Source organism: Pinus tabuliformis, chromosome Q, assembly GCF_031772625.1.
Source record: "Pinus tabuliformis cultivar Carrire ecotype Pingquan chromosome Q, CPIR1, whole genome shotgun sequence".
Classification (NCBI taxonomy): domain Eukaryota; kingdom Viridiplantae; phylum Streptophyta; class Pinopsida; order Pinales; family Pinaceae; genus Pinus; species Pinus tabuliformis.
Window position 1 is genome coordinate 1,164,607,262 of NC_142296.1, and position 144,179 is coordinate 1,164,751,440.

A 144,179-nucleotide genomic window follows, 5' to 3' on the forward strand; every position below is an offset into this window, starting at 1 on the left:
TTTATAAGTCATTCTTCATTTATGTTCAACAAATGAAGTTTGAATTTGGGGAGTTAGAGCATGAAATGTTTTACTGGAAAGAAATCCCAGAACCCATATCCCAAGGAACTGCAGCTGCAATTGATTCAACATAGCTCGAATGAAAGCCCCAAATCAACAGATTACAACATAACTTGGAATGGTACTGATGACTGAATTTGCTTTGCAACAATAACCTATGACTAAGGTAGCATATTTTAAGGATATGCATAACATGCCCGACTATAGAAGTATTGTCATCAATTGAGATCATGGTACTTAATCTTGGCATAGATGCAATTTTCATATCCTTTATTTGCATTAGATGACAGTATTTTGGTTGCCATCCAGTGATGCTTAGAAATTGTCTATGAATATGTAGGCCAAACAAAATGTAACGAAATACAATTGAATCGAATTTTTAAAGCAGGCATTGCCACAACCATTGACCAAACTAAGGCTGAAACAGCTGAAAAGTCTAAGTTGTGTTTAGCCAATATGTGTTCTGCCCAAGAATCAATATCAGGTAGTTAAGTAATTTTGGAATGCCCACATTCATGAACTTTTATTAACTGGGTAAGACGTGAATGCTTTCGAATTGATTAACTTGAAAATGAAAATCAAAACAATTTTATAAAGATAGCAGCCGGGGAATTTCATACATGGATGGAAGCACAAACATGCACATCTGATGGCTTGTGTTCTTTGATCCATTCATACAATTTGCCAGATTTTATTGTCTCCTTTGAAGCTCAGACATTTCTCTCTGCTTTCTCTTCCAAGGGGTGCTCGGTCAATATGAATCTACCTCAACTGGAATCCAGATGAATGGATGAATATTGTAGTCTGAACCTGACATGGCTTTTGCATCCCACTGGGAAGTATCTTAACCTCCAGGGTGCATAACACAAGGAAATTGGATATTGAGACTGAACATGTTTATTTTTATTGTTAAAAGCTGACCTTGTCCAAGAACTGTAGAACTGAAAAAGCTAAAACCTTCTCAAGGAGAAGATCTAGTTCAAAGTTTCCTCATTATTTTGTTCCTCATAATTGAAAGAACGGATTTACTTACGAGAAACGTGAAAACTTCAAGATGTAACGAGAGATTGAAGCACAAAAATATTTCCATTCAAAAGAAAAAAAACAACTAATATTCAAAATTGATTGTTCATATGACCAATATTCAACATTTAATGTTATAGAAGCCTCAAAACTTGGAGCTACATTCCCCAGATAAACGATGTGAATCATACAGATGCATTTATCTTTACGTGGCATCTTCTGCTTTCTCTGTTTAAGTTGCCGAATTATAAATATGAAGTCAAGTGCACATAAACCGCATGTTGATGAGCTCAGGAACGGTGGACACTAAGCTAGAGTATGGGCTATTGGATACATCTTCAGATATTGCTTCTGATTTTAAAGAATAGAAAAGATGAACTTGGCCAAATGACTACATAAAGCCTATTTCCTAGAGATGCTGATACGTGAATGATACCAATCTATTCAAGAGCAAAAACACAACATTTTAAAATCTAGTCAGTCTTCATAATATACAACTGAATCAGATATCAAATCTCTGGACTAAGAATTCCACGGTCTTCTGGATCTTGTACAGGCCTGACAAACACAATACCTTTGCCAGACATGCCCAAAATATTCCTGCTTCAGCTACTCTCCATCTTCAGAATCTGGAATTGTTAAAGTTCAAAAAAAATTATTTTTCCTAGAGAGAAAATAAATTTATTTTTCGTGTAGTTTATTGGTATGAGAGAGTATTTAATTATCAGCTGAAACATGCTGATCACTTCCTTTACAAGATTAAAATAAGAGCAGAAACTTGTGGGAAACAAACCGTATTTGGCAATTAAAAAGATAATTCATGGCATTCACTTGATGTGTGGATAAAGGGAATCTGCCCACTTACCTGATCTAATATCTTCACCAACTTTCCCTTTATTTTTCAATTGCTTCAAAACCATGGAACATATGAGTATCCACCAATATATGTGGAACACAAGGAGAGTCAGAAGCATTGTATTAAATACATAATAGATCCATATGTAATAAGTGGCTGGAAGAGCTAGGTACTGAATAAGATCATAACTGCAGCAGAAAAGTGGAAAACCCATTTTGTAAGTAATATTTGATATTTCAATGAAGTTTCAGAGACTTCACGTAGAAATAACAATACAACATCATAAATTGAATATCTGAGAAAGGATTATAAGAAAACCTTGAACTCCAAATAATCCAGAATGGGAAATATATCAAGCGTAGAAAAAGCCATGAAAAGGCAAAAAGCCCAAAGCTCGTGCTAGCAGCGTACTCTTTGCCACAATACTTAAAGAGCTTTGCTGTTTCCATAAATACATCACTTGTATCATGCAAAGCCAATACAATAGAACCACTGCGGAAAAACCTGGATGACACAAGGACAAGCATCTAAGACTTCTATCAAAGAGTAAGTTCAAGAATACTTTCATCCAACCTTTCACTCATATTTAAGGTTTATTCCATTGGCCTTTTTGGTGTTTCATTTGATTTAGTGGAAAGTAAAAAATGGAGATACTTGATCATAAAATCAACACTTTCACTCTTGACAAAAAAGCTTCCCCTAACACACAAAAAAAATGTAAAAAATAAATATTATAACCTACACAGGAATAAATCGACATTTAGCTTGGGTAGAGATGGATATATAAAAAAGGTAACTATCATCATGAAGTTTTGACTAAAAGAAAAACAGGTTTTTTATACAAATAAGTTCCAGAAAAACGCTTAGATTAAACACTGAAACTCAAAGGGAAATAGCATGCCATTATAATACTTAAAACATAACAGTAGACTACACAAACTTCTAAACTCTCCGTGTCACAAAAAGTTCACCTCTTCCTAGAAAGCATTTCAAAGAAGCAATCTAAAAGGAAACACAAACAATCGAGACTGCCACACTTTGTCCCATGCTACAATTAGCCTTTGGCAGGCTAAGCAAGAGGCCTTCTTTTCTACGTAAGACACTCAATCAAAAGGCAAAAACCATATACAAGCTTGCCAAGATAAGGATTTAATGGTCTGGACATGATGATTAAATGCCTTCTCTTTACTTACCCTCTTAAGGCTCTCCTCTCTCATGAAAGAACATTTTATCGTATTCCATCATTAAAGATCCAAGCCATCTTAGGTTCATGCTTCAGTGATTATTTAAAGACGATCCAAAAGACAAGAGGGTGGATAGAAAACATGCAAGTTGTGCTCCCCCAAAGATAGCTTTTCAATCATTCAAAAGTTCTCTAGAAAGATCAAGTAATTCCTTCAGTTCTCCTAATTTTGCATGAAATTTCAAACGATCAGATGCATTTTCCAGCGTTCATTAGGAACTATACTTCCCTATGAAAAGCACGCATACAAGATTCAAAGAGTTTAAGTTGTACATATGGATTCTACTCCAGAATCAGCTTGACTTAGCTGCATTTCAGTATATTGTACTCTTACGCACAGTAATGCTATAATAATCTTGTCATGTCAAAGTTTATCAAGGGTCGTGATTTTTCTTGCTGGGTAATACAGCAGATGCAAATGCATTACAAATATTTTCTACACTGGCATTGAAACTTAAATCACTTTTAAGGGTGCATTTCACATTGATTCACCAAGTTCTGAATTATAATTTTGGAACTATTCTCTACATTTATGTTTTCTATATAAAGCATAGACAAGAAAAAAGACATGCAGTGCCAGAGAAAACAATGCAGCAAGCATTGTATATGAGGCAGAAAGTTTGATCATTATGCACAACCAGACTCAATATTTTCATGTGTAGAGGGCTTCAAACCACAGTTATATGCAGACAACCATTACATGGTTTCCAAAAGAGACACCTCTGAGAAACTGAAAGTATGTGATTTTCTAGGATCAATAAAGTTAAGTTTTAACCCTCGGCAGGCTTTCAGTAAAGTTATAAAACAGAGGTGAATTCAAATATATTAAAAATTTTGTAAACAAGTGGCTAAGGCCATATTTTGTTCCATCTATTGTATACTAGTTTTATGGTTAAGGCCAACCTAGTCAAACTTGATATGTAGGCTTAACACTCTTGGGGAGTATGCCCTTGTTATGTGGGCCCATAACTCCCTCTTGGGAGGACACCTCATTTGAGTTATGTATAAATACACAACACAAGCTCTCATTTAAGTCATTTGATCTTGTGATCTTTTGATCTAACATACAAAGTGCTATAGGCCTAAGCGCACTTATACTTTGGCATTTTCTCTTTTGATCATCATTTTTCTCTTGGGCATACTCATACATTTCCGTTTTCAGCACACGTGTGCTTGGCTTGCACATTCTCTCTCTAGTGCACTAGACCTATCTCCCTCTAGCACACTTGTGAAGAGGCTATTTCAGAAATTGGGTGAAAGTTGGTTTCAACAATTTTGACCATTATAAGTCTCATCATGGTATCAAAGCGGGTGTGAACCTTTCTCTCTCAATTCTCTTGGCTGGTCTGAAAATTATTGGCTAGTGGCATCTTATCTTTCAATGTGAAACTAGAGTTTTCTAGGGGTTCTAGAAGTATAAACCCTAATTTATTTTTCAGATTTATAAAGGCCTTGTAGTACCTAATCGATCCATCTCACAATGCATATCTAGGTGTGCACTCACAAGAATGGGTTGCCAACTCTGGAATTACCAATCATATGATGAAACAACAACACCTTTTATTGATTATCAACATCAACATAGTGGCAAGAAAGTGCGTATTGGTGATAACCTAATTCACCTGACACGAGGGCGAAGAGGACATGAAAATACAAGTATCTGACACGTGACACAACGACCCCCTAGAACATGACATGGAGGACACATTATATATATATATTGAAAAAATTAATAGATATTACACATTCTCATTCAATTTAGAAACTAAAACATGTACATGATAATGAAACAAATTCAATCATACATTATGCATACAATCATGATTCATCAATGATACAAGTTTACAACTAGTACTTTTTCAGGAAAGAAGAAACCAACAACTTTCTATTGAATAAAAAGATGTTTACATATAACATGCATAAAGCATATGTGCAATGTAATCCACAAATTACATATGACTGATATCAAGATATAGGTCCCGCAAGCCCCTCAAAATAACACCGTAAGGAGCACCAAATGTCTGACAATGGGCAGCCACTCATCATTCTAGCAACGCCAAAAGATACTCTGACCAATAAGAACATAATAATGCCAGAAGATACTCTAACCAACATGAAAAGCCTGGAGATGCTCCGATAAGCTTTAAATAAAGCCAAGCACATAGGCCTACATAAACCAAAACCTAGAACAATGCAAACACTGCAACGCCCTAGGCAACGAGACAGTGAATACCAGGCACACAGGCCTAAAGAGAAAAACCCCGAAGGGAGCAACAAAATGAGGCACACAGGCCTTCCAAGAAAACCCCAAAATGGGCACAGGCTAAGCCCAGCAACCGGCATTTTATACCAGGCTGCAAACATTATAAAACTGGTTTAAACCCCAGTTGAGAAAGCTTTAAAATATGCCCAAAGCCCCGTCCTCGACACCCACCAAGGAGGAACATAGGGCAATACACTAAAGCAAACGCCGCACAGAAGCCAGAAACCATGAAAAGAAGCCCATAGACGTTCTGCTAGAAGAATGGGTCGCAATCTCAAGGAGAGGCCGAAAAATACACCAAAACACGCAATCGTGAACCCGACGATGGCTGCAAAACCCCAAATGAAAGAATGGGCCATGAGCCCAACAAGGTGCCAGTGACGACTCCCGAGCCTGAAGAAACAAAGCAGTGGACCAGGTCCAGATGATGGCAACAAAAATGGCAGCATACAGAGACCTGCAGAAAAGCACATCGCACCAGCATCACGCAGTGAAAACCTACAAAGAATAGCAATGCTTGCTAGAACCTGGTTAGAACAACTACGCCCGTCAAGAAAAGTCGATGGCATTATGAAAGAGTAGGAAAAGCTACAACTAGTACTTACTACTACATCAATGACGATAAATTGACAAATACAAGAAATCAACCATAAATTGCAATTTTCTCATTAAAGTATTCAAAATCAAAATGTATTACATAGATACCGAGTCCTGAGGACTCCTGACTAATTGAGTCATAGATACTATATGTGGGAATGCCAATGGAAAATAGCAAATACAAAACAAGGTAGATACTAGAACAGTAGATCAAGATGGAAGAATCTCATAGGCTATAGCTCATCAACATCAAAATCAGCATCACTGCCACCATTGCTCTCTTTTGCATCCTCCTCCTTTGTATCCAATGTAATATTTGCATCTGTTGGTGTGGAGGATGACCCCTCAAGAGTATCACCATCATCAAAAGTGACAGGCTCTAGCACTAGCTCATTAAGATCCAAGTTGGCCAATGCCAACTCAACATTGTTGTCCAAACCCATATCATCAGGAAACACATCCCACATCTTTGTCTTTCCCTCAATAACTCCTCCCTCTGCCTATAAATAAGACGAAGGTTGGTGTGCACATACACCATTGTCTCTACCCTAGATTGCTCAAGCCTACTCTTCTTCAAACTATACAGATTCCCATATGTGCTCCAAGTCCTCTCACAATAAGAGGATGAAGTAACCTAAGAGAGGAACATCATGGCTAGTTGTTGTAGAGGAGGGTATGTTTCCCCATGAGTTGCCCACCAAGCATAGGGCTTCTTAGCCTCCCTGTCTCTAATCACATCATAGACTGTAAATCTCCCACTACCAGTGGAAAAATTTGCAAAGGCATCCTCCACCTCATCAAGCGATGCTCTATCTTAAAACATCTTATCTCAATGCATATTTTATCCCCTATGAAATCTCACCATCCATGTGAGCAGGGAATCTACATGAAGGTCCACCATCGAGCCACTCATTGTCGTAGTATTTTGGATTCAATGAGTGAACCAAGCAATGCAAAGGTGTACAACTCTTGTCCCACCTGCTGACAATAATATCCTATATGGTGATTAGGAAGGCCTCCATTGATGTCTCATACTTAGGGCACTCATTCCGAAAAATAATGGTCCTCACGAACCCAATCATGGAATCCCATCTCTCATAAACCTCTCCTAGGATAGGTTCGTCTGTATATGCAAACCATAAAAAAGAAATGATAGGGTCCATGATCTTAATAATACGACTACCCTCTCCCACCAAGCATCATCTAACATTGTATCCTTAACTCTTTTTTAGATTGCTTGATCTATCTTTATCCAAAAAGACCAAAACTTTGAAATAACCATGGCCCCAAGAGTGGTCTTGATCTCCCTCAACATCTTCAACATGATGAATGCAGAGGCAAACCATGTATCTGCAATCTTCAACAATGATCTATGTGTGTACTCTTTGTAGATTATGAGGGCATTGGTATGATTTTGTACAAAGTTGTGGATATGATGTTCATCCTCAATAAGATTTCTAATCCATGGTACATCAAAAGCAATAGATTTAAGTGCTAAATTCAAGGAATGGACAATGCAAGATGTCCAAAATATTTGTGGATATTTAGCTTCCATAATCATGCTAGCAACCTTGCAAACAAGTGCATTGTTTGTAATGATTTGCACACAAGAATCAATACCTACATCTTCAATAACTTTAATGAACAACCCACCCATATGTTATGTATCCTTGTATTTTCCAAGAGCATCCATTGCTTTCAAGAAAATTGGTCAATTCAAGAAAGAAAGACACCATGAAATTGATGAGTGGATGTCATGTTGCATCTGTCCATCCATCAAAAACAATACTAACCCTAGATGTTGGCCTTGTTGATTTAATAGGCTCAAGCATTTTATCTACCTCCTACTCCTTAGCCAACAATGTGGTTCTAAGCTTCTCTGAACCAAGAGGCACATACCCTGATGGAGCCCCTTGAGCTAGGGCTTGACACATCTCAATAAAAAAAGGGGATTGTGCAACATTAAATGATATGAAGATGAGATAGAAAAAAAAAACAACGATCATATCAATCTCTTCTTGCCTCTCTTGCTAAAGTATCTTGTCCATTGGACCAAGTGCCCTCCTTTTGTTGCTTGACCTACACCCCACTAAAACTCCCAAATGGATAATTTGTTTTTCCTTAAGAATGCAAGGGGATCATCATTTTTGTTTTTCTTATATGTTACAACCACCATTGCCACACCAACATTGCCCTTTTCTTCTAATTCTTTCCTCTTAGATGGACTCACTCCTACACATGGTCCAATTCCACAAGATGTGTCCAACGACTTCCCTTTCACAAAGAAATAGGTGCTCTTGAATTGATGATTGCAAAAGTTGCATGTCCAAAGAACATTGCATTCTCCCTTTAACTTGCTCCTTGGCCCTTTATGTCTGTAGCATACTTCCACAAGGGATATTTCAATTCTTGAGCTCATTGTCTTGCTAAAATGATGTTTCTTTGAACATTTGAAGCTATTGTTGCAACCCCACTTCCAACAAATGGAACACTAGCAGATCCTAATGAAATTGAAAGAGGGGGCACATTATCAATGGGGGCATTCCTCCCCTTCTTTTGACCCCTTTTTGTTGCCCTTGATTGAGCCATGACTGTTGTGAATATAAAGAAAAATGGATTGTTGTAAGGTTGTGCATGTATACAAAAATGGACTCGCCGATTTTTGTAGCAAAAATAAAAAAATTGTTAGGGAAATCCACTTACCTGCACCTTGAATCACCTCCAAAAGTCGTCTTCCTCCTTTGCTAGTCACTCACACCAATGTTATCAGAACAGGACCGGAACCGGTGGAACCAGTTACCGACCAGTCCAGCCAATTCAGGACTAGTTTTGCGCAGTTTGTACCTTCCAAGGTCAGCATAAAAAATTTCCCCTTTTTTTTAATTTTTCATTTTTTTCATTTGGTTGTCCCACTTCTAATTCTCCCCTAGCCAGCCAAGCCTATAGTCCTCTTATTGCTATGCATTTCATGGTAAAGTAAAAGTGACATTCTCTTTAACCTTTCATTTCTATCCTTTTACTCAAATTTTTAGCATTACGATGAAATGACTCAGGATGTTTGAGAGTGGTTCCAACCTCATTGGATTTCATACAAAGAAAGTAGAATTTTAGATTTCACTCAAAATCCAGCAGACTTAACAATTTTTCAGGATATCAGGATTGCGGAGATTGCAATGTTTCCATTGGATTTTGTCATGTACGAGGGTAAGGAACTAGTATTTAATAAAGAACACCAATCCCTCTATGTACTTTGATGTTAGTGGCATTAGTTATCGAACTCCTCTATCATGACTCTACTAAAAATGTACCCATCGCTCAAACAAAATCTTGACTTGACATGCTACGCTTTTTCTATCTTATTTTAATGCTTAGAGGGTTATATTGATGACGAAGATCCCAATATAGGCAATGATTTTGATGATATGTAGGTATTTGTTGTAGCATGATTTTTTTGGATGCTAGAGGCCATTTAGAGCCTATTTGTTGATGTATTTTTGGTCTAGGGATGGATTTCACTCAATGCTATTTTGGTTATGTGCACCCTTACATGCTATATAAATGAGAACTTTTGCTTATTTGTGTACTATAAATGGCTTGGATTCATAGGGATGCACATGTATATATACGTTTTTCTTTAAAACATGAATATTTTATGTGTTTTTGGTAAACCAGTTTTTTTCTGTTTTTTTACCGGTTCCAACCGGTTCCTGTTCCACAAGGTTTTTCGATTCAATCACCGGTTCGGTTCTAATAACATTGACTCACACACTTCAAAAACTCCAAAACAACAAACAAGAATGAGCAAAATCAGCCCAAATCCAAAAATCGAGACACGAATTTGGTGCGTGCCCAACATGAGTCAAACTCGTGTCCCTCATCTCGGACATGGGTCAAACTTGTGTCAGGCCCGTGTCATCCTCTAGTTGTGTCCGACACGAAGGATTCAAGACACAAGGGGGACGTGTCAAGTGACTTAGGTGATAACTCAACTCAATGCAATCCCTATAGTGGCATGATTTGAGAAATTATGCATATTATTAATGACAAAAGTCACCTCAAGAGCTTGGTGAGTGAATACATGACCATTCTAGTCACCCTTCTTCATTCAATAGGAGGGTGCCCATACTTGATTCTTTTGCATTCAAATTGGACCTACTTCACCTTCAAGCCTAGTTTTGGCCTACAAATACAAACCTCCTCCACGCATTTCACAAGCTATTTCCATGCTAAGGATAGGTTGCCAAGATTGTCTCAAAGAGTAGGAAGTCCCTTGCTTCCACTCACCTTTCTTGTCTTTCCCTTGGCTTATGCTACCCAAATCCCTCTTCAAAGTGTTGATTGCATAAGGGAAAGTGTTTCTAGATAATTGCTTCAACAAAGAGAGTCCAATGGAGTATACAAAGGAACCTCTCACAAAGAAGGATTGGATACCATTTCTACAAGTCACACTTCAGGTGATATTAGTTAGTTTTATTACCTTTCCATTGACTTGTTAAAGAACTACTTTGCCTTCCCCCCCAATATGTTTGAATCGTTTAAATCCCTGGTTTGAAATTTGAACGGTTTCTTAGTATATGTGCATAGGGATTAGCATTGTTAGCATACCTTTATTTATCACTTGCATTTGTCTATGTCAGCTCTTAGAAACCCATTGAGAATGTTTTTTGGTCCCCACACACTTGAAACACAAGACAACTCCAATGTTCCAACAAACCTTTGCATTGAGGCTCCATGTGGTTGTCCTTCTTTATAATGTTTCTTTGTTAATCTGGTGAAATAATTTGATGTTTTCTAGGTATACCACTCTTTGCTTGTACAAGATCATCATCCTTAGTGCCTCTAGCTCAAGTGGATAAAGCCTTGTTTCTGCCAACAAGATTTCTTGCTTTGTGGAGTTTTTTAGTCATGTAACTAGGATCACCATGTGTTTTTGTACTCCTTTGATTTGTCCCCATTTGCTTTTTGGGATGCCTAGGCCCCATAGCCTACATCCATCTAGTCTCACCAAGGTAACAAGGGCTTGGAAGAGGGTAGTAATTATCCACTAGTCCCAAATATTCAATATGCTACACTTGTTTTGTAGCAAAAAATTGACTTCTAGCCACCTTGAATTCTTTTCCTTGTGCATTCGTCTCAAGAAAGCCTATCTAAACTCTAGTCCCAAGTATTTAATAGCTCAAATTATCTCTAAAGGTTCATTGTTGAATTTTATTGTTGCCAAGATCACCATCTTCTTGAGCACGAAAATGACCACCTTGGTTTACCTAAGTTCACGTCCAAGTTCCAACTCTACATCCATTAAAAAGATCTCAAGAATTGTCAGTGGTTTATGAATGCCATGTAATGCTCTTCTTGCTAGTGTGAATATCTCTACATATTGAAGGATTATGAATATTAACCTAGCTATTTTCACCCCTCAACCTCCTTTTACATTAACCCATTTTTCCAATTGTCAATGTAAAGCCCAAAGAAAGTCTATGAGAAAGGATGGCCTTATAACTGTTGAAGTTAACCAATAAGTCCTCCTAGGCTCTAATCCCAACATTGACCCGCTTCTAAAGTATGTCCACTTTGTAACTCTCCATTATCATGAGCCCCAACTTTATGAGCCTTTTATGTAGTCTCTCCATTGGTATTGTGTCCAAGGCTTTCCTAAAGTCAACAAAACAACACAAAGCTTCTTTGTTTTTGGAGTCCCAATTCTTCCCCACCATGTGTCATTGGGTCAGGCAATGATCCCCATTGGAGTGCCTAGCCCTAAAACAAACCTACCCTTGAGCTCTATTTCTTATGTCCTCTATCCATATGCTAACAATCCTTGCTAGTAGCACCCCCACTGGTTTTGCAAACACCTAGTGGATCATTATTATTTTTAGTTGTATGGGTTGTTTATCTCCCCTCCTTTGAAGATCGGTATAGTAAGACTTGTTGACTAGTGTATTGGGAACCCTTCCAAAAGAATTTATCTGAGTATCTCAATTAAGTGGTAGCTGTTGTGTTTTTTCCCTCAACGGATGTGTTATGCTTGAAGGCCTTCAATAACCTTTACTTTTCCTGCCACAAGCCTTTTAATAACCACCCCAACCTCCTCTTTTTTGAACACCACCCCTTTGGTGGTTGTTTTTAGGGGCTTGCCCAATGCTGTTATGTTTTCATAAGCTGCTTGGCACGTGCCAGTGACTGCGGCACCAAATTGTTCCTAGCAGATCTAAGGGTTTATCAGGTTTCTAGTGATTTAACAGACTACAACGATTTGCACTGTTTTCCACTGGGAAAACAGCTGAACTTCCAGAAGATTTTATCTTGTCACAGTTCTTCATCTTGAGGCCATGTTTTGAAGTGTGTGGAGAAGTTGTGAGCACTAAGGAACCATTTACATCCATCATTGAAGCATTTAAACTAGTGTTGCAAAACTCAGCATCAGCATAATATTGCCAAGGTTGTCAACTCAGGAAATTGGGATAATCTGTAGAACCATAAACTCATACCTGAAAACCTGGAAAACTCAACAGTCAACACCCATTGAAACTAGGGAAAAATCAGAAAAATTAGGAGAAATCAGAGAATTTTGCTACACTAAATTTTGAATACATTTAGAGTGGGTTTTGAAGAACTTAACAGTGAAATTTTCATGCTGCAATTCCAAGCAAAAGGTATTTCAGGCTTCATTTTTATTGGAATTCCCATGTTTTGCTTTCAAGTCGGGATTAGTCAAGGCTTGAGAATGGCTCCAAACCCTTTATCAAAAATCTTCAACAAATGTTCACAATTTGGAATAAAGTTGCAGGCTTATTGAGAACAACCTAAACCCCCTTACATTAGTACAGAGGGGCATGGGTACACAACATGGCACGTGTAGGACCCCCTGCAAGGGGACATGGGGACTTCTTGGATGGGAAGAGGCAAAGTGGTGTCAAAAGAGTAGGGTAACATGGTTTCAAGGGGATAAAAAATATACATTTTTTCTATTGTTTTGCACAGATGAGGAACAGTCAAAACACCATATGTTCCATTACAAATGCTCAAGGTAATATCTACTCTAGTTTTCAAAATATATTTTCTAGTTTTCGGGATATTTCAAGTGCAAGCATTTAGTATTACAAGTCAATCTACTCTGAGCCTCTTAGAGCAAATAATAAATATTGCAGATATTATATCCATATCCTCTTTTTAATAGATTGGTAGACATTAAGAAATTCTCTTCTTTCATGAAGCCAGTGGGAGGGGAGGAGTTTAAGCACCTATTACATTCATTTCAGAAGGAAAAAACCAGTCGCCTAGATGGATGGCCATTTAAAATTTATATCGGTTTTTACCAGACCAGACTGAACCAGCCAGTTCGACTGCTTTCAAGGGATAACCTGTTGAAATTCTAGTGTTGCAATGACTAGAATAGCCTTTCACAATTGATAACTACTTCTATTGATGTAAATTGTTCCTTCTTTATACTTTAGTCAACAAGTAGCTATACATGAAAAACTTCAACCAATCATTTTTCCACGAGCAGTAACTAGAGATCACAGTAGACAATGAACAATAGACAATAAGCAAGAGACAAGAGACACCAAGATTAGGCTCACAGCCAGGGCAAAATCCACTGGGGAAAACCCAAAAATTCTTTCCTTATGTGAGAGAGATTCTGTCCATCAATAGCATATCTGAATGTTCCAACAAATCTAAAATAACCAACAATGAGATACCCAATCCAAGTCTGCACAAGGAGGCTGAAATACAGGCCTGTAATCACTGTGATGGAAGGCCAAAGTTCTTTTTGTAGTTACCACTGGTAATTCCAACGAACCAAGAGAAATTTGACCCAAAATCCTTTGTCAACTTCATAAATAGGTCACCTCAAAGAGAGCAAGCTTCTTTGTAGTATTTGGCCTTCTAAATGAGATAAGATGATAGCCCAAACAGGAGTAAGATACCCAAGACAGAATTCGCTCAACTTCAGTCCAAAGAATAGGTCAACACAGCTGTAGTAGACTCTCTTTTACCCTTCGCACGTGTGGATATGCCTGTAATAGAGGACCGAACTTGTTATTGATTGCAGACCGAATTGATGTGTGTTTTTTTGTGGTCGAAATGAGGATCAACAAGCTCCAATTTATAGGTGTAATGTGAGCCCTAGTAGGGCTGACATGATAATCTCTCAAGGAGCTGACTTGTAGGGCTTGTTTGAGGTGACCAATAATTAATTTCTTCTTTGTGTATTCAATGAAAAATGTCGACCGAAGCTACAATCTATTTCAACAAAACCAGTGTCACAGACCGCAAAAGGTCAGTTTGGTACTGACCCAATCGATTTCATACAATGCTGCAAAGGACCCTTTCAATACAATTTAAAAAATAAAATAAAAAAACAATAATTTATTAGTGATGAAGCCTAGTATTTGACTACATTTCCCTACTAATGCTATGCAATTAATGGTAATGTTTAAAAAGTTAAAGTAAAAGGATTCCTTTTACTTAAATTTCTAACATTATCATTAATTGATCAAGATGTTTAAGGATGGTTCCAACCTCAATGGGTTTCATATAGAGAAAGTAGAATTTTAGATCCCACCAAAATCCAACAGATTTATCAGTTTTCAGGATTTCAAGATTGGGGGGATTGCAAAATTTCCATTGGATTTTGTCATGTACCAAGGTATGGAACTAGCATTTAATCAAGAGAACAAGGACTAGAGTTAGTTCATTGTTCAACAATTTAGATTGTAAGTTTGAACAAATTACGAATTATAGCTTTAATTTTAAACAATTAAACTTTACAACAACAAAAACAAATAAATTGGAATTTCTTACCAGTTTGATCCACATGTCTTGCAATCTTTGCCATATTTTTGCCAAATGTGCATGTGACCCTAGAAAAAGCAGTGAGTTGTGATGCATTTCCAACTGTTGCAACTCATCAAGTACCATGTGCTCAAAGCACTCGTACAACCATCTCTGACCTCCCCAGTATGATATTCTCCTAACTTAGTTTTATAATGATACTTTGGGTTCAGGAAATACCCGGCTGCATGTATAGGACGATGGAGTTGATTGTTGCATCTGTTATCAATGATCTCCCAAATAGGCCCATATTTACCTACTCTATCCTTGTAGACTGCTCGTATGTACTCCTTTGCATGATCCATAGCCTCAAATGTAGCCCATGGCCAGTTTTTCCCCATCCACCAACCGTAACACCTTAACAAGGGGCTCACCAATTTTCACAAGCTTTGTTGCTCTTTTCCAAAAAGTGTTGTCAAAAACTTTCTTTTTGGTGTCTTTTCCATCTGCTCTGTGAGCCCACCGAGATGAATTCCAATCATCACTGGAAAACATTTTCTGCAAGTTTTGTTGTTGGGAAGTGAGAGATTGCAATGTGAGGAAGTGAGTTGCAAATCTCGTGATGGTAGGCCTAACAAGCTCCTTGCCCCCATTGTTTTTCCTTATTAGGCTCAATACCCATGAGTGGTTGTAGATGTATTTTGTGATACTATTGGCATGCTCTACAATGTTCTTTACCCACTCCACTTTTCATATGTCCTCAAGCACGAGGTCTATGCAATGTGCAGCACATGGGGTCCAAAATATGGTCCTATATTTGGCCTCTAGCATCTTTCCAGCAAGAACATAGTTTGAGGCATTATCTGTGATGACCTGTACAACATTTTGCTCCCCCACTGTTGTAACCATCTCATCCAAAAGCTCAAATAATAGGTTGGCATCTTTCAACCTATTAGATGAATCAACTGATCTCAAAAACATGGTTCCTTGAGGGCAAGAGACAAGGACCGACCAATTTTTAAAACTATGGTGGAAATCCTTACGAGAGAAAACCAAAAAACTTCTTTATATGAAAGATATTTTAGGCACTAAGCTACAGGAGACACCACCCCCCTCTATTGTTTTGTTGGCACCAACCTACAAGAAACACCAATCCTACAGAAGACACCAATCTCCTCTATTGCTTTGTAGGCACCAACCTACAGGAGACACCAATCCCCTATGATGTTTTATAGGCACCAATCTATAGGAGAAACTAATCCCCACTGTTGCAAGATTTGTACGCACCAACCTATAGGAGACACCAATCTCCACTGCTGCAAATATTCGTGGGCACCAACCTACTTCATAGAGTCTGCTTACTTCTTTGCAATGTATGTTAGCTACTTCTACATTCCCTAGGTTTGTTAGTTACTTTTGCCTTCAGCAAGGCTACTTGCTACTTCTTCCTTCATCAGGGGTACTTCTCCCAAAACTTGTTGCTTTTGCCTTCTTCCCAAGAACGAATTTGCACAACATGCCACGTATCCACTTTTGCAAATCTAATTCTGAAAATCTTACAACAAATACCTAGGGATCTCTTTTTTGTCTCATCCAAATTTCACAGCCTGAAACATCTCAAAGACAATTATAGCAAAAATGGCAAGTTGACCTATTGGAAGCATGTTTCATGAGCATTCAGGAACACTAACTTCCTCATATCATATCTTCGAAATTATAGCGAAAAAAAGGTCTGAAATTTCTATCACATGTACCTTGAAATCTGGTCTCATCCAAACTTCATAGTCTAAAACATCTCAAAAAGAAAGTTATAGCAATGCCAAGCTCTTCTATTTGAAGCATGTTTCAGGAAGCATTTAGGAACACTAAATTCCTTATCATATCTCTGAAATTATAGTGAAACAAGGTCTGAAATTTCTATCACAAGTACCTTGAGATCTCTTCTCTGTCTCCTCTAGATTTCAGATTATGAAACATCACAGAAATAAAGATATAGGGAAAATACCAACTTAACCTATTTGAAGAAGATTTCAGGAGCATTCAAGAAGCCTAACTTCCTTAATGCATATCTCCGAAATTATAGTGAACCAAAGTTTGTAATTTGAACCATAGGTACATGACAATCTTTTATCTATATCCTCCAAGTTTCACAATCTGAAATATCCCAAAACGAAAGTTATAGTGAAAATACCAAGTTGACCTGTTTGAAAAAGATTTCAAGAGCATTTAAGAAGCCTGACTTCCTTAGAGCATATCTCAAAAATTATAGCGCACCAAGGTCTGAAATCTATATCAGTCGTACATGACGATCTACTATCTATATCCTCCAAGTTTCATGGTCTGAAACATCCCAAAACAAAATTGATAGCCAAAATGCCCAAATGACTCGTTCACCCCATAAATCACATTTTTGCTTCCAACTTTAGACTCCAAAAATCACCCCAAAAATTATTCCTCAACTCCTATTGCAACCTCAGATCTCTTCTTGCTTGGAATTTTTTTCAAATGAACTCATATGCCCTTTATTTATAATGTTTGTATGTTCACTTATGGGGCTAACTTGTAAAATTGGTTGGGTCAACCTACATGTACTTCGGTTGTGTCATCTTGACGAAATCTTTCATATCTCCTCATTCCTATGGAGTTAGAGGGAATGCCATATACTGTTGTAAAGGTCTCAAAATAAGTTTTCCAACCATATATCTAGCTAGGAAATCAAAGTAAAAATGCCTTCAAATATAGGATATTCAAATGGGGCATCAAAGGTCCAAAAATAATATTTCCAACAATCTTCATTTTCCAATCTTTATCTTGGACATAAATAGTTTCCCCTTGTCATTGACATCAATGACAACAATATTTCCAACAAAAGCCACATGTGAGGCCCTCCAAGCATGCCACATGCACCTCCATAATCACCTAGAATAAAATAATATATTTGCCAAAGTCAGAGAGGTGAGAGCACTATCCAATGAAATTCAAATGATGAAAATTGTAGATAAAATATCCATGCAATAAATATGAGAGAACATAGGAGAGGTGTGCCCAAGAAAAGTGTGTCGTACAACTACCTCAACCACCCATAAATAATAAAATATTCTCCAAAGAAGAGCACACTAGGAGGATGTGCCAAAAGTTTTAGACCTCAATAATAAAATATACTCCATATGCCATGTCATGACGATGTCTAACACAAAAGAGTGTTCCCTAGCAAAGTGTGCCAACCTCCAAGAAACAATTTATTAATGCATGCCCTCAAGAAGCGGGGTTGCACCACTAGAAAGCCTCAACCAACTCCAACCGACAACTTCAAGTGTGAAAAGAAGGTAGATGAAGTAGGGAACCCTAGCCATTGTCCTTAATTTAGATAAATTATATTATTTTTACCATTGGGCAATCAAATCAACCTTAATATGTGTGCATAAAGGTTAATGCTGAAAGAAAACCATAGTCCCCCTCCAAATAGTCACCAACTAATTAATTCACCATGAAATGAAGGGTGCACTCTAATAAAGTGTTTGTTGTGTAAATAGAATATGTTTTACCTAGAAAAACCCCACCATGATAACAACGAAACATAAATCCCAATGTAAGTTGTGCCACCACCAAGGGATTATTACATCAAAATTCATCATCCTACATTAGGAAAAGATTAGCCCAAAGGGATTGGATCCAATCGTGGAAACAAGGAGTTTTTCACCATTGGGCAAGGTTCAATTCCCATGAAGGCTTCCCTAGAGCCATGGGGGCACCGTGAGGTAGTCATTGAACATGTGGTTACACCCAAAGAGACCATATTAAATAGTTTCGTGACTTGTTCACACATAAGTGGATCAAAGCCCACCCCCATGTCCTCCTTTTAAAATGTCAAAGGATCTTAGCTTGAGTGGTTTGGTGAACAATTCGTTCCCCCAATTGTGTGGGTTCAAGTCTCCGAAAACATGTTGTAATTGGCTCGTTTGTGGCATTTATGATATATGGTGTAACAGTGGCAGCCGATCTTTCAAAGTTCTCGATTCTCCAAAAATTCTCATTCTAGTTAATTTTAAAAAAAAAAATAGGAAAAGGTTATATCACCATCAAATCATATGTAATGGCCCCCTTTCTAAATCAAACTTAAGAATAACATATCAATAAGGATGTTAACATCATGAAACACATTCCCCCCTAGGTGATGCTAATAATGTTACATCATAAAATTAAATCACTTAGGAAAATCCCACAAAGGCAACATGAATCATTCCACCATAACAACATCATAAGAGAAGGGGGCATAAAGAAATGCTAACCCCATCCAATCATCAATTGTGTTCCCATCACACATCCAACAAACCATGTGTAACACTCTATCCTAGTGACACCAACATCATATATCAACACACCAAGTCACTAGTAACATCTATAACATCATGAAACGTCTACCTCCTAACATCATCATCCAAACCCCTAGGAAGGCTAAAACCATCATCGATATCCAAGATAAGCACGTATACCAAACCACCATAATGAGATAACATGCTCCACATCCATCAAAAGTCCAACTAAGGGGTGATCAACAAGGTAGGCACATGTGGGAAGACCAATGAGTAGCAAGCACAATGATCTAGCCAAGGAGGAGTGAGCCTCCCCCATGAAACATTTTAAGCCCTAGGTGACTGTTGTCCTATGTTTCTCTTAATTAAATAACTAAGATTTGAACTTATTTAATCACATAAATGAACATTTCTAAACATGCAACAATCACACACATGGCTAAAACATGAACAATAGAAGCAATAAATTAATAACACACATACACATTGATTTTCCCCTTCAAACCGACTTATCATTCCAATGATCAAAGCTTAGAAGGTACCTCCACAATCTATTATAACTTAGCATCCAGATTCCATACGGTAAACAAAAATTCTACAAACCAAAGAAGTATAACCTATTGAAATAGAAGTATAGCTTCGTTGAAGAAAGAAGGAAGCAGCTATTGTTGTCCAATTGTATCAGGTTGTTGTTTTACAGATTCCCTCTTGGTGTTTGCTATAGCAAATCTACACTTTCTCCTCTCAGATGCACTCTCCTACATCCCTTGGTTTGTGTCTCCCAAGTGTGTCAACTTCTTCCATCTTGTCCTATTTATGCTTTAAGAGAGATAACTAATCTCCTCAATCCTAGCAACCACTTTATCTCAATAATGATGTGTATGACAAAGATTATAAACAATCTAATTCATTAATATTATATAATCTCTAGAATATTTCATTCAGATCTCTAAGACTAGAAGAATATAGGAAATTTGACCTTCACTTGTATTTATGGAAGTGAAATTACAAGATGGTATTGTTTCCCACTTTTACGAAATGGTCACTAGAAGTTGTCACGAACTATTTCTCGCACATTCACATTTAACATGTGCAAGAATCTCCTACTTGAGTTATACTTCTCAACACTCCCTCTTAGTGAAGAAGGACTTCTGCACTAATCCAAGTCTATCTCTAAATGCTTCAAACTTCCCTTTTGCTAAGGACTTGGTCAAAACATCAACTACCTACTGATCGGTGGGAATATACTAGAGCTTCATTGCTCCCTTCTAAATCTTGTCTCAAACGAAGTGATATCTTATCTGTATGTGCCTGGACCTATCATGAAGTATTGGATTCTCAAGAAGTTTGATACAACTCTAATTATCACAATAAATCATTATGAGATCCAACTCCTGACCAAATAAACCTACAATCAATTTGTGAAGCCAATTGGCCTCACAACTCATTGTACTTGTCTACCTTTGCTAAGCTAAGTACCAAAGAAGTCTGCTTTCTACTGAACTAGTATATCTCCACTAATCCCAAGCTAAAGCAGCACCTTGAGGTGCTCTTCCTGTCTTTCCACTATCTACCCAATTTGAGTTTGTATACCCATACAACTTCACTTCACCATATACAATATATCTCAATGTTGATGTTTTTCATAGCATCGGGATTATTCTCAAGTGTGGGGCAAGTGGTCTAAGTGATGGGGCTTTGCACACATAGACGCATGGTATTTTGATAACCCATGGTATTGCACCCTTTGGGAAAGTAAGTACAAGGGTGAGTGACTCATTCATGTGGTTGGAAAGAGAGCATCTTGTTAAGGAGAAGGTCGAGTAGGTCTCAGACCTATGGAGAACTAAGAGGGCCTATGGAAGGTGGTTGCTTTGAGGAGGTCAAGTAGGCCTTAGGCAGTCCAAGTAATGCTATTGAGTATGTTGTAGTTGTGACAACAAAAGGGAGAGGTTGAGTAAGCTAAAAGAAAGCAAAGAAGGGTTGAGTTTGCCCCTTTTTGGAAGCAAAAGCAGAGAAGGGTTGAGTTTGTCCGTCTTTGGACAACAAAGAAAGGACTGAGTTTTCCCCTATTTTAACAACAAAGAAAGGTTGAGTTTTCCCCTGTTTGGACAGCAGAGGAGGGTTGAGCTTGCCCCTATTTGGACAGTAGAGAAAGGTTGAATTTGCCCTTGTTTGGATAGTAGAGAAGGTCTGAGTTTGCCCCTATTTGGATAGAAGAAAAGGGTTGAGTTTGCCCCTGTTGTTTATGGTTAGACACATCAATGTGTTTCAATTCATTAGTTGTATAAAGTAAATCGGAAGATGTTACCAAATTTGGTGTGTGTGTGTGCACTAAGTTTAGTGCCCAAAATCTAACACTCAAACCATACTCCATTATGCCCCTTAAATATCTAGGCACATGTTTTGCTACTACCCAATGCTCCTATCTTAGCTCCACCATGAACTAACTTAAGGTGTTCACTGTAAAACATATATTTGTTCTAGTGTTGACCAAATACATTAAGAAACCTATCAATTTCTTATATAATGTTGGATCTGCCAATTCTAAATCTAAATTTATCACCTTCTTTAAATCAGTGATGCTGGGTTTGGCCATAGGTTTGCAGTCCTCCATTGGAAATCTCTTCTAGATCTCAACGACATACTTACCTTGACCAAGGAATATCACCCTTGGTTTTTTCCAAAACTCCAAACCCAAGAAGTAATGAATCATGTGATGTCCTACATCTCAAACTTAGCCACCAAATTTGTGTTGCACCCTACAATGAGCTCCTCTGCACCTATACCTGTAAGAAACAAATCATCTACATATAGCACCAACATAAGCAAATAAATCCCAACAAATGATCTACTTCACTTTTGGTAAAGCCCATACTCAACAAATATCCATTGATCCTAGAGTACCATGCTCTCGGTGACTTTAGTCCATACAAGGCTTTCTTAAGCTTACAAACATGTGACTCCTTCCCATTTACCTCAAATCCTTTAGGTTGCTTTATGTACACTTCCTCCTTAATGACCCCATTAAGGAAAGTTATATTCACATCTGTCTAATGTATCCTCCATCACATAAATGAAGTTAAAGATATAATTTCACTAATGGAAGTGAACCTGGTGGCTTGAGCAAATGCTTCTTCGTAGTCCACTCCCTCTTTCTAGGAGAACCCTCTTGCCACAAACCTTGCCTTGAACTACTCAATGCTGCCATCTATAACATGCTTGATTTTGTGGAGCCACATGGAAGTTATTTTTTACTTCCCCTCCAATATTTCTACCATATCCCAAACATAATTCTTCATAATGGAAGTGTTCTCCTCCACCATGGCATCCTGCCATACCTATTGGTCTGCTACCTCCTGAAAATTTGAAGGCTTTGAATCAATGATGATGTTTATCAATGCCATGTAAGTAGGAAGCTTCTTTTGAGACCTACGCTCCCTAAATTTGCTCCTGGGACATATTTATAGTCCACTCCTTCTTTCTAGATCCATTTGGAAGATATTAAAAACTTCCCCCCTGATCTTGGCACTATATCCCAAACACCATTCTTCATAATGGAGGTGTACTCCTCCACCATGGCATCCCACCGTACCTATTGGTTTTCTACCTCCTAAAAATTGGAAGGCTTTGAATCAATGATGTTGCTCATCAATGTCATGTAAGTAGGAAGCTTTTTCAAAGGCCTACTCCCTAAATTTGCCCTAGGAGTTCCAACATACTCCTAAACATCCCTCAATATTTGTATGAACCATCGAGAGCTCCTAACAGAACTAGAAGGGGCTAATATCTCCTCCTCATCTGAAGGTTGTCATCATAAAATGGAAAATGTCGGTGTCTTTGGTGACTTTGGCTCGACTTTCAAAGCTTTTTGTTTGTCATCCTCTGTCACTAGAATGGGCTCATGCGACTTCCTTGATGTGAAGTCTTCCTCAAACTTTACATCCCTACTTATTATTGTCTTCCTTTACTCTAGAATATAGACCCTATAGGCCTTTGAAATCTCATGGTAACCCACATATAAACCCTTTCTGCTAGAAAGGCCCAACTTGGTCCTCCTTTCTTATAGGTACACGGATGTAGACTGGACAACAAAAGATGCAAAAATGACTCACCTCTGGCTTCACACGAATGAATGCTTCCTTTGGTGTCTTGTCCTTCAAGATCCTATGAGGACACCTATTCTAGATTTAGACTGTTGTGTTGTATAGTTTTTCCCAAATAAACATCAACAAGTCCTGGTCATTAATCATGGCCTTGGCATCCCCTATGACAGAGCAATTATTTTTCTCTAAAAACCCCATTCTACTATGGGTTATAGAAAACAGTCAATTGCTTGATTCCTGCCTCCTTGCAGAAATCTTTGAACTCGTTGAAGGTATAATCACCCCCATTATCTAATCCCAAAACCTTGATCTTCTTCCCTATCTAGTTCCCAACAAGAGCTTTGAACTCTTGAAGCTTGCCGAAGACTTCATCTTCTATCTTTAAGAAGTAGATCCATGTCTTGCAATAGAAGTCATAAATGAAGGAAACATAGCACATGATCCCTATGATTTATGCTACACACGTCAATCCACATACATATGAATGCACAGAGTCTAGAATCCCCTTGGACCTATGTTCGTTGCTTGGGAAAGCAACCTTGGCATGCTTGCCAAGCGTGCACACTCTGCATACTCCCTGCTACTCAATGTTGAACTCTAAAAGACATATGACTATCTCCCTCAAAATATGCAACACTCTATAATGCAAGTGCCCCATCCTCTTGTGCCATAACTCGCACAAGTCGTTTGTGTTATGAACTAGGGCTCGTACAGGTTCACCCTGTAACCTATACAAATTTGAACAATATTGCTAAAATTTGGAAACACTTAGCAAATTTGCTAATATGCAATACATAGATACACCTAAGTGATTATTGCAGGTAAGTATTATCGATATTGATCTAGTACATAGTCAAAGGGGCTTCGTATAACAAAAGGGTGTGATCTAATTTGCCAAAAATAGAGTAAATACATTGGAAAAAACTACCTTTTTATTTGTTTCTAATATTTCCAAACATCCTAGTGCCCATCCATTAACAAAAGTTGCCATGTGTGTAATATTATTGACCTTGTTCATGTTCTTTGCATAAAATGTGCAAATGAACTGTGTTTGTAATCTGTGAAATCAGTTTGATAATGTGACTATATGACTTCTTTATTACCAGTGTAGATCCGTGTTAAAATCAGATCTATCAAGCACCGAGGGGGACAAATTTCATAAGGCGTAAATTTTTTTATCATTTAATTCCATGTCATGTATTAATCCTTTAATATTAAATGATAAAAAATTACACCTTAAGGAATTTGATCTCTCTTGGTGCTTGATAGATCCAAGTTTAAGATGGAACTACACTGGTTTACTTTTTTTAGATATTGTCATGTACATACGTAGTTGTTTATTTTTTGTTATTTATTTTTTTATTTTTTTTATTTATTTACTTACATAATGTTATGTAACAAAATCTCTCCTGCACTAGGCTTAGCTCTACTCTCGGTGCAATCAACTATGAATAGAGTCCAATCTTTTTTGTTTGTTGTCAACCAATAAAAAAAATCAATTTTATAATTTCATTATAAATATATCTTTATTACTTTTCTTATTACAAACTAATTTAGTAGACCTTTTTCCCTATTTCCATGACAACTCATCATCAAAAGTAAATCTTTATTATAATTATTGTCATGTAGTAAAATTAACAATCTTTATTATTTCTAGTTCTAACTCAAAAAATAAATCTAAATTTACTCTAAAGCCTACTTGTATATTTTTTTTGCTAATATTATTGCTGTTGTCTTGTAGTAAAATTAACAATCGCTTGTGTTTCTAGCTTTAACCCAAAAACATAAATCTAAATTTACTCTAAAGCCAACTTGTATTTTTTTTAATTTTTAATATAAGGTTTTTTTCTTATTTTTTAATATAATCTTACGTAATGCTAAGATGACAACATCTCCTCCATACTAGGCTTTAGAGTGCCTCTCGGCACAATGAAACAGCTTTATGAATGGTTTCTTCTTTAAATGTCACTCTTCAACATCCTAATGCTATCGAATGGAGAAATGATATTGACTGAAGATGGAGTAGGTTAATATATGCACAATAGGATTATTTGAACATGTGAATGCATGCATAATCCAACAGGAGAAGACAGGATATAGACTTGCAAAGATATTGAACAAGTATGCTTTAATGTTATCAAAGTTAGGAGAGAGGGTCCGCAAAGACATCAGAAGGAAATCTACAGAAGAATTTTTTGGCCAACTTCACCAGACATTTGATTTCAAAAGCTTTAACTTCACATTGTTCTTTCTAATAAATACTAAAAGGGAAAAAAAGTTAGATTAATGTGCATACCGAGTAATGTATGAATACCCAATCAAAAACACTGTAATCACATGATGTGACATCATGATAGTAAAGTCTTTCCTTCGAGTTTCCCACATGAGAAGTGCAGCAATGCTATAAACATAAAATCCACACTGGCACATGTAGAAAAGTTTCAGCGGAAACCTGGAAATAAAACACAAGATAAGTAAGAGAAATCCACGTGCAATCCAAGTAAACAGAAGTCCAATGTGCATTGCTGCTGTCTCCCTGGATTAATTACTTAGAAGAACAGGTAAACCCAATCTGAGAAGAATTGTATGCATCTTATAAATGGTTGCAAGAATTATAATTAGGCAAACAACAAATATTTCATTATCTGATTATCAATTAAAGAACTCGATAAAGACTAGCACAGAAACATGATATAGCTTGAAATCTAACTTCTTACTACAGGCCAGAAATCCAAAAAACAACCTGCCCATGTTAAAAAAATATTAGATTGCATGCATTAGATAAGTAATTGAAATATTTGTGCTTCCTTGTTAGTAATGCCACTACAAGTGGTTTGATCGCTGTCCTTGTCAGTATTGCTCATCCCGATTCCCTACTAGATGACTAGGATCCAGTAGATGTGACTGGAAAAATAGTATATCCCAGTCTGTATTGCCCCTACAAGTAGTTAAACCACTATCCTTATGAGTGTTGTTCATCCCTACTAAGTGACTAGGGTCCAGTACATATGACTGGAAAAACTATGTATCTGAGTAGATGCCACAGCAAATCCTTTAAAGCCATAACTCCATACCGTGTATGTGCTTAAAATTAATATGTTGCCAGAAACAAGTTAAGCATTGCCATATGGGAGGTCAGAGATTGGCACTTGGGCATTTAGGGAGGTATTGTGATGAACAATTATTGATGAGGGTTGGTGGGATCAAGCTGGAATGGAGCCACTAGTTGAATTGATACGGTTCTGTGATATGAATGTGCCTATATTTAGAGACATTTAAGAGGGTACCCACCATATGTTGGAAAGAATTCAGCAATTTGTTGAAGACCGGAACCTTTTGTTGTATGGCACCATAAACGACATAATCATATACCCAATTGCAATCTTTAGCCTACATATTGAACCCAAAATATTATGATAAGGCATCCATGACTAAATTTGGGGGTAAGAGGAGGGACCCAAACAATAACAAAGTGAGGTGGTCAAAGATTTTAACTTTTAGAGCAGCATTTGCTAAAACTTGTACTGAATCTACTGATCTGATGGAGCTGTCAGAGATAAATAAAAAGCTTACTTCATTCATCACAATAAGTGGTCAATTTGGAAATGTAGATGCACTTACTGATACGGGCACTATGAAGCCTCTTTCACAGTGATCATATTATATTGCCCAAACCCCATAATTCCAAACCCTTGCATCAAGAGTTGTTTCATAGTTTTGCACATCTTCAACAGCAGACAGAAATGGACGAACTTATGGGTTCATCCATTCATTCAAGAGAAACAGACTTTAATCAGCAAAGGTAGAGGATCTTCTGTACATTCACTCAAATCTTTATCTCATTTCTCATTCTGATGATTATAATGAGTCCTCCAAAGCTGTGAGATGTGAATCCTGAAGATGAAGACATGACTGCTCCTGAATGCTTAAAAGAAAACCTCTCTTTTTGCTCCTCTTCCAATGATCTTTTATGTGTGAGGAATGAGATATCTACGCCTGGGTCCAGATCCGTTATGAGAGGTTCTTCCGCTTTTGTTATTGGTGGGCATCATGGTACTGCTCAGCACTGCCTGAATCATCTTCTGGACATGATGCTTCTTATGATCAAGCAGGGAAAAAATTACATGATGTTTCATTGGAGGATGTGGAGGGCGAAGAATATCCATCAAAATAGACTAAATTTTCATGTTCCTGATTTTGAACTCTTCGAACTTTCCATATAAACTCAAATTTTGTAATTTTAACATTTATCATTTACAAATATTAATATATATGGATTAATGAATCTGATATGATGTAATTTTTTTTATTTTGACATTTGTGACTATTTAGAAAGTATGAATTTTGTTTACAATGTAGAAATCTGAAATTCTGATTACATATTATTTTCCATGTATGATATTGATTATTAATGTATAATTTTGTTTCCTGAAATCTGAAATATGTATGATGTCATTGTAAAATATGATTGGTCTTTTATAGGGAAAATGGTTGCAAGGTACACCTCCAGAAGGGACTTCACAAATTACAGTCTTTTCAAACTTTCAATTTGGTTTATTTCTAGAGTATGCAGATGTAGTCTACTCCCATTGAAAACAGATCCTGCACTTATGTTTGCAAAACTCAAAAATCCTTGAACAAATTCATTTAATGGGGAGGATGGTTTGGCAAGAATTTCACCATGTTTAACCAAAATCTCTCCAGACCAATTGTTACTAAAAAAGCCACATCTGAAGCAAAGTTGCATTGGGATTTGAAAAGAGTGTAAATACAAAGCACCAACATGGTCTTGCATGTTGAAATTTTTTCTCCGTCATTGTTAAAAGATATAATAAAGTAGTGATTCTGATATAGTTCTCCAAGTGCTAATGCTGCATTTAATGGAAACACCCAACTTCACAGATTTTGGTAAAAAATTGATGTTCTTGAATGCTATAATCAGTATGTACATCATCAAAATCAGCAGAAAAGAAATTCTATGCACCTACTATATTACATTATATCAAATGATTTTATAAGTTTGCCAATTGCATGTATACCTATTCAGAATTGGCTTGGCTTTATATTTATGACCGATTCATGTCCTTGATAAAGCAATATAACATCCAGATTCCTATGAATGAATTAAGAATGAGACTCTAGAAAAAAATAATCATATATAAATTTCCGTATGTTGGAAAATATCACGGGAAGAAATATCATACTTACTTGATAGTGTGATCTGGCCACCCCTTAAATAGTTGTTTTCTATCACCAAACCAAGGCTCCTCATACGAAATAAGAAAAATAAAAATTTGGACACCCAAATAATATGTCAACTTCCACATGGATTCCGTGCATTTTGTAATCTTCAGTTGCTTAATTTTCGTCAGCTTTAGCGTCGAAGTTTCCCTACGTAAAAGCCAGATGGCAAGTTTCTGGAAAACATGACACAAACTATTTTACAATGTAGACAAGTGATAAGCGCGTTTATAATGTACAGAAATTAATATTAGGTACCCAATCAAAACTGAAAGCATAATTAACCAAAACTACATCTTTATGCATCATTATATTTTTGTCATTAACAAACATGACAAAGTTTACAGCATTGAATGATTTTAATACACGAATAATAAAGGTGCAGAAGATTTCTATAGATATTCTTCAAATGATTTAACAACAAAGTTACCCTCTCACAAATGAATAAACAAATAAATCCTTAATAGAATGTATACGCACATTTGGATAATGGAAATAGAGGTGCTCCATGATAATGGAGACAAGATAAACATATGAAAAATTAATCAACCTGCCCATTGATTAAAAAAATCGGCATCGGCAAAAAATCGCCAAGGGTCCGAACATTGGGACATCAGAAACATCGACAATAAAATCAGCATACTGTGGCAAGTTTTAAAAAATACAAATAAGCACATCAAACAACCACATTAGTACATAAGTATGGGAAAAAGCTCCAATGAATATGATGTATCAGATGCCAAATTATACATCAAAGTCAATACTAGACCCTAATAGTTGTCCAATCAAGGACTCAAAACTGGACAACCAATATAAAATAACAACAAATACATATAAATGTATCTCATGATCACGAGTGATTTACAATAACAAATTTAGCAGCTAGCTATTGATTCCCTCTCCCCCTTTTACAAAAAAGGTCATGGATTGTTTGCCACTAGAATGTGCTGCATATCAGTATGCCTGTGCTTAGCGGGTCTATGTGTATCAAACCATGTAGAAGGTGGTGCCCAGGCTGTTGAAATGTGTAACTAGGTTCAGTCTTAATAATGTCTATTGTAATCATGATTTTATATATTTGATATTAAAAAAGAAAAAAGAAAAAATAGTATTGTCATTCTTGATGCATGGGTTTCATGCTCAAGATAAATTTATTTGTAGGTCAAGCAGCCATTGAGTGCTCCCAGGTTTGTCATAGAATTATGAAGTCAAAAGAGTCATTGTCATACATGTAAGACCCATTTGGGCATGTTGTATCTTGTAAAGAAATTTTTGTAAAGTCAAAAGTGTCATAAAGACCCTCCAAGGCCTTGTCAAACAAGTCGGCCTACAAGAAGGATCAAGTCAGCCTCATGGGCAGCAATTCGACCTCCTAAGAAGCCTATATATAAGGGAACCTTGACTTCATTTGAGGGACATTCATTCAAGCAAGAAAGAAGTTTGATCTCCTCAAGAAAGAAGTTGGAAGACAAGGAAAAAGGACGAAGCTCAAGGAAAAGAAGAAGAGAAGCAAGATCGAAGTTTTGGACCTCTCTCTCTCTCTCTCATGTTAGGGTTTCTAAAGTAGCACCTAGGCCGAAATTGCAAAAGTTGTTGGGAAAGTCAAAATTACAAAAGAAATTGTTGGGGAAGTCGAAGTTGCAGAAGAAGTTGTTGGGGAAGTCGAAGTTGTTGGAAAGTCAAAGTTTTTGCTAGGTCAAAATTGTTGAAAGTCGTTGGGTCAAAGTTGTTGGAAGTTGTTGGATCGAAGTTGTTGGGTCGAAATTGCTAGAAGCTACTAGGTCAAAGTAGTTGGAAGAGTTCATCAAGAAGAAGTTTGACTTGGTCTTGGAGGGGTCTTTGACAAGGGTCTTAGGCCTTGGAATTTGTCATCTTAACATTCTATAAGATGAGAAGAAATCTTGTGGGTTTTCCTCTCAAGAGGAAGGAGAGGTTTTCGCCCTAGCTTGCAGCCTACATTTTGTGTCCTCTTGTTTATTTTATCTTCATAGTTTGGTAGTTGTTTGATGATAAGAACATAATAATAATCAAGTGAAAGAAGAAGCTAATCAAGTTAAGTAAAAATATATCACAAGCAGTTATCAAAGTAAGAGAAATCACCTAATTAAGTCGCACCTTGATTTCTCAACATGGTATCAAAGCTAAGGTGACTACAACAACAAGAAGAGGCATCATTGAAGCAAGATACATAAGGGCTGAGCACAAGGAAATCATTAAGGACGACTAAGAAACACCAAGGAGGAGTACTCATCTCAAGGATCACATCATCACAAGGAGAAGAAGACCTCAGGGACCCTACCTCCACTCAAAGAAAGAAGGACTACACTTTTGAAGCATTTTGAAGTCTACATATTCTACATCGCTACATCCAAAGAAAGCAAGAAGAAGCATTGACATCGTCATCAAAGAAATCAAGGTGATCTCCCTTTCTTTGAAGAAAGAATCACATCTCAAGCATATCATCTAGAAAAGATGTACTGTCATCTTTAAAGAAGGAGGACATCATCAAGGAAAAGAAGAAGAGAAGCAAGATCGAAGTTTTGGACCTCTCTCTCTCTCATGTTAGGGTTTCTAAAGTAGTTGCTAGACCAAAATTGCAGAAGTTGTTGGGAAAGTCGAAGTTACAGAAGAAACTGTTGGGGAAGTCGAACTTGTTGGGAAGTTAAAGTTGTTGCTAGGTCAAAATCGTTGGAAGGTCGAAGTCGCTGGTAGTTGTTGGGTGAAAGTTGCTGGAAGTTGTTGGGTCAAAGTTGCTGGAAGTTGTTGGATCGAAGTTCCTTGGTCGAAATTGCTGGAAGCTACTAAGTCAAAGTAGCTGGAAGAGTTCATCAAGAAGGAGAAGTTTGACTTGGTCTTGGAAGGGTCTTAGGTCTTGGAATTCGTCTTCTTAACATTCTATAAGATGAGAATAATTCTTGTGGGTTTTCCTCTCAAGAGGAGAGGTTTTGGCCCTGGCTTGCAGCCTACATTTTGTGTCCTCTTGTCTATTTGATCTTTATAGTTTGGTAGTTGTTTGATGATAAGAACATAATAATAATCAAGCGAAAGAAGAAGTTAATCAAGTTAAGTAAAAGTACATAACAAGCAGTTATAGAGAAATCACCTAATTAAGTTGCCCCTTGATTTCTCAACATGGTATCAAAGCTAAGGTGACTACAACAAGAAGAAGAGGTAGCCTGAAGATCACATCATTGAAGCATGATACACAAGGGCAGAGGAAAAGGAAATCATTAAGGAGGAGTACTCATCTCAAGGATCCCATCATCACAAGGAGAAGAAGACCTCAAGGACCCTACCTCCACTCAAAGAAAGGACTACACTTTTGAAGCATTTTGAAGTCTCCATATTCTACATCCCTACATCCAAAGAAAGCAAGAAGAAGCATTGCCATCATCATCAAAGAAAATAAGGTGGTCGCCCTCTCTTTGAAGAAAAGATCACATTTCAAGCATATCATCTAGAAAAGAAGTATTGTCATCTTTAAAGAAGGAAGACATCATCAAGGAAGCAATCATCTTCAAGAAGGCATCCTCAATTGTCATCATCATCAAGAAGACATCAAGTTGAAGATATCATCATCAAAGAAGCATCTTCACTTGACAAGTAAGTATCTTTATTTTTATGTCTGAATCTACTATCAACATGACTTCATTCTGCAAGGAAAACAACAAGTTGGTTGGTCATCAAATTTACTTGCATGGAAGAAGAAGATAGATTTGATCCTCATTGAGAATGAACTATGAAGTTATTGAATATGTTAAAGGTTCAATCTCCAAGCCTTCTCAAGAGCAATTTCAAGCACTGTCAAAGTATATGAAAGGGGAAGTAAGGGCTCAAAGAATCCTCATAGAATCAATCAAGGATTCCCTCATCCCTTACGTAGCAAAGTTGGAGAAATTGAAAGATATTTATGAAAAGTTGGTAGAATTGTTTTATGTAAGTACTACAGGAGAATTCATATCATTGAGAACCAAATTATACAAGATGAAGGTATCAAAGGAAGAAGGGGTAACCTCATACCTTATGAGGGTATCTCAAATAAGAGATCAACTACAAGAACTAGGAGAAATAATGTTTGATAAAGAAATGACCACCGTTGTGCTCAATGCACTACTTGATGAATGGGGCAACTTTGTATCAAGTATTTATGGAAAGAAGGAAGCCATTCCATTCAGTGAACTTTGGTCATTATGTAAGATTGAAGAAACTAGGTTGAAAGCAAAAAACGATGTTGGCTCAAGCATACGCTGCCATGGCCAGGAGAAAGAAAGGGAAATTTGGAAAGTTTGATCCCTGGAAAAAGAAGAAGCTTGACATGTCAAAGATCCAATGCTATGAATGTAATAAAGGGAAATTTGGAAAGTTTGATCCCTGGAAAAAGAAGAAGCTTGACATGTCAAAGATCCAATGCTATGAATGTAATGAATATGGGCATTTCAAGAGGACTTGTCCTAAACTAAAGAAGGACAACAAGAAGATAAAGGAAATAAATTAAGCCCATATCACTAAAGACGTAGAATAGACTGAAAAGAAGACAAAGGAGGAAGTAAAAGACCTCTACTATGACTGAGATAACCTCCTACATTTAGTTTTTTTCAAGTTTATAAAAGATAGTTGTCATGATCGAAAGCATCACAAGCATGATAGGATGAATTATAGCTAAGATAGAGATGACATCATAATAAAGGCATGGAAGGATAGCCGAAGTAGAAGTTCATATAGTTGAAAATGTCATCATGATGAAGAGAAAGTAGCTCATGGCGTCTTCATTGAAAGCATAGAAGGATAACTGAAGTAACATGTTGAACAATTGAAAGTCAGCTAGCAAGATAGAAGATAAAGAGATCATCATTAGAAAGAAGCATTTGCAGAATGAGGATCATCGAGATCCTTCATTGGAATCTTTGTTAAAAGGTTCACCTCTACTTGGAAGAAGCAAGTGTCTTTCAAATAGTCTACATTCCACCTTGTGTGAGATCCTCATTTGGCTACTCATCATCACACATCTTTGTCTTTCTTCATCTGATTGCGTTGTACGAATTTCAGGTAGCCTGTTCTTCTCCACACGTGCGAAGAGTTGACTGGATATTTTTTTTCTCTGCGTTGACCGGGCAGTGTTTGACTTCATTTGACTGCGATTTTTGTGGGAGAATTTATGTTTGAGCAGGCCGCATATTCTGGCACAAAAACCGAGATTTTCTAGGCAATTTGACCAGCGTTGACTGCAGCTCTTTGACCACAAAAGTTGACTGTGCGTTGCCCAGATTTTTCAACACTGTTTTGGGCTGATTTGGACTATCTTTGGAGGCCAAGTTGACTGGGTTTGACCGAGCTGAATTGGAGGAGAATTTCTGCTGGTTTGACCAACGTTGACTTTCTGGTTAGGGCATCCTATTGACTGCAGTTTGACTAGACAATTTTGACAGTGTTTGGGCAAGTAAATTTTGTATATTGTACTCTATCTCTCTCTGCTGAACTTTTGAAGAATAATAAGAAGATTTGATCAAAGGGTTTCCCCACGTTGGGGTTTTTCCCTGACATCCGCCAAATATTGTGTCCTCTTGTCTTGGCTTGTCTTCTACTTATTGTTTATGTTCTATTTACATTTACTATCAATGTTAATGTGATTGCTAATCTGGAAATTGATATTGGGCTAATAAGAAAAATTGAAGTAAATTGCTCTAAAGCATAGAACATACCATTGTTATCTAAAATTAACATGGTATCAGAGTTGAGGTGAAGACAAAGCCCAAGCAAGAGTGAGAAAAGCAATCACTGAGATTTGTTGGACAAGGACAAGATTCAATGGCCTCCTCATCTTACTTCAAATTTGATGACAAGCTCAATGATAAGTTTGATTATCATGCATGGAAGATGTCTCTTGACTTGACTTTGGAAGAGCATGATGCTATGGACTATGTGCAAGGAAAGATTACTGAACCTCCTTCAAATGCACCGGCTGCCGCTAAGACAAAGTACAAGAAAGGTGAAGTCAAAGCTAAGAAGATCATCAAGGATTCTATTCATAAGCATTTAGTTGCTTACATTTCCAATTTGGGCACATCTAAGGAGATGTATGACAAGTTGGTTAGCATGTTTAAAGCTAGCAATGCAAACCAAGTCCTCTTTCTCAAGAACAAGTTGAAGGTTATATAGAAGGGAAGAGGAGAAGATATCCAATCCTACTTCATGAGGATCACCGAAATCAAAAATGATCTTCTATCAATTGGAGAAGTTATTGCTAACAGGGAGCTCACTCTCATTGCCCTTGGAGGTCTCCCTCGTGAATGGGATGTGTTCAACACTACTATCCTCAACAACGATCGGATTCCGGGTTTTGATGAATTGTTGACTAGATGTACTCAAGAAGAAACAAGGATGATAGAGAGAGACATGCCTTCAAATAGGAATGATCCTACTGCATTCTCCGCTCATGCTAAAAAGAAGAACAATGCAGGTTCAAAGAAGTAATGTCAAGGAAGATCAGGATTCAAAGATGGAAGAAAGGGTGGATGCTTCATTTGTAACAGGTTTGGCCACTACGCTAGGGAGTGTCCTAATAAAAGGGATACACCTTAGGATGATGACAACAACAACTGCAACAATTTTAGGGGCAACAACAATCAAAGGAATGACAGGTTCAACAACAAAGGAAAAAGGAATGCTCCCGGGGAGCAACATGGAAATGGTCAACCACCCAAAAGATCAAGAAACTACAAGTATGATGAATCTAATGTTTTAGATAACGAGCAAAAAGAATTTTATCTTATATTTGCCCTCTCTACTGCCTCTCCTTCGGATACCTTGGGAAATTGGTTGATTGATAGTGGTGCCTCAAGGCACTTCACTGGTTATAAGGAAGCTCTTTCAAATCTGATAGAAAAGGAAACAAATTTGGAAATCATTCTTGGAGACAATGCCACCTATCCCACAAAAGGAGTTAGGAATGTTACTCTTCAATTGAATCAAGGTAACAACATTCATCTACAAGAAGTCCTCTATGTACCCGATCTAAAGAAGAACCTGGTATCTATCTCGGCAATGGAAGACAAAGGATTCAAGGTGGCATTCATTGATGGAAAGATACGTGTTTGGAAAAGAAATTTCAAAGAAGCATTTACTCTTGGATTCAAGGTTGATAAGCCTATATCAAGTTGGAGGAAGCCCATTGGGAGCTATGTCTTGCGACACATCTCTTCAATCTGAATTATGGCACTGAAGATTTGCTCATCTTCATCATAGAGCCCTACCCGATGCAAGGAAGATGGTGACAAGTACACCCAAATTTAAAGTAGAACATGAAGGTGTTTATCAAGGATGTGTCGAAGGAAAACATACAAGGGGACCATTCCCCTCAAGTGATAGCAAGACTACCAACATTTTGCAATTGGTTCATTTTGATCTATCTAGTATGTTGCCCGTGACATATTTGGGAGGATATTTATATTATGCTATCTTTGTGGATGACTTCTCTCACAAAACTTGGATTTATTTCTTGAAGAAGGAGGACAAAGTGTTCACATGGTTCCGCTCTTTCAAAGCCTTGGTCAAAAATCAAACAAGGAAGAAGATCAAAATATTGAGAACCGATAATGGAACCGAATATGAATCAAATGAGTTCAATGACTATTGTAGAGAAGCTGGCATTAAGAGGGAGACTACTACCGCATATACTCCTGAGCAAAATGGAGTTGTTGAAAGAAAAAATCGTTCCATTATAGAAGCCACCCGTGCCATGCTTCATGATCAAACCCTTACGAAGTATCTATGGGGAGAAGCTGCCAACATTGCCGTGTATGTTCAAAATAGACTCCAAAACTCCCGAAGAAGTTTTCAACAGTAAGAAACCTGATGTTTCTCACTTTAGAATTTTTGGTAGCCCCGTGTATTTTCATGTGCCGAAAGAAAAGAGAAGCAAATTGGATGCATCTGGGAAGAAAGGAACATTTGTGGGCTACAGTGAAACTTCAAAGGCATATAGAATCTATGTGTCTGGTCAAAGAGAAGTGGAAATAAGTCATGATGTCACCTTCGATGAAGATGTTGCCCTTGGGAAGATTAGGAACCTTCCTATTCCAAGGAAGGACAAAGAAGCAGATACAGGAAAGCAGGGATAACTGCAAGATGAGCCGATGCTCGATGTTGAAGAACAATGGATCCCACTGATCCACCTCCTCGTGAGCCCTCCTCAAAAAGGAGACCCTCATGGCTCAGTGACACTCTCGAAGATGCTGAGAGACATATTGCACCAAGGGGGACATTTCGTGAAACTAAGAAGCCGAATAGGTACCAAGGGTACTTAGCTACCATGAGCACCATTGTTTAAAATGAGCCTTGCACATTCGAAGAAGTTGTAAAGCACCAAGTTTGGAAGGATGCTATTAACAAAGAGTATGAGTCAATTATGAAGAATGATGTCTAGGATGTGGTCCCTAGACCCAAGGACAAATATGTTGTCACCTTGAAATGGCTCTACAAAATCAAGCATGGAGCTGATGGAAGTGTTGAAAAGTTCAAGGCCAAGCTTGTTGCTTAAGGCTTCTCTCAAAAGGAAGGTGTGGATTATGATGAGATATTTGCACCAGTTGCCCAATATACCACCATCTGTTCGATCATTGCCCTTGTTGCCTCACAAGGATGGAATTTACATCAAATGGATGTCAAGACCGCCTTCTTGCATGGCTCACTTAAGGAGGAAGTCTATGTAGAACAACCCGAGGGGTTCGAAGTTCTAGATCGAAAGACACATGTATGCAGGTTGAAGAAAGCCCTCTATGGGTTGAAGCAAGCTCCCCAGGCTTGGTATGAGAGGATTGAAAACTATCTAATGAAGTTGGGTTTTACAAGAAGTGAAGTTGATATGAACCTTTACTTCAAGGTTGAAAATGATAGACCTCTCATCTTGGTAATTTATGTGGACGATCTCTTTCTGACAGGTGCAGACCCTCTTATTTATCAATGCAAGAGGGAATTGGCTTCCGAAATCGAGATGAAGGACCTAGGATTGATGCACTACTTCCTAGGCTTGGAGATCTGGCAAAAGCCAGGTGAGATTTTTCTTTCCCAAGGAAAATACATTGTGAAGCTACTTGAAAGATTTGGGATGGTTGATTGCAAGTCCGTGACTACTCCGATGAAACTTAACTTCAAGAAGTTATGCGAAAGTGTTGTTGGGCCCGATTTGGGAAATCGTTCGGATTATCATCAACTCGTGGGGGCCCTGATGTTCTTGGTGAACTCTCATCCGGACATATGCTTTGCGGTGAATACATTGGGTCCATTTATGGTCGAGCCTCGTCACATACATTAGATTGCTACCAAGAATCTCATCAGATATCTCCGGGGCACAATCACCTATGGACTAAGATACACTACCAAGAATTTGAGGCTCCATGGCTATTTTGATGATGACTAGGCTGGCAATGTGGTGGATCGTAAGAGCACATCGGGATGTTGCTTCTCACTAGGTTCTGCTTCGATATCCTAGATGAGCAGGAAGCAAAAATCAAATGCTTTGAGCACCGTCGAGGTCAAATATATTGCTGCTAGTATGGCCCCTTATGAAGTTGTTTGGTTGAGGAAGCTCTTTAGTGAGTTGTTTGGGCATGTGTTGGATACCACCGTGATCTATTGAAACAACCAAAGTGGGATTCGTCTTTCTAAGAATCCCATGTTTCATGACCGCTCCAAGCATATTGATATTAGGTACCACTTTATCTGGGATATGGTACAACGGGGAGCAATAAGGCTCCATCACATTGGGACTGATGAACAAGTCACAGATATTCTTACGAAGCCCCTCGGGAAGGTCAAATTCTTAACCTTCGTGAACGACTTGGAGTTGTGGAGAGACCCTCTTATGAGGGTTCTGTTTTGAGTTGGATATTGAGCTCTAGGAGCTCCGGGGGCCTTGGGGTACTTCTTGGAGCTATGAGCAACCATAGGGTGAGTGGTTCACCTTCCCCTAGTGGTGCGTTGTGTACAGGGTGAGTGGTTCACCTTCCCCTGTGATACCCCATGATGGTTGATATATGCATAGGATGAGTGGTTCACCTTCTCCTATGGCATATGAGCAGGATGAGTGGTTCACCTTCTCTTGTCGATACATCCTACCCATGCAGTCTGGGACTCATGGGAAGTACCTCTCATCTGGCCAATGAGTTGGGAAATGAGGATAGGGACCATAGTACTACCGATGGACGCATCGTGTACTACCGTACTCCCTATGCTAGGATGTTTGATATTGATCTGGGATCAATGGAGACTGACTTCGAGTCAGTGGAGAGTGGTATGATACACTCTTGATCATTTCTTCTTCATTATTTCTTCATGGTTCAGCAGAGCAGAGCAAAGCAGGGATGACAGAGATGGTACAGATTGACAGATGGTTTGGCAGGTGGAGTTCTCCCTAGTTGAGAGGGAGTGTTAAAATTGGCAACTAGGGCCAAACTCCACCTTGGACAGCTCATATGATGGAGATGATATTTTTATTGGATTCCTCTTTCCGAGAAGTGTAGGATTGATCTAAAGATCATCTTATTCTGACAAGTAGAAATGGAATTATGAATTTATTTCTTCTATGGACAAATTGTCAAGGTCAGCCAGAAGTCTAATGTAGGCTCATGAAGCCCAACCGACGTGTCTCTTCACCCTCAACGTTGTGTATATATAGAGGAGTCATTTTCCTCATTTGGTCACTCATCATCACACATCTTTCTCTCTCTTCATCTGATTGGGTCATACAAATTTCAGGCAGCCTGTTCTTCTCCACACGTGCAAAGAGTTGACTATATATTTATGTTCTTTGCGTTGACTGAGTTGCAACCAGCATTGACCAGGCAGTGTTTGACTTCATTTGATTGCGATTTTTGTGGGAGAATTTATGTTTGAGAAAGCTGCATATTCTGGCACAGAAACCAAGATTTTCTGGGCAGTTTGACCAGCGTTGACTGCCGCCCTTTGACCATAGAAGTTGACTATGTGTTGACCAAGTTTGACCAGATTTTTTAGGATTGTTTTGGGCTGATTTGGACTATCTTTGGAAGCCGAGTTGACTAAGTTTGACCAAGCTAAATTGGAGAAGAATTTATGATGGTTTGACCAGTGTTGACTTTTTGGTTAGGGCATCCTATTGACTGCAGTTTGACTGGACAGTTTTGACAGTGTTTGGGCAAGTAAATTTTGTATCTTTTACTCTCTGTTGAATTTTTGAAGAATAATAAGAAGATTTGATCAAAGGGTTTTCCCCGCATTGGGGTTTTTCCCTGGCATCTGCCAAATATTGTGTCCTCTTGTCTTGGCTTGTCTTCTGCTTATTGTTTATGTTCTATCTACATTTACTATCAATGTTAATGTGATTGCCAATCTAGAAATTGATATTGGGCTAATAAGAAAAATAGAAGTAAATTGCTCTAAAGCATAGGACATACCATTGTTATCTAAAATTTACAATATACCCATGTGAAAATCAAGTCATCATACAAGAATTTGTGAAAGGGGAGGCTACATCCTGCCAACAATTACAACTGATACAGGTGTCCTTGTGTGAGTTGAAAGTGTTTATTAGTTTTTGCATAAGTTTTGGGTTTCTTAGACTATTTCTAGGTCCAAAAGGACTACGATAGAAATGTTGAATCACCTACTAAATGTATTAGTGTTCATCTTGAATATAAATATAACTTTTCTTGGCAAATTGAAAAATTCGAATTCAAATAAAACATGTAATTAAAATTATAAATTCTACTGGCTTACTAAGCATCAAAATCCTCTTTTCTTGGACAATAGTGTCAAAGCCAAACAGTTTGTTGGCGTTCTGATGCAATTAATGGTTCTGTGAGCTCCCTAATTAGGTAGCAACCTCTAAAGATACGTAAGAAAGCCTTCCAAAATCTCACCATTGGAATCAAAATTACATAAGAAAAGACGACATTGATGGCAAGCAATACTGTGTTAATGGGACGATAGAGCATCACAATCCATCTATGATTGATCAAATCCAAATCTTCATATATTTTTCATAACCAAGGTTACCCTTGGCCACATTACAAGATCAAATAGCTTCGTTAGCCCTACCCATGGCCTCATACAAACCAGTGTTGCACATATCACGATAATATCGAAATTATCGTAATATTATCACTGAAAGAGCCCCTGCTGATATTATTGCCAAAAACTATCGCAATTATTTTCCCACTTTAATTATCGCGAAAAGATGGGAAATTGTCGGCCTATTACAAACAAAAAAAACACGAATATAGGTTACGGTTTGGGTTTTTCAAAGGTCATTTTGGTTTTTTCTTGTGCTAAGATTGAGCTCTAAGGGTTGTGTGAGTCCTGTAACCATTTTTCATCAAGCAAACAAGGGAAAATCCACAGTTTCTTTGCCATCAGTTGAGCATTTTCAGAGTGGAGATTTACTCCTGTATACCATATCCATATTTCCAGGTATGTAAAAAATATTGCCTTTTCTTTGTTTTCCAAGATTAGTATATACTCTAAATTTAAAGTTTGTCTCTTCTTACCCTCTTTTGAATTTCCACATTTATTTTGTGTGGTAGGTCCAAAACTTGAAAAGTTAATCAGAGCTCTACAAAATGGCAAAACCATTGGACCAAATGTGGGAGTATGGTGAGCCATGTGAGGATGACAATAGAACAAAGTGTTGAGAAATCTAGGGGCAGCAAGTGTAGGTGATTTATTTGCTTTTGATAACTATTTGTAGTGTATTTTTACTTCACTTAATTGGCTTCTTTAGCTTGTTTATTATTAGTATTTTTCCTTCATCAAACTGTTGGAAATAATATTGAGAGGGGGGTGTGAATCAGTATTATCAAACTCTTTTTCAATTTATACAAATATTTGCAGTTCTGATTAATGAAACTTGTGTATACCTTCCAGACTTATAATTTAATATATTCTTCAGATGTGGATCATTAATCTGTGTATCAGAACCATGCAACAATAAACAAGAACAAAAATAGAGCAACCAATCACACCAAAGAACACAAGATGTAAGGTGGAAACCCAATGTGGGTGAAAACCACCTGCTGCAATACGTCTCTATCTTCTTTCTATTAGAAACTTCTTTTACAATGCTTCTGTACTGGTGCAGTCTTATACCAGCACGCAGGCTTCAACCTGCAGAAGGCTACAACCTTCTCTTTTCTACCAAGGACCACGTTTCATGAATTTTCAGACTAGATCCATGAATATCAATCAAACTTCAAATAGATCTGCAATTAATCAACTTCCTTGTGCAACTACGGAATCAATAACTTCTCAGAACACAGTACCAGTAACTAGACACTAATTCAAAACCCAGAACACAGCAGTAACAGAAAGAAGCAGTTAAAACAGATTTCAAGAAAAGTCTGCAACTTCACCAATAGAAACCTGCGCACATTCGCGGCTTCTCTGAGTCTAATCTGCGAGTCTCTGCGTCCACATTGTGTCAGTCCTGCGAACTCCGCACCTGCGGTGTGCAAAACCTACGAACCTCCGCACCTTTTCCTTGATATACCTACGAATCTCCGCACTTTCTCCTTCACTGGCCTGTGGATCTCCGCACCTGCACCGTGTCGCACCTGCGGTCCTGCGGTTATAGAGTTTTTCAGACTTCAAGTATACCCCAGACTATCAGATTTACAGATCTGATCATGCGCCAAGGAGATCTCGACCCATCAGTAGATCCGCCTTATAAAGCTCAGGTTTCTCCTTGATTCAGATCCAACTATCACTCACCAACCGATCACCAGAATTTCAGATCTTGCTCTCCTTAAGATATTCAACACATGAGTGCTCAGCCAAATGATCTCCTTTCCTTTTTATAGACAAGCCCTTACTCAAACCATGGACCAAAACCATAGAAAGCCAATACAAGGGACCCAAAACCTGGGTTCAATATTTTAGATGCAATACCACGGACCAAAACCATAGGATCAAAAACGTCGGACTAAATACCATGGATCAATCATAAAAATTCCCACGTGCGCGCGCTTCTTTGCATGAAAGTGTGTGAATTTGACGTCCGCACCTTTTGTTTGGAGAACCTGCGGGTATGTCCGCACCTCTTGTTCGGAGCACCTGCGGGTCCGCGGCTTTTGTTCGGCGCACCTGCGGGTATCTCATTTTCTATCATTTTGAGAGCCTGAACTGTGATTTGCCACTTGAGTGAGTTGCCATCAAGGACAACACTTATGCCATAGCGCCACACCTATGTCATAATGCCAACACAAACAACTACCAAACCATAAATGTTGATGCTTCTATCAAATATTAGAGGGATTTAAAAAAAAAAATATAGTGCATAAGGCTGTAACGTAAGGAAGTTTTTTTTTATCCACAGAAGTATTTTTTACAGAATGCATTCAATCATCTCTATGGTAGGAATAGTTCTCACTGGCAAGGAGAACTATCCTGAATGGTCCCGGATGATAAAACACACCCTCATCTTCAATGAGTTGTGGAAAGGAGTGTGTGTCGGAGAAGGAGACAATGACCCAGTGCAGCCTACATCAGACAAAGAGCTCGCCATTTGGGAAAACAAGAACAGCAAAGCCTATGCATTAATCGCAACATCTGTAAATGAAGAAGTAAGTCGCCATATTTCATCATATTCAACTGCCTTTGAAGCTTTACAAAAACTGAAAGAACTCTATGACTCACATTCTGCACTTGAAGTTGTTCAGCTCATGATTAAACTCTTCACTCTTGAACTGAAAAATAATGATCCTCTTGCTCTTGCATCTGAAGTAAAGTCTATAATGCATGATATTAAATCCACTAAGGTTGAACTGGATATCCCTCTTATTGCTTTTCTCAAGGCACTCTATCCTACCTACTCCAATTATCTTGAGTCTTTACAAGAAAATGGAAATCTTAAAGATATAACCTTTGACTCTCTTGTGAAAAAGTTTGTTGAAAGAGAGAAAGCCTTTGGAAAGAAGACAGTCCCTGAATCTTCTGAAGAGACTGTTTGCCTTAGTCATAAAGAAAGGCATCCTGCTCAAGATTCTACAAGAGGAAGAGGTGCACGAAGAGGAAGAGGAAGATACTTCAGAGGCAGGGGGGCAGACATTCTCAAGGAGAAAAGGCAGATCTGCATTGCATTCGCTGCAAACGAAATGGATCACATGATGCTTCTACATGCAAGCTACCATGGGACAAAATTGAGCAGAAAAGAAACCAGCAGAAAGGTAAAACTGATGATACAAACAAAGATAAAGCACCTGAATCCGCTCATTATATTGAAGCACAATGTAACATTGGAGTAAATGAAGATTTGTTTAATGCTTCACTTGCTTCTTCGAAAAATGATTGGTTGCTTGATTCAAGAGCAACCTGTCATATGACTCATAGGAAAGATCTTTTTGAAGATTTCACTAACAATGTTGATGGAGCAGTATACTTTGCAGATCAGTCAAAAATCAAGCCATCAGGGCTTGGCACAATCAGACTTAAACTGCCTGGTCTTCCAGACTTTCTTCTCGATCATGTTCTATATCTCCCACAGCTCAAGAGAAACTTGTTGTCCTTGGTTCACATCCGCCAGCAAGGTCACTCCATTCATATGTTTGATGGCAAGCTTGAGGTAAGAAAAGCATCTGACCACTCACTTGTCATGAGGGGAATAGAAGAAGAAAGACTTCTCAAACTGCAAGGAACCTCTGCTCATGCACAACATTTCTCATATATTTCTCATCATGAAGAAGGTACACTTCGATCAAGTTTATTATGGCATGCTAGATTTTGACATTTAAACTATGACAGTCTCCGCTCATTGAAGAAAAATGGTGTTGCTGGTTTGCCTACAATTCCTAGGAAACATAAGCAATGTGATGCTTGCATTCTAGGAAAGCATAGCAAACAGTCTTTTCATGATTCACATTCAAGAGCACATAGGAAGCTTGAACTCATTCATTCAAATTTATGTGGTCCAATCATTGTTTTAAGAAACGGCCGTTTCGAAACCGAAACGGCCTGGTTGATCCGAGCCAATACCTTTTTCTATGACCCGGCCTTTGGAACGGTTCGATTGGCCGAGTCATGGCACTGAATGACTCGGTCGAGTCATGGCTGACTCGGCCGTTTCCGTTATGACTCGGCCGAGTCACAAAAAAACGCCCAACATCACGTCAAACTGTGATTTAATAAAATTTTAATGATTTTTAAATTGTTTTTTGGTTGGTTTGGACTTTAAGCAGTTATAAATTTTCATGGTAATGTTAAATTCTTAAAGTAAAAGTGACATTCTCCTTAATCTTCATTTTCATCCTTTTACTTAAATTTTTAACATTACCATGAAATGACTCAGGATGTTTGAGAGTGGTTTCGGCCTCATTGGATTTCATATGTAGAAAGTAGAATTTTAGATTTCATTCAAAATCCAGCAGACTTATCAGTTTTTCAGGGTTTCAGGATTGGAGGATTGCAATGTTTCCATTGAATTTTGTCATGTATTAGGGTATGGATTCTGGAACTCGTATTTAATCAAGAGCACCAATCCCTCTATGTACCTTGATGTTAGTGACATTGGTTGTCGAACTCCTCTGGGATTCGCTCCCAAACCAAGAACTTCTCAAAATGTCGCTCCCGCTCCCGTTTTCGCTCTCGCTCCCAACATTCGCTCCTGCTCCCAAGTAACATTGAGCCAGATGACGTTGGCAACTCTCGCAGTAGCCAGTAGTACTAGTCACAGAGTTTTGTTGTAGAGGCCATTTATAGCCTCCTTGGTTATGTGTTTTTGTTTTGATCTCTATATCATCATCGTGTATGTATTGGACAATGTACTGGGTGCCATTTTGATATAATGGATATATTCATGAGCCTACTTTGATCATATGTTGTCTTCTATCTATATTCTAATGCTGTGTGTTTGGAAACATGAATGAAAATCTTTAAAATTATGTGTTTTTTATAAAAAATAAATATTTAATGTATTTTTTACAAGGACCGAGTCATTGAAATCGAGCCGGCCGAGTCGATACCGAGTCGGAGTCAACCCTCGGCCGAGTCGGAGTCGGAGTCGGAGTTTTAAAACATTGGGTCCAATGCCTGTTCCTTCTGCAAATGGAAATAAATATATCATGACATTTATTGATGATTACACCAGAATGTGTTGGGTTTATTTATTGAAGAACAAATCTGATGCTTTTCAAACATTCAAGAATTTTCATAAATGGATTGAAAATTATGCACAATCTCATATTGGGTCTATACGCACTGATAATGGAAAAGAATATACATCAAATGAATTTGAAAACTATCTTCGCCAACATGGGATCAAACATCAAACAATTGTGCCTTATAATCCCCAACAGAATGGTGTAGCAGAAAGAATGAATAGAACAATCTTGAATATGGTACGATCCATGCTTTTCTTCAAAAATGTAAAGATAATGTTTTGGGTTGATGCTGTTCTATGTGCTGCATATATAAAGAATAGATGTCCATCAAATGCTATAAGAAACAAGACTCCTTATGAATTGTGGTATGGACATGTTCCTTCGGTAAAACATCTCCGGATCTTTGGTTCCACCTGTTATGCTTTGATACCAATGGTACATACAAACAAACTTGGTGCTAGAAGTCGTAAGTGTATCTTCCTGGGGTATTCAAACACCTCTAAAGCATACCGCCTCTATGATGAAGTAAATAAAAAGTTTGTTGTATCTAGAGATGTCATTTTTCTTGAATCATCCAAATCTGACAATGTTGTTGAGCGGCAACTTGATCGCTTGGATAGATTCGCAAAAACGAAATCATTTCAAGAATTTGATAATCAGATTCCACATCTTGAAGGGGGGATTCCTATTCTAGATCAACATGTGGAATCTTCTTCTGAAGAACACTCTCCCCCGAATGAAACTCCAACAAAGGATGATGCTTTAAGTGATGTAATTGATAGAATTGGGAGACTCAATCTTGATTCAATCCCAACTCAATCAACAAAGCAGCCTGGACCATCTCAGAAAGGTCCCCCAAAATGGCTGACAAAGACACTTGAAAGTGTTCATCCTGATGAAATTGGAAAAACAGGAACCAGAAATTCAAACCGACAAAATGGAGGTGATGTAGATGACTCTAATTCACCTATTGATATGGATGTTACTTATGATTGTGAATTGAACTTGTCTACAGATTTTGAACCAACTTCCTTCAAAGAAGTTGCCTCTCATGATGAATGGAAAGAAGCGATGCAAAAGGAGTATGATGCTCTCATAAAGAACGGCACTTGGAAGCTGGTTGACCCTCCATTTGGAACCAAACCAATTGGCTGCAAATGGGTCTACAAGAACAAGTACAAAGCTGATGGCTCACTTGACAAGCACAAAGCTAGGCTTGTGGCAAAAGGTTTTGCACAGAAGGAAGGGGTCGATTATGAGGAAACTTTTGCCCCCACAGCAAAATGGGCCACCATCCGGACACTCTTTTCACTAGCAGCTCAGAACGGTTAAAAAGTCCATCAAATGGATGTAAAAACTGCCTTCTTGAATGGAGATCTAAAAGAGAATGTTTTTATGTCCCAACCTGAAGGATTTGCTATGAAAGGACATGAACATAAAGTATGTAAACTTGTGAAGTCCTTGTATGGCCTCAAACAAGCACCACGAGCCTGGTATGAAAAACTAACTGAGCATCTTCTGAAACTCAACTTCAATCATTTTGATCTTGATGATGCAACTTTATTTATCAAGAAAGTTGGCAAAACAGTTGTGTATCTTGTGGTATATGTAGATGATCTTTTAATGACAAGGAACAATGAAAGCTACATTGCATCCATAAAGAAGGAATTGGGGAAAAGTTTTGAAATGACTGATTTGGGCTATGTTCATTACTATCTTGGCATTGAAGTAACCCAACATCCAAAATCCATATTTCTTTCTCAAAAGAAATACATTGGAGATTTGTTAAACAGATTTGGCATGACAGAGTGCAATCCTCTTTCTACTCCAATGGAACAAAACTTAAAGCTCACATCTGTTGAAGGAAAGGAATTTAAGGATGCAACAAAGTATAGACAGCTTGTAGGAAGTCTCATCTACCTCACTACTACCAGACCAGACATTTCATTTACTGTTGGAATCCTCTCCAGGTTCATGCAAAAGCCTTGTGAGGAACATTGGTCTGCTGCAAAAAGAGTTCTAAGGTACTTGAAGGGAATTCAAGACCTTGGAATCAAGTATACACAGGTGGACGACTTCAGCTTGATTGGATACTCTGATTTAGACTTCGATGGAGACAAAGAAACTGGGGTATCTACTTCAGGATATGCTATGAGTCTTGGATCAGGAGCTGTCTCCTGGAGATCACGCAAACAATCAGTTCCAGCAGATTCCACAACAGAAACAGAATACGTGGCAGCAGCTGAAGCAACGAAAGAAATTGTGTGGCTCAGGAAAATTCTTGAAGATTTGCAGGTAAAACAAGTACAATCAACTCCACTCATGATTGATAACACCTCTGCAATAAAGTTGGCTAAGAACCCAAAGTTCCATGATCGAACAAAACATATCAATACTAAATATCATTTGATTCGACATCATGTTGAGGCCAAAACAATCCATCTCGTCATTGTTCCACAAATGAGCAAATTGCAGACATCTTCACCAAAGCACTTGGAAGGGAAAAGCTTGAACGATTCAGAATGATGCTTGGACTCACCAACATCCCTTCAGATTAAGGGGGGGAATGTTGACACCTAATCTTCATGATTGGGAATTTTATGTAAATAAATTAATTGGGAAGGTGAACAGTCATCGGAAGATGAACTGAACAATCACTCCCTATTGTATATAACAATTAATTACCTATGGAATAAAATACGAAACAGTTTTTTCTACTTTTAGAGAGTTACTGCCTGGCCTGACAAGAACAATAAGACAAAGGACACAAGATGTAGGTGATTAACCAGGGAAAAAACCTCTCCAACTAAGAGGAAAACCCACAAGAATTATTCTCTTCTTATAGACCTTCATTTGACGAATCCCAAGACCTATGACCCTTGACCAAGACTCCTCCAAGACCAAGTCAAAGATCCTTCTTGATGAACTTCTCTTTCTCTAAGTCAGCACTGGTCAAACTTGTTCCACTACTTCAAATTTCGGCCCTAGATCAGAATTTTGGCTAGCTGTTGCAGACCTGCAATTTTGGCTTCTTTTGCAGAAACCCTAGGTCACACATGTGGCTTAGATATGGACAAATTTTTCTCCTTTCTTTTTCGCTTGACTTGACTTTCCTTCCTTGGCAATTTGGCTTGCTAGAGAGACCTTTATTGACCCAGAACTCAGCCATTGAAGATGACTGCAATTAGGTACTTGCAGCTGCAGAAGGATGCCCTAATCCACTTCGCACGTGTGAGAAGAATACCCAAAAATAGTCCCAGAAATTCGATTTCTTCTTGTCCTCTTCTTCTTTGCACTTTTCCTCTTCCTTGATCATACTTGAGCAAGTGACGAGTGAGTGCTTGCATGTGGTCGAGTGCCCTATATATAGACTTCTAGTCACTTCAATTTACGCCGACTTGTCACTGTCTCTAGGCCGACTTGTTGCTTGTGTAGGCCGACTTGCTTATTGCACCATGACAACGTCTTGGAGGGTCTTTTGACTCACATAATTTTATTTACAATATGTAACATGCCCAAGAAGGGTTTTTTATACATGACAATGATTTTCTTGACTTGTAGACTCAATGACAACCCCTAGAAGCTCTCAATGGGAGCTTGACCTATAAAAATAAATTCCCTTGAGCATGAGTGACAATAATAAATTTATTCAAATGTCATTATGAAGACCGAACCTGGTTACATATTTCAACACTCCCTCTTAACTAGGGAGGTATTCATAATCCATACAAGGTGCTTGGACATTCTCAATCTGAAGAATTCTCATAAGAAGAGTTGGATTGTAACCCATATGTTCAACATAACATCATCTAGCATTGTCACATAGCAAGGCCTTGACTAACAGCTCTATCTCTCCACAAGATCAAAGCATAATGTTGGCGAGACCAATGACTTATAGACACCGTCATCGTTGTCTCTCAAGGTACATACCCTACTCGGGTGTTCACGGAGTATGTCCTTCCAGGACTATTCTTGTCTTGGATTCTTGTCCTCAAAGAATATCGGTCCTCTACAACTACTCTTATCTTGGATGCCCTATCTCATCCTCAAAGAGTATCGGATGCCAAATGCTTACCCAGTCCTCTATTCTTTCTTCCAAAGTGAAGACAAGAATGATATGTCTATTTCTCCCTCTCAAGTAGGGAGGATATACCGATTCCTATGAAGGAATGCACCCATTCCTATAAAACGAATGTACCCAAGCTCCCTCTTAACCAGGGACTTGCTTCCAACAGCTTTTAGCACTAGGTGGAGATCATGGGACTATCAGTTGCTTGTGTGGCTGCTTCTTTTGATGTCATGAAGTTCATCTTCAAAATTATGGAGCCTTCATCTTTTGGGACATCTTCATAGGGCATTGGCCATCTATCACTTTGCTTCATGAACTATGTCGGGCATGTCATGCTTTTCTTCATCGGAAAGTGATCTTCTAATCCACATCTGGCTTTTCTTCATACAGCTACCTCTTCCAAGTCATGTTTCCTTTAGGATCATTCATCCAACCACATGAGTGCTAGTTGTAGGTGACATCTACAATTCTCTTTTGGTAGTCATGTATCAACCCATCTAGATGTTGTTCAAAAAATCAAAAATGAACATCAAAGTTACCTTTTGTGATGGCCTTTCATCATGACATCTTGCTTGCAACATCAACATCCTGCACACTCATAACTACATCTCCAAGAATTTCAATGTCAAGGGTCTCCTTTCTTTGCAGACCTTACCAGGGTCCTCATGCCTTCTCCATGGAGATGTCATGGTCAATTCTTCTAGTCATCGGATCTTGATTTTCTTTTCTTTGTGACCATAGTTGCACCTTTCACGATCTCTTCTTTCTATCTTCGCATTCTCAAGAACTTCCATCCAAAGTTCCTTCATCTGTTTCAACCACCTCATATTCCATATGAGGACATATTATGTTCATTTCATCTAGTCAATATGTGAATCGTGCCTTCATGCATCTTTTCAATGAAAGAGATCCCTTTCCTTTGATCATACTCATGAGGTAGAGTATTCACCCATGTTATCTGCAACTACATGATGACATGACTTAATTTATCGAACATATGCATACATACCTCTTTTCTTCTTTTGATCATCTTGAGTTGTTGCACTCCTTTGTCATTATACCATCATCCTTCTAAAACAATGAATCCCATACAAGGTAGAATTCTCATCGAGCCACTTGCTTCTTCCAAAAGAGGTGAACCTTCTAATGAGGATTCCAACAGAGGATTTTGATTATCCTCATCCTGCAAATGCTCCTTCCTAATGAAGATGATGTATGATGAACTCTATGCTAGATGATTTTCTTCTACCCATAAGTATTACTTATGCTTTCAATGAGGCTACCAAAAGCCCCTTTGATGACTATTATAAACTTCTACTTCAGCTATCTTTCAAGCTTCGTATAATGATGTCATGAGCTCTTGCTTCAATCGTATGTTATTATGATGCCATCTCCTAAAAATGATGCATCTTATCATGCTTCTAAAGTTTCCTACCATGATAGTTATACTTTAGAAAACTGAAAAGAATTCGGTGGAAATTATCTTAATCATAGTAGAGATCTTTTACTTCCTCTTTCTTTGACTTCTTCTTTTCAGTTTCTTCCACTTCTTCAGTGATAGGGGCTTCTTCCCTTCCTCTTTTGTTGTTGTCCTTCTTAAATTTAGGACAATTTCTCTTGTAGTGCCCATATTCATGACAGTTATAACATTGGATTTTCGACATATCCTTCTTGCTCTTTTCTTGCGGACCAAACCTTCCAAATTTTCCTTTCTTCTTAGCCATGCCAGCAAATGCTTGTGCTTGCTCGTTTGATCCTACATCGCTTTCTGCCTTCAACTTGGTTTCTTCAATTTTACATAATGAACAAAGTTCATTGAATGGGGTAGCTTCCTTCTTTCCATAGATGCTTGATGTAAAGTTGCCCCATTCCTCGAGTAGTGCATTAAGCACTATGGTGGTCATTTCTTTATCAGACATTATTTCTCCCAATTCTTGTAGTTGGTCTCTTATTTCTGATACCCTCATAAAGTATGAGGCTATTCCATCTTCCTTTGATATCTTCATCTTGTAGAGTTCTTGTCTTAATGATATCACTTCTCCAACAGTACTTACGGAGAATAATTCTACTAGTTTATCGTATATTTCTTTTGATGTCTCCAACTTTGATACATAGGGTATGAGGGGATATTTGATGGATTCTATAAGGATCCTTTGAGCCCTTACTTCCCCTTTCATGTACTTTGCAAGAGCTTGAGCTTCTTCCTTTGGAGGTTTAGTGATTGAACCCTTAACATGATCAACGACTTCATTTTCTATGAGGATCAAATCAGTCCTCTTCTTCCATGCAAGAAAGTTTGATGACCCAACCAATTTGTTGCTTTCCTTGCAAAATGAAGTCATTTTGATAGATTCAGATGTGGACATAAAGATACTTGTGAAGATACTCCTCAATGACAATATCTTCAACTTGATGCCCTCTTGATTTTGATGATGATCTTGATTTTAGGAGATGTCTTCCTTCAAAAGTGATCCTTCAAAGAGAGGGAAATCACTTTGATTCCTTGATGATGATGACAGTGCTTCTACCTGCTTCCCTTGGATGTAGGGACTTCAAGATGCTTCAATTTGTAGTCCTTCCTTCTTTGAGTAAAGGTAGGGTCTTTGAGGTCTCCTTTTTCCTTGAGGTGATGATTGTGCGAGATTCCCAAGAATGCTTCAAGTGTAGAGTCCTTATTTGAACGAACTAGGGTTTTAAGGTCTTCTTTAGTAACTTCCTTCAAGATGATGATACAGTCTTTGTCCTTGTGGTGCCTTTGAAATGAGTGATCCTTCTTGACTGTTGAAGCTCTTGATAATCCTTTAGTTTTTCGGCCCTTGAGTGTCCTATAAGATGACTTTCCTTGTCTTATCACCTTAGCTCTGATACAATGTTGAGAAATCTAGGGGCAACAAGTGTAATTGATTTCTCTGCTTTTGATAATTGTTTGTGGTATAATTTTACTCACTTAATTAGCTTCTCATTTCACATTTTTATTATTAGTATTTTTCCTTCATCAAACAACTACCAAACCATAAAGAACAATAAGACAAAGGACACAAGATGTAGGCAATCAGCCAGGGCCAAAACCTCTCCAAATGAGAGGAAAACCCACAAGAATTTTTCTCTTCTTATAGACCTTCAATTGACAAATTCCAAGACGTATGACCCTTGACCAAGACTCCTCCAAGACCAAGTCAAAGTTCCTTCTTGATGAACTTATCTTTCTCTAAGTCAATGTTGGTCAAACTTGTTCCACTACATCAGATTTCAGCCCTACATCAGAATTTCAACTAGCTGTGGCAGACCTGTGATTTCGACTTCTTCTGCAGAAACCCTAGGTCACACATGTGGCTTGGATATGGACAAATTTGCCTCCTTTCTTTTTCGCTTGACTTGACTTTCCTTCCTTGACAATTCGGCTTGCTAGAGAGACCTTTCTTGACCCAAAACTCGACCCTTGAAGATGACTGCAATTAGGTACTTGCGGCTGCAGAAGGATGCCCTAATCCACTTCGCACATGTGAGAAGAATACCGAAAAACAGTCCTAGAAATTTGACTTCTCTTGTCCTCTTCTTCTTCGCACTTTTCCTCTTCCTTGATTGAACTTGTGTGAGTGATGAGTGAGTCCTTGAATGAGGCCGAGTGCCATATATATAGACTTCCAATCACTTCAATTTAGGTCGACTTGTCACTGTCTCTAGGCCGACTTGTAGACCGACTCGTTCATTGCACCATGACAAGGTCTTGGAGGGTCTTTTGACTCACATAATTTTCTTTACAATATGTAACATGCCCAAGAACGGACTTTTATACATGACAATGATTTTCTTGACTTGTAAACTCAATGACAAGCCCTAGAATCTCTCAATGGGAGCTTGACCTATAAAAATAAATTCCCTTGAACATGAAACCCATGCCTTAAGAGTGACAATAATAAATTTATTCAAATGTCATTATGAAGACCAAACCTAGTTACATATTTCAACACAAAGCTGAGGTGCAAGCTATGTGGAACGGAAATGTTTGGCGAAATCACCCGCTTGAAATACCACCTTGCCAAAATCCAAGGGCGTGATGTGGATATTTATCCTATAGCTACCCCAGACATTGTCCTTATTGCAAAGAACTCAATTCTTGATACTACTAGAAAGAGATATTAGAGGGAGGAACTAAGGAATTTCATGGGAACCACAAGCTTCTCGAGGGCGAGGGAAACCGAATCCATCTTCTTAGTGTAGTATTAATATCGGATTATCGTTATAGTATTTAGAATCTAGATGCCTCGTGATGATCATCTCATGAGATACATTTATTTTTGTTTAAATGTGATTTTATATTAAGTTTTAACTATTATCTTGTTAGAACTTATGACTATGGAGTCAAGACAAAATGACAAATATCATATTTCAGACTTCAGTATATACATATTATACATTTTATGTTGTAGTTTTATTTTCATATTTGTGTGACAATGTGTTTGTCTGATGTTGATGTTTGCTTTAAAAGAATAAAAATTTGAAAAAATGTCAGGACTCAAGACAAATATCATATTTCAGTGTCTACTATCAATGATTGATGTACCACTTGACATCTTATACATTTTATATTGTAGTTTTATTTTCATATTTGTGTGACAATGTGTTTGTTTGATGTTGATGTTGCTTTAAAAGAATAAAATTTTGAAAAAAAACTATTATTTTTATATTTTTTTCAAGTTTCCTGATAATTTCCAATATTTTCCTCGATATTGCCGATAATTTAAATTTTAGACTCCTGACAATAAATTGTCATAACGATAAATGTAACATTGATACAAATAGTCGTCATGGGTTTATCCCCATCAACCAAGCAAAGAAACTTGACAAAAGGTTCACAAACAATGCACACTCCTTCCACTCATTCCCAAAAGGGATCATTGTACACTAGTTTGCCAATAGCTCTCCCATCCTATCTTCAAAAATGAGCATCTTCTTCACCTTAAATTGACATGGTGCATACACTGAAGAGAAATTGTTGTTATTGGAAAAACGTGTGATTATAGAAAATAACTCCCTATTTCTTGTGAATTTACTCACGAGGTTAAGAACAAATGCATGGTTATGTATTTTGTGATGCTCCTAACCTAGTCATTGACCTCCTTGACAAAGGATATTTTTCCCGCATCAAGTCAATGCAATAGGTAGCAGAAAGTCCATTGAATGCCTCTCCCTTAGCAACTCGCCAACAACCACATGATTAGCTATGTCATCTCTTCCTAATTGCACAACATGTTGCACACCTATCTCTTGGATACACCCATCGAACAATTCACATAACAATTTTGCATATATAACATGTGTCGATGCATCAAGGAATTTAATAATCATTGTACCCCTCAGAGGGTCATGCCCTTCCCATCCATCCAACCATCAAACATCATCGTGCATCCAATGGCCTCCCAAAATTTTCGTAGGTCCTCCAATCTAGTATTCATAAATCCTTTTATGCTTGAAGGATTGGCCCTCACAACTCCTCATAGGTAGGGGCTTTATGCCCTCAGCCAACAATAGCGATGACATCAAACATTCATTGTGTTAAACATACACATGGAATGAACAAGATATGAAACATAAACGTGAGTTGCCTTTATTATTCACGATATACATTTATAATACATTGTTATGACTCTTGGATTCATCTTCTGAGGTCTCTTGGACTCCCTTTGACTATTCAGCTTCCACACCATAACCCTTAGCGGATTAGGTGTCCAACATTCCCCCCCCCCTTAATCCCAAGAGAGTTATAATACAAAAATACAATGATGCATGACAACAATAGGTTGAATGTGCTCTCTGAGATGATGGCATAAGGTGAAAGAACTTGAGGTCTCAACCAATAGTGGTTTAAGGATGACCACCAACACTGGAACGCTTAGTGCAATTCCCGGAACTCTTCAAAATCTGGCAAGAAGTTGAAGTCTTCTACTAGAGGAAGTGCTCCTTAATGCTTTGAAGAGGAAGACCTTCAACCTGGAAAAAGGGAGGTCTTCAACTTGCGGTGGTTTAAGGAAGGCTACCAACCAAAGGAACGTTTAGTGCAATTCCCGAAACTCTTCCAAATCTGGCAAGAAGCTGAAGTCTTCTGCTAGAAATAATGCTACTTAATGTTTTGAAGAGAGAGACCTTCAACCTGGAAAAGGGAGATCTACAACCTAAGTTACCGGAAACTCTTGAAGAATTTTTCGGAAACGGGATTCCCTGTTTCCGATACATAAACAGATACGATTCTTGTCCAAAACGTTGTAAAAACGTTTTTGTGCCGTTTCAAAAAATCAGAAACTTTAGATTTTGGAATTGGATATGTTTCCAAGGGATTTACCACGAAAATTGTGATCAAAATCCACCCTTAAAATGTTAAAAAGCTTGAAAATTTGTATAGCCATAAATAATAATAAAAATGAATAAATCAGATTTGCAAATAAACTCACTATAAACAGAGTCCCATAATGTCTTCTCTAAATCTTTAGAAACAACGACACTCCATATATTTATCAAGGATTCCTACTAAGAAAAAGATAGATGTTCAAAAATGTAAATAAAAGGGTTTGATGAATGTGTTCGTAAAGAGATTTATTTGAGCGATTAATTTTCATTTTGGTTAAGGCTTTGTTAATTGCCATCGATTTTGCTCTTGATTTCATAAATCCCTCCAATATAACAAATCTTCTCTAGCCAATCTTGTGCCTGCATATAGTCATGAGACCAAGCTAACATTGAGAAGATTGAAATGTTCAAATAGGTCTTGATGGAATATCCCAAAGATCCCGTGGGCCTTTTAATTGTCATGCAAGGAAGATAGATATCATCTACCATGCATGATACGTTCTTTGAAGGAGTTGGACCCGAAAGCACAAAGGCTATAGCATTTCTGATTACATTATTAACGATGATGATAATATGTTGAATGTTATAATAATCACTAATGATGATGAAAATGTTTATGTTGAATTGATGATGATGATTTGTTTATGTTGAATTCATGACGATGACTATGCATTTTTAGATATAGATTCTAGATTCTAAAAGATGAATGGTAATATGAAATATATATATGCATGTCGTTTCCTTGTCGTATCGTATCTTGATATTTTGAAAATTTGTCGTATCCGTTTCAAACCCTGTATCCATATCTGTTCCCGTATCCGTTTCAGTGCAACTTAGTCTGTAACCTACGGTGGTTTAAGGAAGGCCACCAACCAAAGGCATGCTTAGGTAGGGGCTTATGTGTCTCTAGCTACAAATTTGAATCTGGGAATGGTTGTCTCTAGTTGTAGGCTCAGGCAGCAGGTTTAATGTTGTGGCTCAGGCTCGCTTGATGTGGCTTTGAAGCCTGTAGATGACCATCAATTCCCCCCTGTCAGATACAAGGTGAGAAGATGGAGAAAACTTAACTGCAAGACTTTTTAATACTCTAGAAGAAATTCTGACATATGACTGAAATATCTTCTTGGTTGTTGAAGCCCATTGCCAAGAAGCGATCCATCCAAAGTGAATCTTTTTTCTTGCAGGAGGTTTGTTTTTGAAACATTTGCATGAATGATGATTGTGCTTACCACAATGTTTGCACAGGTGAAGATCAAAACAGTGATCTTTCACATGGCCAATTCGGTCACAATGTTGGCATTTCACAATTTGCTGTGAATGTGGAGCAGAAACAAGGGAACAACCGTACTGAAAAAATCTAGCACTCTGCAATTTGATGGGCTTTGAGTAGTCTGGAGTATGAAAGGATGCCTCCTTATCATATCCAAGACCTATTATGTGCTTGTTGTTGACAAGCTCTTCCCAAGGTCTGATGATGGGCTTGGGAAGTGCAGGCTAAATTTCTACATTTGTATGCACATCTGCTCCTGAAATGGGTACTTGATGGGGATCAACCTCAGCTTTACTGACTTGATGACTTGTTGGTTGCTGATAAGAGCCTGTTTCAAAGTCAAATAGGGGATTGTTCTGAACGAAAGCAAGTTCAAAAGGATGTGTTTTGTGTTGTAACTCATCTTGCTAAAGTTGTGATTCAAGCTACAAAAATTCAATCTTTTTATGTGTGTATTGTAGACATGTTTGAATGTCAACAAGAGTGCCTTTACTTATTTGGAGTGTTATGAACAACAGCTACCATTAGTTTTCTTAATAGCCCTATCAAATCATTGAGTTTGGCCATTGTCTCAGCAAGGATAAAGGCCACAAATGACTTCAACTAGAAATGCACCACTATCAGTTCCAAAAGCTTCTTTTACTATGGCTTCAATTAAAGAAAGAAATACCTAGAACTTGAGGTGGAGCTGGGCCCAAAATAATCAAAATACTTGTAACAAACATTTGATATATGTCTCTGCAATTGTCTTCAAAATGACACTATAATTTGACTTTAGGTTCATATATGTTAAAATTGGCAACTAGGACCAAACTCCATGTGGGTCATCTTATTTATGGCAGCTGATAGTTTTCTTGGACTCCTCTCATCAAGGGGTGTAGGATTGATCTAAATATCATTCGATTCCGATAAGTATTCATGGAGATATGAATTTATTTGTGTTATGGGACACTTCGTCAAGGTTGGCCAGCAACCAAATAACCCCGACTTGTGCTCAACGTTTTAGTATAAAAGGAGATGGCTTAATAGTCATTTGGACACACACTTCGCTCTTGATTTCTCTCCACTTGTTTTGGGTTTTAGTGGCAAGAGAAATCTAGGGGGATGAATCCCTAGACACGGGAGGAAAGGAGTCTAAGCATGAAGTTTGGACGCAGTCATGAAGAGGCCTAATACTGCCCTAGACGCAGTCCTAAAGAGGGTGGTCTAGCCGTAGTCCAATAAAGGAGATCTGGCCGCAGTAAAGAGGCTCCTATTCACAACCTAAACCTGCTCCTATAAACTACCCTAACCTGCCCTAATACGCTATCTAAACTTTAAAGGATGCCCTAACCGCAGTCAAAAGAGGGTACTTAGCCGCAGCAAAGAAGGGAGATCTATCCACTGTTTAGGGGATCATCTATACGCAGCAAGGTAAGACCTAAACACAGTCATCTTAGCTAGCTGTTAGGCCTAGCTTGAGGGCTAAACGTTGATATTTGTGACATGTTTTAAGGACCGAATGTTGTTGTGCTAGGCCACAGGTCATAGCACCACAGCTGGGCTTGTGTAGGGCAGTAAAGGGTTGTCATATGCCCTTAGGCAGCAATGCAGCTAGGGAGGGGTTCTCTTAAGGTATGCCGCAGTCTTTCAAGGGTTGTTTGGGGGTCTGTTGGAGAAGCAAAGGCTACAGCCATATGCCCTAACCAGACAGTCACTAACAGTGATAGGCAAACAAGGTTTGAGCAGCAAGTTTGATGTTGCTATGTGAGGATCGGTAGGACTGTCTTAATATGAAGGCTGCCCATCTAGTGTTAGAATGACTTCCAGTGCAGCATATAGAGAATCCTCCAAGCATTGAATTATGCAGCAAATAATAAGATATGACAGTGTTGTTATAAGGTGCAGCTCAGATTGGAATGTTGCTGCAGCATGATATGCATCATGAAGAAGTGTAGTTGTCGTGTGTAGCACTTGGTAACAAAAGTGCAGCACTGGATAATAAATGCTACAATGAGATGCAGCATGATGCGCACTGTGAGGTATAGGATGAGGCAATACAGGCAGGTGCAGCAAATGATAAAGGTACAGCATGATAATGCAGCACAGGCAGGTGCAGCATGATGATAAGGTACAACATGATGATGCAGTTCAGGGAGATACAGCAATATGATATGTGCAGCATGGTAATGAGGTCCAGCATGATGATTGGGTGCAGCACAGTGAGGAGCAACATGGTGATGGAGTCACCTTGGATCAGTGGAAGCAGTATGCCTTCTACTCAGCTCAGATCAGCTACCTCATAAGCTATCTTTTTAGAGAATATCTCTGCTCTTATTTAGATAAGTCAATATGTTGACTTCTGATGTATATGTACTATCTCTCTCTCTCTTGAACTATTGAAGAACATATAAGAAGAATTGATCAAGGGTTTCCCCACATTGGAGTTTGTCCCTGGCTAGCGCCACATCTTGTGTCCTCTTGTCTTGGCTTGTCTTCTACAATTTATGTTTATGTTCTATCTGCAATTTACTATTATGCTGATGTGATTGCTAATCTGGAAAAGATATTGAGCTAACTGGGAAAATTTAAAAGCATAGAACATACCTAAAATTAACAATATATCAGGCTTCAATGCATATAATACCAACCAGCGCTCCATTTCATATATCAGATTTAATGAATGCACATTACAGGAGTTTAATGCTCATATAAATTGACAACATACATATCAGCATATACCATATAATGTGACAACACCAGCATACAATTTCATTCAACACAGAGGCATTGGAGTTTTGACTAGCATACATACCAGAATTATTTACCATCTATCATTGCAAATGCATATATCATACCATTAACACTAATGCATGAACTCAATGCCCATCACACAGCATACCGCACATTCCAACGCATTGACTTCTAGGTTCTCATCAATGTTCACGATGTTTAATGCAGAGACAATCAAGCTTTCAACCGAATGCAACATATGTTGCTCACTCTTACCATACACCAATCTTCAACGTTTAACCAATGCAGGTTTTAATCAACCCACCATTCGAACAACTCCAATGCTCATGAGATGTATGCAATCAACCAACCATATGAGGCGTCAGGGACATTGCATGGCCTTTAAAAAAGCTCAACGCACAACATAGACACAATAGTAAATACCAACACTGCGGAAATTACGCATGGAGACAAGACTGCTTCAATGCATTTTCAAGACTGTTTAACAGCTTTACAACAAATTCAGGACCAACAAAACTTTAACGCTAGAGCTTTGGCAATCAATATGGCATAAAAAAATTATATACCAGCATTCAATTTAATTATCATTCCAAACTTTTATATTCCTTTGACCAGCGTACAGAACCATATGACTCATGCAAACAATACAATGCAGAGGGACCGACCTTCAATGCACTTCAAATTGTTATTCAATGTAAGTTCAATGCAAAAGCAGCACATATAAATGGTGATACCCACAAATCAAATGAAATTGGATTAATGTAAATCATTCATCGATGAGGAATATATATCTAATGCTTCATCCACCTTTAGGTGTGTAGAATCTACAGCTTGTAGTGCAACACCTACGAGGACTACGCCCATAATCTTGCACTATGCCTATATCAACGACTTGGAGTCTGACGTTGACCACTTCCTAACCGTCCAGGACTACACAAACAACATTCTCATGCAAAATGACCAGGCTCACCATGACGGTCTAGACCATCTCCTTTTGATCCAAACTCTTCATTTAAATTGACATCGCATATACCATTTGTAGAATGCATTTATTTTTGCTATTGTGAGTTTACATGAGACATCTCTCCTTGTGTTATTGAATAATTTATTCATACCAATTCTAGTGTATATATATATATATATATATATATATATATTCCACTAGGCGTTCTTTGCTTCGTTATTGAATAGTGGAAGAAGAATTGGGTATGGGCTGAAAGGGAGTGTTACAGCGCACAGGGAAAAAAACTGAAGCATTGAGGCAATGCATGAAATGTTATGCTAGCACTGGTAGACCGAAGCTTGAAGATTAGGAAGAGAAGTCGATGTGCCTCTGGCTCATCACAACCATGGTAGCAAAGCTTCTTTGCCAAGGCCAATCTACTTGGTCACAAAGAAATTTTGTAGAAGCCGAATTTTACAGCTGAGAAATTTACACTGGCACATGGCCAGATTGTTAGTATTCAAATTGTCACAAGAATGCAACACAGAGTAACGCTCGCTTGACTATGCGCTAGAATAAGCACCGAAAATTAAATATATTTACGCATAAAGATTATTGGGGCAGTTACACTGTAATGACAGAGGTTAGACACTGCAGGAGAATCAAATCAAAGGACATGAATGCCAAAAATAGAGACCTGCGTTTGAGTTTGCAAACCTGGGTATGAGGGAGAAATGCCAGTTTTTGCTATTCTAGGATTATGGGCAGAGAATTCAGAAGTGCAAGACTGACGTGTATAGAAAGGCCACAAAAACAAATGGCTCACACTTGAGCAGGGCAAGAGATCGCCTGCTCTGATACCATGTTAAACACACACATAGAATGAACAAGATATGAAAGATAAACGTGAGTTGTCTTTATTATTCACAAGATATACATTGTTGTGACTCTTGGATTCATCTTCCAAGGTCTCTTGGACTCCCTTTGACTGTTCAACTCCCACACCATAACCCTTAGCGATTAAGTGTCCAACACATCGGAAGCAAAGATTCATCATTGGAATGCTCAAAGGTATATCACTCCAAAAAAGACACCTCCCCACAACCCTATGTGCTTCTCGCTTCTCCTTTATCCTTTCTACTAGATTTGTGATCACATATAATCGACTAATTCTAGTCCCAATTCCCCATCTCATCTCTCGGAAAGGTTCAATTGCTCACCCTATTAGAAACACGATTGTCACTACACCAAAACCTGCAGGTGTTAGTAAATGGGCGCATCGCCAAAGTTAACGGATCCACGAGAGGCAGTTAGGCATATGTCACAAAACACATGGGGAGGGTTAGTTTATCCAATGTCCAACAATCTCCCCCCCAGCGTGAGCCGGTGTGATTCAAACTCGAGACCGTTGGCTTTGATACCACTTGTTCAAATCACAATTGCTGTTACACCAAAATCCACAAGTGTTAGTAAACGGACATGTCACCAGAGTTAACAGATCAACGAGAGGCGGTTAAGCACATGTCGCAAAATACACAGGGAGCACTAGTTTATCCAATGTTTAACACACACACCCCCCTTCAAGAGACCAAGTTTGTCATCACCAAGTTCTTTTGTCACCCCCTGTTCAGGAGACCAAGTATGTCATCACTAGGTTTTTTCTAATGGCCTCAAGTATCCTAGAGTCTAGACCATTTTAACCTCTATCCATTAACATTACAATTTTATCCTCTAGGTCAAGAAGGATGCCTTCAATTTCTCAAATAGGTTTTTTGTCAAGAACATTTTGAACTTTGTCCACCGGGGTAACAATTTAATCTTCTTGTCAAGGAAGTTGGTAGCCTTCAATTTATTAGCAAGGATTATTTTGACCTTTGTCCATCAAGGTGACAATTTTATCCTATTATTAAAGAGGTTAGCATAAGTTCACTTCCAGTGTTGACCTCTAGCAGCACTAATGTTGATGTGAATTTTGGTGAATAGAGACATATATTCACAAGGCTAGAGAGTGCATAAATATCTTTCAAGATGATTGATTGGCGAGGTACTACCTGTGTTTAAACAAAGCTTCTTATAGTTATTCACAAGGTCATTTTCTTCTTGACACAATAGAATTCCTACCATGAGAGTGATATTGTCGTTCACTTCTCTCTGCATTGTCATACCTTGAATGTTTGCTCTAGTGTGTCTTTGGTGAGGAACAACACTGATGAAATCACCAAGCATCTTAGCTCCAGTGTATCTACCAATGAGGAATCACCAAGCTTTTTAGCTCAAATCAAGCATAAAAAGGAGGCAAGGAGGCAATTCAAGAGGTCAATGCAAAAATCCCTTCTTCAACAATCTATACTTCCTACTCCTTTATTTTGTTTCTGAGTCCTAAGCTACGGTCAAGTGTCTTTCATAACGTGAGAAGATTCTTAGGTTGTGATACTTTTCTTGCCCCCTTAGACTCTTTGGAGTTTGGACAACTCTTGATTTAAATTTTCTCAAAAAATTGTACTCAAGTTAACTCTAATTAATAAAAGTTAGTGTGTTTGAACTTTGATCTATTAAGTGTTTTAATGAAAGAGAATTCCTTCGGTTTGTTGGCTCACTTAGCTTGGAAATTCAGATATAAATTTCATTAATCAGAAAGTTATAAATTATGATTCCCTTGCTGAATTTCTTCTTTACCAGCTTCTTTTCTCACACCAAAGGACAAGGACCCAGTCAACCAGGCAGAGTAGACAATATTTCACAATTTATGTGCTGATTTTGAGATATTTATTCACAGATTTCAAGGATCTGTTCACAGATCTACAACTATGAATTGCAGCTCTGAAGTTTTTCTACATTATTTGAAGCATTAAGTTGTAGATTTTCAGAGTTTTGATCAGTGATAGACATTAGGGACATTCCCCAGACTTGGTAAGCACAAACATTTCACTAAAGCAAGAGGGATTGTGTCGGTGACAGGGGCAGCTTCCCTAAACTATCCATTTGAAACCCGTTGAGGCTCATTCCTCAAAGGACAATTTTGAGCCATAACGCCAAGTAAACAAGGTTATTTTTTTGCAAAGCCAAATAGATCCATCAGGTATGCAAAAAAACGCATCTGTCTTGGCTCTATGATTCCAACACCTATGAATTATTTGACAATAAAAAATAAAAGCTTTTTGTGATAAGCTCTCAAAAGATGTATGGCAGAAGCTCTGGTTTAGCCCTTATGGACACTAACATACTTTTTGAAGTTGATAGTGATGTTTCAGGTTTGGCTCGCAAAAAATGTACTCAGTTAGGAAGGGCATCCCACAATATGCCAAAATGAAAAGTTTAATGAAGAAAAGAAGCAATAAGACACTTATCGTCAATAATTGTATCCAAAAGTACAAATGTATTTTTCCATTGGACACATCGCTTAACATCTAAGGAGTTACAAATATACATAGATCATTAAGCTTTGAAGTAATGGCAGACTTGAGATAGGTCAAATGCTTGCCATGCATAATCGCTAAATTATTTACCAGAGTTTCTCATTTGTAATCAAGCAAAATGTGGGTAAACTATATAAGGTTGCGGATGCACTAAGTTGATGAAGGATTTTGAGATAAGTTTGACCAATTAAGCTGCAGGATTTCAGCACCTTAAGGAGATTTGTAAGGATGATATAGACTTCACAGAAGCTATTTGGACTATATGGTGCCAGACTAAATTTTATTTTTTAGGAAGCAATTGAGTTTCCTAAAGGGACTATGAGGGAAATGCTTACACATGAAGCACGTCCTAGAGGTCGTAGTCGACATTTTGGAAGGGATAAATGTAAACCCTAGTGTATATATATATATATATATTGGCAACGCATGACCAATGTGTGTAGCTAAGAATGGGGACGAGTATCACATTTCTCAAGTTGCCAAGGGTGAGGAACAAAATATTAGCAAATATAAACACTTGCCAGGAACAGATAAACCATGCAAACACATAAGTATGGACTTCGTGTTTGGTTTAAACATTACCACATACTCAAAGGAGCAATGTGCCAATGACACTGTAGCTTGTAACAACATTGAGATGCATCACATACTGCAACCCTTTTCTTCAAAGAAGTGATTCGGTTAAATGGACTGCACCTTGCTATTACCTCTGTAAAAAGGATACCAAATTCTTGAGTCTGTTCTAGAAAACAGTGGAACATGTTGGGGAGAAGGCTCTAATTTAGTTTGATGTAAACCAGAGAAGTTATTCAGACTCCATGGAATTTACTGCATTATCTAGAACGGGACTGACCAAAACAATAAGAGATGATTCTAACTAAAGCTGAGTTTGCTTGTAAAAACTTTGAAATTGTACCACTGGTTGTTCACCTTTTAAGATAGTATATGGACACAGTCCCTGGCAAGTGACAGAATTGAGAAGTCTGCCTTTAGATGCCCGTGCCTCTGGTGATTGAAGTTTTTCTAGAAAATATTGAGCAGCAAAATGTAATCTACATGAATACAAGTTATATATATATAAGAATTTATTGAACTATCCTTGTTAAAGCTGGGAGGAAGCGGACGAGAAGAAACCATGGCTAGGGTTTCAGAAGTACTAAGCTGCGCCACCACCACACTGCAAACCAGGGATCTGGCCTATAATGGAACAGTACAAAACCCTCACAGAAAACTAGTAGCCGGGCTAGCCGAATACGACTTTCTGTCAATGTTATGGCTTGGCATTGAAACAGGAAATGATTCCTTTGCGGCGGAACGAGCCTTACTCAGGCCAAGGGCACGCCCTCTCTTCCTGAATCAGGGCGGGTTTTACTGTGTGAAGCAGGGATCTATATTACTGGGACAAGGTAAAGGAGCTTCACCCCAACTTCGACCAGATCAGCCAAACGACTACCCTGTTTTCGATCGATCCACAGCAAACAAGTAAAACGACAAAGAAGAGGTTGTCAGGCAGGTTTGGGCTGCGCAAGAATGGCCGAGGGCCATGCGGCTCGCCGCGTCCCCATTCTCCATTGGACTGGTGAGGGTTTGTGCCACAAAGTGGCAGACGAGACTCATGGCTGGGGCGTTTCTTGCCAAAAGCGCCATGCATTTGGAGGTCCGTCAGAACTCAGCCAAATAAGAATCAGACAGAGCATCGCCATACTCAACCCTGCCATCTCAGGGCACATGGGCAACCAATCGAGTCCCTTCTCCACCCACAACTGAGGAAGATTGGATACAAATCTTCATCAAAACACTGGAGGGCAAGACTATCTGCTGGCGAATTTGGAAGGGGGAGAGGATTCAAGAGCTAAGGTTAAAAATCCAGAACTACCTGGGTATACCAGCACATCGGCAAAACTTGATTTGCTTAGGCCACAGTCTACAGGACCAACACACCATCCAGGACTATGGCATTACCACAGACTCTACCATCATGCTCAACCTGCGTCTGAGGGGCGGATGCGGTGGAACTAGCTCAAAAAGCACTGGATCTTTCAAGGACGCAGTCAAAGGCAAGGATAAAGCAACAACTATGCCAGGGCTACCAGGACCTTACATCATATAACAAAATCTGAGAATCCTGCTCTTACCATGGCAATGCCTGAGGTAAAGAACCTATACACAAATATCTATTCCAAATCAGTTATATGTAGGTTCAACAAATTCTGGCCTAAATCTGATATGCTGCACCAATGGGTATATGAGGCCTGGTCACCAGACTGTGAAATATACTTATGCCCAAAAGGATTCTTTATAGTACAATTCAAAACAGCACAAGAAAGGGAAAATATAATAAACAAGGGGCCATGGTTCTGGGGTAATGCAGGACTATTTATGACTCCATGGTTTCCAGAGTTCGACGCCAACACAATGGTGGTATCAAAGATGCCAGTCTGGGTTAGGTTGCACAACCTCCTGCTACACTTCTGGCACCACTATGTATTAATTGCCATAGGAAATACTTTGGGAAAATTCCTTAAAATCGACAATGACAGACTTACAAGAGGAATATTCACTTTTGCCAGGATATGTGTTGAGGTAGATCTCAGTGAAGGACTACCAGCAAGCATAACATTGAACTTCAATAATACACAGTGGATACAACAGCTAGACTATGAAAACACAACTTTCAGATGTCGTGGGTGTTCACAAACAGGACACCTCCACAGTGCATGTCCGAAAGCCAAACAAACACCCAAGTGGAACAAGAAGCAACAGAAACAGGCAAAAGGATGGCAAAACACAAGCCCCCTGGAGGAAGAAGCAGAACAAGCAGAAACAGCAAAGGACAAAGCAGAAATGGAGGAGCAAAAGACACAGAACAGCAACCCACTACAGCACCAAGAAGTTCAACCAATAGGAATGGAAATAACTGGCACCAAGCGAACTCATGGCTCAGAAGGATCTGAATCTGACAAAGACTCTCCCATTACAAGTAAAAATCAGCTTTCCATTGTAACCACTCCCAACACAGGAGGTTGGCGAAAAGTGGAAAAAAAGAAAGGGAGAAAAGAGTAGATTTTATTTTTTATTTTAGGGTAGCGCTGCTACCTATGTGCCTCAAGCACACGAGTCCTTCGGGACATCCCTGGAATGGAATGCTTCATTGCATATACTACAATGTAACTCTCCGTTTTTATTAATAGAAAGTTGCTGATTTTTTCTTTGGAAAAAAAAAGAGTTATATATATATATAAGAGAAATCTGAAAAAACAATATCAAATTGGTAATACGATGATGGGGCTTTTTAAAAAAAGAACACTTTCCCAGAGGACAATATTACAAAATAAAGATGAAGAAATTTAGCCCTTGTCAAAATTTGAAAACTTGGCAAATGCTGTTTTGGATCTCTCCAATTTTCAATATTGACAATCTTTATGATTTTATGAGAGAAGAATAAATGAATCAAGCTGACAATATAACAAGAGCAAAGGTACCAGGTTGGGCTAAGGCTTTGACTAAATAGTAAACACTAAAAACCATTCAAGAGAGTTTGGAGAATTCTGGATATGAAGGCGATCGCATTAGCATTATGATGAGGATAAAAGGAATGGCACCTTACCAAATCAAATGTAAGAACTTGCCAATAACTGATGCCACAAGGTTAACTGAAGCCAATCTAGAGAGATTTACACCAGAATTGCATTATAGCATATGGGAAGAATATGTTATGTGTTGAAGATAGAATAAGGAGGTTCAAAGTTTAGGAACCATGAGGGTTTGATGCAAGAGCATATGTTCATTGGAGGGGTGTTAAAGATATGCTTATGGAAAGAAGATAATATCAAAAATTTTATGGCTACTAATCAGTTGTAGGAAAAATTCTAAATAATAAAAAGAAGATATTGAGGATAATAATAAACATTTTTTGTCAATTGGATGTAGCTTGAGTGGCTGAGAGGAAGAGTTGTTTCCTTCCTCACCCAGGTTCAAATCTCACTTTGTGAAATATTTTCTCTTCATGAGTAGATTGTCGTTGAGATGTTAACCTCGGCTTGAGCCATGAAGAATTTGGTATACCTTAGGTACCGTCCTTGAAATGAGCACAAGTGTCTAGTCAGTTTTCCAAGAAAATGCACTACATAGGAATACCAATAAAAAAAGTGATAAATATTTAAGATTAACAATGAGGATCTATTAAATTCCCTATTTAAAGAGGCTGAGATGTATTTAATTGCATTGAATGCAATTTTATTGGGGGAAAACGCTTCTCATAACTAATTATTGAAGAAGAGAAAGCCAATGGGGCTTACCGGGAAGGCAGTGGCATAATTCATTATTGAAGAGAAGAAAGCCAATGGGGTTTGCCAAGGAAGGCAGTGGTATGTCAAGCCACCCACTAAAATTCAATTTCCTTGAAGGTATATACTTAAGCAGTTGGGGCCAATCGCAGGTGGCTTTGACAGAAGAGTATCCCGAGTATCCCCGTGTTGCAGCAGCCTAGCTGAACAAAAGTTCTTGTGCGTAATGATTCACGCTTTGAGGACCATCGTGCCTGTGAAAATGGGTGCTTACAGTGCTTGGCGTATTTGGGCCAAATGTAGTGCTTTTGGAAATTAAAGCAAGGAGTTCAAAAAACAAATAACCAAGCGACAGTACATCACACAAATTACAAATCAGGCCAGAGGTTCGGCATGCAAACTGCCAGTCCCATTGAATAGACATTGGATTTCTGGAAGAGGTTGGTTAATTCAATTTGAGTGTCTGTGACTCCAAGAATTCGCTGATTACTGTTTCTTGCAAAATTATATGATTTGCTATGTTCTCTGTTTATTCTATTCCTAGACATGACTGGTTTATCTGTAATTGCTGCAATTTCAACTTACTTTTACTAATTGCGCCACCTAGAAGTATTGGCATAGATTTACGAGAATCGACATGAATTCATATCAAACGACGCAATTTAAATAAAAGAAAGGCCACCGGATTTTGCAGATCGGATCCCAAATCGAAGTTCCGGGTGAAAATAACCTGACCTGGTACAACACAACGTCAAGAAAAAATCGGATTGCAACACACGCAAATGCAATGTAGATCGCCAGATAGAAGTCCTTCACCACTGGCAAACCTTCCCATCTCCAAATCGCCTCCATCGAACACCACTAGAAGAAGCTCTGCCTCACTGAATTACCATCTCTTATCTATCCCTTGTATTGCCAACTCTCTGTGCTGGTAAGAATTGTTTGAAAAGCAAACACATTTCCCATTTGAAACCCTCGAAAGTGTTAATACCACATCGCCGATGGATTCTGATCGGTGAAAATTCCTGAGCGAAGATTGAATTAGGGCCTGCAGTGCGCAGATACAGGGCGGGGCGTATAGTTTGCGTGTATACCGCGCTTCGATCCAAATGGATAAATTTCAGCCGCCGTTGCCAAGACCAAGAATCGAGCTTTCTCAAGCGGTAAGGGATGGAACAGTAAAAAGCAAAGGATTTTTGTTTGATGAGAAAAATAAATAAATAAATAATACTCATTATTATTATGAATAAAAAATCAGATTTGGAGGTGTGCTGGAAGTCAAGGTAATGACTTGAATATTATTCCTCTTCATGGTTCAGGAATAGTTGTGTATGCTAATTTATTGAATAGAAACTAAGCTACCTAACATTCTCTTATTTATTTTTGTGTTTTCCATGGTCAAACTTTATGTCACAAAGTCATTCTCTCCCATTTTGAAGTATATGGTTGTGGCCCATGAATCTGGTGGTTGGAGAGTGTTTATGAATTTAAACCACACATTTAGGGAGACATTGACTATTGTATTCTAGATATAAGATTAAATTAATATTTTATTTGAAATTTGATTTTTTCAAATTGAATATTTCCTTCCTAGATAAGATTAAATTCATATTTTATTGGAAAATTGATTTTTCAAATGGTATGTATTAATTGCTTAGCAAAGGAGTATAATAATGATCACAAATAGACTTTTTTTCCAAGTATGTATATGTGGAGGTTTTATTTTGGCCCTGTGTTTTTTTCTAAAAATTGTAGGTTTAAATTTAAGGATAAAGAATTTAGATTTTTTCTTTTTCTTTTTAATTAGTATAATCATATTAAAAATATTAATATGGTTGATATAAATGAAGATTTCATAAATATATCAAAAAAAACTATTGCAATATGAAGAATAGCTTAAAATGCACACATTTAATATGGTTGATATAAATGAAGATTTCATAAATATATCAAAAAAAACTATTGCAATATGAAAATTAGCTTACCAATGCACACATTTTCATGATTAACCATGTATAAAAGGTTATGGGGCAACTTTAACTTGAAAAAAAAAAATACACATCTTATTGTAAAATTGACTATTTTGCTTATATATAAATTAATGTTATAAATAATAATGAGGAACTTATTAGAATTGGAATAATCTCAAGTCTCTAGGAAATTGGTGAGCAGGGAGCAACTTGGCACGAATCTAATTTTTTAAATTTATTAAAAGTAAGTAATAGACTATTTTGCTAAATAATATTTGCTTATATATAAATGAATGTTATAAATAATAATGAGAAAATTATCATGGAGGAGCTTATTAGAATTGGAATAATCTCAAATCCCTATGAAATTAGTGGGCGAGAAACCACTTGGCACGAAACAATTTTTTTTAATTTATTAAAAATCAATGCAACCTAACAAACTCTGTAACACACTACAACCCTTGATAAGCATTAAGACTAAGCATATTCCACTAATCTAAATTTTTAAATTTATTACAGCCCTTAATAAGCATTAAGACTAAGCATATGTTGAGCATATTCCACTAATCAATTTTTTAAAATTTATTAAAAATCAATGCAACCTAACAAACTCTATAACACACTACAGCCCTTGATAAGCATTAAGACTAAGCATATGTTGAGCATATTCCACTAATCTAATTTTTTTAATTTATTACAGCGCTTGATAAGCATTAAGACTAAGCATATGTTGAGCATATTCCACTAATCTATTTTTAAAAAATTTAAAAAAATCAATGCAACCTAACAAACTCTGTAACACACTACGGCCCTTGATAAGCATTAAGACTAAGCATATGTTGAGCATATTCCACTAATCTATTTTTTTAAATTTAAAAAAAAATCAATGCAACCTAACAAACTCTGTAACACACTACGGCCCTTGATAAGCATTAAGACTAAGCATATGTTGAGCATATTACCTTGAGTCATCAATTAAAAAAGAAAAAACAAAAAGTCAACATATCCTCATCCACCTTAGATTGAATGTGTTTTTTATTTATAGGGGTAAATAATGTATATCTTTTTCTTTTTTCTCTTTTTTTAATTAAGAGAATTAGTAAACTTGAAGTTTTTCACTAAGGAGTCTCAAGTTAAGTTTGAGGAATTGCCTCTATACTTTTAGCCTAAGATACTACCCATATGTTAGGCTAGGCAAGTTTACCTAGTTTTGAACTTGGGCAAGGCCCCATTATTGGTCAACAAACACTTTCTGGTGTGTGGGATGTTCGTCGTTCGTCCTAGTTGGATGGGGCTAAACCTTTGTAGACTTTAGTAGTCAAATCATTGCATGGGAGAGGGTCTCTTATCCCCAAAAATAAAGGGGTCACATACATCAATTTGGTGCTAGCTTGGTTGTGACTTTATAATTAGATTTATTATTGTTGTTGTTATTATTATAATACATAGTTCTCTCCAAGGTGCAATATCAAACCAGTAGTCCAAGCATATAATGAATTGAATGGCTTCTAATCACTTTAAATAACTAGTACAACCACATTAAAAATATTAATGTGGTTGATATAGTCGAAGACTTCATAAATATAACTAAAAAAACTATTACAACACGAATAATGCCTTCCTAATGCACACATTTACCTAATTAACCATGTATAAAAAGGTTATGGGTCAACTTTAACTTAAGAAGAAAAAAAGAATTATAAATAAATGTTATAAATAATAATGAGGAACTTATCATGGAGGAACTTATTAGAATTGGAATAATCTCAAATCTCTAGGAAATTGGTGGGTGGGGAGCCATATCTAATTTTTTTAATTTATTAAAAGTAATGGACCATTTTGCTAAATAAAATATGCTTATATATAAATAAATTTTACAAATAATAATGAGGAACTTATCATAGAGGAACTTATTAAAATTGGAATAATCTCAAATCTGTAGGAAATTGGTTGGCGGAAGTCACTTGGTAGGAATCTAATTTTTAAAATTTACTAAAAGTCAATGCAACCTAACAAACTCTTTAATACACAACAACGATTGAAAAGCGTTAATACTGAGCATATGTTGAGCATATTCCCTTGAGAATCAATCTAGACCCTCAATTTACAAACAAACAAAAAAAATCGATCCTCATTTACCTTATGTTGAAATAAGAAGCCTTTAGCAACAAGAGGAGAAATCAACATTTTTGGCTTCAAATTTTGACAAAATCATTTAGATTTGTGAAAATGTATTTAGATTTGTGGAATCACATATCAAATGTTAGCATTGCACAATTTGGTTACAATTGGGCATTCAAGGGTGATTAATCTATTTTTGTGTTAAAAACACTGATTCCATTAATCCAAAATTGCATTTTCAACAAAAACAAGTTGGCCAAATTTCAAAGATGGCACAACAAAAAAAGGTCAAAAAATGTAGAATGTTTGGCCTTCTTCATATCAAATTATATTGGGTTCTTTTAACAAGGAAGAAACATAAGTCATGTAATTCAATTATAAAAGAGGGTCTATGTAGGTGAGATGGTTTTACCCGACCACCTTTGATGCTTTGGAGCTCTAGGAAGTCACAAGTTCAAGATCAAAGCTTGTCAGTCTAGTTATCAATGCCCAACAATGTGGAGGTTTCTTGGTCTCATGGAAAGGAACAATCCAAATTATGAGTATGTTGCTATGTTATTCCTGGGGTAGATTCAATACCTCATCATCAATGAAAAAAGAAATCAAACATCCTTCACCCATCTTAATTTGACCAAATGATGGCATTCCTCTCAATCAGCAATCACAAAGACAATTTTTTATAATGAATTGATAGAGGTGGGAAACCAATTGGAAAGTTTTGGTCTCTATGCAAACTTCTATGAGCTTAATTACAATCAAGCATCAACATTACAAACAGGGGAATTAAATCGTTGCATCATGCTTTTATTTATCAACACTTTTGGTGGGATGATTCTATAGTGTTGTTAACATTGTCTATGACTTGTGTGTGTGAATCATTTCTATGGTAGGTCCATAACATTTTCAATTTCCACTAATAATAAAAATAATACACCAGTAAAGATTATGCATGAAGGAAACAACTTTTATATCATTTCCTAGTTCTCATTTGTTTGTGATTCTCACACAGGTCAAGTGTGAGAGATGTTATGCTCTCTAAGTAAATTTATAGTATTTGTCATTTTTGAATAAAATGCTTCCTTTAAACTTGCATTAAAATTAGAACAACATGAAAGGGAGATAAGGGTCCAAGGGGTGCCATTCACGAACCAAACAAAATAAAAGTATTTGAGTATGCATGCTTGGGGACTTGGTATCACCACAGACAACATAGTAGAGGCCCTTGTAGTTTTAAAGGGACTCATTATTTCCAAAGGCAATTAAGTTAGTAAAATAATAAATTATAATCAAAGACTATATGATTATCATCTAAGCTCTTTGTTATTGGATACTTCCATCTAGCCTACTTCTTGCAAAACTTTGTCAATGAATCATGACTTTGGCATTGGAATTAAAGGTTATTAAGTTTTACCACATCCTGTGAGCTTCGACTTGGAGGTAGACTTAAAGGAAAACAAGTGGGTCTCACTCAATAAAGGCACTCTTGGTATAAAATTTGGGGATTAACTCCATGTCTCCCCTATTGTGCATAACACAAAGGTGATATCACTACACAAATCCATGCATCTTGGTGTGCAATCAATGGAAAGGAAATCATTTACACCATCTTGCCTCACCCTCAAGGATATTGAATCCTCGCACATCATCATTGATATAGGGATGGGAGAGGAATCTAGTCTGGTGTGTGGGAATTTTTGAAACCAACTGGAATAAACATGGCAAGAGGGGAAGTTGAATATTCACTTGGAAACCTTGGATAAACTTTGAGCTTCCACCCAAGTCTAGGTAAATTTGATTTGAGGGTTTCTCCTTAGCAAGGAAAACCATCCATGATGCATTATCATTATCGCAATCAATGCTACATAATCTGTGATTTGAAGGACCTTTAGAGAATATTTAAGCAACCCTATAAGAATGTAGATGAGAGTAATAGAGTTGTGCCTTCCTTAGCCAAGTAATGGATTTAGTGGAAAGAGCAAATAGAGGACCAAACAAGGGTAAATAATCGACTTATGACCAGCGTGTTATTAAAGTATACAAGCAAAACATTAGCATGTAAGAATGGTAGTAAAAAAATGAGCTCTCATGATAGTTCATTAATGGAAGCAAGTTGAAATGGCCTCTGCCATAACATCCATCCAATCCTTAATTAGAAAAATGGTTGACCATCTCAATATCCCTATTGAAATTTCAGTGTTTACCACAGACGTTTGTGTTGATTTAACTTCAGGAGGCATGTCCAAAACTAGTGTGGATTCTAATGTTGTCCTCCTAATGTGTGCATTTAAAGCTTGAATGGAGCTTCTTGAAGCACATCTTACCAAGGAAATGGAGCAAGATGGTGCCACAACAAAGGTGTGCACTTAAACAATGATTCTCATTAAGGGCACAATTAAATTTTGGTTTATTACTATATATTGTTGCTTTATTTTTATCTTTAGGACACTTTGCTAAGCATCCTAGGGGCTATTAGAAAATAGATAGTATGTTCCTTAATGGGACTACATTCTAAAATCATATGGTCATTAACTAAAAGACAAGGAACTATAGATTAGTATGGTGGGCATAAAGATAACCACAAACATCAAGCAACAACAATGGATGTTAAATGTGGAGGAGGGTCATGATCATTAGGCCTGGGGCTCTGCATAATAATGGTAGATCATCAATAGGTTAGGCAGTGTCCCATCCATCTCCTCCTTATCGCTTTAGCCACTTCTCCATGGAAATAACTAAGTCTAACCTAGGGAACTTGTCATTCTCTGGTTAAGAGAGGTTAAATGATTGAAATTCTTATGGCTTTGGCTTCATAATTCATTAAGTTTTAAAATAAAAAATCCTACTTCATGGTGTGTCTTATTACCAAATTTACATGAATGAGTTGACTTAGAAAGAGAGTGAATTTTTAAAAGGACTTGGCTCATAGTGCATGGTCGCAAAAATTCCATCGACCTCTAAGGGCCTGCCAACTCCAATTCAAGCTTCCATTCCTAGACTTAGTTCACAAGCCCAAGTTTACACAATTCAAAGCTCCATCATACCAAGTGAAATACAGTTCAAGGCCAAAGCACATCAATCTAGCTATAAATGTCCATTAGTGAAAATGTTTCGTAGTCTCAAAGAAAAGTTTGTTCCTAGTAGTGATCCCACACCTTTGTTATCTTTGGGTAGGTTGGAAAGTATTAGTCCCATCCCCTAAGAGCTCAAGGACACCTCATTGTTGATGGAGAAAAAATAATCCTTCACATATCCCATATTTGTTAAATGATAATGCCTCTCTCAAGCATGTTTTATTGGTAAACAGTGAGATTTTTTATTTGTTTTTTAATTGCAAATGGATGGGGGTGGGAAACCACTCGAAAGTTTCTAGGTATCTATGCAAATTTCCATGGGCTTAACTACAATCAAGCATTGACATTGCAAGGATGGGCATTAAATTGTTGCTTCGTGCTTTCTTTTAATTGACTCTTTTGGTGGGATAATTCTACACTATTGTTAATATTGTTTATAACTCTAAAAAATATTATTTGTACAAATGATTCCTATGGTAGATCCATAACTTTTTCAATTTCTTCTTAGAGTGGACATAACCAACCTAGATTGATCTTAACCTGAAATCTATCAAGCACCGAGAGGGATCAAATCTCTCAAGGTCCAAACCTCTTTTTGACTGCAAAACTTAATAAAAGGTTTGCACCTCCAGAGATTTGAGCCCTCTCGATGCTTGATAGATCCACAATTAAGATGGATTGAGGCTAGTTTAAGTCATGGTGGTCACACCAATTTTGTAGATGATTAACATTATATATATGTACATGTCTAGGAATAATTTGATCATTTGAAATTTATTCACTTTCCTCGGTTGGATGAAAATATAAAGAGTATTATTAAGAAGGATTAATGTTAGTCTATCTTCTTCAATTTTTATTATAGTGAGACAATTTATAGATGATCAACATTATGTATATTATATATCTAAGATTAATTTGATCGCTTGGAATTTACTCACTTTCCTCAATTGGTTGAAAGTATAGAAAGTGTTATTGATAGGGATCAATGTCAAACTATCTTCTTCAATTTTTATTGGAGTGACACAATTTATAGATGATCAACATTATTTATATGTATATGTATATGTTTAAGATTAATCTAATAATTTGAAATTTACTCACTTTCCTTGGTTGAAAATATATAGAGCATTGATTTCAATATACATGTTAATTAGTAATGCATGTTAATTTCTATTCAATGTCAAATCCTATTTCTTTTTCTATTTTTAATGCATTAATTTTATTGTGCATGTCAATCTCTAATGCATTGATTTTAATGTACATGTTAGTTTCTATTTCTATTCAATACTTGTACATAATTGTTAATTTTGGTGTACATGTCAATTTATATTTATTCAATGTACATGTACATAATTGTTGATTTCAATGTACATGTCAATTTATGATGCATTAATTCAAGTGTACATGTCAATTTCAACATATTCAACTTCTATTTCTATTTCTATTTATATTCAATTTCTAATGTGCACATGCCAATTTCTATATTTATTCATTACACATATACATCTCACTTGCCTTACTTAGGGTATCCTCTAGGCTAACACCATAACTCCTAACTTTATTGGTATGTTGAGGTTAATCAAGGGATTTGAACTAAGGTGGATAACAATAAAACCCCTAGTCCCAACCACTTGAGCCACCCCTTAACAAGCATGTCAATTTCTATTGTTATTCAATATACATATACATATATGTGGATTTCAATATACAAATGTGTACACAATACAATAAAGATATTGTAATAAAACAAAGTATTAAATGTTATTAAATATTGAAACAATCACATAAAAAAGAATAAGCAGGTGTTGAAAAAATGCTCCTTCTCCTCCACTAATACCAAATATATTATCTTGCCTAAGCACACTAACACCAATGCAGTCATGCAGATGCTTGTGTTCCCTTTCATTTTGGTGCCTACTAAAGACGATCAAAGTCATTTTTTGGTTGATTAGGATATCACCAACAACAACCTCATTTCTTAGCTATAGGATTCTATTACTTTACATACCCATTGGAGCATATCAATCTATTATATTTATATCATTGATCTTACAGGTGCAAGGTATACGTCATTATAACACTGCAAAATCATTGGTATGCATTTCTATGGCTGTAAAATTCATTGAACCTTGGAATTTTGTGCTAGCCAGCATGTCTCTATAATTTGTTAAGAGCTCTTCTTCAATGGTCTTGGTTCTTTGAGCTTCTACTTTTGTAGAATATTTCGAGCTTTCAACTTGCTTTAATTATGGCTCTTTTAGGGTTTCAAAATATCTTCTTCTTGGTGGATCCATTCGACGGACCTATTACATATATTATAAATGTGTGTAATGTAGTTCATATATGTGTGTCGAATGTGTAATGGAGTTGATGTGTAATTGTTCAAGTGTAATTGAGTTGACTTGTATTTTTGTTCAAAGTGTATTTTTTAATGCACTGTTATGTATGTATGCGATAACATCTCCCACATAACGGATTGCCAAGCGCCTCTAAGCACAATAAACATAATAGGTTGACAAAGATTATGTGTGAAGCAAATCACTTTTATGTTTTTAGGAGCTCTCATTGGTAATCTCACACAATGTTAAAGTTTGAGAGATGTTATGCTCCTATATGTAAATTTATATTATCAAACAATTTTTTAATATAGTGCTTCCTTTAAACATTTATTAAAACTAGAATGGTATGCAAACCTCTATTTGAATGCAAAAATTAATAAAAGGTTTGCACCTCGAGAGATTTGAGCCCTTTTTATGCTTGATAGATCCACAGTTAAGATGGAATTAGTGGTCACACAAATTTGTAGATGAACAACATTATATATGTGTACATGTCTAAGATTAATTTGATCATTAGAAATTTATTCACTTTCCTCGGTTGGATGAAAATATAGAGAGTACTATTGAGAAGGATTAATGTTGGTTTATCTTCTTCAAATTTTATTATAGTGAGACAATTTGTAGATGATCAACATTATGTATATGTATGTGTCTAAGATTAATTTGATCACTTGGATTTTACTCACTTTCCTCAATTAGTTGAAAGTATAGAGAGCGTTATTGGTAAGGATCAATGTCAATCTATCTTTTTTGGTTTTTATTGCAGTGACACAATTTATAGATGATAAACATTATTTATATGTATGTGTATATGTCTAAGATTAATCTAATAATTTGAAATTTATTCACTTTCCTTGGTTGAGAATATAAAGAGCATTGATTTCAATGTACATGTTAATTACTAATGCATGTTAATTTCTATTCAATGCCAATTCCTATTTCTCTTTCTATTTTTAATTTATTGCTTTTAGTGTACATGCCAATTTTTAATGCATTAATCTTACTGAACATATAAAACTTTAATACATTTATTTCAATGTACATGTCACTTTCTATTCCTATTCAATACACATGTAAATAAATGTTAATTTTGGTGTACATATCAATTTCTATTTATCAATGTACATGTTAATTTATAATGCATTAATTCAAGTGTACATGTCAATTTCAACATATTCAACTTCTATTTCTATATCTATTCAATTTCTAATGTGTACATGTCAATTTCTATATTTATTCATCATACATATACATCACACTTGCATGACTCGGGGTTTCCTCTAGGCTAACACCATAACCCCTAACTTTTATAGGTAATACCCACAATAACATGTTGAGGCTAATCAAGGGATATGAATTAAGGTGGATAATATTAGAACCACTAGTCCTGACCACTTGAGCCACCCCTTAACAAGCATGTCAATTTATATTTTTATTCAATATACATATACATATTTGTGGATTTCTATATACAAATGTGTACACAATATAATAAAGATATTGTAATAAAACAAAGTACTAAATGTTATTAAATATTGAAACAATCACATAAAAGAAAATAAGCAGAAGTTGAAACAATGCCCCTTCTCCTCCACTAATACCAAATATATTATCTTGTAATCACACTAACACCAATTCAATCATGCAAATGCTCGCGTTCCCTTTCATTTCGGTGCCCACTAAAGACAATCAAAGTCATTTTTTGGTTGAATAGGATTTCACCGACAATAACCTCATTTCTTAGCTCTAGCATTTTCTTACTTTACATACCCATTGATATTGATCCTACAAGTTCAAGCTCTACGTAATTATAACATAACAAAATCATTGGTATGCATTTCTATGGCTATATAATTCATGGAATCTTGGAATTTTGTGCTAGCCAACATGTCTCTATAATTTGTTGAGAACTCTTTTTCAATGATTTTGGTTCTTTGAGCTCCTACTTCTATAGAATATTTTGAACTTTCAACTTGCTTTAATTTTGGCTCTTACAGGATTTCAAAATATCTTCTTCTTGGTGAATCCATTTGACAGACCTATTACATAGATTATAAATGTGTGTAATGTAGTTCATCTATGTGTGTTGAATATGTAATGGAGTTGATGTGTAATTGTTCAAAGTGTAATTGAGTCAACTTGTATTTTTGTTCAAAGTGTATTTTTTATGTATTTTTCAATGCAGTGCTATGTATGTCTGTGACAACATCTCCCACATACCAGGTTGCCAAGCACCTCTAAGCACAATAAACATAATAGGTTGACAAATATTATGTGTGAAGCAAATAATTTCTATCTTTTTAGGAGCTATTGTTTAAGTGGTATTCTCACACAATGTTAAAGTTTGAGAGATGTCATGCTCCTATATGTAAATTTATATTATCAATCATTTTTTGAATGTGATCCTTCCTTTAAACCTAAATTAAAATTAGAATGGTATGCATGACAAAATTTATGCAAGAAAATTTGGGTGCTCAGAAAACCATTGCAAGCAAAAACTAGAAGCTAGAGGTGGCCTAGGGGCTACAAAAAAAGATTGATTGCATGCCTTAAAGGAATTACATGTTCAAAATCATTTCGCCATCAACCAAAAGGCGAGGAACCATAAATAAGTATGGTGCTTAGATGGCCACAATAAATATAACCAAAAATATAAAGCAACAACAATGGATACCAGATGTGGAAGAGGGTCATCATCATTAAACTAGGGGACCCCCAGTAATGGTAGATCATCAATAGGTTAGGTGGTGTCCCATCCATCTTCTTCTTGTTTATTTGATTGTTTCTCCATCAAAATAACCAAGAAAGGCCCAAGGAACTTGTTATTCCATGGATAGGGAGAAGGCATATGATTATGGTGCTTATGGATTTGGCATCTATGTTCATTGTTCTCTCAATCTAAACAACCTCCTTCATTGTGTGACCTATTACCAGAACAAATTGAACGAGTCAAACTAAGAGAACAATGAACATAGAAGGGGATATTTCTCATGGTGCATGGCATCAACCGGCAAAATCCCATATGTCACTAGACGTGCACAAGATCCAATAACACCTTCTAACCCTAGACCTAGATCACCAGTACAATTTTATAGAAACTAGAGCCCCGTCATACTAGATGAATCAATCAAGATGAAGATTTTCAAAGATACATTCATTATGTTTTTACCATGTAAAAAATTAATCTCTCTTCTAAGAATTTGTCATTTTGCGTGGAACTCTATGGCCCATGGAAGCTTACACTGAGGAGATAATACTTGAGGTAATAGATCGAGGAAGGAGTTTGTTATGAATATAATTCATAACAAGTAAATAAATAAAATAAATGTAAATATTAAATAATCAAATATTGAATATGTTAAATAGTCATTAAGTTAAGTGAAAAGGCATGTCTAAAAGACATGCCCAGTCACAAAAGGACACCTGCTTAGGTATATATATGCGAGTCCTCATTGTAACATTCAACACTTATATATATATATATATATATATATATATATATATATATATATATATATATATATATATATATATATATTATTTCAAATACCTCTTATGTATTTTTACATTCAAGCCAACAAGCTATCAATTTTGTTGCTTCAGTGGTATCAGAGCCATGGCACACAATATAATCATGCGGGTCTTTGAACATTGTTCGCCGCACAATGTGCCATTACGTTCACGTCCTGATTGCATTGAGCAATTTAATAAAATTCAAGAAGTATTTCAATGTTTAGAAAAATCATATGCAGAAGTTAAAGCATGTCGAAAGGAAAGCGATAACAAGGAAAATGATCTAGATGATGATTCCGATGAAGCTTATACAGATCAAGATGAGGATTTAGATAAAGCTGATCTTGATGTGAATGAGGATGATCTAGATCAAGATAATGATTTTGATGTAGTTGATATAGATCAAGAAGATTATGATGTTGAAAATCCAGATGAAGTTGATCTTGATGTGGATGAGAATGATATAGATCAGGATGATGATCCAGATGAAAATGATGTCAATGAAGATTATGTAGATCAAGATGATGATCCAGATGAAGATGATGTGGATGAGGATTATCTTGAGAAATAAGAAAGATGTGAGGTCAACTTTCTATGGGAATCTGAGATGATCGAAATAAAGGCAGCTGAGTTAAAAGCTAAGGAGGTCAGGGTGAACACTCGTCTTCTATATCAGCAAACAAAGTTTAACCTTCTTCGCGAGGAGAGTGAAGGCTATGCAAAATTGGCGACTCTCTTAAGGCAATGTGGTTCTGATGGATTAACACATAGGACTGCATCTGCAGTGATCAACACAATTAATTCATTAATTGGCCACTTTGATTTCGACCCAAACCATGTTTTTGATATTGTTTTGGAAATTTTTGAGTTGCAACATGAAAATGATGCTTTTCTTGAACTAATACCTATCTTTCCAAAGTCTCATGCTGCACATATTCTTGGATTTAAATTATAGTACTACCAGCGTCAAGATGTAAATGAGCCTGTACCTGATGGACTATACAGACTTATAGCAGAACTGGTGAAGGCAGATTTTGTTGACCTTGATAACATATATGCACATTTACTTCCCAAGGATGAAGAAGCATTTGAGAATTATGAAGAGATCTCAAAAAAGCAATTGGATTAGGAAAATAAAATTGGCAAGATAAATATTGTAGCAATAAGGAAGGATTTGATGGAAGATGAAACCTGGAGATGTTACAATCGATTTATTTGCTACTCTAGATATGGAAGTAGAGGCTAGTGGTGAATGTTCCACAGAGCTTGTTACAAATCAGAAGCTGGGTCTGTTGAAAGGATTTCTTACAGTTGATGAAGTGGTTGATAATGTGATAGTTGTATTTGATGATGGATCAAAATGTTAATTAATGAAGGCTGACCCTGATCGCCTTATCCCAATCTCCAAGAATCTCCTTGAGGATACACATTATCCTTATTTTCCAGGGCAGCGTGTCCGGGGCAGTTCTTCAACAGTTTTCAAGAATGCTCGATGGTTGTGTGGTGCATGGAAGGCACAATAAGTAATGTGGAAGTGGGATCAGTTTATGTCTATTGGATTGCCGCAGCACATACTGAATCTTTAGAGGGAAGAGGCAGCACAGGAGGCCAGGATATCGGTTCTAATGGCCATATTTGTTTCCCTGCAGAAGCAACAAAAACAAATTCATCATCAGGTCCTCCTGTATTTTCTGATGTGGAATCTCTTTTGTCACTTTTCAAGGATTGTCGGAGGGAGTTGGTGGACCTTAGTCACCAGATTGATGCAAGATTGAGCAATCTTAAGAAGGAAGTTGCTCTTCAAGATTCTAAGCATCGGAAAACATTGTCTGAGCTGGAGAAGGGAGTTGATGCCCTATTTGAGAGTTTTAACAGGCTAGATTCTCGCATCTCAGGTGTAGGGCAGACTGCAGCAAAGATTGGTGACCATTTACAGAGTGCGGATTCACAGAGAGAAACTGCTAGTCAAACTATAGAACTCATAAGGTACCTTATGGAGTTCAATAGTAGTCCAGACGATCTGATGGAGCTCTCACCTCTCTTTTCTGATGATAGTCGAGTTGTTGAGGCTACAGCAATTGCACAAAAATTGCGCTCCTTTGCTAAAGAAGATGTGGGAAGACAAGGAATGGTTGTTGCATCTATCAGGGGCACTTCAAATGCTAGCAGGGGCCTAGAAGTTGTTGTGGCTAACCTACAAGATTATTGTAATGAATTAGAGAACAGACTCTTGTCTCGCTTTGATGTTGCTTCTCAATGATGGGAATTGTCAACAATGGCAGAGTGTGCTAAGATATTGTCTTAGTTTAATAGAGGGACAAGTGCCATGCAGCAGTATGTAGCTTCACGCCCGATGTTTATTGATGTCGATATTATGAACGCAGATGCAAAGATGGTTCTTGGAGATCAGGGCATACAGTCAGGCCCCAACAATGTGGCACGTGGCCTTTCAACATTGTACAAAGAAATCATAGAAACTGTCTGAAAGGAAGCTGCAACTATTATGGCTGTCTTTCTTTCTCCAGATGCAGTTATGTTGATCCTTGTGTAGCGAGTTTTGGAGCAGAGGGTTTCTGCAATGTTGGATAAGTTTTTACCAAAACACTCACTTGCAAACCCACCACCTATGGAAGAAGGTGGCCTTTTATTGTATCTTAGAATTCTAGCAGTGGCATATGAGAAGACATAGGAACTAGCTAAAGAATTGCAGTAAATTCTATGTCGACGGGTGGACGAGGGGTGTCTTCGGTTAAAGGTCAAATGACGTATCATTCCTCTAGTCAACCATCGGTGTTCTGTCGTACACATCATCACATTTCGACAGAAGTTCCGTTAGCTTGGTCAAGCTTAAACGCAGTGAATCCGTTAGGACCCATTCGATGTGACAATTCATTACAACTTTTCGATTTCTTTAGGTCCATTATATATATATATATATATATATATATATATATATATATATATATATATATATATATATATATATATATATATATATATATATATATATATATATATATATATATATCGATAACCTTGGATTCAAGACAATGTTACCAAGCGAATTATACAGACAGAGGTGCCAATGGCGTTGAGTTACATATGCCGAGATGACAAATGCAAACTGAAGGAAACTGCTGACAATAAGCTTTGAGGACAAAGCTTCTGAAGGAAGGATCTATGTTATGAATATAATTCATAACAAGTAAATAAATAAAATAAATGTAAATATTAAATAATCAAATATTGATTATGTTAAATAGTCATTAAGTTAAGTGAAAAGGCATGTCTAAAAGACATGCTCAGTCATGAAAGGACACCTGCTTAGATATATATATATATATGTGTGTGTGTGTGGGGGGGGGGGGGGGGGGGGGGGGTTCATTGTAACATTCATCACCTATACATTTTATATATATAAAATAAATTATTATTTCAAATACCTCGTGTAATTTTACATTCAAGCCAACAAGCTATCAATTTTGTTGCTTCAGAGTTGATCTTAAGTTAGAAACGATTCTCTTGCTCCTTTGGCACGAGGGCATAAAAAAGTTGATGTTCAATTGTCTCGTTTTTGTGAAAGAAGTGTCATTTAGGTTGTGATACTCTAAGATATTTCAAGTGTTGGTCAAGAAGAAGGCCATGCATAATCAAGGGCTATACTCATGAAGATTTTTAAAGTAAAAAAAATATCTCATTAGTGAATGGAGGCGAACCAAGCATGTATATCATTTAGATTCAATCCTTCATGATTTGTTTAATTTGGCATCTATCCTTAGCCACTAATGTCCATTTGTTGACATAAATTTCACGAATGGTTTGGATTGCTGCACTTCCAATGTTTCCACCAAGTCACTAGGACACATATGCATAGTTTAAGAAGAAAAAAAGTCATGTCGTATAAAATCCTATGGCATTTCAAGTGTAGCCTTATTTGGCCTTGTTATTGCAAAATTTAGCACCTTAATGCAAAGTGTCACTAAGCAACCTAGATTGAGTGAAGCGATGGGAAAGTCACCACTATCACCTCATGAACTATTCCCCTCATTTCTATGGTTGGACACAATCCACCAGAAGGGAGACTTCCCCAATATATCTTAGGGATCAAGCAACCCAATTTGACTTAGGGTAAATCCCCTCTAAGGGTTCTACAACAAGACTTCACTGGAAAAAGTATACAATAATTAGGGTTTTGAGTAGATAAGGTATAAGTCCAAGAGAGTGAGTTCAAGGGTCTCCATGGCTCAAAATAGAGGCTTATGTCAACCAATAAAGGCTCAAATAAGTTCCCAAACGCATGCAATCAAGCAATTATACTTGATTGTCATAAACTATTATTTCAAAATAAAAATGGTAGCAAACAATTAGTTTATGGTAGTAATAAGAAAAAGGCCCATGGATTTATGATAAAGAAGTGTAAAATTAGGCATAATTAATGAGTAAAAAAGAGAATAAATTTAACAATTTTCCATGGTGAAAAACACATTTAATAACAAAGTAAGCCCTAGGCTTCGGACCTAATTTATGGCTATAAACTGTCCCCAAGGGGTAGCTCGATTGGTGATTGTTGTGATCTGAAGTGTTTGTGATGTATATGGTTCGATGTTCAAATCCCCTTGACTAGCCGTGTGAGTTACACGTTGGGACGCACATGGGTTTACGTAGAGGTATAATGATAACAGTTGGAATCGACCATGTATCACACAAGTACGAGCCTGACCAAGTTATCGATTCCTCTAAATGCAACAAAAAAATGGCTAAAAAACACATGTAAAATGATATTTTTACTTTACAAAATAAATGCATACAAGTTATAACCCTTCGACAATACCATCTAAGGAAGACAGTGTTTAAATTTAATGATCTCATTGTAATTAAACCATGGTTTACCCTATAGAAAATAAAATAAGAAAAAATTTAAAGGATTTTGAAGGATTGGCAAAGGAGATAAGACTAGTGTCATTCTCAATCTAGGGCTATGGAGTCCATGAGTAATAAAAATTGTAAAAAAAAATTGCATGTTGATTCAAAGAAATTAATGGAGACAATCCATTGTCCCTCAATTCTTTAACCCTAGTGTCATTATGTCTTATTTGGAGATTGAAAGGGAGGCAACTCAACCTAAGTCACCTTAAGAGAAACTTGATGAAAATGTTGAGCAAGGATATTTAGAGCCATAAAGCATCAAAAAATCCATGGTGAACATTTCATTGAACCCTAATTCATCAATAAGAACAAGATGGACGAATATAACTTACAATAGTATACCACATGTCATCAAAGAAATACCAATAACCATCCAAGAGAGAGAACCATCCATGAAAAACCCTCCAAGAGAAATTCACTACACTAGTGCTCCACAATGCATAAGAGAGGAAAGACAAATTACTAGTGTTAGTTGATCCAAGTGTGACAATGAATGAATTAGAGGAAGTGATCTCCTATTCATACAAGCCTAGGTAGGTTGATTTCTTTTAATTTGGCTTTAAACAACCCTAAAATATAAATAATCCATAGTAAAGTGATGAAGTCACTAAGCCAACCTCAAAAATAGCCAAACTTATATTATAACATGAAATTATGGCTCAAATGGCCCACACGTGTGAGAAAAACATCCTCCAAAGGTGACATCATCCTCCAAAACATATGTCTCTCCATGAAAAGTGTAATAGATGGCTCCAAATGGTGCATCTCATCTCAAAAGTCATGCTTCCTCATCAATTGGATGCCTAATAAATAAGTAAGGCTTCCTTAACCCAACATCATCCATAAAGGTGCCCACATCATCCCTCCAATCGTCAAGCAAAGGATGTCATCAGGCTAGGGCATGATGTCATCATAGTGAATTTTGTGCCATCCCTTCTAAAGGTATCCATTATCATTATCATCATCACGCATCCTCAAAAATAGGGTAATGTTCATCAAGTAAGTGCAATACTAGCTCGGGGGCATCCTGCCTTCTATGGGGTACATCTACTCCCAATGCAATGCTTATACCATGGGGATTCTCCCATTTATTATACAAATAAATTTGGGGGGGTTTCATAAAAAATTTCCTGATTACTTCGATGCCAGCGAGCTTGAATTATACCCCAATGAAGTTTCTTACTTCACCTCTCTGCGCATGAATTCCTTCTCTTCTTCACTTCTTTATTTAGTTACTAATAGAATGTGCAAAGACATTTATTTCAATGGTAAAAGAGGGATCCCGACTTATTGAGAGAAAAAGAGGTTGTTTCCTTGTTTAAGGGATTTGAAGGGTAACCAAAGTTAATATGTCAATTTAAAGTTTATCTCCATTTCGTTCTTGACTCGATTGGGTCGATAGGTCAAAACACCATTTCAATACAGAATTGATTTATAATGAAGATCCTAATAATTATACGAGCTTCATAGTGTAACCAAAGGTTTTTCATTTGGAACGAATCACATTTTCAATTCAGACATCATTGACTTTAAAGATATGTAAACCCAAGATAGAGAAGAGGATGATAGGTAAGCCAAGCATTGTTTGTCGTCATAGTTTCCCTTTCCAAGTTTCTCCACATCATCTTTTGAGCCAAACATGAGCATCTTTCATGTAAAGTCTTATTAAGCAAAACGTGAAAAAAAAACAAGATAAAACAAAGAAACAAAACCAAAAAGGCAAGCAAATGGAGGATAAACATAAAGCAACATGCAGATAGAAACAAAAGAAAAACAGAGACCAAATGGAGAGCAAACACAAGATGAATGCGAAAAGGGAAACTATAATATAACTAGACCTACTCCTAACCCAACCATATAGAAGGTTAGGGTCAAGTGTAATGATATTTCCATTGTAACCACTATAACTGCTCTCGACCTACGAACACAAAGATACCAACAATTAAAAGCAATATATGATGATGTGAAAAAGAGAAGACAAGAACATGAATAACTTGCACAAAATATTGAAGGTGTTTCTGAAAGGCATAAATATGTGTCATAACAACTAACATTAACCATTCAACAACCTTACCTTTTCGACAACAAAAACAATCCTACAAACCTCGATAACTTCTTGCGAATGTATCTTCATTGGTGTTGTCTTACTTAGCAAACATCAAGAAGGATCGAAGCTTATTGTTAGAAGATGTGTTTGCTAAGTAAGATGCTTCCAACCAGTCATAGGTTTGATCATGAAATTCAAAACAGTCCTTTTGAAACCCCTGAAATTCTTGAGAGATTGAACTTTCAATTAGCAAAATTAAATTATAAGGATAATCAACAATACCAACCGATGTAGAACAACTGTCATCAGGTGTACTAATGGGAAAATGATTCATCGAGTGACAGTTGTTAGGACCATTGTTATGACTAGATTGATGAATTAACATACGATATTCTCGATTCTCCATTGGTTCCCTTTTTGTCCAATTCCATACTAGACCAATAATATGAAATCTTGCGGAATTAAAAGCAATTCTTGGCCTTGTAAATCTGGGAAAGCAATAACATGTTGAAAAAATATTAGAAGGATATATCAAATCAGATCCACAATCCATTTCAGCTTGGGGGTTTTGATCCACTAAATGATTCAACTTGAATTTTGCACAAAAGGATTGATTGGACCAGAACAAAAAGGATTTTCTCAATGACATTCACAATGAATATTAGAAGTTGATTGTTCACCAAAACACTCAATAGATATAAATTCTTCAGCCGAAGATACTCTTTGCATTTATTAGCTTCACAATTATGGCATTCATGAAACACATACATTTAATTCCCAAGTTAGATACAAGAGGTCTAATTGAAGATGAATTCATTATAGTGGCATCCTGGATCTAATGAAAATCATGATCTCGAGAGATAGAAAAATTATGACGAGAAATTAAAAAATCCATCAAGAACAAGTTTGCATCCAGTAAAATAATACAAAGTAAGGAGTTTTTTTAGGAAATCTAGATCTGACATGGTTCGGGGGATCTTACCAAGATTGTGAGAACTTGACATAACCATCAATGAGAGTTGAAGTGCCTCGACTTCTCGACAAGTTCCGAAGCTTTGAAAAGATAGATAACAACATTTTGAGAACTAAGACAGATCACAAATTACATGGGGAAATCTACTATCAATTAAATTAACACGATCACCATTATTAGGATAGAAACTATCTACATCATTGGTTTGATCGGATTTTGCAACTTCAACAAATAAATTAATTAAATCATAAGATTCCTATGATCACAAATCTAGAGATGTATGGATCAAAGAAAACTCATGAGAAACCTGATTTAAAGAGTTTTCCTTATGCAAATAAGAGATGATAGAGGATGGAAAAGATGCTATATGATTTGATTGCTTTCTTCATCATGGATAACCTTACTACCTTGTGTCAATTGAGAAGTCAACTTATTAGATGATGAACTTGAAGAGCATGGAGTATCTTCATCGCAAGTTGATGCATTACAAAGAGTAGAGCACAAGGAATAGGGAGGCGAAGAGGAAGAAGTGATCATAGGAGAATCTTCTTTAACCGAATCAGGTTTAAGATCTAAATCTTTAGAAACAAAACTTCTTGAGAAACTGAAAGATCAGTTAGTGAACTTGGGCTTCCATCATCATATACATCAACTAAGTCATCCTCATCATAATGAAAGTTTCCAAAGACGTAAGAGTGATTAGGCAAATCGATTTCATTTGATTGGATATTGATATTAGTAGATTCAAAATCAACCAAGAATGGAGAAACACCATCTTCACATGGAGGACTTTGAAAAAGAGAAGAAATATTGAAATAATCTTCACCTTCCTGCTCCTCTACCTGTGAAATATGACTACCTTGCACCTATTCACTGCTTGGATTTAGAAGAGATGGATTAGGCATATCAAGGGACAAGGGGTCATGAGAAAGAGATGATAGAGGATGACATGTATCCAAATCAGATTTAGGACTAAATTTATGAGTGTTAATATCTTCTTACGTAGTGGAGATATCAGTCTTCACCTTAGGCTCCATAAAACATTCCAAAGTTTCCTCCATCGAATTTGGATCATGAGAAATGGATGAAGGTTGAAGAAATAGATCAACCATTTGATTTTCATATTTCCCAACTTCGACATCATCGCAAGGAGGCACCCACATCAGGACTGAAAAAGGAAGAGGACAAGGAACAAAAGGAATAGTAGGTTCCTCCTCTGAAATTAGAGGTGTCTCATGATTTATAAAAGTTGGGGCACTAAAAACATTAGGGGGTTCAGGCTCACCATGTAAAGATATATTAACCAAATGCTCAAACTTTTGTTTAAAAAAATCCCAATATGTATCCTCCTCAGGAAATTCATAACATAGGTGAAGGAATCGATTAGAAAAATTGTAAATTGGTTCACCAGGGTTCATTCTTAAGTGATTAATCCTTTTAAGGACATCCTTTCATCATATTAAACAAATGCTAAATGAATCTCCCTAATGAAGTGTTCAAAATAATGGATGGAAGAAGCTAGTAAGGTATGACAACATCAGTTAACTCGATCTTCAAGGGTAAGCCTGAAGAAAAATATAAGAGTAATATCTTCAAAATCGATTTTACGAAATTCACAAAAATAGAGAAAATTAGATATATGCTTGGCTATGGATATTTCACCCTCACCATCAAACTTAAATTGGGAAAAGTTTTAAAGATATTCACCAGGGATTAAAATTTGACCATTGGATCTATTGGGAAAGCACCCTAGGAGTATAATTTCGGGATGAGCCATTTAAGATAAGATTTTCAAAATAGACTCGAAGGGCACAACTACTCATCTGACCCTCCTTCTAGTGCCAATTGTTGATGGTGCTATAAATATGTCAACCAAGGGGGTCTCCACGATATGAAGTCCCAATTAGGCCTCACACCATTTGGAGTAGGAGCCCCATCCGGAGTATCGAACCAAACACCATAACTCAAAGTTTTTCCTTGGAGAAGCCAAGGATAGCTCTACAAAGTCTAATGCTCCAAAAACCATTTTATTGAGTTATGAGGTTTATTTTATAACAAGAGGAATGACCTTTCATATCCCGTATGACTCTTTAGTTACCCTCATGACCCTTGGACTTCTAATGTGACCTTTGGACTTCTCCTAAAGACTATTTTGTCCATATGGGACTATGTGACTTTTCATATTCCACATATGATGACTCTTGGACTTCCACATTTTACATTTTGTCCTTTCCTGTTGATAATTACATCATTACATCCACAAATGATGTGGCAAGACACATGGAGACACATGACATTGTCATGGCACTAGTACAAGTCACAACTTGACAATGATGACATGGACTCCATGATGAAGTGGCAATGCCAATCTATTCCTTTTACTGCTTTGTCTTCAATCTTTGTGAGAGGTTTGTTTATTACTTCATCTTCATGAAATATCTACTTTGTTCTTCTTCTTCACCCTCCAAGAGGATGAAAATAGGGAGTATTCATTATGATATTGATCTTCCAACTTCTACTGTAATTTGGTGTCCCTTAATCTTCTTGTGTAATGATCGACCTATATTTACAACTTCATAAGTGTCTTGTAGTATGGTCTCCTCCTCCTTCTCTTTAATCATCATCCTGTCATGAAAAGATATAGTATCTACAATTGGAAATTACTCTTGATAAGAGGACATTAGTCTGAAAAATTCCTAGTCTAACATACTTCATGAAAATCACTGACAGAGTTGGAACTAGGTACTGAATTGGGAGGAAGGCTCAGGGATTGCGCAGTGCACAACTCCAAAGGTCGAGAGTGGAGGACTGAGGCTTGTGACTGCACAATGTGTAGTTTTAGAGGCATAGGCAAGAATACTGCATAGTTGAGGAGCTTAGTGAGGCACGCTCGCCTGCTGAGACTACGTAATGTGCATTTCAGGAGAGATAGGGGCTAAGGGATTACGCAACTCAGGAAGGCAGGGATAGGACTTGTTGCTTGCCACTACATAATGCGTAGGAGGAGACTGACAGGGAGGCTCGATTACACAATTGTGGATGTCAAGAGGCCAAGAATGAGCAATGTGACTGCGTAATGCGTAGTCCTTGGAGGTAGGAACTGCGCATTTCACAGTTCCAGGAGGCAAGGGTGCATGTTTGAGGTTTTCCACTGCGCAATGCGTAGTTCATGGAGGGTAGAGTGGTCTTCAGTCGGTTAGGTAGAAAATTTTCTTGATTTTTTCTAAGTGTGGGATCAATGAAGCATATGTGAAACCAAGGTAATATTTGAACATGATCACACACTTAAAACAATCAACAACATAGACAGAATGCTGCGGAGCTGCCGAAGTCTGAAGACCTAGCCGCCGACCTCTGGCCGCAGGCCAGCCTCGGCCCCCTCGCTGCAAGATTGGAGCCTACCTGTCTCTCCCCCACGTGAATCAGAGCTCACCGTATCTGGGATATTGGCAAAATCCGCCTGCTTGAACTGGATAGTTTGGGCTGTTGGGAGCAAGCCAGCGTGACCCCGCGGATGCCATGGAATCCAGCGGGGGCTCTGCCCCACCTCCTCCTGAAATATCAGCATTCAAAGCTCTAATAGCCGCAAGTCAGAAACGCCCCCTCACGGCAAGCCAGCAGAAGTTCGTCAAGAAGCTTGGATCGATTCCTACGGTTGCCCTTCCTGAAGAAGAAACATGCAAGGCAGCACTGAACCTAGCGGAAAGAGGATTAATAGGACAGTTCACGGGTCTCTGGCCTTCTCCAAAAGCGGTCGAGAACTGGACCCAAAGAAATTGGTCTCCTCTGATTAAAGACGGGGTCAAGAGCTATTTTGTGGGCAAAGGGTTCTTCGTATTTGTCTTTGAGAACCCGGAAGACAGAAGTCTTATCTTCAGAAATGGCCCTTACTTCATGGGACCACAAGGCCTGTATCTTAACAAATGGTCTCCTGACTTCGACCCCTCACAGGATGTCCCCTCCTCTGTCCCAGTGTGGGTGCGCCTTCCCCACCTGCCCCTGCACTGTTGGAATCAAAAAACCCTCCAGATCATTGGTAATGCGCTTGGAAAATACATAGACCAGGCAGCAAGGAAAGACCAGTACACATGCGCCCGAATCTGCGTAGAGGTTGACCTAGAAGAGGGTTTGCCTGAAGCAATAAAGCTCTCTGTTGCTGGGTGGACTCACATACAGGAACTGGATTATGAACAGCTCCCTTTCAAATGCAGACATTGCCATGAGCATGGCCATTTTGCGAAGCATTGCAAGAAAAAAGCAGAAGACCAAATAGACAAAGCAAAAGAGGACCAATGGACTGAAGTTAGAAAGACTGTTCAACAAAAAAAAGGAAATGGAAAAGGGCACACCTCCGGAGCTCCAGGCAGCTCAAAGAGCAACCAAGATATGGATGCATTCCCGAAAGATACTGAGAAAGATCAGACCGACAATCAAGAAACGGATGCAATCATGACTGACAACGAAAAAGATCAGACCGTCATAACAGGCAAGACACAAGAAAAAAAGGCAAATACAGAAGATCCACCACCAAACCAAGAAGGGGGAGAAGCTACTCAAAACGCTGTGCAAGGTAGCCCCTCCAATCCATCATATGCAGAAGTAACAAGGAAAAAACCAATAGACAGTGCGGGTTCTTCAGAGGATGAAGCCTTTGAACGCCCCTCTAAAAGAGCAGGTAGGAAATCCCGCAAAGAAATAAGGGAAGAGGAAGCTGAGAGACTCAAAGTCCAAGGCAGCCAGTCCACCATAGAAATGTCCATTGGAAGAAATACAAGACCAAGGCCTTCAAAGGGAGGCCCAATCCCCCTCCTCAAGTAAATCATGAAGCTCGTCTCTTGGAACTGTAGAGGTTTGGGGAACCCCTCCAAAGCTGAAGCAGTCATGGATCTCCTGAAAATAGAATCGGCAGACATTCTAATGCTTCAAGAGACGAAGATAGAAGCCCAAGCGCTTCTAGATATTAGCAAGTCAAAGTGGAAGAAAAGTGCAGGCAAAGCAGTAAATTCAAGGGGCTCATCCGGAGGACTGGCAACCCTCTGGTCAAAAGATTCTTTTTCACTCAATAAATCTCACGAAACCCAGCACTGGATATTCACGGAGCTCACTCAATATTCAAGTAAGCTGTCTTTCTCTTTATTTAATCTCTATGTCCCTGTTTCTTATACTGAAAAAAGAGAATGTTGGATCTCTCTTTCAGCATTTTTAGCCCAGCATACCCCAAGCAACATAATACTAGCAGGTGATCTCAATATAGTATTGAAATCAAAAGAGAAAAGGGGCGGCTCCACCAACAGAGACCCTATGCTGGCCTTTGTGGAAGAGCTAGCGCAGCATTGGGACCTCTTAGATTTTAAGCCCATTCGCGGTCTATATACCTGGTCCAACAACAGAATTGGGACTGAGCATATCTCTGCTCGTTTGGATCGATTTTTGGTACAAGGATCTCTGATCATGGATAAAAAGATAATCAAAACAAAAATTTTACCCAAGTTAGCTTCTGATCACAAGCCGATCCAGCTGCTCCTTGAAGATGAAGAGGACCTAGGCCCTCTGCCATTCCGCTTCAGCCCTTTATGGATTGAGAGAGAAGGTTTTTTTGATACTGTTAAAGAAGCCTGGGCCAAGTCATTCTCAGGGTCCCCAAGCTTTGTTTGGGAACAAAAACTAAAAGCCACCAAACAAGCGCTGAAGGATTGGATAAGGAAACCAGTTCCTACTCCAAACAGCGTAAGGAAAGAGGCAGTAAGCACATTGGAGACTTTACAAACGGAATTAGAGAGCAAAGAGATCACAGCTGATCTTCTGGAACAAGAAACCAAGGCTCAAGCTGCTACATTCAGATCATTCAGAAAAGAAGAAGAATACTGGCGAATCAAATCAAGGAGTTTGTGGTTAAAGGCAGGTGATCGGAACACCTCCTTTTTCCACAGACAGTACAGAGCCAGGCTGAACAAGAATCACATCTATGAAATAAGGACAGCAGAGGACCAAGTCAGCAAAGGCTTTGCCCAAGTTAAAGCTGCTGCAGATAGCCATTTTCAAAATCTTTTTAGTGGAGGAGCACAGGCTTCCGAGGAGGAAATAGCAGAATTTCTTACCAACATCCCTCATCTAATCACTCCAGAAGAAAACGCTGCCCTCATCGGAGAAGTAACAGAGGAGGAAATCATTAAAATTATATGGTCCATGGAATCAGATAAGGCGCCGGGCCCAGATGGATTCACGATACACTTCTACAAAGTCTGCTGGAACATCATCAAAAGAGATCTCCAAAAAATGATAAAGGGGTTCATGAGAAAAGCAAAGATCGGTGGAGGCACCAACTCTACGTACCTAGCATTAATCCCCAAAGAATCTAATCCAGAAACATTCTCCAGATTCAGACCCATATCGTTGTGTAATGCATCCTACAAAATTCTGGCAAAATTGCTAGCAAGCAGAATCAAGCCATTGCTCAAGAAGCTGATCTCTGGTCCTCAAGGCGGCTTTGTGGAGGGCAGACACATTCTCGACAATGTTATCCAAGTCCAGGAGACAATCCACACCAGCGTGAAGCGAAAAGAGAAAGGTATGTTGATTAAACTAGACATGGCAAATGCGTTTGATAGAGTCAATCGCTCTTTTCTCAATAAGGTACTCCTCTCCTTTGGATTCTCGCCTCATTTTGTTCAGCTTATAAATGCGTGCATAAACAACCCCTGGATCGCCCCCCTGGTCAATGGCCGCCCCTCTAATTTCTTCCAGGCCCGGAGAGGAATTAGGCAAGGATGCCCCCTCTCCCCCTTCCTGTACATTATAATGGCAGATTCCCTCAGCAGAAGGCTCACTGCTGAAAGAATTCTTGGCACTCTTCCTGGACTCAAATCATCCTCTGATGCAGAACCCCAGAACCATGCTCTATTTGCCGACGACTCTCTTCTCCTTGGAGGTGCGTCACCCAGAATCGCCAAAGGCTTCGATACAATCTTGAAAGGCTACTGCAGGGTCACAGGTGCTCTCATCAATGAAAAAAAGAGCGAAATTTACAGTTGGAACACAGGACAGCAAGAAACTAACAGCATAGCGGAAATCATGGGATTTAGAGGTCATGCCAATTGGGATCGAATTAAATACCTCGGCCTTCCAATTATCAATGGCGCCAACAGGAGAACGCTCTGGACAGAAATAATATGTAAAATCAAATCCAAGATAGAAGCGATGGGAGGCTACTGGCTTACCAAAGGAGGGAAAACAGTCCTAATCAAAACCCAGCTTTCTGCGTTTCCAATTTATCAAGCCGCCTTCATGCTGGCCCCCAGGAATGTCACGGAGCAAATATCAAAATTGCTACGGGATTTTTTATGGCAAGGCGGGAGAGGGAATGAGAACAAAAGCCATTTAGTGCGCTGGGATACAGTCAGACGGCCGACAGCAGAGGGGGGCCTTCAAATCCGAGACCCCACACTCGTAAACCTGGCGATGGGTGGGAAATTACTGTGGAAAATGGCCAGCGATCCAAATCACCAGATCAGCAAAACGATGATGGCAAAATACTCCCGAAATTCCACATTCAGAGGCTTGCAGTTCGACTCCTCTGCCATCGGCACGCAGATATGGAAGCTATGCTGTAAAAGTAGCGAATTTTTTAACCAGCATCTATACAGAGTGCCTGGAAACGGCAAACGAACCAACATCTGGAGCGACAGAATAATGGGGAATGACCCCTTGGAAGAAAATGAAGCCATAAAGGATATCAGAGAAAGGCTGATGCATGCAGGTAAAATCAGACTTTTTGACATCTCGAATTGGGACAGCAGAGGTGAATGGGCCGGTTGGGATATCAATGGTATCCCAGACTGGCTAATACCACAAAAAATTCACCTTATTGAATTGCTGGAAGGATCCTCTCCTGAACATCGGCATATAAGAGACAGCTGGGCCTGGGGAACGACTGGAACATACACCACAGCAGCTGGATACAAAGCTCTCCAGAGTCCAAGAAACAACAGTCATGCACCAGCCTTTTGGAAGGCTGTTTGGGACAATCTAGCTCTTCCCAAAGTGAACTTCTTCTTCTGGACGTTGGTGCACAACAAAATTCTCACTGGCGACAATCTAGAGAAAAGGAATATTTCAGGACCACACAGGTGCGAGTTATGCAGAAGCAACTCTGAAACAGCCCAGCATTTATTCCTAGAGTGCAATTTTGCCAAGGAAGCGTGGGAGCACGCCCTCTTGGACCTGCAGATTCCACCGTTTCCCCAAAATACAGTAGCAGAATTGTTTGCCTCCTGGAATAATATCTATCCTCATAGCATTCCCAACAAATCCTTCTGGAAAAAAATCTGGACAGCAATTCCAAAATTCGTTTGTTGGCAGATATGGTTGGCTCGTAATGATCAAATCTTCAATGGAAACAGAAACACTCCTCTTCAAGCTGCAGCCAAAGCCAAAGCATTACTCTTGGAAGCAGCGCAACAACAGTATCATAAAGAAGATCCTCTGCTCCTTCCTAAAGAAAGGAGATGGCTCCGCCCGCTTGAGCCCTCTCCTCGAAAGCTCCATCTAGTCCCTCAAACAGCTAATACGAAGTGGAGAATAAGAGAAACTGAGGAAAATTTCACAAATTGGTGGAAATCCAAAAATCTCACCACCATCTTCTTTGACGGAGCATCCAAAGGAAACCCCGGGAGCGCTGGAGCTGGAGGGGTCATCTACTCTCCGGATGGCAACTCAAGAGACAGCTTTTATTGGGGACTAGGACAGAATACTAACAATCAGGCAGAGATCTATGGCCTACTCAAAGCTTGTCTAATTGTAAGAGAAAAGGGAGTCAAAGATTTCCAAGCCTTTGGCGATTCAGAGATCCTAATCAGAAAGTTAAATGCTGAAGATCTTTTCAACAATGCAAGACTCAACAAACTTCTGGGAAGATTGAAAAGAATCATCCAAGAGTTCACCTCATATAAATTCTATCACATTCTTAGAAACCTGAATGGCGAAGCTGATCAAATGGCGAACAAAGGATGCCCGCTCATGAAAGGACAGCTGTTTATTAATGACGAAAACTTCCACCAACCCCCCTGAAAAGTCTGTAAATCACAAGCAGAACAAGCTTGCTGTTCTCTATGTAATCGGGGCTGCCTCGGCAAAGACCCCACCCTTCTTATTCGAATAAATAAAATCCTACAACCGTTACAGTTAAAAAAAAAAAAAAAAAAAAAAAAAAAAAAAAAAAAAAAAAAAACAATCAACGACATGACATTAAACACTCGACACTTAGAAACAACATGGCCCCCTTAATGCAACGACAAACAATACTCTCCTCCAAGTGTGACTCTTAGGATACTCTTTGCGACGACAATGATGACACTAATATGACAATGCATAAAAATTTGGGAATGAGTCTAATACATGTCTATATGATAGATAGGACCCATCAATACTAAAGCCTCCTCTTGAAATAGACCAAAACACCACTTTCACAATGTGTGACACTTCCCATACCAAAAGACGACACTTACAAAAGTAAGAGAAAAGTGCAAACGACACCTATAAAGGCTTAAATAAAGAGGATGTGACACATGCTAGAGTGAAGATAACATGAAAAAGACACTTATCAAGGTGAATGCAAGCAAAAAAGAGAGTCACGAATGTGAAAGTGACACTTGTGAAAACAAAGGTGCGACAAAGCGACAGTTGAGCAAACTCACCAGAATAGAAGTACATTTGCAATCAAAGTGAGGAAGACTATCAATGGAGAGTGCACATTGGCTGTCAACATGTATTGCGCAGTACATTATGCTTATGGATTGCACAACCACTACCATCAGTGATTGCTCAAGACTTACCTTTAAGGGTTGCGCAATTCCTATCTAAGCTTGCATAGAAAGATGCGTGTTTGTGGATTCATCGAAGACCAAACATGTGTGAACAAGTGACTTTGACACTTAGAAGAAGACTTAATACTTTGCAAAACATCAGACAACTGTGAAGTGATCATGGAATGACAAATCGCAAGATCCTTAGTAGGCTCCAAAATTCAAGTCTAAGGAAAATTTTGGAGGGTGTTTGTGACAACGACAACAAGACTCTAAGGATTCCACAATCCATATAGATAGATGGTATGAACAAAAAAATCATTTGGCTGCAACAATAACTTACTTATAGGTATATTGACCTAATATTGGAAGATGTAGATAATTAGGATAGGTATATTTAATGACTAAAATCAAGCTTTGTTATATTAAAAGAAAAGAAGGATAGTTTGATATCGTTAATAAGCTTGTCAATGTCTTAACTCCCTAGGGAAGGTTACAAGGGTCTTGCAGTGACATGGAGAATTGAACCATCTAATTAGTAGTGGAGAATGATTGGGAGATACAAGTGTCCATTTAAGTATTTTATTTTATGTGGTTATTATTAAATAATAAATTCTTTACCTAGGATAACCTACAAAGAAAAAACAATCATGGGATATGTTGATGTCTTCTATGTAAGACAAGTGACAAAACACAATTTTATCTAGTATCGTTTTATACTTTTTCCAAATAGACATGGTAGAATTTTAGAGTATTAATCAAGAGGAATTATAAGAGGGAAACTCTATTAGGGAGGGGATTAAAGCATGGTATGATAATCTTTTTCCAAAAAGTATTAGAGAATTGCCTTTAATAGTTGCATAGGGTATTTGGATAACTAGGAATAATTGGGTATTCAAAGAAAGGGACACTCTTCCTTTGAAATGTGATATATAAGGCTTAAATATAAATAACTCTTGCAAATAGGCCGAAGTTGTGAAGAATATAAGGCATACAATAAATGAGGTGATTGACAAGAATAAGCCATGGGCATATTTTTGTGGGGATTCCTAAAAGGATCCTCCCATGTGAGGGTTAGGATTAGTGATCCATTTGCTAGAGAAACATTTTATATGGTTTAAAGCTAGTCTTGGTTATGGTTCCAACAAATTATTTGAGCTCATGGATCTGAACCTACTTCAAACTCAGGCTTTGAAACATGGTATTTCTCACCTATAGGTTTTGGAGATTCACTATTAGTTATAAAATAGATAAGGAATGAGTTTGCATTGAATAATTTTACCATATAGAGATATGCACTCTACTATTAGTTTTCATTTCCATCTCATGCCAACATGTATTTAGAGAATGAAACTTGTTATCATATGGCTTGTCTAAAGAGGCCTTTAATATGTTGTGAGGTGAATGGAAGATTTAGGTGGGCTAAGAGAGTAGAGACATTGCAATGTCACATGCTACATTCCATTGCATTCAATTGATGTTTACTTTTGGATGATCATTTATAAGGGTTTTATTGGTGGGTGACCATATAAGGACATTGTGATGGTGATTTTTTGTAGACTTTCGATCAATAGTTTTACAAATTTTGGTAAAAAAATTTAAATCATTTTTTTTTATATAGATATGGAAATGTATGGGGACCTCCGAGGATTATTTCTAACAAGGAAATGGATATGTCAACTTTGTTGGAATTAACTAAGAGTCTCTTTCTAAATGCTTATGGCATTTGATGTAATGTAGATTCTTTCTTTCTTTTCTTATTTTATTTTATTTTTTAATTTATTTATTTAATTTTTATGTATTACAGTATGGCCTAACACATGGCTATCTCATATAACATCCATTTCCCTCTCTCTTTGTACAAAGAGAGAGAGAGAGAGAGAGATGCATATCCAATAACCATTAGTAAACCCTTCCCTATATCCAATGACAGTATGGCTTAACACATGGCTATCTCATATCACATCCATTCTAAAACATAGGAATAAATACTCATTCACTTTGGTTATTAACTCTTAACCAACACAATAAGACGTGGCATTATATTTCATATGAATTCATTATAGATTTAATCTAATATTTAAGTGTTCAAGGCTTCATTCCTTTACCTTTGTGATGCCCCCTGTTATGAAACTAGCTCACAAAAAAAACTAGTAGTATAGTGACTTAACACCCCCTTCCTAACCAGTGGAATTGGTGGACCTCTATTCTATCAGTTGGTTCCCGTAGGCTACTGGGTTAGGGTTAGGGAACCTTGGAGGAAATTAATCCAATAGTTTGGCAATGTTTGATGGTTAATTGAGATCTCATTGGGATTATGAGTAGGATTCTCTTTTATGGAATGATTTCCGGATAGTTTTGCAATGCTTACTATTTTTACTCAGTTAATTTTGAGCACCCACTAGCTTTGATGGTAGGGTTACTATTTTTAGTCTTGATGGTGGGTTCAATTTTGATGACTATCTCAACATTTTATATAGTCAGGGGGTTTTAAACAAAATAATGATAAGTTATTAATTAATAAAGTGAAATCAAAGATTTGACTTTAATGTTATTTTAATATATTTAATGAAGGGAATATAAGGGTCATTTATAAAGTGAGAGGTGTTTTATTTAAAAGAAGAAGATGAATAAAACCTTTAATTGAGAGACTAAAAATGGTTTTATTTAGTCCCACATGGCTTGATGAAGAGGGTTGAAATTGTTGGGATAGTTATAAAGGCAAATTTGCGGAGTTCATTCATATGTGGGTTTTGATGTTTGATATTGCCATTTTCTGGAGGAGATTACTTCTTCTTAGTTTCTAAGGAGAAACCCCTTACAATAAACATTCTCCACATTATTATTTCTTTTAAAGGAAAGGTTAGGATTTTTTTATTAAAAAGAAATTCAGGTTTTTGGGCCAGAGCCCTTACATATTTCATCCAACTCCACTATAATTCTACTTTTAGGTGTCCAAAACATAAGGAGCCCATGCTTGTGGATTTTTTTTCCTAAAATTATGAAAATATGCCTATTTTATTCTTTGTAAAAGAAACCTAGATACAAATAGAACCTACATAACATCAAACAAACTAAGACAAGGAAGATAAACAAACTTAGTAATTGTCTCGACACTCCCTCCCTTCTTCAAATAAGAGTTCATTGGTTGAACATGCTTCTCTGGACCTTAGACTTTTTGCCCATTTTTTCATATTACATCTTCATTGGCTTCAGTCTCTGCTGACGCATGTTGAAATTCGGCGGCATACATTTCTTCCATCTTTGCCAATTTGTAGTGCATGATTGCCAATTCATTCCTAATTTCATCTTGTAACCTATCAATTTTGATTTGCATCAACTCGAGCTTGGTATTTATTAGCAGTTGAGAATACTTCTATGCTCTCTCCTCTACCTCATTCCATTAATTAAAAGCACTCAACATACCTTCCATTTCTTCTAGCAACATTTCCATAAGTTAACTCATATCAACACTCTCGTTGTTGTGGGATGAAGAGCCTATATTCTCCATGGAGAGATTGCACAATTTTGAGACTTTCCCACGAATGGAGGCTCTTAACACCAAAGCTATAATGGATTGATTCCCTTCCTTTCTCGATTTCCTCCACAAAGTGGAATGAAGACTTCCCCACATTATATAATCTTGAGTGATCCTAGCGCCAAACCCGTCACATCCATCTCGGCTTTTGATCCCCCTCCTTGTCACTATTAATTGTGAGACTAGATCATCCATTTCAAATTGGCTTCAAGATATTTGTTGAGAGTGCAAATTGATATGGAGAATGAGAATAAATAACTCTAACCTGAGGCAAATTGAATGCGGATTCAGAATCACTATTCTCAGTCGTTTAAAAATCCAATTGACAATGTAAGACAAAGGGGACACTGGACATATAGATGCTAACTTAACATGAGTCACATGCCATATGTGGATGTGATTTAGACAAGAGTATTGAAGAATAGTTTTCCAAATATGGGAAGTTAATATCACCAGAGGTTGAGTTGGGGCCTTCAAATTCCATATATTTGTTTGCGCATCGATATCCTCATATTCCAACATTCTTAATCAAATTTTAATGCTTTTAATTATTCCCTCTTTGTCATATGAAAGGGTCATGACAATGGGGAGTTTAATATAAGTCTGTTATTAAATTATAAGGACCCTTGGTACAATCTTTTCCCTTTGTTGGCTAAAGCATCCGCTATAGGATTCAAATTCCTTAAAACATGAAAAAATTCAACTTGTTTGAATCCTAGAGTTGAAGAAGAATCTGATGCCAAATAGGGCAGAGACTATTGTTATGCAGACCTTTTTCCTCTCATACTCACTAGGTTATAATCAATGGATCACCAAATACCATGATTTTCAGGATTTTCTTTTGGATGGATAACTCTAAGCCTTTCCAAAGGGCTAGATATCTTGCTTGATTATTAGTTGCAATGCCTAGCCCGATGCATATTGAATCTTAATTTTTTCATTTGGGCAAAGGATCACCCCTCTCACTCTCACCACTCCTGGATTTCCTTTTGAGGCTCCATAAAAAAATAGAGAGTATTCAGATTTGCTTACAAGCCAATTTCGGAAGTTCAATGGATTTTGTATAATATAGCGACTTTTCCTTCCAACTACGTGGAGCTTGAAGGCGATAACATGATAGGAAGGCTTACCTACCCTATTCAAGTCTTTTTTAGTTGGGTTAAGATCATCCAACTCTAAATATTTACATCCACGAGACGTGATAGCTTCAAACATGAGAACTAATACATTATGAACCACTTTTGAGGGATATGGATTTTCGTATTTAAATATTATCCCATTTCTAGCTAGCCATATGAACCAACAGATAAAAGAGATATGGGATTTCGAGGCCAAGGAATTTTTTTTTCCATGTTACGAACATTTCTGACTAGGTCTCCAGGATTGCCTCTATATGAATTAGATTCATGTAAGCCACATGTCGGACCTCCAAGGAGAAGGAACAATTTTTTTATAGATGGGGAATTCTCTCCTTCAAATCCATGCATAAAGGGTACCTTATTGGACCTTTAATGCTCTAATATTTTATATTTCTAACTATTAAAATATTTTGATGAACTAGCTTAGTCCAACATAAGGTGTTGAATTTTGGAATGCCATATCTCCTTCCACAGCTTATCCATGATTATATGGGTCATTTGCTTAACAAGGGAAGCATAACCTTCTTTGATTATATAACTATGGAGTGAACTTAGTCTCCATGTGCACTGACCTCGATTTCAACATGAGATGGGGGCCATTCCTTTGAGGTTACGAATTAAAAATTCCCATTGCTATTGAAGATTAGGAGGTAGGTTCAAGCAAAACCAGCTAGACAAAACCCCCTTATCATTCCAATTTGAGATTTATTTGAGCTTTTTATATCCCTTCTGTTGCGTCCAATGTACATGTTCACTGAGCTCTTCTCGATTCCCCAATGGACCATTTGAGGTGAAGTGTCATTCTCCAAATTATTGAGAAATATAATCTAGATAATATCTTGGTGATTTCACATAGAGATCACAGTTGGGATGCATTGTGGGTTTGGTATATATATATATATATATATAGTCTAGAGCATATTTGAGGATATTTATGGCAGGAAAAAATAATTTTAGAGCTTGATATAGCTCCGTACTATAGTAAGAATACTACAATGTTGTTGTTACAATATTGCTGCTATAGTAACGTTGCTACTCTGTTTTTGTAGATTTTCAATTCAAAATAAGACACGCATTTCCATATTTAATCGTATGTTTGAATTGTATTTTTAAAGCATTTTGGTTATCTGGGTATTGTTCATTTTGATCACACCTTGTGATCCCAACTCAAAAAATAAATCTTAAGTTATATCAGTGGTGGGTTTTCCTAAATATTGTTATTTTTTGAGTTATTTCATTGCTTCTAGTACTATCATCGTCAAAAAAAAATTCTACATATCTCTCTCTTCTATAAACACTAAAAAAAACAAAGGTGTATGTTACAACCTCAACGAACCTCGGTGCCATTCACATAAATGCACTTAAATAACAAAAATACATCAAGTTATTATAACAAAATATGATGGAAATAATTCTTACCCAAATTCCTTTAGTACCTATGCAATATAAGCATAAATAATTCCATAAATGCATGGCTATCATAAACATTTGTGATGTTACTTGATTACTTTGTGTCTTACGGAGGGTTACCCAATCCTTTCACCAAACCTGGATCAACACTTTCTTGTCCATGTCCTTTTCTTATAAAGCCATTATCACATACAATAGTATTATCAACATATTTAACCATTCTCTCAAACTTTTTTGGTTGTACAACCTGTTGATCAAGGAGAATTTATTTATTTTATATGCTTTCTCTTAACCAACCCCTCAGACACTAAAATAGGTGAGATAATGGACAAGTCTGCCCAAAATTTAATGCCTTATTTTGTTATTGATTTTTAAAAGAATTTACAAGTTTTAGTAATCTAAGAAGGTTATTTACAAACAGATTTAAATAGAAAAGTGGAACTAAAACTTAATATTTACAAAATGATTCTTGAGATTCCGTAAAATTCTAAAATATATATACATATTAAAGATCAATGAATAGAATTAAAAAAAACATAAGGAGCGTCAAACTAATCAATGTTATAAGGCTTTTCGACCTCAAACAACTATAGAGCCTCAGTTGCGTTAAATTTGTAAATTAAAAAGAATAAACTGCAAACAAAAATATGAAATTTTGTGAGAAATATGCACAACAAATATAGAGAAAACTAAGGTTGATTTTATTAATCAAATGTTTGTGACTACAACAGAGTCAAGAGGCATATTCCTACGAAGAATCATTGACAAGATCAGATTCTAAACATTTGTAATGTAAATAAACCATATACAAAAGTTTTGGAAAGAAAAATAGATGATAAAAAAACCTTTAAACACCTTCAAATGATTTGAGACACTAGTAAACAACTTGTTTCTCTGTAATGTTAATAGTTTTTAGCATTGGTTAAGTAGAAACCAAACCTTGAAATAGCAAATGAAATTATATAAAATCAAGTTACCTAGAATGATATGTCCAAAGGATGAGTGGAGTTCCTCATTTGACTGTATCTTCCCTTTGAAAATGATCTATTTCCACCCGTAGTTAAACTTCTTGTAACTCACAAAATATTGAAATCAGGAGGAAGGAATGACAATTAAAAAATAATGCATACCTCTCATTGTTGTATTCTCTCTCTTCCTTCATAGGTCCATCCCTATTTTATTCTCCCTCAAAGTGGTTAGATAGTTGGACCTCTTTGGTAATTTATTATGGTATATCCTCTAATCAATTTTTTATTAGAATTTGTGGGTGGGAGTTCTAAAGGGAGATTAAAAATATTAACTTTATGAATTATTATATTTAAATTTCATAGTAGGTGGGACCCTCCTATTCCATAATATAGGTCATATAATATGACTCCCGAACATAAAATTTTAACCCTTAATAATATAGCCATCATACAACACATGTGCCATATAACTGGAAAATAAATTAATAATGCTGCCATAAAGTATGTATAAGCAAACATAGCCTTCATGCCTTCATTGTAAAAACAAGTCATCATCATCATCTATGTATATATATGCTCAAATGAGCATCATCAAACATAAAAATATAAGCTCCTTGTGCCTCCCAAATTATACTTATCTCTCCATCTTTTATCATAATAATGATTAGTACGTAGCTACATCCTCAAAAGAATACCTCATAAAACCACAAAAATGCCATCCATAAATAAGAGTTGTAAACCATCCATATATACATACAAAACTAACACAAGTCTATGTAAACTAGTGTTGAGAAAGTAAAATTAAATAGTAACAAAAATGAGATATAATCCATCTATGCATAAAACTCAATATGAAAATATCCATAAACTGTCATTTTGGTCTGTGAGAAGGAGAAATTTCAACCTGCTGCTCCTGCTGGTGGGGATAGGATGTGACAAAGTGAGAAGAACCATGAGATGAGTTTGATCTTGTAAACTGAGCCTTTTACTTTTCATGATTGGTAGCAGGTTAAGCAAGGATAATGATATGTTTAGAAGGTTGAGCAACAGATGGAGGAGGATAGTCGACAGGCGTAGAGGGTTGTTTTGTTGGTTGTGGCATGGGAACAATACAAGAAGCAAATAATTGTCATTGATGTGGCAGGTGAGGCTTAGGAGGGGGAGGTAATGAATTCGTTGGCCACCCCTGAACCAAACGTAATGGTTTTGGCTGGATTATGTTTTTCCAACCATCATTAGCAAGCACTGCAAGTGGTGCAAAAATGTGAGGTGACACTGGGATACCAATACCTGAACTATTGTGGATGGAAGGATGCGAAGGTTGAGCAATAGGTTGGCTAGTTTAGTCTAAAAATGCCAGTTGGTAGCAGCTTCCTTAGTTCCTCTAAATCTCAATCAAAATATTGAACAGAAACCCTAGGCCTTCTTTCTTTCTATATTATAAAATCTCATACTATTAGAATAAACATCAAGTTACTTGCAGGTCACGATCATATAAAATATTGCAATATCAACAAATTTACTGTTACATAGGATTTTTTTTTTTTAATAAAAATTAATTAGGAAAAGAAAGTTACAGTGAAAAATGAATAATAGCTTGATGATCACAAGAACTAATCTACAATCAATAAAGAAAAGTCCGCACGATGGACATTGTGAAGATATCAAAAAATAATTTAGGCATCCTTTTGAATTTCAGAATGATAAAAATGATTAGATATAAAACAGAGCGCTCTTTTGTAATTCTACAGAGTTTTGGCAAATGATATCTCTAGTATGTCACGTTAGTGAATCAATAAACAACTGGACGTAATAGCCACTCTATATTTGACCAATGTCAATTCATATGCATGGTTTGTAATGTGCAAACATGTAATGTGAAACTCATTGAGGTTAACGTGAGGGCCATTATTTTTGATGACTATGTGTGTAATATACAAAGGGTTGGGCTTATCGAGTTGTATCAATCCCTTTGAATGAAGACGTGCAAAACAAAAAATATTTGTCTTATAATGAATGAAATAAGATAAACCCGGACTCACAAACAAAAGCATGAACATTATGAACGAAAGTATGGGTATTAAAAACTTTTTTTCTCTTGTCCACGAAGGCAAACATCAATTCAACACCATTTTAGTGATGAAATCCTTTTGGTTTTGTCCCTGAAGCCTTCCTATCTCAAGGGCTCCCACTTTGTTATTCATGTGATGCAACGAGGATATAATTCACACCATGGGGATTTATTTAAGTCTAGAGCGAAAGATAAATAGTGTATACCAATGTTTTAAAACTCTGACTCCGACTCTGATTCGGCGGAGGGTCAATTCCGACTCTGACTCCGACTCGGTATCGACTTGGCCAGCTCGATTTCAATGACTCGGTTGTTGTAAAAAATACATTGTGTATATATATATATTATAAAAACACATAATTTTAAAGATTTTCATTCATGTTTCCAAACACACAACATTAGAATATAGATAGAAGACAACATATGATCAAAGTAGGCTCATGAATATATCCATTATATCAAAATGGCAACCAATGCACTGTCCAATACATACACGATGATGATATAGAGGTCAAAACAAAAACACATAACCAAGGAGGCTATAAATGGCCTCTACAACAAAAGTCTGTGACCAGTACTACTGGCTACTATGAGAGTTGCCAACATCATCTGGCTCAGTGTTACTTGGGAGTGGGTGCGAAAGTGGGGAGTGAGAGCGAAAACGGGAGCGGGAGCGACATTTTCAAAAGCTCCTGGTTTGGGAGCGAATCCCGGAGGAGTTCGACAACCAATGTCACTAACATCAAGGTACATAGAGGGATTGGTGCTCTTGATTAAATACGAGTTCCATACCCTAATACATGACAAAATTCAATGGAAACATTACAATCCTCCAATCCTGAAATCCTGAAAAACTGATAAGTCTGCTGGATTTTGAATGAAATCTAAAATTCTACTTTCTCCATATGAAATCCAATGAGGCCGGAACCACTCTCAAACATCCTGAGTCATTTCATGGTAATGTTAAAAATTTAAGTAAAAGGATGAAAATGAAGATTAAGGAGAATGTCACTTTTACTTTAAGAATTTAACATTACCATGAAATTTGAATAGCATATCAATACTAGGAGAGGGGAATGGACCCCAAATAGCACTTAACCAATTTATAAAACACCTTGGAGTCCCCAACAATTAGCTAAATGTTAAAAAGTTAAAAAAAAATTAGAAAAATCGTTGTTTTTTTGGGTGATTGGCTGGATTTAATGACTCGGCCGAGTCATGCAATAACTCGGTGGGGAGTAAATGCTAGAATAAAAGTAGATGTAAGGATTATCAAATAGGAAGGTTTTGTCATAAGGAAAATCACCACATAAATGTCATCCCAAATATGTGTTGGAAACTATATCACTACCTGGGGGGGGGTGGTGAATCAGTAGTGATGGCCTTTATACCAATTTTAAATATTTTTCCACAACCTCAAATATCCATGCACATTCACAACATTAGCTCATCAAAACATGTATGCAACAATAAACTCAAAACATAATAACCATGAGAAATATTAACACAAACATGCACACATAAGAACACAAGTATTTCTGGTGGAAACCCTTTCGGGAGAAAACCACCCTGCTACTGCTGTGTTGCTCAATTATTTTATTATTATGCTGAACAAATCGTACATGGATTAACTTACACCCATAAGCCAGAAGACTTGTCTTCCTCTATAGTATGCTGGCATATATCAATTCAAAAATCTATTTCCCTCAAGGATCTACGAAGATCTATTTGTTGGAAGCTCCCACGACCAACGATCCTCGCCCAACTACCATTGGATTGTCCAACTCCTATTGGATGGAGAAAATTTTTCCTACTTCCTCCATGTGGACCATGTTTCATAAATGTTTCATACTGGGCTCTCAATTCACTCAACATGAGCAACCCAACAACTCCATTGTTTTGCATATAAAATTTGAAGCAAAAATTTGCCCGAAGAGGTAATTCTTCACTTCTTCTCACACCAATCTCTGTTATCTAACACACCATAAGCTACTAATTATCTACCACCTTACAATTTTAGATTGATTACAAAAGATAAATGAGAAATATGAGATCTGAAATATATATCCATCATCATTCTACTGGAAGCAAATAGAATGTGAAATTGCAATTGGGGTAATTTGGAAAATGGCCACAACAGAAAATATATGAAAATTTCATTCGAAGAACCTTAAGTTTCTCTCAATCTAAACCGAATTTTGGAAAAATTCTTGTAGCAAAACTAGTTTGGTCCGTTTTTCACAAAATCCATGTCTCGTAATTTTGAGATACGTCCTTATTTTCCTAGAAAATCCAATGCAAAACGGTTGCTTCTTTATCCATCGAATTTATGAGTTGGCATGTTTGACAATTTCCTCACACAAGAGAACCAACACAACTTTTTTTCTCTTCCTCTATTATATAATTTTCTGAAATGGTTAAGTCAAATTATTCTCAACAATCAATACCTAGGGAAAATACCATGGTTATCCCAATACCATGGACACATGTACCATGGTAATCTCCAACTCAATACCATGGGTAAATACCATGGTTATGCCAATACCATGTACACCTGTACCATGGTAATCTCCAACTCAATACCATGGGTAAATACCTTTGTTATGTCAATACCAAGGACACATGTACCATGGTAATCTCCAAACCAATACCATGAGAAAATACCTTGGTTATGTCAATACCAAGACTATATGCACCAAGGTAATATCATGTGCCAACTTGCTCCACACACATACCAATACCATGGTAATGCCAATACCAAGAATACTTGTACCATGGTAATATTCTACTCATGCTCAATCAAATACCAAGGTAAACCATTTAGCTGCCATACCAAATACCATGGGAACCATCCTTGGTAACACTATATAACCAAACAATCATATGCATAACCAATGTATAGCCAAACACCTCACCACATCTAACTCTATGCAAAACATGATCACGAGGACAATGAAATCCTCTGCTCACACTCTATATGTAGCACCTACAAATCACAGATCCATCTGCACATATCCATGCTAGTAGACATGCCAAGGATCATCCATCACATCTCCAAGCTAGTCCAGGCTAGTAGATATGCCAAGGACCATCTACACTTCAACCATACACAAGCCACCTATAGCCACCTATACACATGCATATCCAACACACCTACAACCCAAGAAACCAGGTTGACATCAATGCCAACCAACCAACACATTTGCAACATTGCAACACACATCAATGCTAACAGTCTCCCCTTTCGCAATGATGTCAACCCTTGCTTAAGCAATCATCTGATCAAACATCCTCACAATATTGTCACAATCCAAGTGCGAAAAAAATTTGAATCACTTGTTACTCAAATATCATTACACATGACAAAAAAATTGCTTTTATGTGATGATCTTAAGGTAGGGTCCCACCAACTAGTTCCATTTTTTAGTACATATATAATTTTTTTTTAAATTTGTATTTAATTGTTGGTTAAGGGAGTAGGGAATATATTCACAATGGATTGCGAATTTTTTATTATTGACATGCGTCAACACAACCATCATCAATAATTTAATCATTATGTGTGTGTGTGTAGACAATTATTGATGATGGTTGTGTTGACGCATGTCAATAATAAAAAATTCGCAATCCATTGTGAATATATTCCCTATTATATAGTGGATCATTAGCTATGATTTTCTCACAAACTAGCAATTCATAACATGTTCAAACATTTATAGTTTCATCTTTTACAATGTAGGTTTTAACCTCTTACAATTAATTGTTGCAAACATATTCTTAATAAAACACGAAATATGTAGTGGAAAATAGGCACATTAATACAGTTTATTTTATTTTATTTTGGAAATCCATACCAAGAAAACCAGTAAGATTTTTAATATTTTTTTTTGGTATAATCTCTCTCTCTCTCTCTCTCTCTCTCTCTCGATATATATCTATATATAAAGGAAAGAAATCAACCACCCTCTCATCCTGAGGGCTAGAGTGAGGTTGTCGATACCAAGCCAACCCATAAGTATACTCACTTAAGAGTTCACAAGGCACGTATCCAATACAAAAATACTCATAGGCATGAATGGGGTTATCTCAGGTGGTGGGGCAGAATGGTTATTATCCTCTCCACCCAGGTTCAAATCCCCACTAGTGATATGATGAGAATTGTTGTAATGGATTCATGCCTTGTGAACACTTAAGTGAGTATAATTGTGGGTTGGTCTAGTACCAACAACCTCACTCTAGCCCTCGAGTTGAGAGGGAGGTTGATTTATTTCCTTAGAATATATATATATATATATATAGAGAGAGAGAGAGAGAGAGAGATCCATGAACTGCCCATCCATTTACCCTATATTAGATTACAACCATAGTTCATTAACCAAAATGACAAAACGATGGGAAAAACCAACATGTGCCGCAAAACCTCTTTTAGCCAAACAATGTGTTGGAAAACACCAAAAATGGATGCAAAGACCCTTTTTTCTTCTTTTCTTTTTAAGGGGAACCACCCTCACAAAAGGGGGCTTCCACCCCCCTATGACTCCCCCACTACCCTTGGCACATTGTAAAAATCTTAGAGATAGTTGTGCAAAGAATATAACACATACCCAACATTCACCCACTTATTGTTTTCTTTACACAAAGGGGGCTTCAAGAGTACATGATCAACAATCCAGGATAATAACACATAGCCAACATTCTCCCACTTATTGTTTTCTTGGCACATGGGGGGTTCAAGAGTACATGATCAACAACCAAGGTAATAATGGTAATTATTGCTATATACCGAGAGAATTCTTAGTGCTCACATATTTTTCAACGAATATGCAACATTTTTCAAAGTGTCTACCTTCACCAACAACACCTTTTCTTTAAGCATATCTTTCACAAAGCAATATTGAACATTAGTATGCTTTGTCTTTGAATGATAAGTTGGGTTATTCGTTAGGAAGATTGCACTTTGACTATCACAATCTATCCTTACAAGTCATTGTACCAACCTAATACCTGCACAAAAGATTTATAACCATATTTCCTCCTTTCTTGTATGAGTGGCTTCCATGTATTCAACTTTTGTGGTTTGAGAGTGCAACTATAGACTATCTTTCGCTCATCCAAATGATTGCTCCTCAAAACAAGGTAAACACAAACCCACTTGTAGATCTCCTACGATCCAAATCTCTAGCCTAGTCTGCATCAACAAGGCCATGCAATTCCAATACTGTATCCAATCCTGGTCTCGCTTGGTAGCACATCCCATAGCCAATGGTGCCATGCAAATACCCAAAAACCCTCTTTATTGTTGGCTAATGCTCCTTTCCTAGTTTTGACATATACTTGCTAAATATTTCCCACTTTATGTGCAATTTCCAGTATAGTATATACCGTTTCTTACATGAAGATTCCCACTGCATTGGCACATGGAACACAAGACATGTCCTCTTCCTCTTCTTGTGCCTTGGGATATAGATTTGTAAGTAAATTTATACCTACATGAATAAGAACCTTTACCATTTCACGTCCTTGTATATTAAACATCTACAATATTGTCTCAACATACTTCCTCTAACTTAATTGGAGTTTCTTGTTTACCTGATCTCTTCTAATTTCCATGCATAAAATAAAATTTGCAGCATTGAGATCCTTCATGTCAAATTTAGAGGACAACTGAGTTTTCACTTCCTGGATAATTTTCCTATTATTTCCATTCAACAATATATCATCCACATATTAGACCAAATAAATGATACGATCACCAACTAATTTCAAATACACATAGTGATCCACTTTGCTCCTTGTGAAGCCAAGCCCCAATATATAGATATAAATTTTTTTATACCACATTCTTGATTATTGCTTTAATTCATACATGGAATTTTTCAATATGCATACTAGCTATTTCTCTCCTTTCATGGCAAATCCTTTTAGCTACTTCATGTATATTTCTTCTTCCAGATCTCCAAGTAGGGATGTTTTCTTCATGTCCATCTATTCTACTTCAAGACGAAAAGTAGCAACAATAGATAAAATAAATATAGTAGAAGTTAACTTGACAATAAGAGAAAAAATATCACCAAAGCCAATTTCATCTACTTGTGAATAACCCTTTGCTACTAACTAATGGACCTCCCGATTAGGTAAAACACCAGGCCCATCTAACCTCTCTTAGGAACATAAAGGTTGTATTAGACCTTCCTTTTTGCACCTAATAACATTTTCTTAGCTTAAATGAGTTCTTAGGAGGGTTAACGTGTTTTTTCATGATTTATGTGCCTAACATTATTATTATGTAGGACATTAAGATGATTTTGCACATATTACAAGGAGATCTAGCTATGTAAGGTTCATACTCAGTTGGCCTAGGACAATAAATATTGCTTCTTGTTGTTGTGAGCTAACCCAAGGAACATGTTCCAATTTTCTAGGGACTTTGGAGGGAAAGTAGTCTTATTTTCAAAGAGTATTCCCCTCATTCATTTATATAAATAGAGGGCTTGAGTGGCCCATTAGGGAATTAGCAGAAGTAAGAGAATCCCAATGTAGAGCATCAAGAAGTATAGTTTTCAAGTTCTGCAACTTTTTACCATGTACAATAAATTCTTCAAGTAATGAAAGTCATCTTTGATTTTAGTTCTTAGTCTTCTTCTCCTTCAGAGTTCTGAGATTCCATGGGTTAGGGCCCACCCAAGTGCTCAAAATCCCTTCTCTACCATTATTCTTTATGCATTTGTTCATTTATGCAGTTTATTTCTGAATATTACTTTTATGCATGGTTACTTAGCTTGTTTCTGAACATTCTTTTCTTGCACAATATGTGAGCATTAGATGATAGCATTAGTGGTGGTTATATTGTTCAAGTAACATTATTGTTTATGCATTTAAATTCACTTTGATTGCTATTGTTTATTTGTTTTCCATCATTTACTGTTTCATAATGTTTGTAGCGTCCCCTATTTTGTAGCTACGTGAAACCCTACAATCGTGTATCTTGCTAGATAAACCCTTCTACCGCTGATGTGATGACTTGCAAATGAATGGCTTATCATTTATTATCCCTTCCTTAGCTTATTATGCTTTTCAACCTTGCCTTTAACACATTTTTCTACTAACTGGAATATCTCTTGTAGAGAAATAAAGACTCTTATTGTGGTTTGTGATTTGCTTCTGAAATTTTCTTAGCTTTGTATCCAACTCATGATCCACCTTCTTTGATATGTCACAACGTCCCTAGAATGAAATTTGGAAGTATAGAGACCAAGTAGATGCCTTGCCCTAGATTATTGTAGAAATTTCTTCTTTCTTGCATAATTAGGGTTTACTGCTTGCAAGCTTTTACTTCAATAGTGTGTTTGGTTCCCTTACATGGTAGAATATACATTCTTTCATTTCAATACAGTTAATATGGTTTTCCTTCATTCATTTCAATTAGCATATGTTTTCTTGTTGTCTTTTATTTCCTATAATTTAATTTTTTTCCTATAGCATAGACCAATTAGAATGCTCTATGTATAACTAGATTCCATCTCAATACTTCCACCTATATAAAAGTCAACAAAACAAAGAGATTGTTCTTACTGCACATATAGTCCCAACCCCTCTTAATTTTTTATGAACCTTTATTTGACAATTAAAGCTGAGACCCTTAGGAGTCGCAACATTGTTGTTGCGATACTAAGGGCCATCACTAACCAAGCTTTGTATTTCTCCACATTTTCTTTTGTAGTCAATTTATTCTTAAAAACCCATTGTTGTTGCTCCTAGAGAAAACACCCAGGTTGAGGAGAAGGGTCAGTGCCTAGGACATCTTAGTGTATGTTGAAGATAAATCAATGTTTCTCAAGAGATAAATGTAAAATGAGTTAATTCTGGTTTAGTTACCCTACTCAGAGGCATGTTCAATATACATGAAAATAATATATCATTACCAAGAGTAAATATTCAGATATGGTGGCCTACACACAGAGAATGCAACTTGATTGCTCATTACAGTAAAGGTGTAAATAAGAAATATAAGGAAGAAACCCAGTGCAGAAGGCTAGACAGACACAAAATCCTATGCACTAAATCCCAGTAGAATCATGAAAAGATAAAGGAAATGAGGTGCATTATGGAGCGCGTTTTAAGGATTTCAACTCAATATCTCACAGGTACTATCTACTATATCATAACATAGGTAAATATGAAATCTCATAGGTACCATCTACTATCACATAACATAGGTAAATCTATAATCTCACAGGTACTGTCTGCTATCACATAACATAGATAAAAATGGAATCTAACAAGTACCATCTGCTACAACATAACATAAGTAAATATATGAATTAAGAGTGAATCCAACAACTACAATTACACAATTTCTGAAGAATAAAAATACACATGAAATGACACAAAGGTATAACAGATACTACATAACCCAATGCTCAGAATCACTAGGAACTTCATTAATATACAAGAATGAAATACATGTCATAGACCCAAACTTGTGAAATTCGTAAAACAATTAGAGCCTCTAGAATGGGAAAATCGAACCCCTAGAATCGGAAAATCCAGAACCCTTACTATTGAGCATGCAAATGGCCTAGTTGTTCTAATGATTACCTAACAAATTTTGATTGTTTATTGAAATGAAATATTTACAAAACATGAAAAACATGAGGTGTCATAATTGACTCAACAAAATATATCCATTGTCGATTCCTATGTTTTCCTAACGTGGACTCAGGTTCCGTTATCTAGGGTGGGTTGATGATCTGGCTACGCCTCTACTATTGTATTTCTCCCATGGTTACCTGCCAATTCACCTGTCGTTTTCTCCCTATAACTACTTAAATTACTCATTTTTTGGAGCTGGACCTTCTTGTATGTCATTACCTTTCACCCATCGAGATTAAAATCCATGGTGGGTGGATGTGGTTTGGTGTGGTGGTGTTGGAGGTGCCTTTCACTAGCTCATTGCTGAATGGGGTTGAGCACAGAATGGGTGATAGAGTACACAGTTGAAATAAATTAAAATTTGAACACTAACAACACACAAGTGGTGACTATATAAGTGAGGAGTATGGTGGCATGTGAAGTGGATGGGAGACACGGGGTTGGACAGAAAGTGGAAGGCGGAGGTCATTGACCTCACAAAAATCACGCTCTCTTGCTGACGCCATTGCTGTGTTGGTGCATTAGTGGCAGGTGTGGTCCCCCTACTCCGGTGGGGTGAATGAAAAAGATCGGGAGTGAGGCTTGACCCCCCCTGGAATTGATCCTGGTCATTGATCAACTATTTATGCTTGCTGAATTTGACTTTTCTGGGTCTAGCATTGACTAATCCCCTGCGCCAGTTTACGTCTTGAAGTGTCTTCCGGGACCTACTGGCCATAGAGTTGATGGTGATCCTCTCTTTATTTTCTCATATGTTAGTTTTCTCCATTAAATGTGGAGGTAGACCCCTTCTGCTTAACCTTAACCTATTTTCTGTCATAGGATTGGTCTCCACGACCACAACATAAGTTATTGGGTGCTTAGCCCTTTTGAGCCCTACATGAGCCTTATTTTTTTGTTAAATGGCTCTTTGTCGTTGGTCATAACTACTCCACTAGAACCCGTACCTGGGGTTAAGGCCAGAGCCACCTTTAACCCGGCGCATCCCCTTTGCGCCATACTACTAATCTTCCGGGCTCCACCTACTGGAATGAGATGGCCAGAAGGGTCCGCCCGACCCTCTGTTTACTGGTTGTCACTCTGTCCTCTGCCACTTTGTCCTGGTATCAATATCCTGACACTTTTTTTTGGGTGCTAATTTTAATCCATAGGGGTATACTTCCGAGATATCACAGTAGAGTGGGCTCCACCTACCCTTTTCCATCTCGATGCTACAAATCTTGCATCGTTATTGAAATCTCTGGGGTGAACCCTCTCGGGTATGACCGCTCGGATGACGTCATCCTCAACTTCCTCTCCCAACGCTTAAAATTGCGTGCTCCTAACATTCTACTGGGGTAACTCTGTTGGGTGGACCTCGCCTGCTCAGAACATTTGGACGCTTTATTTCTTTCACTCTTAACACTCCACCAGGGTAAACTCGCCGGGTGGGCTCCACCAGTGACCAATAAAGTTGTTTTCTGCTACTAATGTGTTTTCCATATCTTCCCGGAGCTTCATGTAGAGTCTTTACCAGCCTTTCCACCGAGTTTGGCACTTAAGCCAAGTTTGGCTACGCGACAAAGGCTCACCCAAACACTTTTCAGCTCTGCAATGCTTTGACTTGCGGTCACCATCTTTCACTGCTCTATCTCATGATTTGGGAGGCAATTTTCAAACTTTTGCACACCACTAGAAAGCTCTTCCAGAGAACTTTCAGGCTGAATGAGTCTGATGTGGTCTTTGAGCTCATCTTCTACCAGAAAAATGGCTTCAAACTATGTCATTCTTTGCACTAGTCCTCCTAATATCCTCTTCAAATCCGCCCTTAAATATGCCTTGACCTTGCTTTGATTTTTAATCCCATTTTGTTTTTCTGGAGTTTGCAATCCCTCCCTGCATACAAGAACAAATATCCTCTACTATATGAAAGAATAAAAGGGAGGATGAGGAAGGTACAACATCAGCTCCAACTGGGGATAGTGCCTTGCAGGCAAGGTGCTGAGAACCTATAGACTAGTAGCCTTCACCATTGGGCATGGAGTCAAAAATATATTGAATTTGTAAAACCAAAAAATCTCCCTAGAACTTTATTTGTTGGGAGTCCTCTCCTCATAAAAAATGAAATGCAAAACTATAACTTCTAAAAACTGGAAATTAAATGCTCACCTAGTGAGCTTATTTATGTACAACTCCTACTTATGTACAGGGCTCAATTTACTCAAGTGAAGTTAGCCTTCCAATGATACCAGCCCAACGTCTGGGCGTTGGACCTTATGCCTTTGTGCTACTGGAATGAAGAAATCAAAACAGGCATGCACCATGTGAAATTTTTAGGTAAAACATTTAATACATAACCCATAATTGAGACTTGTTGTTGACCAAATAAAGATGCCATATAGTCAACTACTGGATCATAGAACTGATGAGAAAAATTTACACTTGCCTCCCTTTCTTGAACAGTTTCCATACATGAATCCTTCTGCAAAAGGCAACCATAAACACTGTTTGGCTCTTCAACTTTGGGATTTTCTTGAAGAGTCTATTGTTGGTCATTTTCTTGCCATTTCTCCATAAGAAAATGTTTTTGAGAATATACAACAATCTCATCCTCCTGAGAAGAAGAAACTATGTTTATCTGTTGGGAATCATTTTCTTCTTGTGGTTGTCTTTGGCATATACTAATACCTTGTTCTCCATCTGAAGGATATAAATCATAAACTGAAGCCTCTCTCTTAAACCCATTGTTAACTTCCTCTTTTTGTATAGCTTCCCAAGACTAGGACTATTGTGGTTCTGCAACGCCCAACTTCCCATCTGATTCATACAAATTATATAAAGGAGAATCATCAATTTCAACAAAATAAGCTCTCTGATGGTTTGTTTGCAGCTTAACAAAGTCTCCTTCTTCCTTCTCTTGATTGTTGGGCAACGCTTCTTGATTTGGGTTCATGTTTTCTTGCATCTAAGCTCCACAAATATCTTCTACAACATCATTAGTCTTGGAAAGATTTTCAACATTAAAATGTTCACAACAATCTTCAAACAAAGAATCTGGTGGATATAAACGTTTGCAAAAATATCTAAATGCTATGTGAAAGCTCTTCAAATAAGATATGTTGCAACGAGGTAGGTTTTTTACCAAAGCCTAACTTATTTATCGAAAGAATACATGAACAACTTCATTTTCACATCTTCATGAACAATACCTTGTTGCTCCATGCATTCATGAAAGTCCTTAAGGTGTTGGGTTGGGCTTCCACTGAATCTAGGAAAATAGTTATACCATTCTTGAAATGGAGGAATACGACGAGGGTAACCAACAACAAAATAAAAATCTAGTGGGCTGAATTTGTTGGCTAAGAATGTAGGAAGAGCCATTTTGAAACCCCTTTAGGTGAGAGATATCAACCCACACTTCCTTTGCTCATTAGACAAAGGAATGCACAAACTTCTACCCAAGGAAATATATTCTAATTCGTCCCCAACAACGACACCATAAGATGTTGTCGCTCCTAGAGACAACCCCCGAGTTTAGGAGAAGTATCAATGCCCAGGACATATTAGTGTCTCTTGAATATATATCACTGGTGCTTAAGAGATAAATGTAAAATGAGATAAGTTGGTTCAATTAACATACTCGGAGGCAAGTTCAATATACATGAAAATAATATATCATTCCCAAGAGTAAATGTTCAAATCTGGTGGCCTACACACGGATAATTCAACTTGATTGGTCATTGCAATAAAGGTGGAAAGAAGAAATATAAGGAATAAACCCAGTGCAAAGGGTTGGACAGACACAAAATCCTATGCACTAAATCCCAGTAGAATCATGAAAAGATAAAGGAAATGAGGTGCAAAAATTATGGAGCGTGTTTTAAGGCTTTCAACTCAATATCTCATAGGTACTATCTACTATATCATAACATAGGTAAATCTGCAATCTCACAGGTATCGTTTACTATCACATAACATAGGTAAATTTGCAATCTCACAGGTATCATCTGCTACAACATAACATAAGTAAATATGTGACTTAAGAGTGAATCTAGTAGCTACAATTACACAATTTCTGAAGAATAAAAATACACATGAAATGACACACAAAGGTAGAACACATACTACATATCCCAATGCTTGGAATCACCATGAACTTATTCATTAATCTACAAGAATGAAATACATGTCACAAACCCAAACTTGCGAAATTTGCAAAACAATCACAACCTATGAAACAGGAAAATCAAACCTCTGAAACCGGAAAATCCAGAACCATTACTACTAAGTTTTTCTTCCCTTTTATAGGGAGAGAGTCCCAACAAATAGTTACAAAAATATCCTGAATGCTACAACTGTCTGAATTGCCTAGTTGTCTGAGCATGTGAATGACCTAGTTGTCATAATGATTACCTAACAGATTTTGGTTCCTTCTTGAAATGAAATATTTACAAAACATGAAAAACATGAGGTGTCATAATTGACACAACAAAATATCTCCATTGTCAATTCCTCTAATTTCCTAAGGTGGACTTAGGCTCCATTATCTAGGTTCGTGGTGGGTTGATGATCTAGCCACGCCTCTGCCATTGTATTCCTCCCACGGTTACCTACCAATTCACCTATCATTTTCTCCCTCTAACTACTTAAATTGCCCCTTTTTTTGAGTTGTCCCTTCTTGTATGGCGTTACCTTTCAACCATCAGGATTAAAATCCATGGTGAGCGGATGTGATTTGGTGTGGTGGTGTTGGAGGTGCTATGCACTGGCTGATGGCTGAACGGGGCCGATCCATTAGAGAACTTTTAAGATCTAAAATGGGCCTCTGTTATGAAACCAGCTCAAGAAAAGATAGAAAATATAGATGAACACCTTAGAATTCAGCCTCTTCAAGGGGGAAACCTCCTTTACATTACATAAAATGAACAATTATTAGATGATACAAATGAAAATACCTGCTTTCTATATATAGGAGTCTAAGGGGTCATAACATAATCAGAGTCGACATAATAATAATAATGTAAGGGCATAATAATAACAATAGTGGGCTTCTATGGGGCACAATAGTAATAATATGGGCACTACATGGGTACATCAATATAATAAGGGGGGTGTACTAATAACAATAAGGGGTTACACTAGTAGTATAGGGGCCTAACAGCCTCCTAAGAAAAATGTACAACCAAAATAAAATTTATAAGAACCAATAGGATTCAAGATGATGATGTCAACCATGGGGGATGATTCACCATTTTTTGGCCAAAAATTAAAAACATTAAAAAATAATAAAACTATTTTTTTTCAACTTGTATTTTAAACTTATCTCCCTAAGTTTATATTCAAATTTTGAGTGGGAGTGCTCATTGAATTCCTCATCCAAGGAGTACCCATGTTGCATACTTTCGATGGTCCATGCTATACGAAAAATGAGAAATACATGAAAAACGTGATTGCAATCACGTTTTTCATGTATTTCTCATTTTCATGTAGCAAGGTCCATTGAAATTATGCAACATGGGTACTCCATGGATGAGGAATCAAATTCTGCATCCAACGAGTGTTCCCGCTCGAAATTTGAGTAAACCCATAGGGAGATAAGTTGAAAATACAAGTTGAAAAAATAGTTTTTTTCTTTTTTCCCTTTAAAATTTGATGATGTAATTTAATATTATTTTATTATTTCCACTATTATTTTATAATTTCCTTAGGAGGCCCATTTTAGACCTCAAAATTCCCCTAATGATAGAATGGGTGATAAAGGACACCATTGAAACAAATTAAAATTTGAACAGTAATGGCAAGCACGTGGTGACTATACGACAGGGAGTATGGTGGCATGACAAGTGGATGGGAGACACGTGGATTTCACTTGTTGACGTTGACTTTTCAAGGGATAGTGTTGGCTTATTCACTACGCTAGTTTACCCCCCCAAGTGTATTCTGGGACCTGATGGCCTTAGAGCTGATGGTGATCCACTCGCTATTTTTCTCGTATGTTAGTTGTTTCCATTTAATGTAGAGGTAGAACCCTTCTGATTAACCTTTACCTACTTTCCATCATAGGACAAGTCTCTGCAACCACGACCTAAGCTATTGGGAGCTTAACCCTTTTGAGCCCTACACATGCCTTTTTCTTTTGGTAATGACTCCACATTGTTGGTCACAATTGTTCCACTAGAACCTGTGCTTGGGGCTAAGGCCAAAGCCCCCTTTAACCCGGTGCATCCCCTTTGCACCATATTACTAATCTTTCGGGGTCCACCCGTCGGGATGAGGTGGCAAGTAGGGTTCGCCCAACCCTTTTTTAATTGGTTGTCACTATGTCCTTTGCCACCATGTCCCAGTACTAATAGCCCGACACTTTGCTTTAGGTACTAACTTTAATACGACAAGCTATACTTCCAGGATATCACAGTCGAGTGGGCTCCACTCGCTCTGTTCCATCTCGGTGCTACGAATCTTGCGTCGTTATTGAAATCTTCGGGGTGAACCCTCCGTGGTATGACGTTGGGATGATGTCATCCCGGTCCTCCTCTCTCGGAGCTTAACATTGTGCGTTCCTAACATCATGTTGGGGTAACTCTATCGGGTAGACCCTGCCTGCTCATAACATCTTGACGCTTTATTTCTTTCGCTCTTAACACTCTGTCAAGGTAAACCCGTTAGGTGGCCTCCACCAGTGACCAATAAAGTTATTTTCCACTGCTAACATGTCAGCCACGTCTTCCTAGAGCTTTATGTAGAGGCTCTATTAGCCTTTCTGCCGAGTTTGGGACTTAAGAAACTTTGGCTACACGCCAAAGGCTCACCCAAACACCTTTTAACTCTGCAATGCTTTGACTTGTGGTCACCAACTTTGACTGGCTCTATCTCACGATCCGGGAGGCCATTTTCAAACTTCTATACACCACTAGAAATCTCTTCCAGAGCACTTTCTAGATGAACGAGTTAGATGTCGTAGTTGAGCTCATATTCTTCCATAAAAATGGCTTCAAACTCTGTCATTATTTGCACTAGTCCTCCTGATATCCTCTTCAAATCCCCCCTTGAATATGCCTCGGCCTTGCTTTTATTTTTAATCCCATTTTGTTTTTTTTGGAGTTTGCAATCCCTCCCTGCATACAAGAATGAAAGAATAAAAGGAAGGATGAGGAATTTACAACACCCATTTTATACCAATGGGATTACTTCTAATTGACAACTCCACTAGATCCCAAGCCTCAATTTTTTCCAAGACTGCCATTTCTTCAACCATGTGCTTTTTCCAGAGTTTTTCATCCTCGAAATCCACTACTTCCCTAATAGCTCTAGGATCACGATTAGTAATAAATAAAGAAAAATTTGAAAAATAATTGCGTGGAGTCTACCTTTTTTGTTGCCTTCTTTCCTAAATCGATCTCCTCAATGCTGAAATATATGGTTCTTATTCTTCTTCTTGTTCTTCTATGGAGTCTATTTCATCATCCTTCAATTCAAACTCTATCTTTTTTATTCTTTCTCCCTTGGTTAGGCTTCCTATTTGACAACATCTTTGATTTCTCTAAATACCACATATCAACTATACACTACCTTCTTATTTTATGGGTTCCAAATCTTAAAACCTTTTAGACCATCTTTATATTCAATAAAGATACACTTTTTTAGCTTGCTTATTGTTGGGCCTAAGAATTATCCTTATAATTCATCCACTTTCACTCCATTCAACATTCAATTTCTCTCCATTCACACATTTTCTCACCTCTATTCCACCACCATGTCATCACATTAGCTTCACTTTCATCATTAATGGGTTACCATTGTGTTTTCCAAAACATTATTAATTCTTAGTATTTTTAAGAGAATTTGTGGTTAGACTTTAGAAAATAATATCCATATACTTATACCTAACAATTAGAATGAGTTTGTTGACATGTGTAGGTACAAAGGAAGCTTCTAAGGCACCCTTATGTGGCAATCTATGTTCAAATTCGAATTTGAGAAGATCATGAACCTCATGGATAAGATCATGGACCTCGTGGAGAAGATCATGGAGGATAGGGTTATGTGTCACCATTGGTTGAGAGATTTGTGGATTTGAAGAGGGAATAGTGGATCCACATTTATGAGTTTGTTATCATAACTTTTGTATAAATAGGAGTGTTATCTCCTCCATTTGTAACTTTGGAATTTAGAATTTAGAATTGAGAAGTTAGAATTTAGTACCTTAGGATCTTATAAGTTTGTAAGGAGAAGTTAGATTTTGGAATCATTGTAATGGAGATTTTAGAACCTCTTGGAATGTAGAACTTGTAATTGCAATATGCAATTGAAGATAAATAAAACAGAGCTTCTATATTCAAGCTTCTGTGATCCATAATTAACTAAACAATGTCTTTCGGTAGAAATCACATGAGAGAATTTTTTGGCCAACGCGTTTTGAACCAACAAGTGTGGTTCATCATCAGGACCAGATCTTAAAATGGAGCTTCTTTGATCTTCTACATTTGACTTCTCTTTTGATGTGCTTGTGAATCCTTGGAAGGGCCCCCATTGTCTAGCAAGTACACTTTTGTTTTGGTAAGCTTTCATTTTATGTTTGTTTATATATTTCATTAGGTTCATATGTTTGAAATATTAACGAATGACCTTTCGTAAGAAAGTATTAATGTTTCTTTCAATGAATCTAATTTTTTCTTTAATGTTTGATTTTATTAGTTTAAGTTTCAGATTCATATGCTTGAGATATAAATGAATAGTCTGTTGTAAGAGAGCTTTAATATTTCATGCAATTAATCAGAATTAGGTTTAAGTGCTTTAATTTCATTAGTTTAAATAGGTTGTTGACTAAGATGATTAGAAATATTGATGAATAGGTCTCCTATAAGGGAGCTTTAATATTTCTTACACTTGTCACAATGTCTTTAGATTTCATTTTGATTAAATGACTAAATAGGTGTTGGAGATCCCAATGAAAGACCTCCTATAAGGGAGCTTTGACATTTCTTCACCTAGCTTAGTTTAGTTTTTCTCTAAGTCGCTTAGTTTAGTTTGTCTCTAAGTCCATATATATTGGATGATCCTCGAAGTTTACTTACCCAGATTGATAGTAACTGAAACTCTAATTTTCATCTGCATTTTAGACCCAACACTTATCTAGCTTACTCCTATTATCTCTGGAACACGTAAATGAGAATCATAGCCAAATACCCTAAGGTACTTGAGAGAAGGTTTATTACCAGTCTATACCTCAATTGGAGTCTTGTAATCCAACTTTGATGAGGGTGTTCTATTTACCAAGTAATACAAAGTATCCATTGCTTCTGCCCAAAACTCTTATCCTAACCTTACACCATTGAGCATGCCCCTTACTTTCTCCATCAATGTATTGTTCATCCTTTTGGAAACTTCACTTTGTTGAGGTGTGTATGGAGGAGTATTCTACCTTGCTATATTGCATTTTCTTATAGAATTCTTCGAATTTTTTTCTACATTATTCTTCACCATTATATGTCCTCAACAACTTAATTTTCTTCTCTGTTTGATTTTCCATAAGAGTTTTAAACTCTTTGAATCTCTCAAAGACTTCATATTTCTTAGTAAGAAAATAAATCCATTAATTACTTAAGAAATCATATATAAATGTGACGTAATAAATATATTTACCCAGTGATTGAATCATCAAAAGTCTAAACACATCATTGTGCATTAACTATAATATTCCCTCTAACCTTATAGAACAAGAGGATAATCTTACTTAATTCTGCTTCCAATATAAACAATGTTCACAGAAATAAAAATCCACAGAAAAATTAGACATACCTTCTACCATACCATTAATGTGTAAGATTCGAAGGCCATTCTCTCCAATATGTCCCAGTCTTTGATGCCATATCATAGTCTTTTCTTGAGAGATTGTAGGAGTTTTTCCTTCTTCTACTCCACTCTTACAGACACTAAAACTATCGCACCCACCACTAATAGTGTTTCGTAGTAGCTTATATAGAGTCCCAATCCAACCTCCTCTCAACAATACCATTTCTCCTCGAATCATCTTGTGGGTATCCTTTTCAAACACTATATTTACACTTGCATCGCTAATATTGATCACAAAAATCAAATTTCTAGCTAATCCGTGGATATGTAGAGCACTGGGTAGTTTTCTAATTCGTCCGCCCATGAGCTTCAATTTGAATTTTCCTCATCCTATGATTCTAGCCATTGAGCCATCTCCTAAGTAAAGATCACCACCATCAAATCTTCCACACTCACAAAACCACTCCTTATTAGAATTTAGGATTCATATGGATGGATGCACCTGATTCAACTAGCTATGACTCATTATCTACATGCATACTTGAAGAAACCAAGTACACATACCTCCTTCATCTGAGGAGGTTTTTACTTTCACAGAAGGAGAATTTTTGGATCCCTTCCCTTTGTCAACAATTTTGGATCTAAAATATCTCTTATAATCCCTTTCTTTTCCACATCTCCAACATACCTTTACGAAATTTCCCGGATATTTAAATATTCCTCCATATTTTGATCTCCAACTTGAGGAATTATTTTTATTTCTATTTTGGGATCTTCCTCTTATAGACAAGGCATTTCCGTTCTGGCTTTCCACATTCTTCCATCTTATATCCTCGAATAAAAAGGATGGCACTATTTTGTTGAAGCTTAAAGTAGTTGCATTACTACTAATGACAACAACTAGATTATCCCACAAGTTTGGTAAAGATAAATAACAAAATGATACAATTATCCTCTTATGAAACCTTATTAGTAACATATAATAGTTTGCTTACCACAATATTGAAGGAATTCAAATGCTCTGTCACTTATTCTCCGTCCTTCATTCTTGAGTTATACAATTTAATTATTTTTTTTCTTCTTCTTCTTCTTTTTTTTTCCTTTTTTTTAACTATTTATTATTTATTATTTTTTACTTTATTTTAATTTAATTAATTAATTTATTATTATTATTTTAATTTATTTATTATTATTATTTTTAATTTTTTTTATTATTATTATTATTATTAATTTTTTTGTAGGAACAATTTGTTCACTAGGGACTTGGACTAATACAAAGCCCCTAACTTGTTTCACAAATCCTTTGTTGTAGCTTACGTTGAAACATTCAATATTACTTAATTTGAGAGACACAATTGTATATTCTCTTTCCCTTTTGATCCAACTTGGTCTAGTCTTCTATTTGCATCCCCGTTGGTGTAGAACTTGGATCCATAGTGATCCACTTATATTTATTTGCCAACAAGTCTTCCATTTTGAGAGCTTCCACGGCTCAAAACTCTACACATTGAATTTCTCAATCTGTATCTTTGAATTGCTTGCCATTTCCTTTCATCACAAGAATCGCTTTTGTAGATCTCCCATTATAACTGGATTTACTACATACCCAAGCCAAACCCTTAGCCACAAAGGCATCCCCTTGAAGCCAAAACTATTTTGATACCAAGTTGAGGTTTTACCATTAGAGAAATTTTGAGGTCTAAAATAGGACTCTTAATAAATATAATAAAATAATATTAGAAATAATAAAATAAGATTAGATTACCTCATCAAGTTTTGGAGGGAAAAGAAAAAAACAAAATTCAACTCGTATTTTCAACTTATCTCCCTATCATTTTACTCAAATTTCGAGTGAGAGCACTCGTTGGATGCATAATTTAATTTTCCATCCAAGGAGTACCCATATTGCATACTTTTGATTGACCCTATTGGGTCCATAGAAAGTATGCAACATGGGTACTCCCTGGATGGAAAATTAAATTTTGCATCCAACTAGTGCTTCCACTCGAAATTTGAGTAAAACCATAGGGAGATAAATTGAAATAATTGTTTTTGACTTTATTTTATTTTTATCCTTATCTTTTTACCTTTTTACTCCAAAAATAGTGAATCATCCCCTATGGTTGACATCATCATATTGAATCCTATTAGTTCCTATAAAATTGATTTTTGTTGTACATTTTTGTTTTAAGGCCCATTTTTTACCTCGAAATTTCTCTAATGCATTACACCAAAACCTATAGGCATTAGTAAACTTCCAAACTCGTAACGTTACCTTAAGTGGGTAGTTAGTCCCATGTTTCCAGGGTGGCAATTAGTTCATGTGATTGATTCCCAGAGGTGTGGCTATTTGTCTGACACTCCCCTCCTAATGTAACTTGGGTAAATCAAATTCGAGACATGGGAAAAACCACAATGTTCCAAAAAACCGGTTTTAATAAAAATCCTGTGTTGAAAACCATCAAAAACGGAAGCAAAAATTGCTCTTTTTTTAACTATGGGTGCTACCACCAAACCCCCATGTAGGGAGGCTTTGCCCCTTTGTGACTCCCCATTTCTTCTAATCCAATGTACAACACATGGAGATAGTTGTGTAAATAATTTAACACATGCCCAACATACAAACCTATATCTCCAATTCTATTAAGAAAATAAAGTTTAGGGTGTCAAAATCCCCCTCATTAGAATATCTGCCTTGTTGGCCATGTTCACCATTTGTTGCTACAATAATATCCTTATCATTTTGTAGCTTTCTTTAGAAATTTTCTACTTCCATTGTTATCTTTGGCTACCCTTAATCTCATTTGGCTATGATAACAATTTTTTCTTTTATTTTTAGTGGCCTTTGCATGCGATTGCCCTTTAGGATTTGATCTTTGATTTATTTTCCAAGTAGTACCAACCAAGCCCAACTTCGTCTTCCCTCATTTCTAGCATATCGTGATGTTACAACCTCATCAACTACTACCTTTACTTAGGAAATGACCCACAACGTTAACTTCATTTTTCAAGATTTTCCAACACACCTTCATATGGACTCATTTGAAAGTATATTCTCTTTTTCAACCAACACCTTGCATAAATATTGTTCCCACATCATCTGCTTTTTAATACTTCCATTTTGGAAGTAATTGCAATAACTTATATTCTTCCTTGATCTACTACCATTTTTGTATATCTAGAATGTTCTCAATATTCTCTATCTATAGCTCATTCCAAGCATTCCCATTAACTATTGGAATCATCTCCTTAATGTTGTCATATGTTCTAGTAGTTTGAACTGTTGAAGAATCTAGGGCAATTAGGATTGATGTGATTCTTCTTCACTTGATAACTATTTGTGAGGCATTTAAATTTTCTTCTTAGCACAATATTCGCTTTGACATTATTGGAGTGTGTGTTTCTTATTTCATCAAATAGCTACCAGAACCAAAGAGACAAGAACACAAGATGTTTGGCTTTCTGCCAGGGCCAAAACCTCTCCCTCTTTGAGAGGAAAACCTGCACACAATTATTCTTATATATATTCCATTTGACGAATACCAAGACCTTGACCCTTGTCCTACTAGGCCACTCCAAGACCAAGACACCAATCCTCATCTTTGACACTGCTGAAATCATCTTCATCGCTGCTGCTTCACAGAGGTCATCATTACAGTAGTACCATTGTTGCACCTTCATCTAGATGATTGTTGCACTTTTACTGAGATCATCACCATGTCAACTAGATCTTTATACTGACCTTGTTTTCATCGAGATCATGACAATGTTTACATGATTACTTCCATGAGAGTATAGTTTTTACTTAGAATGTATGCCAAGACAGAGAACATTACTATAGGATCACCAAATTTCTTATCATAATGGTTATGTCAAGAACGTGACTGAGTTTCTCTTACTGATGTCTTCACCAAGATTGTAACTATATTCTTCTTGCACCGAGATCTCAGTTATGCTGAGACTGTGAGAGAGTGTATCCCTATCATACCCATTCGAAAGTCATGGTATCTTACTCCAACCGAGACACTGTAATATTCCTTCATTCGAGATTCTTGTAATACTAAACTTCAATAATATTTCTTAGAGGTATGAGAGATCTTTGAGACTGTGATTGCTTACTATAATCTCCATCGAAACTTTAGAGACATCCGCAATGTATTCCGCCTTGATCCGAGATTCCTGTACCTACTGCACCCATCCGAATTTCAGAGAAGAATATGAAATCTTACTTTTCTGTGGTGACCCTAACTACGTATATATAGTAGTTAGGTCTTTGTATTCGAGCCGACGTGACAATGTGAAGTGTTGTGTCCTTTTATTGAGCTGACATGACTTTCTTTAGCCTATTTAATTCAATTTGAGGCCAACATGACTTATCTCTTTATCATTTTGCTTGTTTTCTTCTTCATGAGGATTGTGCTGGCCTTGGAGGGAAAATATAGTCACTAGGTAGACGTATATACATTACATATATGCTCAATAAGAGCTCTTTGACTCTGAATTTCCTAGACCTATGAAATGAGAAAGAAACCCAGTCTCATAATTTACAAAAATTATATTTCTTTTTCTTGACAAGTACAAAGATCTAAATTACATTTGTAAATACCAAACCTAGTTACACTTTCTTCAACACTCCTTCTTAACTAGGGAGGTATTTATAATGGTACTTGGTCATTCTCAATCTAAAGAATTTCTCATAGGAAGAATCGAATTGGTAATCCCATCTGTATAGCATCATATCAATCAACATTGTCATAGTGTAAGGCCTTGACTAACAACTCCATCTCTCCACGAGACCATGAGCTACAATGCTGGTGAGACCAGTGATTTATAGACACCTTCATCATTGTCTCTCAAGGTACATACCTACCCAGGTGTTCACTGAGTATGACCTTCTAGGACTATTCTTATCTTGGGTTCCCAAACCTCAAAGAATATCGGTCCTCTTGCCTACTCTTGTCTTGGATGCCCTACACATCGTCAAAGAGTATCAGATGCCAAATTATTACCAATCCTCCCATTCTTTCTTCCCAAGTGAAGAAAAGAATGTTGTGTCTACCTTGTGTCTACATTTCCATTCATGGCCTTCATCTAGACTTACGATTGTTAGTCCTGGTCTAGTGCATGATACATGACATGGAAAAACACAATTGTCACTCCTTTTATAATCAGGGGTGATCTTAATTCAAACTCCCTCTTGATTAGGGACATGTCAGAGCTCCCTCTTGACCAGGGATTCGTCTTATATATCAACAACTTTTTCTTTGTGGGTCCTTTCGCCGCTTGATCAACTTCTCTCCTTGATGTCATGAAATTTAGTTGAGCTTCTTCCTTGTAGGGCAAAAACCATCGATCACTTTCCTTCTTATACCTTCATGTCATTCCTTTCTTCATGGAATGCGGCCTTCTCGATACATATCTAGAACCTTCTTCATATGGCTACTTCTTTTCTCTCCATTCTTCTTTCAGGATTTTCCATCCATCACATGAATGTTTGTTGTAATTGTACTTACAAATCTTGTTCGAGTAGCCCTGCATTATCCAGATATTATTCAAGAAATCAAAACATCATATTACATTAAATCATACCTTATGAGATGGCTCTTCATCATGACATCTTTATGTAGGTATCAACATCCAGCATACATGTTGACACATCTCCCAAAGATATCCATTATCAAGGGTCTTCATTCCTTTCAGACTTTCATTAGAGTCTTCATATCTTTCTGGGAGATTTCCTAGTCAAATCTTCTTGGTATTTTGGATGTTGATTCCCTTCATCATGGTTGCATATCTTACGATCTCTTCCTTCCTTATTTTACCTTCAGGTCATTGAGGCTTCTTCCAACAACTTCCTTGATTGAAAATATCTTCAATCGCTTGATCTTCTTCATGCCATATCATCATCTCATGGATTCCATACGTTGGAGTTCTTGTAGAAACACTTGCTTCCTCTCTAGATTAGTGAACCCTACGGTGAGGATTTCGTCAGAGAATTTTGAGGATCTTGTATATCCCCAACTAGCAAATGTTTCCTTTTTAACTTGATGTATGATGAACCTTAGATGACTCCTTTCTTTCTTTCAATGTCCACTGAGGTTACCAAGAGCTATATATCCTACATGTTTTCTGCCATGGATTTTTGTCCTTCATGATCCTTATGGAGATGTTACGAGCTCTTCTTTCTACTGCTTTCATGATGCCATGATGCATATTATTATCATTGTCATATCTTATAACACAAGATTTAGGAGCTTCTGATAGGACCCTCTTGTGAGGGATACTATCTTACTCATAGGAATGATTTGTTACTCCCTCTTTCCTTGGCCCTTTTCTTCAGCTTCCTCCATATTTCAGTGATATGAGCTTCCAAAATCTTTCTATAGCATTGAATATTAACTATACTTATTTTGTCTTGCTTGAGGACCAACCTTGCCTTTCCTTTCTACATATGGTTGAGTTCTTTTAACCTTCAATATTTTTTCCATCAACTTGTCTTTCTCTATCTAGCATAGAGACCACAAGTTTTTGAATGAGGTAACCTTATTGTTCATGGAAATTTGTTACCTTGCCTATCCGTTAGAATGATGATGATTATATTCCTTCCTAGATATTGTACATGGGATCTTATGAGGATATCCTACATCCTTGATACCCTTTTACTTTCATGAAAAATATGTGACCTTCTTTGTTGCACATTTAGAGAATGAGTTTATCACCTACATCACTTTGATGTCTCCAATATTACTATGTGAGGGGATCTTTCATAATCATCCCTTTCCATAAATTCAGAGGATATATATTGATATGTTTAATGACTTCACTTACTTAGAGGACTATGTCTATCCTCCTTCTTCATGCAAGGAATCTTGATGGCCCATCCAAACTATAGATGTCCTTGCAATCATGAAGTAATTTAACCAACTATATATATTGAAAAGATACTTACTTGTCATGTGAGGATGAAATCTTCACCTTGATTACTTTGATGATGGTTGAAGCAGATGCATTGATGCTTCCTCTGGATGAAATCCTTGATGTAATGGTATGAAGCTTGCCTTCTTGTATTCAAGTTTCTTCGACTTATACATTAGATTCTTATGATTCACAACCTATTGATGAACTTGAGGTAGCATTGTCTTGCTATCACATAAGTGGATTATGGAACCTTGTAGTATGCAACATTGTGTAGAACCATAAGGTCTTGATGTTTCTTGCCATGACGATCATTTTATGGTATTGAGATCCATCAACGAACAAATTCATTCTATATTGAGATCCCTGTGGTATGACATAGACTAAGACTATGAGAGGCATCAAAACTGCTGCCATGAACTCGAGTTCTGAGTACTTGTGATCGAAACTTCATTCTTTGACAAAAGCCTTTGTTGTTGTAGATTGTTGTTGTGGGCTAATCCTTTAATCTTGACAAAGCTATTTCTTTGATTCCCTTCTTGAATATTGGTCCTTGTATGCCTCTTTTGTTGCCCTTCCTTTTACTTTAGCACCTTAGCTCTGATACCATGTTGAAGAATCTAGGGCAAGTAGGATTGATGTGATTCTTCTTCACTTGATAATTATTTGTGAGGAATTTTAATTTTCTTCTTAGCACAATCTTCTTTTTGACATTATTAGAATGTGTGTTTCTTATTTCATCAAATTGCTACCAAAACCAAAGAGAGAAGAACACAAGATGTTTGGCTTTGTACCAGGGCCAAAACCTCTCCCTCTTGGAGAGAAAAACCCGCACACAATTCTTCTTATAGAGATTCCATTTGACGAATACCAAGACCTTGACACTTGTCCTACTAGGCCACTCCAAGACCAAGACACCAATCCTCATCTTTGACACTGCTGAAATCATCTTCATCACTGCTGCTTCATTGAGGTCATCATTACAATAGCACCATTGTTGCACCTTCATTTAGATGATTGCTACACTTTTACTGAGATCATCACCATGTCAACTAGATATTTATACTGGCCTTGTCTTCATCAAGATCATGACAATGTTTACATGATTACTTCCATGAGAGTATAGTTGTTACTTAGAATGTATGCTGAGACAAAGAAGATTACTATAGGATCATCGAAGTTCTTATCATAATGGTTATGTCAAGAATGTGATTGAGCCTCTCTTACTGATGTCTTCACTGAGATTGTAACTATATTCTTCTTGCACCAAGATCACAGTTATGCCAATACTGGGAGAGAGTGTATCCCTTGTCATACTCGTTCGAAAGTCATGGTATCTTACTCCAACCGAGACAGTGTAATATTCCTTCATTCAAGATTCTTGTAATACTGAACTTGACTAATATTTCTAAGAGGTATGTGAGATCTTTGAGACTGTGATTACTTAATGTAATCACCACTAAAACTTTAGAGACATCCACAATGTATTCTGCCTTGATCCAAGATTCCTGTACCTACTACACCCATCCGAATTTCAAAGAAGAATCTGAAATCTTACTTTTCTGTGCTGACCCTAACTGCGTATATATAGTACTTAGGTCTCTATATTTGAGCCGACGTGACAGTGTGAAGTGTTGTGTCCTTTTATTGAGTTGACATGACTTTCGTTAGTCTATTTAATTCAATTTGAGGCTGACATGACTGCTCTCTTTATCATTTTGCTTGCTGTCTTCTTCATGAGGATTGTGTTGGTCTTGGAGGACTAATCTAGTCACTAGGTAGACTTATATACATTACTTATATGCTCAAGAAGATCTCTTTGACTCTAACTTTCATAGACCTATGAAATGAGCAAGAAACTCATTCTCATAATTTACAAAAATAATATTTCTTTTTCCTGTCAAGTACAAAGATCAAAATTACATTTGCAAGTTCCGAACCTAGTTACACATTCTTCAACATGAACATCCCATAGCTTCACTTGATTTTTTTTTTAATTTATAAATTGTCATGGATATTCCACTAGACAGTTTGTCACAATATATCTGTGAAAATAAATCGAAATCTATACTATGATGGTTAATTCCTTTTAGATTCTAGATTTGTTATTATTGTTTTGTTGTTTATGCATGCATAGATAAAATGAAAAATAGAGAATAGATTTATATAATCACTCATGAACCATAATGAACACCAAGATATGATCTAGGAGACCCTTATTAGAGAAAACCCAGTGAGAAGGTGAGGTTGCTTTGTTCTCTTTTGTTTGGAATCGAAATGATGCAATTACAAAGGAGAAGGTACTCCCTATGGAGTTTTCTAAGACCCGTGGCTTGTGGATTGCTACAAAACACACGCCCCCTTTTTCATGCTCTCTCTTTATTCACACTCAACTAATCTGCTCTACTATGGAACAAATGGAAGTAAATAGAATGGGACACCTTTTTCTCATAGTGGCCAGTTATAACACAACTTGATAGCCAACTAGGGCCTATATTTGATGCATTCAACCCTCTACATGAGTTACAACTCAACCCTTTTAGATTATTCTTCATAGTTTGTGTGTGGATAGCCCCATTTACATGACTAATGGGAGGTAACATGGCATGCTCTTGAATTATGGTTGTCAATAATGTTAGATCAACTTCTAGGAGAATTTCTTTTTCCATATAAACTCTAATTGACATCATTATTGCACCATATGAAAGAATTCTAAGTGTAGAATAGCATCATAAGGGCTCACAGTTAAGTGGGAAAGTTTTACTCTAAATAAAATATCATTTAAGGCCTCAAAATGGACCCAAAAGTTTTCAAACTCCAATTTTCCAAACCATGTCCAGTTGATAAAATTTCTCTAGTAAGATCATCATTTTTTATTTTTCCACTCTAAAAACATTAATATGGAAGGAAAAGAATATAATCTAATCTAAATCACACCTCCCCATTTTGGGAGGATTTTGGTCCAAAAAATATTTTACTAAATGAGGTGAGAAAAAATTTCCTCTACCTTCTTGTGGAGTAGGAAAATCCTCTCTACGGACAAAGACGATCCCTTTAGCCTAAGAGAGTGGGTCTAGCCACAAACAATAAAATCTAATGTAAATTTCCTTAGATTAGAATCAAATAAGAGGGCCTACCTCTTATAATGCTAATCCACTTGATGGCGATCTTGCTTCCTTGCTCTAGCTTCCTTTCATTTCTTTCGTTCAAGTACCTAAAACAAACATGCAAGAGACAACAACAAACATGATAGCATAAAATCGAATTCAATCTACTTAAAAGGTCAAGGAGTTTTAAGCTATCAAATGCAATATAACACGCGATACAGGGAATAAACCATTAGTTGTATTAAATAAACTTCAAAGAGAAATACTACCAAAGCCTTGACGTTGCAGGTTCCCTTTGGCATGTCCGGGTTCCAACACCACTATAAGAATCTCATGATTCACCCTCTAAAAAATGGAAATTCAAGGCCTCTTTCCTTTTACTCCAAACCAAAAACTATAAGCTAATTCTCCCTTCACACACAAGCTAGAAGGCTAAAGTTCTCAAGATGGCTATCAAGATTTGTAGATAATTCCAGCCCTTTCATTAGCTAGCTGAGGTTGTAAAATGAGGAGTTTATATAGCTTTAACGAAGGGGAAATGGATTCTCTTATGGTGGGAGAGGCCTTATCCCTTTTGGTTTATTCCATTTTAATAGGGGAAAGGATCCCAAACAGTCTCTCTCGGCTCTATCTTGCTCAACCATTTACCAGACTTCTGTTCACGAAGCTTCTAGACCTGGAAGCTTCGACTCCATTTTAAAAAAATTGCCAAAAGAGGGTCGGCGCCGGTGATGAATGGATCATTTGCACTGTTCGGTGCTAGTCCTAGTTTTAAACTCTGCAAATTGACGCAAGGAAGGAATTGAGCACTAGCGTCCGTCTTGAAAACTAAGCTTGAAGGAATATTCTTGGGAAGTGATGTAAGAGGGAAATTTTCTGCAGATGAAGAGGGATGTAGGGACATGTTCTTAATGGCAGGGAAACATATGAGTGTCGCTGTAGATGTCCTCCAGGATCGAGGAACGGGGAGTACAGGGATAGTGACAAAATGTTGTGTAACACAATGCAAGTTTGTAGGCCACTGGTCCAATCCTCTCAAGGATATTGAAAGGTCTATAATACTGAGGTGACAACTTTGCATGTGACCCAATCCTCAAGGAGATCTTCTTGGGATTGATGTGCAAGTACACCTATTCCCCAACGTGAATGTTATAGCTCTGATACCACTTGTTATAGATCTGATATGAAATAGCTCTGATACCACTTGTTATAGATCTAACCCAAAGATATTATACGAGAATAGAAATAAACCCAAGAATAACAAGATCAAATATAGATAAATGCTTCTTTATTATCAAAACCCTTAAGGTAGGGCAACACCATACATTCACTCCTTAAGGAAGGAGAACACTCCACAAGCCATATGCCTGTTCATACAATAATCCTTGACTATCCCTTGACATGGAGTCTCTAGCCTCTATATAGGCCTCATACATACAATACCATGGGTCATTACCATGGTTCCCTCATACCATCAACTAATACCATGGGCCCATTACATTATTATTAACTACTTGTGGTCCCTTACATGATATGGGTTAACCACCTTATTTATTACTATGGCCCATCCCATTATTACATTATTACCTTGGGTACCTCCCTTGGTACCCCATATTATCCCCCCTAGGTATATAACACTCCACCCCCCTTAGCATGTTTCATCCCCGAAACATGGGAAGAACACAAATAATAAGATCTACTCAAAAGAGTAGTCCACTGGTACCATGCACATGCATCTAGCCATCCAAGAGAAAGGTGAACCCTCAATCTCGCTAGTGCCTCGCTCGCTTGAGATGGAAGTTGACCATGGCAGCTCTTCTGTGTTGATGTGTAGTAGGTGGATCTTCGCTCCTCGTTATCCGTCATACGCGGGTTGTTGTCCTTGTGGCTAATTGGTTGCCATCTTGTTGGTTGTTTTCTTGCGGGGTGATGTGGGTGATGATATGTTGAAGTTTTAATCCACGGTGTCTTTTTCTTTAATTCACCCTGCTGTGGTGCTTGTTGTGGTGTCTTCTTTTCCAATATGACTTCAACCACTGAGCCCTCCTCTGATGTATCAACACCTGTACCCTTTTCTGCTTCAGCCTCTGTTTGTGTTTGATTGTCTATCATCACTGGCTCATCATCTAATATGTCAGACCCTGGAGCATCTTCTCCTTCAACCTCCTTAGACTCTACCTGTTTATTAATGGAAATATCCTGTAATGTAATTTTTTTCTTTTTATACCAGAGCTTCAGGAATTTCTTCTGCACATTAACATTGATAGTACCCGCAGATTCCATCCAAGGATATCCCAAAAAAAACATCCATATTATCCATCTCTGAAGTATAAAAATCACCATGCAACACATACTTATCCACAGAAATCTTGAAATCCTTATACACTAGAACATCCTCATTATCCACTTGTGTGTTTTCAATGTGTTTTGCTGGAATTTGCAATTTTTTTGCCAAATTAACATTGATGAAATTATGCTTGTAACTAGGATTTATAGAAACAATGATCTTCTCCTTCTGAATCAATCCATGAACCTGCAATAAGGATATACCAGTATGAAATAGCCCCACATGCTTCTCCTTATCTTGTTTTCTGGCATGAGACCATCTGTCTAAAAGTAATTTTTCAAATTCTTCATCGGTTAGGTTGTAACACTTTGTTTTATTAAGTAATCCCCACCATGTGGCTGCCTCCTCTCTAAATAGCTCCACTACCCACCATTTCCAATTGTTTTTGTATAATTATTTCTGTTATTTTATGTATTCTTCAATAGTAGGACCATTATCTTTCCCTGTAAGACCTAGACCTGCCATGAAGAGGGTTTTGAAAAAATTCCCTTACTTGGCGAAAATTCGAAATTGTCACAGTTTAGTCAATATTGCTCAGAATCCCTATTATGACATGTTTTCAGAAATGGAACAATCATTCTGCATCTACCCATGTGATAAAAATCTTGATCCAAGCATTGGAATTTCAGATCTGGGCTGCAACTCTCCCGTCGTCACCAAAATTTCTGCAAAAAGAGCTGAGTTTAAATCAACTATATCTCCCTCATCCGGACTCCGATTCGAACGATTTTTTTTTTTGAAATCGGTTATTTTTTCACATAGAATCAAGATCTAATTAGATTTTGCATATCTTGCACCAAAACGTCCAAATCTGTGCCGCAAACTCGCTGCCCTGAAACTTTGTCTACAACCCCACTGATTTTTAAATCAGCGATATCTCTTTCATCCGGACTCCAATTCGACCGATTTTTTTTTTGAAATCGGGAATTTTTTCACATAGAATCCAGATATGCAATTATATTTTGCATATCTTGCACAAAAATGTACAGATCTGATCCGCAAACTCACCGCCCCCGAAATCTTGCAAAAAAAATAAAAAAATAAATTAGAAAAAAAATAAATTCCACTTTTGTGCCCAAGAAAGTGCTTTGATACCACTTGTTATAGATCTAACCCAAAGATATTATACGAGAATAGAAATAAACCCAAGAATAACAAGATCAAATATAGATAAATGCTTCTTTATTATAAAAACCCTTAAGGTAGGGCAACACCATACATTCACTCCTTAAGGAAGGAGAACACTCCACAAGCCATATGCATGTTTATACAATAATCCTTGACTATCCCTTGACATGGAGTCTCTAGCCTCTATATAGGCCTCATACATACAATACCATGGGTCATTACCATGGTTCCCTCATACCATCAACTAATAACATGGGCCCATTACATTATTATTAACTACTTGTGGTCCCTTACATGATATGGGTTAACCACCTTATTTATTACTATGGCCATGGCCCATCCCATTATTACATTATTACCTTGGGTACCTCCCTTGGTACCCCATATTATCCCCCCTAGGTATATAATAGTGAAACTCCTTAAACACCTTGTGCTAATCTGCATAACACTTCTGCCTGTCCTATGCTACCTTTAAATTCTTCTTGATTACCTACCTTTTTTGTTCCATCTCCGCCAATATGTATGGTCGAATTAGTACCTTTTTCACTAGGTCACTATAACTCATGGGAGTTTTACAACTCTACCCATAAAGTGCCTCAAATAGACTCATCCTCAATGACTCATGATACCCATTATTGTAAGCAAACTCTACTAGTGGAAGATACTCCTCCCACCTCCTATGTTGGTGCATAACATACATTCTTAACATGTCCTCCAAAATATTGTTAACCCTCTCTATCTATCCGTCTGTTTATGAATGATAAGTTGCACTGAAGGCTAGCTCTATCCCCAAGCATGTAAATAAGTCTTTCCAAAACCTGGAAGTGAACTTGGCATTTTTTTGTGACACAATCTTCTTCGGAACACCATGCAACCTCACTATCTCCCTGATGAAGACCTAAGCTACCTCACTAGTTGAATAAGTAGACTTAACCACTATGAAGTGAGCTACCTTTGTCAACCTGTTAACCATAACCATGATATAATCATGTTGTTCAGATGTCCTCGAAAAACCTATAATAAAATCCATGGAAATAACCTCCCATTTCCATTATGGAATCAGAATCAGTTGTAGTAATCCACTTGGATGCTTACACTTCGCCTTTACTTGTTGACAATCCAAACATCTAGCCACAAACTTTCCCACTTCCTTCTTTTGGTTCAGCCAATAATATAACTTCTTCGTTGTTGTCAATGTCTTATGATATCCTAGATGACTTGAATACAACTTAACATGAAATTCCCGCAAGATAAGCTTCTTGAGCTCGCTATTGTTCGACACATAGATCCTGTCCCTAAATCTGACCAAACCATTTGTCGTGAGATGATAGTCCACATCTTGTTCACCTGTACCCTGGTGTTGTAACCTATGCCTAACCTCCATATATCTATCATTTTGATGTTCTTCCAGTAAGATCCAATCCTGTAAATCTATTCCATAAGAACTCATAACTACTATATGCTTTACCTGTAATTTTCTGCTAAGAGCATATGTAACCGTGCTCTCCTTACCCTTGATGTACCTGATCTCGAAGTCAAACTCACTAAGCATAACCAACTATATAGCATGCTTTGAATTTATTTTAGGTTGGTCAAATAAATAACTCAACCCACTATGATCACTCATCATAATGAACCTCCTACCATGAAGATAGTGCCTCCACATATTTAATGTATGAAAGATCATTACCAGTTCAAGATCATGTGTCACATAGTTCTGCTCATGCTCATTTAGTTTCCTTGATTCGTAACATACCACCCGTCCCTCCTGCATCAGGACTCCACCAAGTCCTCTTTTGCAAGCATCTGTACACACCATGAACTCTTTGTCTAGATCTATAATCTTTAGAACTGGAGAATTTGTAAGCAATTGCTTCAATTGCTCAAAACTAGTTGCACATTACTATGTCCATTAAAAAATATTTCCTTTCCTCTACAATGATGTAATAGGATAGGAAATCCGTGAGAAGTTCCTGATGAACCTCCTGCAGTAACCTACTAACCCCATGAATGATATGACCTCATCCACATTTTTGGGAGTTTCCCATTCCATAATAGCTCTTATCTTTTCTATATCCACTACTATGCCTTCCTTAGAGACAACATGCCCCAAGTAATGTACCTCTGTCTGAAATAAACTTCATTTGCTAAGCTTGGAATACAAACGCTTCTCTCTTAGTAATCTCAATATTGTTGTTAAGTGTTCAACATTCTCTTCCTCATATTGAGAATATATCAATATATCATCAATGAATACAATCACAAACTTGTCCAGATAAGGACGCAAAACATTATTCATCAAACACATGAAAGTACCTGGAGCATTAGTCAAACCAAAAGGAACTACAATAAATCCATAATGCCCATACCTGGTCTAGACAACAGTCTTGTAAATGTCCTCTTTTTTGATGCATACCCGATGATATTTGGATCTTAGATCAATCTTTGAGATCACCACTACTCCCTTCAACTGATCAAACAAGTCATGAATCCTCAACAACGAATACTGTAGTGGCCAATCTAGGGTGCTAGATTAGACTATATTTATTATCAACCAGGGTCAATAAACTTCGAGGCATGCGTCTACAGTCTATAGATATAAAGGATCCCTAACTAAGTGCTTATTGTGATGCGTCACAATACTTCTTTACAGAAGGTTAAGATATGTCTCCTCTCACCTTAACACTCAGATCATCTAACTTGTCTAACTGTCCTAAGGATACAACGTATCACTAGACTGAGGTTTTGATCCCCTTACAAGGATGCTATGCACAAAAACTCTGTCTAGTTAACACTTGAGCATTCATGACGAATTAAAAGCACACTGAAATCAAAAGCACACTAAAATTTAAATGCATGGAAAACAGAGTCTATGGAGATGCTTCAAAATACAACGATGGATCAAATCTCTTACAAGATATGGTTCAATGATCTTAACGATGAAATCTTCAAGCTATCACCATAAATACCATTTGTGAGAATTCCAAATCAAATCGACAAAATCATAAGCATGGAAAGAATATTAAACACTATGCGTTCTATTTAAATTCAAAAACTACTAAGGAAATGAAAATGACAGTATACCAGCTCCACGCAGGGCCCGTCCGCGTTTCAATGGTACATTGAAGTAAACTCAAGCGATGAGAATATTAATGCGTAAACAATTTTGGAGTAAAGTTGTGACTATATTCAAGTGTTGTAGATTGCAAGTACATGCCAAAGTTCTGTTCTCAAATGATATACAGAGATAGTAATCGTAACTGTAATGTTAACAAAATAATACACAGTCTTATCTGCCTGTCCCTATCGGGATCGAATGTACATTCATTGAGAAGTTGTTTCCGCTTTTACAAAGGAATGATTTTTGATCATTTCTAATCTAAACCGATTTCCAAAAAGAAACAAAACGAAACCGGTTTTGGGAAACTGTGGCTTTTACTGCCTTTGTAACCAAAACGCTGAGGTTTGACCAGCGTGGACCGCGTAACTAGGAGCTTTTGATTTTCTATAGAATCAATTTTTCACCATGCTTGTACATTCTAGTTTTTGTCCCTATCCATTGCTTTGGCTTGCATGTCATGCCACGTGTCAGATGATAAACCATTTACAGGATGTTGTGACTTCCTGTAACCTTTTTATTGAAAATTCCTAATTTCTAACATAAAAACTCATAAATTAACTTTAATGCAAACTAACAACTATAATGCTATT

General features: G+C 37.1%; 1 protein-coding gene and 2 pseudogenes across 1 annotated transcript; 2 read left to right on the forward strand and 1 right to left on the reverse strand.

Annotated features, from left to right (window-relative positions):
* Window positions 1–1,149: 1,149 nt before the first annotated feature.
* Window positions 1,150–69,856, reverse strand: LOC149223798 (ceramide synthase LOH2-like). The gene is made up of 6 exons (XM_089385928.1): window positions 69,398–69,856; window positions 28,445–28,653; window positions 25,533–25,688; window positions 2,258–2,443; window positions 1,949–2,127; window positions 1,150–1,712 (listed from the first exon to the last, which is right to left on the reverse strand). Exons 1-6 carry the CDS (start codon window positions 69,512–69,514, stop codon window positions 1,693–1,695), a joined length of 867 nt encoding a protein of 288 aa, XP_089242054.1. The 5' UTR covers window positions 69,515–69,856; the 3' UTR covers window positions 1,150–1,692.
* A 12,397-nt stretch (window positions 69,857–82,253) lies between these two features.
* Window positions 82,254–83,043, forward strand: LOC149223799 (THO complex subunit 2 pseudogene; annotated as a pseudogene).
* Window positions 83,044–83,168: 125 nt separating this feature from the next.
* LOC149223800 (exocyst complex component 5 pseudogene) lies at window positions 83,169–84,007 on the forward strand (annotated as a pseudogene).
* Window positions 84,008–144,179: the final 60,172 nt, after the last annotated feature.

Coding starts and splice junctions, on each gene's coding strand:
- LOC149223798 (XM_089385928.1), bottom strand. CDS start 69,514: ATGGAGGCGATTTGGAGATGGGAAGGTTTGCCAGTGGTGAAGGACTTC. Junction 28,654..69,397: donor TTGACGTTGTGTTGTACCAG/GTCAGGTTATTT, acceptor CATGTTTTCCAG/AAACTTGCCATCTGGCTTTT. Junction 2,444..25,532: donor GGGTATTCATACATTACTCG/GTATGCACATTA, acceptor TGTGTCATCCAG/GTTTTTCCGCAGTGGTTCTA.